This window comes from Malus sylvestris, chromosome 9 (genome assembly GCF_916048215.2).
Source record: "Malus sylvestris chromosome 9, drMalSylv7.2, whole genome shotgun sequence".
Classification (NCBI taxonomy): Eukaryota; Viridiplantae; Streptophyta; class Magnoliopsida; order Rosales; family Rosaceae; genus Malus; species Malus sylvestris.
This window is the reverse complement of record NC_062268.1, coordinates 2,150,021-2,272,475: the sequence shown is the minus strand read 5'-3', so window position 1 is coordinate 2,272,475 and position 122,455 is coordinate 2,150,021. Positions and strand designations below refer to the sequence as shown.

Genomic DNA, 122,455 nt, shown 5'->3' with positions numbered 1-122,455 from the left:
CCCGAAACCGAATTAGGTTTCACAGCAACGTGTATTGGAGGGCCCTCATATATATGTGCATGCTAAAAGAACCCTAATTATTATTAGGAAAATTAATGAAAAATGGTTGAAAATTTTGAGCTTTAAGGAACAAAATAAAAGGTAAAGTGAATAGTATCATAATTGATTTTTTAATGTAAAAATATGATTTTTCGTTAAAGTAAACAATACCAAGAGCTTTTCGTTAAAGTTCCATTATTATTTGATCTTTTTCGTAAGATCTCTGAAAATGTTAGCCAAGTTGCATATGTAAACAAAGACATGGTGTTTCCCAAAAAAAAAAACGTGGTAATCGATGTTATCTGCAAGGTAATGCATGCAGTCCACTTGGAGAAAGTTTTAATTGTGATATGAATACGGATGATATATCATGTGTTTTTATGTAAATGATAAAATATTTTATTTTTTAAGTTATTAATTTTTTAACACACATATTTTATCATTTGTATAATTACACGTGATATACTATGTCGTCTAACAATCACACTGAAAAATCTCTGAACTCCTCGAACGAAACGTTAATGGCTACACGCAACATAGAAGGTTAATGGACCAACTATTCACCTTCTGCAAACATCACACACGATTTAAAACCCTAGACAGTTAAACCCAGCTGTATACTGTAGGGACAATTACTTTTCTTTTTACATTTGGCAGAGAGGATAGCGTTATAAAATTATAATTATATCACACTTCCCAAAAACTTTGAATTCATATAGAATTGATGGTAATTCTCTGCCGATGGATTTTTCTTGTCAATAGGAACTTCACTCCGAAAAAGAAATGCCAAAAGACCCATCATCATCGTCAATCATGCATGCATGTTCATGCAGCACTTCAGGAAATGACATGACATCTCTCTATCAATCAAAATTGACATGATCTCTCTCTCTCTCTCTGTGTCGGCATTGCAGGTGCAGTAGTGCACAGTTCATAATCTAGGGCCAACCTGTAAAACGCAAACATACAAATATGTACGGATGAAATTATTATGTGAAAACGGCCTTGCCTGTACGTAAAGTAGGTAAAGTGGAAGACTCCAACTCAACGAGCGTGCGTGGTTTAAGTCCATATGTTTTTCCAGAAATTCTTAGTTGCTTCGGAATATGAAATAACTTGTGTCTTTAACCGTCAAGTTTTGATATTCCGTAAATGGGATACTCCGTAAAAAATCTCATGTTTTACATATGGAGAGCTCAGGGGTCAGAACTGAAAGTGCAAGTAATCCATGTCGTGCATAAGTTCATAACACGAAACAAGCTAAACGGGTTAATACAGACAACCAAAATGAATCATGTGTGCTTGCCTTGGAATATCTTGGTTATAACCGGGGTAAGCATTTCACGCTCATGTTGTATGCAGGGGCTACACGAATGCAATTCAGCAATTGTCTGTCCTACATCTGAATATATCACTTAGGGGTGGTTTGGGAGTGAGGTACTGAAAAAAAAAGCACTCATGAAAAAAAGCTGTGAGGGTTTTAGGTGTTTGGTAAACTGAAAAAAAAAAGGCTTATTTTGGAAGCTGCTGTGAGAATAAGCTGAAATCAAAGGAAAAAGCTGAAGCTACTATTTGCAGCTTTGGAAAACTGGCTTTTTTTCAAAGTACACAGAGCTACAGTACTCCTTTAATGAAAAGATCCACTATCAGATTGCTTTTTTTTTTTCCAAAAACACTTTTACAAAAAAGTTTACCAAACACTCTGCTGATTTATTTCACAGCCACTTATTCTCACAGCACATCCACTTATTCTCACAGCAGCTTTTTTTCAAAGCACAGCAATACCAAACCAGCCCTTAGTGTGTTGAGGGAAATGGTAGTCAGTTTTGGAAATTTTTTTTTTTTTTTTTTTAACATTTGGTTATTTAGTTTGGAAGAAGGGATAAGCTAGTAGCTTTGCTACAGTAACCTATATTTTTGAAGGTCGAAAAGACTTGTGGAAACATTTAATTGTTAAATAATCAAAATAAAACCGAAATCTGAATTATAAGCCGCATTTCACATTGCTCTCTAAGTTTTATTTGGATTATATGATCCTCTTGAACTTTCATTTCATGGTAGTGTCCCTTTAGTCCATTCAATTAGTTCGTCAAATTTATGGACCGTTTTTCGTCATTTTGGACAATTGTAAGTGTTTCAATTTCTTGAATTTGTTCGGGTACATTAGCACGAACTGAAAATTCAATGAAACCTGCAATCAAATAGAAATTTAGAAGGCAAAGTATAACAAAGTCTACAATTCAAGGGGCATTGCTTAGTTTTTTCCTAAGCTCTTAGGGTCAGTAGGGTATGTCCGGCCCTAAACGGACGGGTAACAAATCACCTTGCGTGATCAAAACAAGAACAATGATTTTTTTATTTTTTTTTTGGTTTTTTGGAGGTTCCAAAAAATGTTGTTTATCCAACCTTTCAAAAATACAATTTCCATCCTTCTTCACTAACTACAAAAGTACAAAATATGGATCCGAGTAAAGAGCTTCAACAATATATTTTTCTCGTTTTTTTTTCTTTTTACCTCAAATTTCTGAAATCCTAAATAAGCGGCGTTACAAGATTCAGACAGCTGCAGCAACTTCTTCTTCTTCATCAAAGCTCAAATTTAACGTTTGTAGCTTAAACCCCGAACTCTGTATGGTCTCCACCAAACTCGAAGCCACCCCGGTAGCTTGTACCGTCGTTTGTTTCGTCAACTGGAAACAAGAGAAAAAATTATTAACCTATAATCCGCATTACAACCCAATTGCATCTCACAGAAACTAAAACTCCCCGAAAACGGATACAAAGTGTTCAAAGTACATAGAAATTTGATGAAAATAAAGCACTGAGCCGATGGTAAACATTATCTTTGGCAAGTCGATGTATAATAATATACTAATCTAATCTATGGTCATGGGAAAGCAGATTTGAACTTGTTTGTTACAAGACCCAAGATGGGAATTTTCATACGCACCTCAACAGTTGCAATACCCTCAATGACTTCAACCTTTAAGTTGGTAATACCTTGAGTTTCCTGCGACAAAATCCATGACTTGTAAGAAATTACGAAGACGAATCCGGCATCTGATTCAGAATTTCGACATCTGCATTACAAAAAAAATGTAGCTACCTCAAAGGCTTTGCTTACTGATGGGATAGCTGCATCACTCAGTGTTACATCAACGTTTGAATCTTGCTCTCTTCCCATATTAGGGTTCGTTTGAAAGGGCTTTTAAAATGATTAAAAGTGTTTTTAGTGAAATTGATTTTGGATCCAAAAAACGCTTTCAGTCATTTTAAAAAACACTTCCAAAAGAGCCCTTAAATTATAAATACACATATAACAAAATCGCATATGAGCAAAAGTGCTTCCAACATCAGCACTCTCAAACGAGCCTTATATTAGCAATAAGTTTTGGGTTCCAAAATGAGCACTGAAAACTTTACATCAAGGAGTGCTTTGTTCCATGAGAAGTTCGAAACATCTTTTACCCAACAGAATCTGATTGCATATGTTTAAACAAGTTCGAATCTAATGGACTAATTCTTTCGGCTTACAAAACGACGCCTTCCCCTTCCCAGCATTTTGTTTGAGCTACTTCCCATTCCAATCCACTTCAACTTGTCCATCTGTTCAAGCATAAGATCCAAGCAGTTCGAATAAATGAAACCATAAACCATCAAAACCTGACGAATTTGGTACATTTGGAAGCCACTCACCTCGAAGATTTATTGCTCGGTTTGCTTGAACATCAGCCTCAGAATTGTATTCCTGCAACAAATAGCAGAACGCGTCACTTTCGAAAGAGCAATTTTTCATCCGTTCTCATGTTCTCCTCAAAAACGAGTTCTTCGACTAGTGAAGATTTATCACATAAGTATTACTTTACACAATTTTCTTCTACCATGACTGAACTTACCCTAAGAACATGATTGATCTCAAATGACATAAACTTGTCTTTGAGCTCCTTGGCCACTTCACACAGGTCAGCCATGTTCTGATTTTTCGTTTTCCAGAGACCTTGAACCTGTTTTATCAGAGACAGAAAGCATCGTAAAGCTTAAGGACACACAAATATGAAATAATTAAGGAAACAGGGTAAGGCGAAGAAAACGAAGAACTTTAAAAACTCATAGTGCTATAACATCCACCAAGCTACGAACCTGCATGCAGACAAGTTTAGAGTCTCCTTTAACACGAATGTGTTTATATCCTTTCTCAAGAGCATATTTCAATCCCAGAATTACAGCTCGATATTCTGCAACGTTATTTGTTGCAATTCCCACCCCTTCACGCAAACGGTACACCTATAAAACCCAACCATATAATTAAAGGGCTAGAATTTACAAAAAATATGCTGCAAAAGGAACTAAATTGTTTCAATGAAGTGCATACAGCGCTTCCGTCTTCAGCTCGTAGGACAGCCCCTGCACCAGCTAGTCCAGGATTTCCTTTTGAAGCACCATCAAACTCAAGTATACAGGTTTGCTGAAAAAAGACAGGTCACAAACATTTTTCAAATCTTCACTTATAATAACCCACAACAATGTGATACGACACATTTGAATTCACAAATAAAACTTACACAAAAAGAAGAAATTCCAAGATTTTCAATGTGGTTATCCGGTGTGAAATGCCTCCTCTGAGATATCGGGAATGGAGTAGATCCAATCATGTCCTGCAATCTCTTAGGTGGTGAGTCCTTGGCAGCTGATTTTACTATAGAAGAATCTGGCTGCTGAAAAATTATGAATATGCACAAGTAGAAACATAGGTAGATTAAGTTTACTATAAAGTATTACTGGATGCGATCGATGGAAACTTACACAACTAGATGAATTTGCAACAGCTTCAGTTTGAATATCAGATTTGAAATGCTTTCTCTGAGTCTGAGAGTTCGGGAATGCAGTAGCCCCAACCGCCTCATGTGATCTCTTTGGCGGTGAGTCATTGGCAGGCGAATCTGGCTGCTGAAATTTATGAACATGCCCAATTACACAATCAGTGACCAAATACAAGATTGTCTACGATAAGATACCCATATCCACGCCACCACATGCCATGGAAAAAAGAAGAGCAAATCATCAAACATTCAAACCTGGATAGGGCAAGCAACGAGTTTTCCGAAAAGAGCGTCATCTTTCACATCACTGGCACTGATAGTATAAGAAGCATTCTTAAGGCCGTGGGAGACAAGGTACTCCTCAGCCTCCTTCGGCAAACAGTGGCCTTCGAACACACTTACAGAAGGATTGCATACCTAAAAAGCAAAACAAAACCTCATATGCATAGTAACTTCTTACAAAAGCACTTTTTTATTAATCTCTAGAAGCATATTTACACCACAAACCGTAACTAGAAGCAGAAATCTCTCACTACCACCAGAAAGCACAAGACTTTTAACAAAAGATACACCATAACCAAACAATGCAGCAACAAATTACGGTTATTTTAACAAATTAAAGAAAACCCAATTGAAAAATCAACTAGGTTAGCCAAAATTGATCACAAATTGGGAAAAATCAAAGAAAAATCAGCACAAGCTTTCTATAACATTGATAAAAGGGTGGTAAAAATTTACCGAAGAACCGGCTTGGTTTTGGCAATCCGTGAAGTTTTTGTAAATGCCAATAACGTCGCCTTTCCGAACAACGTAAAAAGCATCACCTTCTTCCGCCATTGAAGCTCCAACTTCTAGCTTTCAAAACCCACCACCGCAATTTCCCCTCAAAAAGTTCAAGAATTTAGACAATGCAAACAACGACGATGAAAACCCTAAATATTAATAAGGGAAAATGCTGAGTTGCGGAGCATGAATTTGCTTTGAGGCGAAGGAAAGTTTGAATTTTGAAAAATCGAATGATGGAGACGCCTCCACACGTCGAGTCTGGTAGTGACTCTTTCGGTAAAGTTTACTTGAAAGTAGAAAGGAAGAAACGCCAATGGGCCTCATGGGTCGAGCTATGGCTGAGGACACGGGCTTAGGGCCCAACGTGATTTTTCCTCGGTACTGAGTTTTTTTTGTCAGACGATATATTTTGATAGATTAAATGTTAGGTTAGCCATTGGTATGGAGTTCAAACTAATGCCGTGGTGCAAAGGAAAATGAAGGGAATGTACGAAATAAAAACTTGAAAATGAAAAAAAAAAATCTTGATAATTTGATGATCAAGGTTTGTCAAACGAGCTCTAAAGACTAAAACAAAACAATATCAAACGACTCTAAATTGATTGAATATTGACCATTAGTTTGATTATTTGAAATGAAAAGTACTTACCACTTCTAGAGTGTAATTCTTCTACGTAAATAAATCAAAGATTTGAGTATATAGAAACTTACATGTGGTCCAATATCTAGTGAATAGGGGGTTGATTTATTTGATATATTTGGATGACTAAACGATAACTAATCCAAATGATTTTTGTAAAGATAGTCTTCAAATAAATATTAAGAGATTGAACAGTCCCGATTATGAAAAATCTACATTAAATATACGTTATTTGCAAGTGGGGGAATGAGCTTATCCCCCATGAAGGGAACGTAAGCATTATCCTTTTAGTTATTTACTTTTGTATATATGTCCGACTTCGATTAATAGAAATTTAGAAACTAATGAAACAAAAATTATTCACCAGCAGGTGAAATAACCTGACCTAATAAGAAAATCTCAACTCACTATGTCCTTTGATACAATCAAATAGATTGCTACAAGAACATTTAATTCGTATCGTAAGGAGTCGAGCAGTGTCAATTTGAAATAACTCCAAACTAGGTAGGACTGTTCACTGTAGGAGGATGACCGAGGTGTCTCAATTCTTAGCTGTGGGCACGTCAAGTGTTCTCACAGATTCATTTTAGTTGCCACCAGATGCAGACATGTTAACATGTCACATCTGCACATGTTCCCCTTGATTGCCTGCACCTCCTACATATCCGTCTACATCTAACAGCTAATACAGTGCTCAATCTGTGCACAGATGGCATATAAACGTTTCAGAAATGAACATCGTCTTGGTTTCGAATCTCCGTTATAATTTACGCAACATAAATCCGATTCTGGCTCGAATTTAGGTAACACAATATGTTTCTTTTATAAACTACTATGTTTGGTACATTTTGTTTCTCGGTTGTTTGTTGAGCTGGTTAAGTTTAGTGTGTGTTTTTAAAGTTTTAGTGATGATTTTCGCTCCCTTTCCTTTATGCTTTCGTAAATCAATAAATCAGAAAGCGGAACGTATATGAGCAAGAAGAGGAAGTGTAAACGGACGCAAAGAGAGTGTTAAAAGCGGAGATTCATAAAACAATAAAAAATAACTGAGTTGTTTATACTTGATTGTCAATACTTCATACACCGGTGACATATACCATTGTACAATTAACTCATTTCTTATACCTTCTAACAAAACGGAAAATATTTCTACATGTAAAAATGAATTCAACTTTTACACACCATCTAATGCAGCGATCCGTCCCACACAATAATTTCTCATTTGTAATTAGGGTTCATCATAGCTGTAAAAAAAAATAACTATGGGAAAAAAATATTGCACTTGTTTTAGGTTTTTTTAGCCCATCTGCTCACCTATTAAGTCCAACCCTACAGCAAGAAATGACAAGCCTTGGAAAAGCAAGAAGTAGAAGTGAACTCCATGAGCAGATAAGAAGCTTCTGGCTGCTGCAGTGAGCAGCAAGAAAGCAAGAGCAAGCTCTTTCCTGTATATCCCGTTCTTCTTCTTTTTCTTCGGAGCTACTACTTCTTGTTCCTTGAGTTTGCTTAACAATGCTAGACCCGACTCGGAGTTCCTCCTCAGGATCTTCTCTTCGCTCGCAGACATCGATTCCCTCTCAGCATAGGCTAGCAAATCCGACTCAGATGATCTTCCGGTCTTCTTTGTCACCACCCACTCGTAAGAACTTCCGAGCTGAAATAGCCCCGAGACCATGGCGTTGAATTTTGTGACGGACATTGTGTTCTCGAAGAGCAGGTAGGGGACCAAGAAAGGGAAGGATTTCGGGGACGGGAGGATGTTTAGAAAGGACATGAAAATCGGAATGTAGCAGATTACCCAAAGAGGAAGTTCAGCCTCGGGTAAGAACATGGTCAGTGGAAGTATGATACAAAACAATGTGAATGAGTAGAAGGGAAGAATTAGCTTCCTCAACAGAAAGAAAAGAAATATCAAGTTTGATTTCTTCCAAATCGATATCTGCACGAAATTCACATAATTTAGGAAGATTAGAACGCGATACATAAACATACAATTCAAGCGTTTCTTTGGAAGCAATCAATCGAACAAAGTTGAACGATGAAATCTGTACCTTGGAAGTCAAGATAGCAGGAAGACACAATCTGAAGAGCTGCATTGGCCCCGAATGCCAACGGTGCTGCTGCTTCTTATAAGTTTCATAAGACTCTGGCAATTCACAGAGGACTCTGACATCATTGAGGAAGATCATTTTCCATCCGTTCAAGTGTGCTCGAACGGCAATGTCCATGTCCTCAACGGTTGTTCTCTCCAGCCAGCCTCCTGATTCTTCCAAAGCCTTGATTCTCCAAACTCCCGCAGTCCCATTGAATCCAAAGAAATTGAGAAACACTCCATTCACTTGCTGTTCCACTTCAAAATGGAAGCACAAATTGATGTTTTGAAGCCTTGTGAGTAAGTTCTCGTCCTTGTTCACGAAAGACCATCGAGCCTGGACAAGTCCTAGTTCCGGATTTCCCTGTGACAAAGTCTCAGGATCGTTAGTCCAAAGTTCGACCCCCTTCAATGTAACAATAAAAACAAGATCAATAAGGAAGATGTCCTCACCTTGAAATGAGGAACTGTAAGCTTAAGGTAATCAGAATTCGGAGTGAAATCAGCATCGAAAATTGCCACAAACTCATAGTCTTTGACATAATCACAACCCATAGCGGACTTAAGGTTGCCGGCTTTGTAGCCTGTTCTGATCAACCGATGTCTGTAGATTATGTTTACACCTTTCTGATGCCACAACGAGACTTCGTCTTTGATCAAATTCTGCAAATTTATATCATCTGAGTCATCTAGAACCTGAATCAAAAGTCTGTCTCTTGGCCAATCCATCTGGCATGCAGATGCAATTGCTTGCTCATACACCTACAAGTTAGGAAAGATATAGATAAGCAATAGAAGAAGGCTTCAAATAATTGGAATTGAACGAAAGCAGAATACCAAAAGGTAATATAAAGTTGAGGCAGAACCAATGGCAGAATGGATCGAAGAACAGCTTGAAAGACGTTAGTCCATAAACATCAAAATCGAGGCTTTGCAAGTTCAACCCGCAAAGCCTAAATTTTGATATTCCTTAAGTTATGCCCATCAAATAGTTCTTCGATCCATTCCGTCATCTGTTCTAACAACAAATGTCAATTGACTTGGAAATACAACCCAAAAAAGGTATATTGAGTTTTTCGCAGAACAAGTGGCCGAATGAGTTGAGAGCAACTTGACATGCATAAGTTCATAACAAGCAAAACCCGGGCTTTGAAGGTTCGAGGTCCGAGCTTGGAATTGGGCCCCATAATCCACTATCAACCTGCAATGCCTAAATTTTGTTGTTTCTAAACTTACGCCTATCAAGTATCAAGTTGCTCTTCAATTCACTCCGTTATCTGATCTAAATCCGATAACAAATGCCAATTGCCAACAGACAGAAAAAGTAAGAAGTGAAAAGAAATTCAATGAGCTAGATTGCTCTGTTACCTCTCTCTCATTGCACATAGGGATCTGAATAAGCACCATTGGAAAACTAGAAGGATCTTCAATGTCAAAAGCATCTTCTGCAATTGTTGGCTTTATCTTCTTGTACTTGATCCAGAAGCATCCAACACACAAAACCAATCGATCAAAAGATTGAATCAGAAAAAGCACAACGCAGAAGTTGGACATCATGATAGCCGTAGGGGCAATATAGTCAACTCTGAAAGTCAACCAAACCATGTAGCACCACTGCACCAGACCCTGCACCTCCCATGGCTGATACAAATTCAAATTCCAGTTCTTGTAATGCGCAACTACTTCCATGACTAGAGCCAAAATCGACAACCCGAGGAAGACTTTGATGAATTTGTACAGCCTTCCTCGGGTTTTTGGCTCTTCGTCGGTCAAGTCAGACCGCGAAATGCGCTTTTTAAGCGAAAGGAACATTCCACTCAGCGCCATTGGCAGCCATGAGAGGCAGGCGAATACTCTGTTCACTTTAAGGAGAAGAACCCATGTGAATTGCTTGGTGCTCACGGCTTTCTGTTTCTCCAGAAAGGCTGAGGAATCCAAAAGATTGTGCTTCAATGACGGGTTTTCGGGCTTTTCGATTGTGACCACGACTGTGCTCGGAGCCATTGCTTGGGAATCCGATTCCCACAGAAAAAAAACAGAGGAACAGGAAACAAATACTCTGCCAATGAGTCAAAGATCAAATTTTTAAGCTGAAGATTTATTGGGTTTTCAGATATGGGAAGAACCCATGAAAGTTTTCAACTTTTTATGCAGTTTCCACTGAAATCTGGATCTTCGAAATATTGAATTCTAGAGAGAGGTGAGAGAGTATGAACTCTCCTGAGCTGCTGTGAATAACAAAGGAACCAGGAGAGAGAGATATAAATTCCTTTTGATCAATAAGAAATGGAACGTTCAGGCTAGTTTCTTAATTATATATTTATATCGCCAATGATAGTCAAGCACAGTAAATTAAGCTTAGTCAATGTAAATTGGCACCCAAACCTTTGAAATTTTTTTTTAAGATGTTTGAATCTCGTTTAATTTGGTTTTATGAGGAACAATAAGTCCTGACGCGCAAGAATCTTGGGTTGTCCGTTTATGATGACAGCCAGGTTACAACCAGATGGCAGATCACAACCCCCCGCCCCACATAGAAAGTGGTTCTTGTCTGCTTATTTTCGAGCGAAAGAGATCATCTCCTAATTTTTTCCACTAAGATTACCTAATCAAGTGATTTGAACTCTTGAATTTTGATCAAACAGCTAAAAACATAAATTTTAATAATTTTAACTGTTGGATCAAATTTCAAGGACCCGGATCACTTGATTTGATGGCATTAGAAGAGAATCTCTTTCCATTTTCGAGCGGAAAAGAATCATCGCTAGATCCTTTTTCTGAGGATTTGAGGGATCTCGTGATCGTAACCGTTCATCGTATGTCGTGTGATTAGTTTTCACACGATATACGATGAATTGTCACGATCACAGAATCTCTAGGATCTCTAAGAAAACGATCCGGCGAGAATCCTTTTCCTTTTCGAACACCACTTGCGCAGAAGTTTCGCTTCCTCTTTTCCGTTTTTAACATTAAATAAGAATTTTTCATGAAATTTAGACCTTGTTCTACATAGTCATCAGATTTTTTAATTTAGTTTTTAGCAACTCTAAAGTGTCGATTTATGTCTATCCTCATGAATCATGGTTGTCAATTTTGTCAACATTTCAATTAATTAACCTCTTAGATTTTCGTCCAATTTTTATTTCTTACAATGTCTTTTAATTTCTTTAATTCATACAACGGCTCATGATTTTGCACCAATGTCATACAACCGTAGTCAATCTGTCAAATTAGTTATTAAGTGATGAGGTGGCAAGCACGAAGCCTACATTTTACTGATTTGGAATCTAAACCATCGCATCCAGAGCCGAAGACTAAACTCACACCGCCACATCGTTGCTGACCTCTTATTCATGGGCAGTGACATATCCGCCTCATTGGTGAGTGCTAGAATATCTTGTACATTGTCTCTGAAGCATGAGAACCAACTTGTAGCATCTATATCGAGAATTCAAGTATTGTATACATCATTAGTCTGATCCTTTTAGGAACAACCCATAATAGCAAACTTGCTAGCGTTTCTTGCCTGGCGAACAAGTCCGCCTCCTTCTACCTCAAGACCGGCCTCGAGTGTAAGGAGACGATCACGTTATTTTGATTAATTACACTATTTTGATTAACTGAGCTTATTTGTTTTAAGTTTTAAGCTTTGATCTCCAAAATACCAAATGCTTTCATGTTTTAGAGACTTGATCATCAATAAGCAACAACTCTCAATTATAGGAAATTTAAACTTCAGGCATAAGGTCTTCATGACGATTCCGATGTGGATTCAACACCTGGCGTACAATACTCTAAAAAGAAAAGAAATGAAGATTGAACTCGAGTGTAAGGAGACGATCATGTTATTTTGATTAACTAAGCTTATTCATGTTAAGTTTTAAGCTTTGATCTCCAAAATACCAAATGCTTTCATGTTTTAGAGACTTGATCATCAGTAAGCAACAACTCTCAATTAAAGGAAATTTAAACTTTCAGGCATAAGGTCTTTATGACGTTTCCGATGTGGATTCAACACCCCGCCCATACTCGCCTAACACTATGTTAAAGTTTTGGAGATAGTTTTGTGATTCATTACTCACATCAATATTGTTCTTAACTTAATCACATGTACAATCTGATATGTGTGAGATTTATACAAAACGTATCAGTACAATTAGTAGTGGAACCATTCAATATAAGAGAGCCTTAATTTCATTAGAGGTTTATGATGTTGGAATATACTTGAAGAAAATGGCACTACTCTTAACAACATAACAATTTCTTATTAGACGGCTTTACAAATCTGATCACTTAACGCTCCTACTAAAGATTCACTCCTTTGACCAATTACTAATTTGCTACAAAGAAACTGAAACCAAAGGAAAAAAGGAATTTTACATATCAAAGCTTAGATGTGTCCAAATGAATCCTTCTAATCTTCACTTTTTATAAATAAATAAATAAATAAATTATACACACACAAAACGAGTATATTAGCTTTATTGAAGGAAGTCTCATTTTGTAAGGTTTCACTTTTTGGTGGAAAACTCGGAAGTTAGTGGGAACTTAGTGGGCATGTGAATGTGATCCAAAACGTCTACAGTCCCCTCTCCTCCTTCTGGTGGAAGTTTCTCATTTTTTCCTTTGTTCAACCTTTCCGGCTGCGGAAGTTGCTCAATAGAGTTCAAAACAACCCTAGTCTTCAAGTTAAAGCGTCAGTTAAAACGGTTATTTACCCACGTGTAGTAGACGCATAAATGCTTCAAAGTATTTAAATTGCAATAAAGCTTCAACACTATAAATGTGGCTGGGTCATGAGATACGTATGCTAGAAGAAATCCGACATATCACGTGATTAGAAATATATATAGCAGCTAAAAAATACAAACATTCAAGTTTTGTGGTTGTTTCAATACTAACTAGACGAGAGATATTGAAGGAACAAAATATATCAATAGTTTTTCAAACACTCGGGGGCCTATTGACATTTGATGAGGCAAGGTAGACATATGTCGAGTGATCCTCGCAACATCTCTCAATGGAAAAATAAAACAATCATTTATACAGACCTTTGTAAAGTCCCGTATAACCTTTCAGACCATTTTTTGAGGTCCCGAGACCAAAATATGTCGCCTAATTAATCCGCCATTAAAGGTGTGTGTACACACACAGAACAAATGAAGATACAAATAAAATTAGTGTCAATGTGGCATTGACTTAAGGAAAAAAAAACAAATGGGGATTGCAATTTATTGATGTGATTGGATATGAGATTGCATGCACAATTAATCTAGCAGCTAATTAAGCAATGTTACTTAAGCCTAAAATCTTGAGACATCGAGAGCCCACCGGCACTGTTGCAGCAGCAGCAGAGGATACGGCGGATAATATGAAATCTCAGACGATTTTGTCTTGGCCGTTTGGCTGATCAAGTCCCATGTGTGAGTGCTCCTCAGTCACCATGTGATCATCTACCCTGGACTTTGCTTTACACGTCAATATATATAGTAATCTATAATTCATATATATATATGTATATGTATATATGTAATTATATAATAACAATTTCATGACACTGCATTCAGTGGCGAAGCCAGGAATTGACAGGGGGAGGGGCGAAGTTAAAAGAGTGAAGGTTCAAAAGAATAGCAACAACCAAATCATTTTATATAGTAATGTCTTCCATAATTTATCAACATAAACAAATTACAATTGTTGCCGACGACGTTTCATACCATGAAAACGTCGCATAATAGGCTCATTATCAATAAAAGCAAATACATCTCTCTCTATGTAAACAAGCATGCTATCACTCAACCATTGATCTCCCATTTTGTTACGCAATGGTGTTTTCACAATCTTCATAGCAGAAAAAGCTCTCTCCACCGAAGCGGTTGCAACCGGTAACACCAAAGCCAATGTAAGAAGCTTATACACTAATATGTAGCTTGCACACCTCCCAGTCTTCACCAACTTCTTTGCAAGATCACCAATTCCTCTCAATGATGAAAACTCACTATGCATCTTCATATCGTGAATGTAATTGTCAAGTTGAATTGGAAGATTCATGAGGTACATACGATCAAAATCTTGAGGATAAAGTTGAGCTAGACGAACAATTTTTGCTTTGTCAAAAGATGCAAAATTATTCACCGGACTCAAACATGCCATACAAAGAAGCAACTCGGTGTTTACCTCATTGAAGCGATCATTCAATTCCTTTAATTGTGTATCAAGGACTTGAAAATAGAGGTCCACACGATAGTAATGGAAGTTTGTGAGTCTTGGAGCTTTACGCCTTGATTTTCCAGGTACAAAATGCAAATCCTCCATGTTAGGAACGACAATATCATGCTCTTGACAAAACTTTTGTACATCATCAAGCAAGTCCCCAAAGTCATCATCTCTCAAGGATTGTAGTCTTTGCTTGCATACTTCCACTAACGCCATTGCATTCACAATATCTTGATCTTTCTTTTGTAATGCTTGTGATAACTCATTTGTAACTCCCAATATGAGTCTCATCAAAAAAAGGTGAAACACAAAATCAAAAGTTTGTATGTTATGGAATAAATGACTTGTTTCACCAAAATTATCTTGGTTGGTATCATCTTTAATCCATTCAAGCACCTCCACCACGGCTTCAAACATGACAATAATACTAACTATAGTACCATAATGTGAGTTCCAACGTGTATCACAAGGACGCATGAGACTATTCTCTTGATTTAACCCTCTACCCGTTTCAAGATCACCAATATCAAGAGCTTTCTTAATTTGTTCTTGTTGTTTCTCTCTAAATGCATCACGACGCTTACACGATGATCCAATTGTATTGACCAAAATACTAGCATTGTTGAAGAAAATGGCGACAACGGCTACAAGAGCTAGTTGAAGTTGGTGTGCAAAACAATGAACATAAAATGCTTGAGGATATTTGTTCAAAATCTTTGTTTTAAGGCCATTTAGCTCACCTTTCATATTACTAGCTCCATCATAGCCCTGTCCTCGTAACTTGGACATACTCAAATTTGTTGTAGCAAAGAATCTCTCAATAGCCTCTTCAAGCGAGCTACTAGTTGTAGAGAAGACATGTTGCACACCCAAAAACTTTTCAATTGCTTCTCCTTTTTTGTTCACATAACGCAATACCACCGTCATTTGCTCTTTAGTTGAAGAGTCACGTGATCCATCAACCAAAAGAGAAAAAAATTCACCTTCCATATCTTTAGTGATTGCATTTATAGTTTCAATGGCACAAGCACAGACAAGATCTTTTTGAATATCAGAAGAAGTATACTTAAGATTCTTGGGAGCATTCTCAAACACAACCTTCCTAACTTGCTCATTATGCTTGGAAAGAAAGTGCATAAGCTCCAAATAATTACCTCTATTGCTTGATTTCAACGATTCATCGTGACCACGAAAAGGCAAACCTTGTCCCAACAACCATCTTGTGCACTCAAGTGAGGCTCTCAATAAAGTATGATAATTATTGCGAGCTTCATCGGTTTGCTTAATCACAAATGTTTCAATGTGTTGTTTTTGTGTCATCAAATCTCTAGCTTATTGTACAGCTTTATTATGAAGACTTCCAACACCTCCCTCATGGGCTCGAAGATTTTCGGGTCCTTTCCTCCAATTTGTAAACCCTTTCTCGGTGAAGACATCATTTCCAATGCTACCCATTTGATCGAAATCACATTTGAAAAGATAGCAATAACGACAAAATGCAGCATCCTTTGATATACTATACTCCAACCACTTAAACCTATCAAACCAACCGGTGATAAAACATCTTTTGTTGCTAACTTTTCTTGGCATAATGTGGTCTCTAGGTTGACAAGGATCATTTTGGAGATAGTGTCTACGAATTGCTTCACGATAATTAGGTGGATAATCAAGCATTCGACGTCTATATCCAGGGTCTGCATGAAGATTAGCCAATATCTCATCCAACTCAGTGGGCTCACTTTGTTGTGAACTACTCAGAATATTCAAAGGAGGATTTCTTATATTTGAAGGAGGAGGAGGATGACTACTTGGAATATTTGAAGGAGAAGGACTACCCGAAATGTTTGAAGGAGGATTTAAGCATTGTTTCTTATAGTACCGTTCCATTACGTAACTGTAAAATGGAAAGAAAAAAAAATCTTAGACTCTTAATCCTATAGTCTATACTAATATGCATAATAACCCAACCAACAATTCAATTAATCAATACCAATAAGCATATAAATTATTAAATAAATAAAATATTCATTCAACTAATCATATGAATACAACTAATCAAAAATTCAAATTTTAATTTTCACCCTAAAAATAATTTCATAATTTCATATCAATCAATAATCATAGAATCATATCAATAATCAATAATCAATAACCATATTAGTGCATTACCATATCATTCTATACTAATTAAACAAAATTCGTATTAAATAATTAATTAGGGTTAGGGATTATAAATTTAGGAATTAAAAAATTTACCTTTGAAATTGAAGGCTAGAAGTCGGCTTAGCGGCTGGAGTGGCTAGTGTTAGCAGCAAAAAGCCAACAGAAATCAGCCAATGGGGATTTATTTTCCGTTCCGTTAGGGTTGGGCGTTGGTTGCAGGCTCAGGTTGCTGAGATTTTGGGAGAAGCTTTGCACTCTCTCTCTTTGATTGGGAAGGCAGAAATTTGGAAGGGTAAAACAGCTTTAAAGCATGTGGGCTGCCTAAAGTGAAGGAATGAGGGACATGCGGTCCCCCCAATACATTATACATATATATTTTTTTGGTTTTTTTCTGAAAGTTCCACGTGGGCACTAATTTGAAAGACATGGAAAGCTAACTTTGGGACATGTGGGCCAGATTTTTAATTTTTTATTAATTTAAAAGAAAAAAAAAACCAGTTTTGCTGCTGCACGCCAGTTCACCGGTGCCAAAACAGAGATGGAGGGGCTGGGTTTTCCGGTGAGGGGAGGGGCGAAACCTCGGCTTCAGCTGTGTTTTCCGGCGAGGGGAGGGGCGGTCGCCACTCCTCGTCCTCACGTGGCTTCGCCACTGACTGCATTATGACATTGCAACAGTTTTTGATCTATACAACATAAGGTATGGAGCTTTCATGTGCGAGAAAATTTTCCGGATTCCCGGCACTCCACATCATACATGCACCGACCCAATAAAAACAGAACACGTAGCTGTTATGTTGGCTTGAATCCTCCTGCTTCTTTTCTTTATTGTTTGTAGGGTCCGAAGCACTGAACTCTTTCTCTTTTTTCCTTTTCTTTTCCCAGCACCTCCTCGAGCGTTGGTATTTACGTTGCATGGGGATTAATCATTGGCCTAAATGCACTAAAGTGTGAATTAATCTAGATTATGGTACACTTATACATGTTCAAACTTTAATTAGCCTCAACCTCTGTACCCAATTCTCCATGTAGTATTTCGAAGAGGGAAAAAATTTAAAAAACCATATATGATATATGAATACTGTTTGGAAAATACTAGAGAGACCATGTTTTTAAATCATATTTTTTAAATCGCATGATGTGTCAGTTGATGGTTGAATTATTTATTAAATTATTTTAAAAAGAAGTCCAACTATCAACCGACACATCATGTGATCTACAAAATATGGTTTAAGTAAATGATATCTCTAACATCACCCTTAACGTTTATTTTTGCATGTGTATAACTTTGAGAAGTACATTTTTACTCACCCCGGAAGTGAGAGTGATGCTTATTAGATTAGTTTAAATTTCGAAATTAATATCTTTAAATCTATTAAACGAAATTAAACATAAAGGGTGAGCATCACCTCCAGAGCAAAGATGCACTCAACTTTGAGCGATGTGTAAATATGCATGCAAAAGAAATATCATCGATAATATACCATATCCAAAAACATTAGCTATAACAGTAAAAGAAGACCACACTAATATTCTCCAACCGAAGTGCCAAATCCTATGTAGTGATGACATGGATTGGCAGTAAAAGAGGTTGGTGTCAAATTTGACAACAGCTTCAAATGTTTTTTTATATTAATTATTAAATGTATTTTATTAATTTTTAATTAGTTTAATCATTTATTATAATTAATGTTGAGCTGACTAATGCAATTATCTTACTTTTTTCTTATTTTCAATCAAGAAAGGTGAACAGATTACTGATTAAACTTTAAATGTCCTTTATTAAATTTTCATTAGTTTAATCATTTATTTTATAAAATAATAATTTAATTTGACATATCGGTTGGAGAATAAAACTTTAAAATATGTCAAAATACCACATAAGCTGTCAAAATTTAAATTTTATGTTCAAAATTTAACATATTCTTTGGAGATGGTCTTAGAAGGAAAACATAGACAAGGAATTGATGGGCAAAACCCTAGACCCGTATGCATTGACAATGACATCAATATGAAAGTTAAGCATGGGGCAGTCCTCTCTATTATTTTTTTTTTTTTGTTGGTTATACAAGCAATATTGGGGAAGCAGAACTTAATATAATATATCAAGCACGGTGCGGTACTTGTCTATATAAAGTACAAGTTACAATACAAGTAGATATATGGCTGTATATGTAAAACGTGAGTTTACTCCGAAGCATCCAATACATTCATGTTTTTGGTCGTTAGATCATTCGTCAAGGAGCCGTAGCAAAATTTTCCATATGATATATATCATGCATACATCAGCAGCAGCATTCCTTGTTGTCGCAGTAGATTAGTGCATATTTAACAAGCCAAACACATACAAAAGAGTATTAATGCGAGTGTGCCCTGACCAAATACAACCATGACCACACAAATTGATCAAGCAACTTCGCCAGCTTCAGCATATTACGAAAAGACAAACACTCACAAGTGCCACAAAAGGTTATCGGTGGACATGGAAATGGAAGTCCCCGTGATAAACCCTCGAAGAATGTGAGTGTGTCTAGCTGTTTGGTGAAATGTCCACATACATATTCACAAATCAATTTATGTAGGCGCGGATGCACATCGGGACCAAGGTGTTCCATGATCCTTCGGAATCTAAGAAATAGTCATGTGAAGGACTTTTGATGATTTTTTATTACGGGTTTGTTTTGTATCAACTAATTGTTTGATGTAATACCTGCTAGGCATATCTCGACAATTACGTCGACAACACTAAACAAATTATCTCGGTATCACTTATCATAATGTTTTGACATATGTCGATATCTGTTGATATGTGTGCAACATAGTTATCTGGTTGATGGCAATAAGTCCACCAAATGTTCCATGAAACGTCTCAGTGGATAAAATATTTTTTTTTGCACACTTTGCGCTCTGTTTCTATATAAAAAACTTAAACTTTTAACACCATGACTCCCGAATTTCAAATCCTTGATCCGCCACATATATATTAGATTTCCATATAATTAGCTTGCAGTGATTGATGAGCAGGAATCCTGGATAGTGATCATAGTCAGATTTCAAGTCGATCTTGTGTAATCTATCAGTAATCTCAGAAATTTTTTATTTATTTATTATTATTATTATTATTTTATAAAAAATAAATAGCAATGGAAGCATCTTTTTTACTTGGATTACTCAAGTTTACAAACTCTAAAATTGATCGGTTCAAGAAACAAATCCAGCAGTGAACAGATGAAAACCTAAAACAAAAATCCTTCCCAAATTAAACCCGACACCAAGGGCGCATCAAGCTCTATATTTCTTCTCTTCCTTCTCTGCCTCGGCTGCCTTCTTGAGCCGGGCACCAACATGGCGTGTGTTCATCCTCTCCACGCGAAGTTTGTCATATGCCTTGAATGATTTCAACTCATCGGTAGCCTTCACAAGCTCAACTGTAGGCTTCTCACGTACAATTGGAAGGTAGGGGCCTTGGAGCTGGGTGGCATTGGCAATTTCCTCTGCATGAGAATCACCAGCCTTGATATATGATTAGCGCGTCTTGGGAAGACCACTAATTTAGCTTGAAGACCCTCGAGATAACGATTCTTCCTACGATGATCAACAGAAATTCCAATGGTTAGTGCAAGTTTCTTTGGAATCCCGGCAGACTTCAATTCTTCAAGAGTAAAACCTCTACCAGCTCTCACTTCCATGTTATACTTCAGAGTCTGTCCATGAACAATGGGACGCAGGCGCCCAGTGGTTGGACGAGGGAAGATTTTCACAGCCTTCTTCTGGCGAGCAGTCCTCCTCCTGGTCTTCCTAGCAGGTTGGTTAAACCAGTTCTTGATCACATAGTTCTGCCAGTGCTTCCTGAAGTGAGAGCTCGGGATAACGTTGTTGTGCTTCACCATGGCTTACCTGAAATCGGCGTTCGCGATGAAATGCTCTCTTGCTTCCTCCGCTGGCTCAGATTCTCATCATGATCAATATGTTAGCTTTAGAGGAGCTAATTATAAGATGGACTACAATAATAGAACCCTACTGATCATCTTCCTAAGATCCTTCGCACATCTTCTGAGATTTTCAATTTTTAGGTTATGTTTGGTAACTTGATACTTCGACAGAAATTTTCAACCAAAATCTTTCTAAGTCTTCTTTTTGTACTATAATTCAATATTAACTAAAAGGATACAAATTCGAAGGTAACTAACCGAGCTACAAGTCATTTGGGAATCTTAAGTGCAAAGGCAAATGCACTTAACTAAAAGGATGCAAATCCAAACGTTTGGATAACTAGTTTTTTTAGTTGAAACTGGCAGTTGTACACATTTTCAAAGAAAGAGAGAGAGTTTAAAATGGTCGCTAAAGCTTTTTGGTGACAACCTTCAAAAGATTTTTTTGTCGCTAAAGATGTTGTTAATATCTTTAGTGATTGTTTTTGGATAATTATTTCATCACTAAAAGTTTATTTTATTAAGGAGAAAAACGTAGAAGAGAAAATAAGGCAACTAATATAGTTATCTAAATGTGAAGCTTTGAAAAAAAATATATTATTTTTGTTTTTAATTTACTATAATGTCCATAATTTTTATTTTCGTTTTTTTTCTTTAGTTTTGTTGACAAAGTTAATTTTATTTTATTTTATCCTTTAAAAAGGAAAAAATTAATTTTGTTAATAAATTCTCTTTTAAAATGAAGAAAAAAAATTAAATTCTCTAGACCATATTCAAATGTGCAAATAGCTTAACATTTTCTAATTTCCACCAACTTTTGTGGGCTTCATTATTAAGTGAACCAAAATAATGAAGACTAGGCCTTCCAACCGGCCCATGATTCCAATCCTTTATAGTTTCCAAATACGCAAAAGGACATAAGGCCCGCTTGCGATTTGCTTCTTCGGAACCACTTTTATGCTTTTTATCCAAAATCAGTTGGACGTTCGGCTTCTCAAAGCACTTTTAGTCATTCCGTAAGCATTTCTAATTAAATCTCTTACCATTCATTAACAAAGAAAAATACTAGACCCCTTATATATAAAAAGTTATTTTTGACACACCCCGATCCAGAATGTCCACTTGAACTCCAAATCAAGTTGTGTTGGCCGACACCTGGAAAGTGACGAAACCATAAAGTGTAGTGATGTGGAAAAAATGAATAAATTAAACCTAAAAGTGCCTAATCAAAAGAGTGCGCGGGTGAGCGGGATTGAACCATTTTCACACATAATGTTAGAGCATAAGACAGTATAGTAAATAGGATGAGGGTTATACCACTGAAGGTAACCATCTCTTGAGATTTGCCAGAATCCTCGTATACGCGTAAACACAGCTACTAAACCTAGAGGGGTGAAAAACAAAGTTGAGTGGGTCAACAAAATAATGCTTATACGAAAACCTTTATTTTTTAATATACTAACCCATCGCCGTAAAACAAGTATAGTTTCCTCAAAGAATACTACGTAAGTATGTAATCAAATATAACAACAATATAACCAGAAATATGCCAAGCCATGATATATCAAATGCCAAAGTAATATAATCATGTGATAATCAATTATAAATAGTTTGCTCATCATCTAAGCTAGTACACGAGTCGGAATTGCCTAAGGCAATTCTACCCGACAAGACTGGGTGTAATCAATGCGCTCTAGTACTACGATCACGCGAAGACTGTTGCAGAAGCACGGTCACATACAAGTCGAATTGCCTAATACAATCTGCCCAACAAGACTGGCACCTAACTTGGATCCAAGGTGAACGAATGGTGCGATGTGAACATACACGTGAAGGACTGGCCCTGGAGCGAGTATTAACACCGAGGTGCAGCAAGATGAGCATGCATACAAGTATTTATGAATGTCATGACAAGTATATCTCAACCATATAGCAGCATTTATCACAATTCATATCACAATAATGATACTAGGCAATATAAGCATAAAATGAAGTAAATACGCATTTATGGACTATAATATGTATTAAACTGCTCACTCACAGATATTTCACCGCTGACGAGCCACACAACCTAGCAAAGATGGAAACGCAACGCCACTAATAATTATCCCTAAGCACATAAAGGTACAATTAATAAAACTATATTATAACAATTGAACTTGGGAAAACGGACGTCAAAAACAAATTCAGGACGTCGAATTACCCTAAGAATGGTCCCGCTTAAATTTCTGAAAAGTCAACAAAAATCAACAGGATGAATATTCCGAAGGACGGAATATTCTTTGACGGATGGAATATTCCCTAACGGAATATTTCATCTGGGTTAAGGGTTATTAGGTTGGGTTAGTTTAATAGGTTGGACTTAAGGGTTCTAGGCCTAAAGGCCTTAACTAAAAGGGTTTAGGTCTTCACAATTAAGGCCCAAGACCCTTAATTTAACAAATAACATAAAACAAAAGAATTAAAAGGGTTATGGGTTTGGAGTCACGGGCCAAAGGCCTTTTTCTACTTAGCCCAAAGGGCCTGGGTTTGAAAGGGTAGGGCTTAAAAGCCTGGCCCGAGTCCAACATATGGGTCGCCGGACCCAAAGGAAGAGGAAGATCGGAATTCAGCCGGAAAACTACACCACCTTTAAATGTTCACAACTTCCTCGTTACTCAACGAAATCGAGTGAAACAAAAATGAAAGTTGTAGTTCTCGAAGAGACGAAGAGAATGGTACCTCGCACGACGTCAAACTCGCCATGGTTTGGCCGGAAAATGCCTTAAAAGCCATCAGACTAGCCGAAAACTTGCATGTTGGCCAACTCGCTGTGGTTTGGCTGGAAATTGGCTCGAAAGGCATGGATCAAACTTGAACTTCTCGAAACCGAGTTGTTTCATGTCAAAGCTTCCTCAAACCTTGACTAGGGACCATATGAAGTTGCGTAGAGGCTTTCCCGAGTCCTAAAATATCGTGACTCGGTTGAAAACACGTAAAACTCAACTCGTTCGAGTTCGAACCGTCTGAGTTGGCGAGTCAAAACTCATCCATTCTTAGTTTGGTTGGTATGTTTGTGTTCGTGGCGGTAAGGTGAACACAATGGTAAGGTTTTTAAGCTCGAACAGTGAAGATTTAGGGTTGGTCTTCCTTGTTGCAGAGAAAATGGTGAGAGAGAGACATTCTGGGAGAGAGAGAGAGTGTGACTTGCATTTTCTGATTGGGTGAAGGTTTGTGAAAGTGTGATCACTGATTGGGTGCCAGAATTGAGGAAAGGCACTTGATTGGCTATGAGGAAAAACATGAAAAATAAATGGAGGAGAAGGTTTTGGAAGAGATTTGATTCATGAATAATAAGGAAAAGGCACAGGTCGGCTTTAAAGAAAGCCATGGGTAAATTTTCAAATTTTCTATATTAAAAGGATATGAAACCTATCCGTAACAGTGTTTCTACACCGGTAGAAATTCTCGTACACTTGTAATAACGTGTACAATTTAATTGGAATAGTGAGAAATAAAATAAAAGCGATATAAATACGTCCACGTCACTTGCCAATAAGGGCATAATAGTCATTTCACATAGTCGGAAAGAAATTACATAAATAATATAGGGACGAGTCGTCACAATTTTAATTTCACAAATAAATATAGTTTAACAAATGCATATAAATTTTCTTTTTTGATCATTTTTTTATTTATTATGTTTATTTGCTGATAACAAAGAGCGACTTTTTACATGTAAGGAGTCGAACAATATTCTTTCTTAACCAAATAGATAAGAAAATAGGCAAGATATACGAAATCTCTTGAAATCTCAAGGGGAGATGTGAGATTTGTAAATACTTAAAATACACTACGAAATCTCTCTAATTGTCTCAAATTCCTCACTTTTAAAAGTTTTTTTTTTTAAACAAATTCCTATTGAATACTCTTGGAATATTATAATTTTTTTTAAAATCCTAATTGAATACACACGGATTTATAAAAAAAAAATTATTTTAAAATCATGATTGAATACACGTTGAATTTTATAACATCACTCAAAATCTTGATTAAATACTCTATAATTTATTAAGTTAATTAAAATACTCAACATCCTAATTGAATCGAATGCGTAAAAAGTTGAACAATATTTTTTCTTAAGCAAGTAGGCAAAAGAAAGAGGGAGTCATTGATCATGAAATTTGTATCACGATGCATGATCTGGAAAGGTATGTTTGCCATATTAGATGAAACCATCAAGCACAAATTTACAAAAGCAGTGCCGTGTCTACTATATTACAAGCCACCCAATCTGTCATTTTCAAACCCCATCTCTTCGAGAGATTTTTCAGTGTAATCGGTACACGGGATGATACATCACATGTCATTATACAAATGGTGGGATATGTGTGCTAAAAAATTAATAACTTAAAAAATAAAATTTCCCACCACTCTTTTTAAAACATATGGAACTAAATATTTCTCCATCTCTTCCCCCCATTTATCTAAGAGTTGAGATTCTCTTCAGATTTTTATGTCCGGAACTCAAGATCTTAGAGATCTGGACAGTTGAAGAGAAATAGATATTTGAATTCTTAGTTTGTGTGAAGTGAATTAATATAATGAACTAATAAGAACCGCGTTATTAAAATGAGAGGTACGAATCTTTGGATCTGTCAACTCGAACACGTAGATCAAGAGCAAAGTCCAATATACACGAAATTGTGCAAACATGAAACGTGTTGAGAAACTTGTGATGTAATTTGATCACGACTATGCGTGTATTAGTAGGCCCTCTGATTAACACTAACAATGACAACTATGTTAACATAATATGCGTCATGATTATGGCCATGGTATTTGTTTGGTTGCACGATCCTAAGATTTCAAATACTTTGACTCTTAGTTCTTAAGGAAAGTTATATTATTACCATATCATTATTCATGTCCCTCTCGATCAGTTGGTGAATAATTATGTATCGTTTTTTTTTTCTTCTATCGGAATGAGAGAAAGATGTGAAAAGAGAAATAGACTTAAAAGATAGAAAGAGACCAAAAAGTGTGAACAGAAAGATAGAGAGAGATATGTCCAGTGTAAGTAAGTTTTTCACCGCAATTTCGCATATTAGCATAGATAGATACTACCTCGTTACCTATTCACCACGTGACAAGTCTTTTTTATTGAACGTGTGATTCCCATTTTGATCACATGTCAAACATTTATTGGCGAATGACGTCACTGAAACATTAAGTAACCTAAAAGCAACTATTGGACCACATTCTAACACAAATTTTGTTTTTATTATGCCAATGGATGAATAATTCTCGAGTTGTAAAACGCATTTTACAATATTAGAAGGGTTCTCTTTGCCTTGGCCTAACTGTCACTCTGAGATCGCTAACCACCAATTTCTTGAGGCGACAAAGTGTTTGGATCATTGTGCAATGTCTTAGTCAATGCTAGTTGTATCTTGCATGATCATAACCGATAATCATAAGCTATATCTTTCATCACGATGTCGAATGAAACCATTCATAGGATCTTACGTTGTGTGAAACGTAGCGTTCTGCATGGATTATGATTGTTTACATTTGAATAGTTGAAAATTTACGATGCCTTTGCTGCCAACTGTGAATCAAATCTTATTGTACAGCAAATTTCTGAAAGAAACAAAAAAAACAAATATCGAAGCCGGCCTCCAAAAGTTAGAACATTCCAGCCTTCTATATTTATGGGTTAGGTGTATATAACATTAACTAACATCGTCTGATTAAGAAAATTTTAGTATAAATTAAGTAAATATGTTAAGAAGGTTTGTAGGCCAACGACATTGTCAAGCTGGAAACAGGATCCTACAATTACGTTCCTCCCACCATCATCTTCCTACTCATCAATCTATCATGCCCTAAACAAATAGTTGTATATAGTATTTAGAGTAGACGCCCTTAGGTCACTCTAAAAAACTGTTGAAACTTGCTGAAAGCGTCTTTGTGCGCGTTGTATGGCTTGGTATATGACTATGGCGCATTAATTGTTCAACGAAATTCCACACTAAAAAATTTACATGTTGTTTAAATGAAAATGTACATGTTACGTACTCTGTTTTTCTTATGGCCCCCAAAGATTTTTCATGAATTCGCCACTACTTGTGGCTGGTTAGATACTCTCACAAGAAGTTGGACCCTGTGCACTTGAGGTCGACCAATATTGTCCCAATACATGTAACATACTCCTATGTGAGAGTGACCTTAGTACTCACCTAATCAGACTATAAGATGGCTTAACCACATGGCTGGTCATTCACGTTCACGAAAAGTGAAACCCTATGCCTTGCTGATTATTTTTACACGAGTTTGGTCCACGAATGAAATCAAAATACATGAATACCTATTGTTTTGTGGGAGTAGCCTTATTAATCACGTAATTAATCTGCCGTACTGAAGTTTTTTCTTCTTTCTCAAACCATAACGAGGTGTGAACTTGACAAAAGTGTCAAACTGAAAAGACATGGATGTAATTAAATTTGCATGTGTAACTTGTACGATCAAATCACCAAATATTCCGTCATGAAATGTAGCTATATACGTCTACATTTTACACAGTTCATTGTTTCCTGAATTCAATTGATTTGGTGGGATTATGATTTAGGAATTGAGATCCACTCTGGATCTTTGAGAGTCAACGGATCTAGTAATTCGGACCACTCAATTAAAACTTTATTGTCACCATTTGTTCATATCATTGGCTACTTTATACAAATTAAGAGTCCAAATTTCTTTCCCTCCCCCTAAACGGCTCAGGTTTTTGGTCTACATTGCAAGCTCCGAACTTGGAGATTCAGAGAGAATCTCGATTCATGATTTAGATGGGTCGCATTCAAAAACGGAGAGGCAACATATGGCCTAATCAGTCCCCAAAACAAAATTCTTGTTGTCCATTTCCAAAAACTCTCGTTTTAACTTGAATCAATCAACTACCATTCCAAAAACGCATCTGTTATCTTTTTTTTCCCACTTCGCGAAAGTTTGTTGAGCTTTCAACAAATTAAAAACCAATTATTTTTCCCAGTCAAAATCAAATGTAATTGTTTTGTTTGTTTTCCGAAACGTTGCTTTCAAATATCCTTTATGAAAAAGATTTTTTGTTTTTGTTTTTAGAAATACCCAGAAGAGAAATACCAGAAAACAAACGGGTCGTTTTCGTCGGCCATCAGCGTCAGAAAACGACTCAAATATATGGGAGATTTTGGATTGTTCTGGTATTGGGGTTTTTGAAAACAGCTTTATACATGCAACAACCAAACTCTAATCCACATCACTGGATGGGGGAAAACGACAAGCCATGTGATGACCGAGGGGTGGACTCTGCTGTGGTGTTATTCTTTTAAAAGTTTGGTTGAGGGTGACCAATCAAGGATAAGAATTCCGAAAGTAGGAGAGGTATTGTTGGATCCACGGCTCAGATTGGATGATGATCGTGAACGTGATGTCAATCACCATCTGCTGGGCTGTACAGCAACAGGTTGCACGTTATGTCTTCCACTTAACTCATGGGTATTGCAAACGTCACGGCACTGGTGACTCAGTGGTTGAAAATCGATTTTAAGTTCGTCTTCAAACGACACGTCTTAAGTTTTTTATTCATGATGTTTGTAAATCGCACGATGATGGTTAGAAGAAAGTTGAAATATCTCAGCGATTCTTCATATAACTTCCGACAAAGCCATCAGCTGATTTTTTTTTTTTTTAAAAGAAAAAAAACTTATGGACATTGTTTACTCGATAGGAATGGAAAGTGAATCATACAGGGTTATGTAACAACTTAATGCAACCAGAACATTACGGTAGTATTTTAAGTCAACTGAACTACAAACTATTTTCTTCCCGTTGCATTGAAGTTGAATCTGATTATATATAATGAATGCAAGTAATCAACTGAATTACAAACTCTTTTTTTCCGGGTCCATTTATAAAGGACAACTTTACAACTATAGTTTCAAGTCCATTAAAAGCTCAGTTTTCCTTGGTAGCATTAGTTGGAATGCCTCCCGTTTGCTAACCAAACCGAGTACATGAAATCCACTTACCGTACATTCTAACATTTGCAAACTGATATGTATGAAAGCAGTTGGGAGTATGATTATTTCCGCTCCAAATCTCCTCATCTCTCTTAAACCGTAAGATATTAACGTGATTAAATTGTGAGCATTTAAATAAGAGAAAACTGGAAGGAAGAAAAAAAATAAGAGAGGAGAGAATCTGGATTCAAAGAGTTGAGAAAAGAAGACCTCTGAACTTCGTGATAGAAGCGTACAAATCTTTGATCTTGAGGAGGTAGTGATGCTGCTGGGAGGAGAGGTGAGTAGTGAGTGTGGGTAAGGTGACCACCAAAATCTACCAAAATTTACAATTTAGGAAATCCTATCAATTATATAAGCTCGTTTGGAAATGCTTTTAATATAACTGAAAGCGCTTTAGGTGAAAGTGTTTTTTGAGTTTCAAAAGCACTTAAAGTGAGTGCTTTTTGCAAAAAGCATTTCAAGTGTTTTTTCTAAGATTCACTTTATGACTTTACAACCTTAATTTTTGTTACATACATACTTAGCGTTACACGTGGTTTTGTAACAAAATCATAATTATTTATAGTAAAAAATAACTATTTTTGTTCCTCTCACTTTACAAAATAACGAGTGTTAGTCATAATCTTGTGGTAATTGTGAGATTATTAATTCAGTATTGAATTCTATGAAAATGCTAAAATTTACGTAGTCAAAGTCGTTCTAATAAAAATATGGTATGCCAACTGCTGCACCCCAACTCAAATATCATGGTGACACTCGAATCGAGATATGCTGGCCGATATTCAAAATTGATATTTGGGTCAGAGTGTTTCACCAACAAAGTACCATAATTAATAGTATGATAAATTTTTCTTCACTACTCCCACATGCTAAAAATAATCATCATGTTTGCTAATAGAATTGGGCATATTATAAAATTAACCCAGGGCACATGCTCAATAATTTTAAACACACTCATTTTGAGACACATTTTTTAGTATAAAATAAATAAAAACGATTTAATAACAACGTTTGTTACAACTTTCGACATCTTTGAGTGTGATTATGGACCGTCCAAAATCACTTACGTTGTACTTAATAAAAAAATTAAAATTGCTTTAAATGAGAAAATGAAAAACATGCGTTTACAAAAGTGATGTAGAACAAATAACATAATGGATTGGAAAGGAAATGGACTGTCAGAAGATAAAAGGAAGCAATGATTTGCATTCCCATGATGCATTTTTGAAAAGGAGTGACTCATTGAGTCAAACTCATCGCTTTGCCATGATATGCGATAGATTTTAGCCATCCAGGGTCGTTTTAGCCTCCAAAATAGTATTTAAAGTTTCGTGATAAAAATCAGACATTTTGATTTCCGTTCGATTAATGTTTTAATTAATGTTGCTTTAATTCCTAGAAGTTCTTTGAATTGTTCCAAGCGATTGTAATCTTTATTTAAGTCATCTGGATGTATCAATTGTGTTCATTCAATCATTAATGAATTACAACATTTTGAGATTTCTCTCTCATTTCTAGTGAATTCCACACTTTGTTCTTCAAGGATTATATTTAAGGGAGTTTTAACGAAACACTTATGGTACTGTTCATTTTAACGAAAAAAAATATTTTTACTCTAAAAATTAGTGTTCTAAAAAATGGCCTAGGCATTAGGCGGTGGTGACCCGAGTCGTTTTCTTGCAAATCAGTTGGAAAATCAGCTGGGCTCTAGGCGGTTTTTTTTTTTTTTTTTTGAAATTAAAAAAAAAAATCCTATCTACATAACTATATTTCCTTATTTTCCTCCTATTTTGCATTTTATGTGGTTTCAAATTGTGAACTTATTGTACATATGTCATCCTACAATACTCCTCACTATGGTTATATGGCATATATGCTTAATATGTTTTTAAATTTTGGACTTGTTGATTTTTTTTTTCATTTTTTCATTCTTTTATTCTCTTATCCATAGATTTCATACAAGTATAATTTTTTGTAAGTGTCAATATGCATTTATTTACCAGATATATAAGAAATTTAGCTAAATTTGCCTAGGTGCTAGGCACCAGCCCGCCGCCTGATTAGCGCCTAACGTTTTTTAGAACTTTGCTAAAAAATCACTTTTAATACCATTCACTTACAACAACTTTTTGTCATTTTGATTAAAACTCAAAATTTTTAGGGATTTTTTTCATTAGTTTTCTTATATTAAACCATTTGCTTGCTAGTCTTTCACCAAAATGCTAAAATTACTAGCAAGTAAATTTTTTATAGGTGAAAATTTAGAAATTTGTTAAAAGACTTCATATGCACTTTGTGGGTTTTTTCAACAGAAGGATATGAATATTAAATGTCATTAATTCATATATATATATATATATATATATATATAAATATAAGTACATAATTGGAAATATGGAATTTTGAGAACCTATTAAATAACACACCATATTGAAAATGGAAGCAGATTGTCTGCTTGGGAATCCTTTTCATTCATTTATATTTTGTGCGGTCACAATTAAGTCATGTCAATATTTTATATTAATTTTGTTATAGAAATAATAAGATAAAAAATAATAAGAATATAAAATATTGACTTAGCTTAACCGTGACCGTACAAATAGAATGAGAGGAGGAGATGAGAAGCACATCTTGAGCGCAGACAATCTGCCTCCTGTTGAAAATTAACTTGTGCAGGCCCGAAACGACGTCGTCCTTGTTGTCTCCATCAAGCATTAGCTTTGCAAAACTGGCGTTTTCTCGGCCCCAAAACCATTTTCCTTTCATTTCTTTTTCTTTTTCTTTATTTTTTCCTTCTCTCTCACCTGTTTCGTCGTGCGTACCAAATCTCTCCTTCTCTCTCTCTCCTCACTTTCTCGCTCATCCCGAGCTCCTCGCACGAAATCTCTCTGGATTCCGCCGATTGAAATTACCTTCCCTCGTTCTCGATCCGAAATCCTTAAATCTCTCTGACCCGACCCATGGTTAAATCCCCGCCACCTAAGCCCTAGGCTTCCCCGAATCGTTTCAACCCCCACCCAATCGAAGACCCGCGGCTTGATCTAGGGTTTTATCCCCTCCCCCCTCTCCCCTCTCCCCCTCCGAATTTCGAGAATCTAGGGTTCTTGCTGTTGAATTCGACTCCGGATTGATGTTTCATATCAAGGTGGACGATTGTGGGATCGATTGCTCGCGAATTGAAAACCGAGATGGAGGGCTATGCATGGTTCGCCAGCTGAGAAGTCGATACGCCGTCGGCACATGTGGCCTGTCCCTCATTCCAACGCCACGACTGTAGCTTCCGACCATTCTACCGCAACCGATTCCTTCTCCAAAGTATATAATTTCACCTTCTCCGAGCGATTTTATTTCTTTTTGTTGTTTTTTCGGTCAATTTATGCTGGTTTTCGATTAACTTGAGCCTTTGTTACGGCTATTATGTTATTAATTACTTTAATTTCGTTTGTCGTCGTTTTGGATTTTGTTACACCCTTCCTTTGGTAAAATTACTCTTCCGGTTTCTCGAATTTTCGTGGGTTTTGATTTCTCTTGGTTAATTTGTCCTCCAATTGGGTATTGGGTATTTATTTATTTTTAAATTTTCCATCTTGCGATTATCTGGCTCCCTTTTGATAGGAAGAAACAAACCTTTTTTATGTGGTTAATTAACCATTCATACGTATATGTGAATTTAATGTATTCCTCTTGTTACCTGGACTTCATATGTCTGTCCTGTTTATCTCATGGATGAATTTGTTGGGTTTGAATTTCGGTTACTACCTCACATCGGATTGCGTGTTTATAATTGTTCCTTTTTTGGTTGCTTAGATGGATTAGCTGAAGCCTGTGGATGTGCATGATAGAGTAACTGACAAAGAAAGCGGGATTTTTCTTTTTTGTACTTTGTTTTTCTCTCTCGTTGATTCTGATAGAACGTAATTGATTGAGTGCTTTGGAATTATATTTTGTCTTATAAGCTTCCTTAATTTCAGATTGTCTATTCTTTAGAATTAGCTTGGTTTCAGTTTCTTAAAAAAACTTTTTGGAAAAGGGTAGAGGAAAACCTAGGAAGACTTGGAAAGAGGCTCTCAGAAAAGACATGGACCTGGAGCTAATGGAAGACTTGGTGCAAAACCGAGTGTTCTAGGATCCTTACGGCCGACCCCACTTACTCACTTAGTGGGATACGATTGGGAGGAATGATTTAAGGAACTTCACTTTGTGTTAAATTTTATGGTTTGTCTGAGATGTATCTATGTTTTTTGTTTAAGAATTGACCTTCATTTGTATGAGTCCTGATGCTTCTATATTGCCTCAACTATAGCTTCATATCTGAAACTATTTTGCTGTGTTTTCTTGTTCTGTTTGCTGAATACATGTTAACGTTCTCTTGTCTATCCATTTTTCTGTATGATTTCTATTGTATCTAAATACAGTCAAACTTTACTTAGTATTTCTTAAGCTTGATGAGATCTTTCCCTTGTTGTATAGGATGGACGCAAAATTTGTGTTGGCGACTGTGCACTTTTCAAGCCACCCCAGGATTCCCCACCTTTTATTGGAATAATTCGTAGGCTAATATTAGACAAGGAGGAACGTCTATGTTTAGGTGTAAATTGGCTTTATCGACCTGCTGATGTAAAGCTTTCCAAAGGGGTCTCGCTAGAAGCTGCCCCAAACGAGGTCTTTTACTCCTTTCACAAGGATGAGATACCTGCTGCATCGTTACTCCATCCGTGTAAAGTCGCATTCCTTCGTAAAGGTGTTGAACTTCCTTCAGGGATATCCTCATTTGTGTGCAGACGAGTGTATGATACTGAGAACAATTGTTTATGGTGGTTAACTGACAAAGACTTTATTAATGTGAGTATTCACTACTTATTCATTGTCTATGCTCATGATTCAGATTTGTAGTGATTATTCTTTAAACTGCAGGAACGACAGGAAGAAGTAGATCAGCTATTAGACAAGACAAGACTAGAAATGCATGGGGCAGTGCAGTCGGGAGGTCGTTCTCCGAAACCCTTGAATACTCCGTCATCAACACCACAGATAAAATCTGGTTCAGATAGTTTACAGAATAGCACATCCCCCTTTTCTTCGCAGGTTAAAGGAAAAAAGAGGGAACGAGGAGATCAGGGCTCTGAACCTGCCAAACGAGAACGTTTAGTTAAAATAGAGGATGGAGAGTCTGGTCAGTCCAGACCTGAAAATATGCTAAAGTCTGAGCTTGGAAAAATAACAGACAAAGGAGGACTACTAGACACACAGGGGGTTGAGAAGTTTGTCCAACTTATGAAAGCTGAAAGTGCTGATAAGAAAATAGATTTGGCTGGCCGAAGAATGCTTGTTGATGTGATAGCAGTTACTGATAGGTTGGATTGCCTTGGGCAATTTGTACAACGCAAGGGTTTGTGTGTGTTGGATGAATGGCTCCAAGAAGTTCACAAGGGAAAACTTGGTGATGGTAGTAGCCCAAAAGAAAGTGATAAATCCGCTGAGGAATTTCTTTTTGCCTTACTTCGTGCACTGGAGAAGGTTCCTGTGAATCTTCATGCGCTGCAGACTTGTAATGTTGGCAAATCTGTGAATAATTTACGCACTTACAGAAACTCTGAAATCCAGAAGAAAGCTAGAAGTTTAGTTGATATGTGGAAGAAACGTGTTGAAGCTGAGATGAATTTGAATGAGACAAAGACTGGATCTAGTCGTGGTGGTGTTTCCTGGCCTACGAAGCATGCATCTTCAGAAGTTTCTCATGTAGGGAGCAGAAAAATTGGAAGTTCATCTGAGGTTGGCACAAAAAGTTCTACTATGCAACCTTCTGTGTCTAAAACTCCTCAGATTAAACTTGGCTGTGGAGAAACAGTTTCTAAATCTTCTGGTTCACCTGGATCAACGAAATTGTTGAGTATATCATCCGGCAATCTCTCAAGGGACCAGAATTTCAGAACGTTAGGTGCCGGAGCTTCAGATCTTCCATTGACACCAATTAAGGAGGAAAGAAGCAGCAGTTCTAGCCAGTCTCAGAACAACAGCCAGTCAAGTGATCATGCGAGGACAGTGGGTTCTTTATATAGGGAAGATGCAAGGAGCTCGTCTGCTGGTTCAGTTAGTGCGAGCAAAATTTCTGGCAGTTCTTCTCGCCATCGGAAATCAAGCAATGGCCTTAATGGGTCTACTGCCTCAGGAGTTAAGAAGGAATCAGGGCCAGGAAAAGCTTGTACCCTCAATAGAAATTTGACTTCTGAAAAGGCTTCAACAGTAGGAGTATCCTATGAGAAGCTTCCTGAAGTGCCCATGGTTGACCATGGAAACAACCGGCTGATTGTCAGATTGCCAAACACTGGTAGGAGTCCTGCTCGTGGTACCTCGGGAGGTTCTTTTGAAGATCCTGTTAACAGAGGGTCTCCTCCTGCTGAAAAGCATGACAACCATGACCAAAAATCTAAGCACAGAAGTGATGCCTTGCACGGTAATAGCACAGCAGATGTTAACTCAGATGCATTTCACAGCAAAGAGGGATCATCTGGTTCTGAAGATGGCAATGTGCCAACTATAGGCAGCGAACAAAATAGGGGTGGTGAAGATGGTGAAAAACAAACAGAAGCATCAAAGGCTACTGGTTCCTCGTCAAAAGTCACTTTAAGGACAGGAAAATCATATGAAGCATCGTTAAGCTCCATGAATGCGTTAGTTGAAAGCTGTGTGAAGTTTTCTGAAAGTAGTGGTGCTGCTTCACCTAGTGATGATGTTGGGATGAATTTGCTAGCTAGCGTGGCTGCTGGAGAAATGTCCAAATCTGAGAATGTGTCACCATCAGGTTCTCCTGGGAGGAATTCTCCTGTGCCTGAGAGATCATACTCAGAAGATGATGCCAAGTTGAAACAACTGGGCAAAGAAATTGCTGACATTCAATGTCAACCTAATGGAGCGGTCAATAGTGGTGCTACTGAGCTGGGCAGTGGACGTGACTCATTGCGAGGTAAGAATGAAACAAGACACTCTCTTACCCACCTGCCAACTAATGGTTTTGCTGATGTTAAAGTTGCTTCATCTGGGTGCGGGGATAGAACAGCTGAGTGTAATGCAAATTTGAATTGTTCTTCAAATAAGAAACAAAATACTGATGGTCAATCCTTGAGGGATGATGTGAAGCCTGGTGAGTCATGTGACGCTTCAGCATTAGAGCCACTTTCATGTGCTAGAAAAGAGGGTCATTTGGAGGCTGAAGGATCTAACCAGTCTCATGAGCAAGGAAAATTGGAGGCTTCTAATGGTAACAGTAGCAGCATTTCTGACTATAAGATAAAAGTGTTATCTTCCTTTTCTGATGACGATTTGGTTGTTCTTTGTGCAGATGAAAGAACTGTCAGGAGCAGTACACCAGTTGTGTCTGAAGCAGCCTCTGGGAGTGCAAAAGTTGAACAGGACATTGAAATATCTACTTGCTCATCCTCTCAATTGGCTGGCGAGAACCATGATTTAAAAAAGGATTCGAATAGTGCTATACTGACAGAGCAGAAATCATCTGTCGTCGAAGGAATCCACTCAGATTCCAGAGAGGGGAAGAGTGAGGATGCTGTTCTATGTTCTGGTTCTGGAAACACTTTACATGTGGAGTTTATGGATGAACAGACAGATGACATTAAGGCTTCCGGTCACACTGCACAGCCAGAGAAAGAGACACCGGATAGTTCTGTTCCATTTTCGCAGAACAGCAGAGATTTTGCTCAGGATACTACAGAAAGAAACGAGGCTTTTGTTCACTGTTCCGATCAACCGGTTTCGAAGGCAGAGTCACCATCAATATCTGTTAAAGAAAATGAGCAGCATGACAAGTCTAGTAAGTGTAAGTCAGAAGTTATTGAATCAGGGGAGACGGAGGAGCGGCAAGTTTCCTCGGCATCAGGTACTGCTGTAAAGCTGGACTTTGATTTGAATGAGGGCTTTCCTGTTGATGATGGGAGCCAACCAGAGTTTGTTAAAGCAGGAGATCCTGGAACTTCGTCCTCTGTTCATTTTCCTTGCCCTTTACCTTTTCAAATGTCTTCCATGTCAGGGAGCTTCCCTGCATCAATTACTGTAGTAGCACCGGCCAAAGGTTCATTTGTCCCTCCTGAAAACCTGATGCGGAGTACGGGTGAACTTGGATGGAAGGGATCTTCAACCACCAGTGCATTCCGACCTGCAGAACCCCGAAGGAATGTAGAAGCATCTCCCAATACAACGGATGCACCTATTGTTGATACTGCTTCCACCAAACAAGTCCGCCCTCCATTGGACTTTGACTTGAATGTGCCTGATCAGAGAGTTTATGAGGAAGTTGTTCAAAACTCGGATGTAAAGTCTGGATCTCGTGATCGGGGCTCTGGAGGGCTTGATCTTGATTTGAATAGAGTGGATGAGAGTCCTGATATTGGGCCGCTTGTAAGCAACAGTTATAGGTTGGATATTCCTCCTTTGCCCGGTAGGTCATCATTATCCGGTGGACTATCTAATGGTGCGGTCAACGACTCCAGAGACTTCGATTTAAACAATGGGCCAGGCCTTGATGAAGTTGGCACTGACACAGCTCCTTGCACCCAGCATTTAAAAACCAGTATGCCGCCTCGTACTCCTGTTCATGGTTTAAGAATAAACAACCCTGATTTTGGGAACTTTTCGGCATGGTTCCCTCCAGGAAACTCATATTCTGCCATCACAGTCCCGCCAATGTTCCCTGGCAGGTGTGAGCAGAGTTACGGTGCTGCTGCTGGGTCTCAGAGAGTTTTATGTCCTCCCACTGGTAATGCTGCATTTGGTCCTGAAATCTACAGGAGGCCAGTGCTTTCGTCCTCAACTGCTGTGCCATTTCCTCCTGCTACCACATTTCAATATCCAGGGTTTCCTTTTGAAACCAGTTTTCCTTTGTCATCGGGCCCCTTTTCTGGTTCTACTGCATATATGGATTCATCATCTGGTGGAGCACTTTGCTTTCCCCCCATGCCCTCGCAGATGGTGGGACCTGGTGGTGTAGTTTCATCCCCTTACCCGAGACCCTATATGATGAGCCTTCCCAGTGGTAGCAGTAATGTTGGCCTTGATGGTAGGAAATGGGGTAGTCAGGGTCTTGATCTTAATGCCGGGCCTGGAGCTACAGAAATAGAACGGAGAGATGATAGGTTACCTTTGGGAACGGGGCAGCTTTCTGTTCCCAGTTCACAAGGTCCGGTAGAGGAACAGTTAAAGTTGTTTCAGGTGGGAGGTGCATTGAAGAGAAAGGAACCTGATAGTGGATTGGATGCTGTTGATCGAGTTAGCTATAAGCAGCCTTCATGGCAGTAGAATTGTGGCACAATGCAGCAAACCTGTCATGGCTTGGTGAGCTTTTCTAGCCTTTCAGATCCTAGTTATCAATGTATTCAAGTTCTTTATTTCCTTAAACAAGCAAGGAAACCCTTGGATGGTGTCACTACAGTTACTACTGCAGTAATTAAATTGAATTGATGCCCTTCGTCCCTAGAGATATCTTTTTCCATTCCCTTATGATTACAATCAGTTAAATTATGATTTGTCCTCAATCGAAGCATTGGATTTGATCCTGCTAAAGTTTCTTTTAATTTTAAAATTGTTTTCAAATTTTCAGTTAAATTCTTATTCTGTTTATTTTTCATAAAATGGTCTTCTCCTCAAGGATTAGCGGAATATGACCTTGTCTTAACTGCAACTTGTAATCTGAAACCTGAGTTTCCCATCATAATAAGAGGAGAATTGAAATTGAGTTTCCATCCGTTCCAAATTTGGAAACTTTCATACATCTGCTTTTGTTGGTTGGGTTTTTGGTTTTTAATATGTTTTGATATAACTCTTCTTTGAACATTCTCTTCCTAATGGTGAGCCTTTCTCGTTTCTTTCTTGCAGCACTTCGGGGTTTCGCCTAGGAAACGTACAGGAGTTGACAAGTTGTTCACATGAACAGTAAAAAATGATAAAGGGCAGGTGCATGCGTTCATTGCACGGAACACCAGTCTGTACCACCTCTTAACTTTGGAAAGCCCCCTGGGGTCCTGGAAGCAGTTCTTTTAACTGAATCTGCTCTGATAGCCACTGCAGACAAGTTTTTCTGTGTAGATATCTAACTCTTGGAAAGCATCCTCGACGCACTGCCTAAAGCCGTGACATTGGTGCTCAATATTTGGACTTGTGCCAGTTCAGGTACACATTGCAATCCCGATCCTTACTCGATCATAATTTATTGGGGAGATTGGTTGTATGAACTCTCAGGCCAGGCCAAGGTCGTCATGTATTCTGTCATTAATTTTTTTTCTCTTCTCCAGTTGTTACATATATAGTTATTACTTAGTCAGGACTGCCGAATTTTGTTATCTTATCACATTCTGGTTATGGAAATTTGCACAGGCCGTCACCGTATTGGTTTTTTTTTTCCTTCCCCTTTGTATTATAAGTTATAACCAGAGTCTTGGGCAAACCTAGAGATTGTTGGACAGAAACTTCACCTTTGCCGCATTTGATTCATTTGTATTACGAAATGCCATTTGACTCGTTTGTGAAATTTCCATGGTGCTGCTGACAGGGTTTTATATAGTTTTTGCATTTTTGACGACGAATCGGTACTCCCTAAATTCTGTTGTGCATGGTGGGTATAATTTTGTGTTATCTTCTTGTACCTGTACTGCGAATTGTAATTCTGGTAACTCCGGTTGCAGCGTAATCGTAAAGATTATGGGTAGACGGTGAACGTGCAATTAGCTCATTTTTTTACCCTTCACTGCATCGTTGTGCATTCCAAAATCTTTGTAACAATGTTGTTCTGTTTCTCGCTTGAAGAATTCAGTTCCGTGATGTGAATGCAGATCATTTTTTTTTCTGTTCGCCGGAGAATCACTTGTTTTGGAACTGCCCCGATTTGCTAGTTGTTTGTACAAGCCTTTATGCGATCACGCCGTTTGCAGCCACGGAGCAGCGTTGCGTCGTGATGAAATGTATTGACTTGGATTCATCCCTCTTGTGGCGGAAAATGTCTTCAAAGTTATTGCGTCAACAATTTATTCATGCGGTGCATGCCATACACCGGAGGAGACCGTAAAAAAATTTATCTGAAAAAGTAAGCGAACTGTTAGTGCAGGACACGTTTATCAGATTTCAGTATCGAAGTAGCGTTAAGGACAAGTGAGGATTCTTGCCGGATTCTTTTTGTGCGATCCCGAAGATTTTCAAATTATATTTGTTCATCCTACATCGTCGAAGATTCTCAAATTATATTTGTTCATTCTATATCGTGTGTGGTCAGATATCATTGTAAAGTTTTTTTATTGAAAATTAAATATAAACAGTACCTGACGAAAACTGGTAGCACGATGAATGGATGTGGTTGAAGGATTTTCGGTATCCTCTCTCTTTAAGAACAACTCTCTTAAGAAGAAAGGGAAAGGGATCATCTCTGGATTCTTTTCATCAAGTCCTTCCCATCAAACAATCCGGATTTTTTAAATTTAATCGAACGGTTAAATTTATTTTAACTTTTATAATGAGTCTTTATTTGTAACCGTTTAATCAAATTTTAAGAACCCGAATGAGTTGCTGAGAATGACAAGATCCCTTTCCAGAAGAAAAGTTTCAAATGTCAGTGTCTGGGATTGGGGTTACAAATTTAACAAAACACATGTCGCTTTTATTTAATTGCATAAACTGGAGACACCTGTCGTGTCGTGTGAACGGTTAAGGTTTCGAATGGACCACTAGATGCGATCGAACCCAAGTGCCCAACAAAAAAAGATAAGCAAGGTGGGTCACACACCTCCCGACCAATTAGCTTGTCTTGACCGCTAATAAGAAAATTGACATAATATGTTTTTATACAATTGACCAAAACATATTGACGCGATATCGATAACACGATGATAGTTGTTAATGTGTTCATAATAAATGATTGGACCGACCGGCTAGTCATAAGTAGCATGAATGTGAGATCCTTCTCATTGCACCTAATGTTTACAATTGATTTTGTTTGTGTTTTGCATTAGTATAAAATTGTGGGGTATCCTTAATTATGTAATTATTTAATTTTATTTACCATAATATATTCCTTGCCATTAATACGAGGAACCAAAGTCATATGAAGTTTAAAATATGATTATTAAAAAGGAGAAAATTTTCAGTGTGACGGGAACATGGTCTGGTATACCCAGCGTCATATTACAGGTGGTTAGAATTTTTTTCAAGTATCCAGTCACTTATATTATGACACTTGGTGTATTGAGACGTGTTATCCGGACACTGAGAAATCTCTCATTAGCATGAATGATGACTTTGAATGCTTCCTTAATTTGAATTGGTGTTTTTAAAGAAGGGGAAAAAAAATCCCAACTCATGTAAGATAAAACCGGAGAAAATGTTAGTTGTATATCGCTCTGGACGATAAGGGTTTCTTTGACTTATTGCTCATTGGGTTTCAAATTTAAATCATTTTCATCCTCATAAGCTAACTTAAAGTAGTAATATCCTCTATAAATAAAAAATAAAGGTATATATAAATGATTAAGATCTCATCTCATCTCATGCAATGCAACAACATCGGATCGGATAGTCATAGACATAGTCTTGAACCACAAAAATTTTGAAATTTTCAAACCCCCTTAAGGAGGAGATATTTTTCAATGTGATGGGTACACGGGGTGGTACAACATGTATTACTATATAAATGATGAGATATATATGCTAAAAAGTTAATAACTTAAAAAATAAAATTTCTCATCACTTCTATTAAAACACGTGATGTACCATTTGTATTCCCGTCACAATTAAAAATTTCTTCTTAAGAAGGAGGGTCATATGGGAATGGGACTCACCCACTCACAAAACTCGATTGGGTTTTTGCCGCGTAGCGCACATGATCGGTCACTTTTGTCATCGATTTGTAAATTAGTGTCGACAGAAAGTGAAATTTGTGGGTGGAATTAGATTGCGCCGAGCATTAAGGGCACATGCATGCTCTTTCTCTCTCTCTCTCCATTTCAGTTACTCATTTGCATGGTTTGCCGCGTGATTTAATCTCACGGCGGACGTTACTTTCCACATAAAGCCATCTCTTCTTATCTCTTGATTTCCGAACTGCCATTCTTTTGTGGAAAACCCTAATTACAAAGCACAACCACACGTTAACAATTCAAGTTATTTTTCAAGGTATTTTTGTGTCTTACGGTCTAATAGTTCATATACTGTTTACGGAGTAGGCATGGAGTTTTTTTTCTACCTGAATTGTGAAACTTTTAATACTTTATGACGTAATGTGATAAAACCGAAACTACAAACATTTGAAACGTTGTGTGGTTTTTGACCTTGACCTAAAACTGGAGGTGTATTTTGTAATTAGCTCAATTCAAAGAGGAAAATAAAAGGAAAGTACAAGCTCATCATGAGCAAGCAGAAAACCTAAAGGGGAAGTAAGAAAAAAAGAGCCTCTTTGGCTCTCTCACAAGGCACGTTCCCTTTTCTCTAATGATGTGAATACAGTTTCTGCACTCTCTACCCCTTATAATTTCTTCTTCATAGGTTCTCCTCTCTCTCTCTCCCTCTCTCTCTCTCTCTCTCTCTCTCTCTCTCTCTTCTATATGTTTCCGACAGTCATGAGTTTTTGTACTTTTTTCCCAGAAAAATCCCACAACTACCCCAACAGGGAGAGAGGCCATAATAATAACATGAGCAGATTGGCACCTTTCTTGGTCACGTTTCTAGCCACTGCCACCATTTTTAGCTTGTTCCTACTCTATTCTCCGAACCCTTTTTTAATTTCTCCCAAACAGGGCCTTAACGATCTCAATTCTGTTCAAAACCAGACATCCATTCATGCAGCACAGAAAGAAAATCAAGCCCCTGATCGCACTAACATCAAGCTCCTACCCCCACCAAGTAACTTTTTCTTGTCACAAACAAAACCCAATTCTTTTTTTTTTTTTTTTTTTATTTTTAATTTGGATCATTTTCTGAAAAGTTTGAATTTTGTAGAGAAGGAGGAGGAGTGTGATTTGTTCAAGGGTCATTGGATTCCGGATTTGAGAGGAGCAATGTACACGAATTCGAGCTGCGCCACGATTCCGGAATCAAAAAATTGTTTCAGAAATGGAAGGAGAGACAGGGATTTTCTGAATTGGAGATGGAAACCGGACAAGTGCGAGCTTCCGCGGTTTGACCCGAAAACGTTTTTGGAAATTGTTCGGGGAAAGAAAATGGCGTTCATCGGCGACTCTGTCGCCAGGAACCATGTCGAGTCTCTTCTCTGCCTCTTGTCACAGGTCAGTTCATATTTTGATATTTGATTTGATATATGTTTATCTAATCTGATGTTCTAATTTACTCTAATTTATACCTACCGAAAAAATGGAGCAGCCTCTCCATAAAATGGAGGTAAGGCTAACCGACATTCACCTCTCCCAGACCTTGCGTAAAGCGGGAGCCTTGTGCACTGAGTACGACCTTTTTTATACCTACCGAAAAAAGGAATTTTACACGAAATTCTAACTTAGTGTAATGTCTTGACCGGCTGGCCTAATCCAGATCTTCGTTGCTTTATTAGAGTTTTATTTTTCAGTGTGACAGTTTTGCATGACCTGAAATCTGAAACTTAGGGAAGAATAATCCGAATACCAGTGGATAAACATTAAACAATATAATTTGCAACGATGTTATACACGTAAACCATTCATAACATAATAAATGACATCAATTGCAACACAAATGACAGCAACGTACCATGTGATTTCACTAACATAATAGCAATAATAGTTTTCAGATGCGGATTATGTCAATTGATTAGGATAGTGTGTCTGTTCACTTTGTACTCGAGTTTAGAAACATTGTGATAACTTTGCTTGGTGCTTTATGCTTTGAAGCAACGTCACAATGTCACAGTGCCACAAATGCCATGTATGCAGATCATTACCTTTCGTGCTCGTCTCATTTTTGGAGTGATGACAAGCAATCGTAGTGGTTCAGAGTTTAGAGGGGATACTATCTTTGCAACAATGTTCATTCATTCTATACGGTGGCGATTATAAGCTACTTAATTAGGTGTTCTTAACAGTACTAGGGATGGCAATGGAGCGGGACAAAGCCATGTAACAAATTAACATTTTTGTCTCGCCATGTGAATGGGACCCGTGAAGCATTCAGGCTCCAAGGGTGTCATCATAGTCAAGACCACTCCTTTTACAGTAGAGTAGTGCCTTGCTATATTGACATGCCACATTTGCAATAGTTCTTTATTCAAATAAGTTGAAATGACATAGATTACGCTTCAGGAGCATGTACAAAGATTTTCTAAACCCTAATATTATTCCTATTAATCTTGCAGGAGGAAAACCCTAAAGACATTTACAAGTATTCCGATGACCGGTTCAGGATATGGTACTTTCCTCAGTACGACTTCACCCTCATGAAATTATGGTCCAAATATCTCATAGCTGCAGAGGAGAGGATGGTTAACGGTTCAGGATCTGGCGTTTTTGATTTGCTACTAGACAAGGTCGACGATAAATGGGCAGAACAGCTCCCGGAATTAGACTACGCTATATTCTCAGCCGGGCATTGGTTTTTTCGTCTAATGTACCTACACGAAGGTGACAAACTTACCGGATGTGTTTACTGTAACGAACCTAATGTCACCGAATACAACAACAGCCAAGCCTTGCGCATGGCTTTTCGAGCTATATTCAAGTACATAAATGATTGCAAAAACTGCAAGGGAGGCCTCTTGACCTTGTTGAGGACATTTGCGCCGGCACATTTTGAAGGCGGGGCTTGGAACACCGGGGGATACTGCAACCGAACAAGTCCTTTGAGCGAGGGGGAAATCGATTTGGGACGTTTTGATTGGGAACTGAGGAGCATTCAGGTTGAGGAGTTTGAAAGAGCAAAAAAAGAAGGGGAGATGGAGGGGAGGAGGTTTAGGGTTTTGGATATAACGAGGGCAATGCTTATGAGACCGGATGGGCACCCGGGAGTTCACTGGGGAAACAAGTGGATGAAGGGTTACAACGACTGTGTGCATTGGTGCATGCCAGGCCCTGTTGATTACTGGAACCATTTTTTGATGGAGATTATCCGAAACGAGGGAGGATTAGTTTCTTAGTTGAGGGTTTAGGGTTTACTTAGAACTTAGTACAAACATTCATACAAATCCATACTTAATAGTTTATTATACCTATTTTTTAATTTTGGTTTTCTTACATGGGCGTATAATAATTTTAGCTCAGAGATATAGTATGTCAAGTGAGTTGCATAATATTCCGAATGTGAGATTTTTACTACCAATTTGCCAATGTACAACAGATGAAAAGGAAAAAAAATTGAATACCATTGATCTTTTATCAATTTGAGCACAAAGTGTTTGTCATATATAGAGGTTGTTTGGCAACGTTAAGATTGTGTCAGATATTCTTCAGACCTTGATAAATTCTCTCCATATTTCAGATTATTTTAGAATATCGCTTAAATAAAAATAAAAATTCTAGATGCTCTAGTTCAAGGTATTTTAAGAGCATTTCCAACTGATAGGTCAAATTTTTATATATAATATGTGCTTGGAATTTAAAAACGTGTCATGTTCCTGGTAGTTGTAAGTAGGTTGTCGGATGATAATGTCCAAAATTCGGGTCTTGTGCTCTGTGCTACCTATCTGCATTAACGGTGGCTTAGATTTTGATTTCTTAGAACCAAGTAGCTTTATTGTTATATTTTTCCTGGGTAAATACCAACATTTTTTTTTTACGAACGATATTATCTATACTAAGGGAGAATGTGAGGGTTTAGCTTCACAATAAACTAACAATAATGTGGTTCAAATTTATCTTTTACTAATACTTCTTTGGCGGATGTTAGGGTATGAAGAGCAGACAAGGCATCCAAATCTCCCACAATCCATGCAATCAAAATTTAATTAATACAGAATCTGCATTGCCTGCCCCTTAATTATAATCAAGACTCTCTCTCTCTCTCTCTCTCTCTTCTCCCTACCTCCCTCCCTCCCTCACACACACACACACACACTCTCTCTCTCTCTGAGACAGACAGACAGAAAGTCATGAGCAGATCGGCTCCTTTCTTCGCATCTCTAGCCATAGCCACCATTTTCATCTTCTTCTTACTTTATTCTCCAAATCCAATTGTTCTTTTCTCTTTTAAAATTTGATTTATTTTAGAGTCCGTTTGATTACCATTTTGTTTTTAGTTTTCGTTTCTTGTGCTAGAGATGGAGCGAAAATATATGGGAGGAATGATGAAGGGAGAAGGGTGTAGGGACATGGTGGGAGAAAGGGAGGCGGGAGAGAAGTGCAGGAGTTTATATTAACACAAAAACTTGAAAGTCCAATTTTTTGGTTTTTATTTTTCATCATGTGTTATTCCTTTTGCATTTCTTCCACCTTTCTTCTACTTCATCGTTCCTTCTTCTTCTATACACATTTTCTTTAGCGTAAAAACTAAAAACGAATTGGTTATCAAACGACTTGTGATTTTCTTTCGGTGGGGTTCTAAAAGATATTGCAATTTTTGGTTTCTGTAGAAGAGAGGTGTGACCTATTTAAGGTCACTGGGTTCCAGAACTGAGAGGGCCAATCTACACCAATACAAGCTGTGCCACTATTCCTGAATCAAGGAATTGTTTCAAATATGGTAGAATAGACAAGGATTTTCTTAACTGGAGATGGAAGCCGGACAACAGCGAGGTTCCGTGGTTCGATCCAAAGACATTTTTGGAAATCGTTCGTGGAAAGAAAATGGCTGTTATCGGCGACTCTGTTGCGCAGAACCATTTTGAGTTTCTGCTCTGCCTCTTGTCACAGGTCAGTTCAAACTCGGATGCTTGTGTTTTATGTGTGGTTTCTTCGATGATTTACGACATTAACTTGCAGGAGGAATCCCCTAAAGACATTTACAAGGATTTCGAAGATCACTTCACGACATGGTACTTTCCACAACATGACTTCACCCTTATGAAATTATGGTCCAAATTTCTCATTGCTGCAGAAGAGAGGATGGTTAATGGTAAAGGATCCAGCATTTTCGATTTGCAACTAGACAAAGTCGACGAGAAATGGGCAGAACACCTCCCGGATTTAGACTACGCTATATTCTCAGCAGGGCATTGGTTTAACCGGATTATGTACCTGCACCAAGGTGGCAACCTCATTGGATGCTTCTACTGCGGTGAACCTAATGTCACCAATTACAACGGTAGCCACATCGTTCACTTGGCGTTTCGAACTGCATTCAAGTATATCATGGATTGCAAGTACTGCAAGGGAGGCCTCCTGACCTTGTTGAGGACATTTACACCGGCACATTTTGAGGGTGGCGTTTGGAACACCAGTGGGTACTGCAATCAAATGAGTCCTTTGAGCGAGGCAGACATTGATTTGGGACGTTCGGATTGGGAACTGAGGAGCATTCAGGTTGAGGAAATTGAAAGAGCAAGAAAAGAAGGGGAAGTGCAGGGAAAGACGTTTAGGGTTTTGGATGTAACCAGGGCCATGTTTATGAGCCGGACGGGCACCTCGGAGCTCACTGGAACAAGTGGATGGACGGTTACAACGATTGCGTGCATTGGTGCATGCCAGGCCCTATTGATTACTGGAACCATTTTCTGATGGAAATTATCAAAATCAAGGGAGGCGTAGTATCTTAGGCCCAATTTGGCATCGTTGTAGCTTTTTAAAGTAATACTTATGACGTGCTTTAAGAATAATCAGTTGTAAAGTAAATGTTAATCGAATACAATCTATGCCCCGATGCTCTATCCTATATACCATACTTACGTATTATGACAACCTAGAGCTATCCCTCATAGTACTATCACTGTAACTTCCCAGCTCCAATCAACAAGTAAGCTGGAGTCTTAGTGTTTTTCGACGACTAACAAGTGACATGGACAGAAACTCTGTGAATGTTAGTCGTCAACAACAAACATACATAACCCAGGACATAAATTTCAAATCCTTACTCGTGCACACAGAAGGAAAGGCCAACTTCAGTCAACAGTACAGCAAAGCCCTAGAAGAACTCTTGGCTCAATCACAGAGAGAAGAGTCTGATAAGGATGATTACCACAAACCACAGCTAGATTGTTGAAGCTGATAGGTTTCAGATTTCTCTGGAACAAAAAATTGCAAACCGACACTAAGGTTCTACAGTTAATTGATACAGGACCAGCCTTGTTTCAATACAGAGTGCACAATCGGAAAGCGGAATTTTAAAACTATGCAGTGAGTTTCAAATTACTAGAGTAGAAGCATTACAAAAGTGAGAGTAGTCTAACAGATATCTGCAGTGCACACACAGCATACACACGCCTTCAGCAGATGAAGGTGATATTTTAACGAGCTAAAAAAACCATAACTAGCAAAGCAAGGTCGATAAACTAACCGGCTGGGGCATAGGGTCCAAGTTATTCAAGGACACATGATCTAATCAGTCTATAGAAGACATCCTTCATAAGCCTACATCACAAAAAAAACATATAACACAGCTGAAACGTACGCCAGTAGAAGTTTGTAACCTATGCCCCGGTGCTCACACACAGCGTATGCATGCCTTCAGCAGATGAAGGTGATATTTTATGAGCTAAAAAAACCAAGGCTCTAGATAACTAGTAAAGCAAGGTAGATGACTAACCAGCGTGGGGCATAGGATCCAAGTTATTCAAAGATACATGACCTAATCAGTCTATGGAAGATATTCTTCATAAGTCTACATCAGGAAAAAACATATAACAGCTGAAACGTACGCCATATAACAGCTGAAACGTACGCCAGTAGAAGTTTATAACCTAAACCAATGGGGACCGGCACACTCTTGATCAAATTTACCATCTTTGATATGGTAGAAACATTAGAGCCAACATAATAAGATGTTCACTCTTCGAATCAATACTCCAAAACCACGCAAGCTCGGATATTTTTGGAACAGTTTTATGTATTTTGAAACATAATCAACATGAACAAAACACAGTATCAATCCAAGAGGAAGATAAAATGAAACTATCCAATTCGAAAAACATCAAATTCAAAATCTGTAACTACACTAAGTGGTACCATAGACAGTAATCTACACTAACATCAAAAGGTAACACATATGCATTAAACAACAACTAAAACTGTAGATTAACACGTAAGCATTGCTCTGAAATCTCATGCTTCCACTGTGTTACCTAGCACAAACGAGAACAGCTCGCGAACCGGCGAAAACTCCACCAATCCAATATCCATGGCATACCCTGCAACCGGCAACTTCAAGTCCCTCAACACGCAAAAGGCTTCCGCCATTCGAGTCTTGGGCACTTCCTGAGCAACAGCACAGTAAGGAAGCCAACAGTCAGTGCGATACTCCTCCCCAATTTCAACACCTTCCTTCTTCATTATCTCGCACAATTGAGACTGAAACTGCAGCAACGAAACCGACGGAGTTGGCGACAGAAACAGGACGTTGTTGTCATTTGGGAGGCTCCCAATCGAAGAAAAGGACAAGGCCAGAGGCTCTTGCTTGGAGGCGAAGGCTCTGATCACGTTTTCGAGCTTCGCGGGTTCGACGAAGGGGCTTGAGAAGAGCGTGATGTGCGGTCGTGATTCGATTTCGATGAGCTGGGTACTAATCTGACGGCGGGCGAGCACGTTCCAAGCCTTCAAGACCTGGTTTTCGAGGGCTGGATCGAAATAAAGCTCGATTGCATAGCCCTGTGACATTGCCTTGGGATTGAAATTCGACGGAAAGCAATCGAATTGGACCGAAATCAGCACAACCCAGTTTCAGAAACTGAGATCTCAGATTGCCCAGATATCAAAAGTGAAAGTTAAACTGAAATCGAAGTGACCCAGAATTGCAAGAACCAAAATTTCAAAGAAAAAAACTACAGATTCAAGAAAATATCACAAAACAAGAACTACCCAAGAGAGATTGGGGTCGAAAAAAGCCTGAGAATTGAAATCAGAAATGGGGAACAAAAAGTGAAAGAGATGAGATTTTAAAATATGTGAAATGGTGGTTTAAAGTTTCAATCAGAGAGAGACAGAGGGAATAAAGGGGCAATAAAAAATCAAAGGGAAAGCTCGAAAAAGGTTTCCGAAGAGGCTCTGTAGCAGCTAAGCTACGATTTTTGTTTGTTCGGAAATTACAGTGATGAATAAGATAAAGTGGGAGATAGAAGGGAAGAGGAGCCTTGCACCGACGGTTGAGGAGGAGGAGGGTGCAAGGTCACCTGTTTTTTGGTGGTTGGCTTCTTCAAGTTTATCAAGACTTCAACTTTTTCAACTCCTTCAACTCTTTCAAAATTGAAGTCTAAAAGTAGAGAGATACGTTGGGAAAATTGCTTTATTAATACAAGGAAAAAGATTGATTGATTGCACACAATGAAGGAGATAAAGTAGTTAAAATAAGAAAATGCATGAGTGGTGGTAAAAAGAGTGCAAAAGGTGTATTCTTTAGTTTTGACTTGTATGTTCAATACTGATGTACGATATTAAATTGTTAAAGTAATAACATAAATTTTAAGTGAGAGATGACTGGAATTTACGATAAGATCGAATATAATAAGTACTGAGAACGTCAATGTGATACTAATCGAAAGCCTTCAATGCTTGAGTTAGCAAATTCGCAAAGTTTTGGCTAAGTATGTTGTGATCATGAGAATAGGAATCCATTTCTATAAAGGTGGAAATAGCGGAGCTTCCTTCCTCTTCGACATGAGGTGTTCTGGCTCTGAGTATGGTAGTGACACGTGTCCGTGAATGCTTGGGCCAAAGGTGGGATAACCAAAGCTTTGTATTAGCTAAGTGACAAGTCAATCACTTGCTGCCATGTGTGGAGATTCCTTAAAAAAAAATTATGAAATGATTAGTATTGGTCAGTTAGTTATCTAATGACCAATATTTAACCAGTATATTGTCACATAATATCGACTTGATCAGCGGTTGACGGTCATCCTACCACTTGGTGTAGCGAGACAACCTTATTTGTATGAAGTGTTCTTGCCGATCGACAGATTGATGGGCTTCTCTGTTGATCATCCTCTCGTTTACCGACTCCTAACGAGTGAATTTCAAAAGGATTAGCCCAAAGAAGGGTAAAACTTACATCTTAATTAATTGAAAATGATTAAGTAATGACACTTTTCTTCTCAATTTTCATGCAAAAAGGAGGAAGCCCATCTTAATTCAACCCACGTATGAAGCCCACTTGAGCTCTAATTTTAGTTGTGGGCTGAAAATAAGTTCGGGCCCAATTCTCACGTCTCCTTCCCCCTCCGTCATCTGCTACAGTATCTGATTCAAACAAATGGAAGTCGTCGATTCTGGAACCCCAGAAGCTGACGACACCGATATCGCCACAATGGACATCCAAGATACCAACTCCACCGCCATAAACGACACCGTCTCAGTCCCGACGAGCGACACCACCTCCGATCGTTATGAGTTTATTTTCTTAAGATGTTAATTATGTAGCCAATTAGGATTTAGCTGAGAAGTAGCTTGACATTGCAGATTACTTAGTTAGTTTGAAGGCGGAAGTTTATTAGGATCCAAATTACCGCTTTAAATTAATTGCCGCAACCTTGCTGTATCCATGTTTTAGTTTTTGAAATCTTTTACGTGTCTTCGTGTCTCTGTCTGGGCAACATAGCAATTACGTATCATGTTTTGCATTTCGTTTTCCAAACATCTGATGAATGTGATATAATTTTTTTTTCCTTTTTATAGTTCGGTTCATTTGATATGGTTTGAAAAAGTTGATGCTTTGTTTTCGTGAGTTATTATGTTGAATAGTTCTTTTCCGTTTTTTTCTTTTGCATGATGCTTTTAGCAATGCTTACGGTGAGCGATGATGAGTTCTGGGAAGGAACTTCACCTCTGGAGTTTGGAGAGTTACCCGCACTACAAGATGCTGTGACGGTTGCGGGCTACCCTATTGGGGGTGACACAATCTCTGTGACAAGTAGTGTTGTGTCACGTACGGAGATACTGTCTTATGTTCATGGATCGACTGAGCTTCTAGCTAGGACTGCAGGTTATTTCTGTTGGGCATTGTCTTCTACGACCATATCTAGCTACCTACTTACGTACAAATACATGATTATTTACCTGTTGTGGCTTCCTCGTTTCCTTTCTTTTGTAATCCTTTTGCAGATAGGTGCTTTAATAAACTCTGGAAGCTCCAGTGGCCCTGCCTTCGACGATAAGGGAAAATGTGTGGTATCGCATTTCAGTCTCTTAAACATGAAGATGCTGAGAATATAGGCTATGTCATACCGACACCAGTTATTAAGCACTTCATTCAAGATTATGAGACGAACGGGGCATATACTGTATACTGGTTTGTTATAATTTGTAGCTCTCACACTACCTTCCAGCACATTCCTGGCAGTCCACTAGGGACACATTGAACCTTGGATTACCATTTGTTTTGGGTCACTGAAATTCTTTCCGTTTTAGGGCTAAGTTGTTTTTACTCTGCTTTCATGGCTACTTAGTGGGAAAAGGCTTTGTTGTTGTTGTTTCATGGCTATGGTGGCTTACATTTTTTCAAAATTGTTGTAGGTACTTGTTGTTGACATTAATATTGAATACAATCAATCTAATCAGATTAATCTCCCTCTGTCCACCCGTGTATGCAGGCTTTGTGCTTTTCTTTTGGGGACAAGGATTGTCTGCCCTCCTTGTTCCTGTGCCCTCCGGTGCTCTCCTGTTTTGTGTGGTCACGGTTAAGCCATGTCAACATTTTATATTGTTTTTTTATAGAGATAATAAGATAAAAATGAATAGTAATATAAAATGTTGACGTGACTTAACCGTGACAACACAAACAGGAGGGCATGAGAGGGCACGGGAACAAGAAGGACAGACAATCCTCGTCCGCGGCTGAGTCGCTTTGTTCTCGGTGCAGATGGTTGTCCTACAGACGAAAACTACCAAGGCAGCAACGCTTGATATCCTCCTTACACATTGCATGCCTTCAGCTATGTCTGATGACCTCAGGTCTTAAAGTCTTAGACTTAAGAGAGGGGCTATGTATTCCCGTAGATGAAGACCAAGTCTTCAAGACTTAAGAGAGGAGCTATCCCCATAGATTAAGTTTAGAATACTCGTAAAAGGAAGGGAGATATTTCATTTCATCGTGGAAAGTAAAAGCTCGGAGCAATTCATTGGTCGTTTCGTGTCATGAATCATGACCGGCTTTCCAAGTATTTGCAGATGACTTCCCTCCCTTTGTTTTTGTTTTCATATGGGACGGGTTTTCACTTTTCAAAATTTTAGGGGCTCATGCGTTTAAAATAATTGAAAGCTTTTGTTGAAAATATTTTTAGAATCAAATCTTAATTAAATTGCAAGTAAATATTTGGAAAGTACTTGAAGTTATTTTAAAATACAAACTTTTTTTCTAAAATTGCTTTTAATCATTTTTTTTTCAAACGAACCCTAGAATTGGGTAAGTTAATCGCTTGAACTATTTGAATTAACCAATTAACTCCTCACTGTCAAATTCAATGAAATTTTATCCACTTTTTCGTCAAATAATGACACTTGACCAACACGTAATTCACTTTTAAGGGTAAAGTCGTTCCAGTATTTGACGAAAAAATAGATGAAATTTTATCAAATCTGACAGTGATTGAGTACTTGGCTTATATCAATATTTCAAAGTCTAAATTGTCAAAAAATAGTTTAGTGAGTCAATTTTAATTATTTAACGGGTCAATGGCAGTTTACAAATAATTTTTTATCAACACATCTACCTTTAAGAAAGATACTCTAATTTACTTTAATCTAAACTACGACATTTGAGAAATTATTCAAATTTATCGGTGTACCAGATCCCAATAGGATCTTCTTCTGATAAGAATCATGTAGATTTGTACATAATATCAGTTTTTATCAGATACTATTTGTATTTAATTTTTAATAAAAATATTTAAAATAATTTCTAATCAAGCATGATGTACGATAAACAAATATAATTTACGAATCTCGGTGAGGATATGGATTCAGTCAACTCTCGTAGACTAGAATATTAACAGCGGAAGCGTGTCGTAAGGTTTAGGCCCTGTTGGCCAACGAACTCATGAGTCTGAAGACTCTTGAAGGACAAGGATTGTATGTTCTTCCATGTTCTTTTGTTTTGTATGATTACGGTTAAATCACGTTAATATTTTATATTATTTTTTATAAAAATAATAAGATAAAAATAAATAGTAATATAAATGTGATTTAATCGTGACCATGAGAGAGGCAGACAATCCTTGTTCACTCTTGAACACTTTCCGCTATGTGAACCCAGTAATGTAATTCCCGCGACGCGTAAGCTTTTCCGTCCGCCTTCATTTTCTTGTCCTCTACTCCTCCCTCTGTTTTTCTTACGGCGCAGCTTCGACGAAGGCCGCCGTTGACTCCAGCGAGTCTCCGTCGGCCAAAAGAACAAAACCCATTTTCTATGACGACCCACCGCCACCCAACCACCCAAACCACCCCTTTTCCAGCCTTTTCATTATATAATCAAGACTAAAATCCCAAAACACATAACCCACCATTTGTTCCAACACTATGCATATCCAACACATCAGTCCCGCGAGCGCCGCCACCGTGAGCGACGCCGTTTCCCTCCCTCCCGCAACCGGGCTCCTCAGCTCCGAGCCCATCAAGATATCGGCTTTCGGACTCCCCGACCAAAACGGCACTTGTGGGAGCGATTTGTCGGTCGTTTCGGAGCCGCTGATGACGGTGCCGAGGTGGGAGAGGGTGGGGAGAGTTGTCCCGTCCATGGACGCGGTGGTGAAGGTGTTCTGCGTCCACACGGAGCCGAATTTCTCGCTTCCGTGGCAGAGGAAGAAGCAGTACAGCTCCAGCAGTAGTGGGTTTGTGATTCGGGGCAGGAGGGTTTTGACCAACGCGCATTCGGTGGATCACCATACCCAGGTCAAGCTCAAGAAACGGGGCTCCGATACCAAGTACTTGGCCACCGTGTTGGCCATTGGAACCGAATGCGATATCGGTATGCAGACAATTTTACATTTGCCTTTTGTAATTGCAATGTAATTCTTGAGGTGAATGCAGTTTAAAGTTTGCATTTTTTGTCGATTTTAGTTTCGGGTTTTCGTTAATTGGTGATGCTTCTTTGTATGCAACGATTTTACATTTGCATTTGTAATTGCGTAGTTGTTCTTTGAGTTTGCTGCAATTTAAAGTTTGATGCTTTACTTTCAGCGATGCTTACGGTGAGTGATGATGAGTTCTGGGAAGGGATTTCACCTGTGGAGTTTGGAGATTTACCAGCACTCCAAGATTCCGTGACTGTTGTTGGGTACCCGATTGGGGGCGACACAATCTCCGTGACAAGCGGAGTTGTGTCGCGAATGGAGATACTGCCTTATGTCCATGGCTCTACTGAGCTTCTGGGAATGCAGGTGGTTATCTTATATAGTCTCTTACATGAAAATGAAATTTTGTATGTCTGATTTCGAGTCTTGACTTGTGTTTTGCGGTCAATTGGGATGCTTTTTTGCAGATAGATGCTGCAATCAACTCTGGAAACTCTGGTGGGCCTGCCTTTAATGATAAGGGAGAATGTGTGGGAATTGCATTCCAGTCCCTCAAACACGAAGATGCGGAAAATATAGGCTACGTTATACCAGTACCAGTTATTATGCACTTTATTCAAGATTATGAGAAGAATGGCGTATATACAGGGTTTCCAATTCTCGGGATTAAGTGGCAAAAGATGGAGAATCCTGATCTTCGTATGTCAATGGGAATGAGACCTGATCAAAAGGGTATCCGAATTAGAAGGCTAGAACCTACAGCTCTAGAATCTCAACTGCTAAAGCCATCTGATATTATTCTTAGTTTTGATGGGGTTAACATTGCTAGTGATGGCACAGGTAAAATTTCTCTTTGTGTGTTTGCTTAGTTTTCAAGTCACTTTTGCGCTCATGCACCCGTTGGTTACTCTGTATAGAAGAGTGGCAGATGAAATGATTCAGAAGTAATACCAGTTTGTATCAATTTTATAGTTCCATTCAGGCATGGAGAGCGCATAGGTTTCAGTTACCTTGTCTCTGAAAAATACATAGGTGACAATGCCCTAGTAAAAGTTCTTCGTAACTCAGAGACACTTGAGTTTAGCATTAAACTAGCAAAACACAAGGAGCTCATCCCTTCACACATTGAGGGAAAACCTCCCTCCTATTATATCGTTGCTGGATTTGTTTTGACAGCTGTATCCCTTCCATATCTGCGTTCTGAGGTGTGCCCTTACTTCCAATTCTCTCTCTCTTCTGTGCTCATTCTCTCTAAGACTGTAATATCTATTTGTTTATTAGTTTCTGCCTAATGCATCCAGGTTAAATTGTAAAGTGAACATATTAGATTTGTTTACCATGCTAAATCTTAACCTCGGTGTCTACTTATTTGCAGTTTGGAAATATATTTGATGTTCCAATTAAACTGTTGGACAAGCATTTACATGCAATGGCGCAGTCTATTGATGAACAGCTCGTTGTTGTTTCTCAGGTTTCTCTCTCGCATTCTATTTTTTTCATGCTTTTCCATATTAGCATAAGTTCTTGTTGCCCTGATTTTATATTTTTATGGCTAACATTGTGCAAAATTGTGCTAGGTACTTGTTGCTGACATTAATATTGGATATGAGGACATCGTTAACAATCAGGTCAGAGACTAAGCTTTTCCGTTTTTCCTTTCTTTATCTGATGCAGCAAATGACAGTGAAAAGAATCGGTGATATAACATCTGATACACTTGTGTAAATTATTCTGCGAAATGTGCAGGTTCTTAGTTTCAATGATATGCCTGTGAAGAATCTGAAGAGCTTGGCTATCATGGTTGAGAATTGTGATGATGAGTACCTAAAGTTTGGCCTTGAATACAATCAGGTCTTTTTCTGTTTCTTTATCTCACGCACACACAAATACATGAATATATGCATGCATCCTATGCATTTTTCTTTTGTTGGCTGAATTGTGAATTGCATACTTCCCTCACAGATGGTTGTTCTACAAACAAAAGCTGCCAAGGCAGCGATGCTGGATATCCTCACAACACATTGCATATCATCATCCATGTCTGATGATCTTAAGACTAAAGAGAATGCTTTAGAGGAAGTAAACTCTATGGCCGATGACCTTAGAGATACGATCTTAGAGAAAAGTTAAGAGCGAATGCAGAAGATCACTTCACCTCTAGCTTTTTACACAAATGATTTTGAGGATGCTCTTATAGGAACCGTGTATAAAACTTATCCCGACCAAATCTCGGAGTAGTGAGATTACGGGATGAGTTCTTTACTTTTACTTTTAGTCGGAGAATATGCAATATTAAGGGTAAAAGGAAACAATGTCACTTGTACAATAGCATATTTCGGATTGTAAAATTATTTTTATGAAATAAAGATTACATCAGAAAGTTTCATACAACTTCAAAGTATCCTCTCTCAAATCATGTCCAGATCCCTCCCAAGCTCTTCTCCAAGTCTCTAAGTCTAGGATGACCTTGTAAAGCTTGATTTCGAGCTAGTTGTTACATCGAGTCCATCGAGATGAGGCGACTTCCAAGAATGAAAATCGCCGTTGAGTTCCATCCATAAACAATTGTCGTCGATTATTTAACTTAAGGGTCTCATTCCTCATCACTACTGTCATGCATCATGCATCACACATATACGGTCAAGAACAAACATCGATTTACATGCAGGAAACAATCCGTAGAACAGAGCAATACTACAGTTAATTACATATGTTAAAGATTAAAAGACGATCACAGATTGAAGCGTGTACGACATTTTGCTATCCGCGCTTTGGTGAAGTGATTCTGTATGTGTCAAATTGTGACTGATAGTTAATGGTGGAATGCTTCTTACTTTTAAGGAGATAAGCAGTGTTCGAGAAGGTGGGCATTCCCTCATTTGCATCTACAACTTCTGCAATGTCTGCTAATTCTCCAGACACAAACAATCATATGGAAGATTTCTAGTAAGCAAATAGACGTCGATGGTCAATCGAACGTCTTGTTTTTCACTCTTTCATACATATATATATATATACACACATTTGCAAATCTTTGATTTACTTCTCGTTTTTGTAGTTTTGCAACAAAGGGGCCTTGTGGGTGGTTGATGGGGATTCCAGGCTAGCAGGCACAGATTCTTCACCGGCCTCTTCCTTTGTTTTTCCCCACAGTACAGTATAAAACCCAATAGATATTATTGTTGCTCCAACTAGGCTGAAAAAATGCAAAAAATCAAGACTTATTAAGTTGCACTTTCGTTAGCGGAAAAAGATAAAGAAGAGAGGAATGCACGATGACTATATTAGAGTGTCAACAACCCCTCTGAAAGAAAAAAAAGAGGTTAGTTATGCTTTCTAACCTTCCGAGATGAAGAGTGTCACGGAGGAAAGCAACGCCCATGGCAACGGCAATGGCCATGGACAAAGGCTTGAACATTGTCACAAAGACAGGTCCCTTCAAGCGCAACACCCATGTGTGAACAGCATTGTTCAAAAATGACCCAAATAGCCCCTAGACACAGAAAAATCGATACGATTAAGGTGTACTAGTCACATTAGATAGGCACTGTTTTTTTTACCATACAATTAGTGTCTTACTGAGCAGAGTACGGAGAGCAATGCAATATCAGGTCGCAACTTCCAAGCGCTGGAATTCGGTTCTGTTATCAAAGCAACCGCTGCAGATACGGCAACCACACATACATTGTAGAAGAAGATCACGGTTAACTCATTCGGGTACTCTTTCATGATTTGTGCCTGTGAAAGTATTACTACTTTATAATTAAAGATCACGATAAGCCGGAAGCTGAAGGATTTAGTAAGATTAGGGTTTAGGGTTTAAGGTGGGAAACTGAACGATTGTATATTTACCTGAACAATGTACCAAAGTGGTACCAATATGTACTCAGCCGTTAGCAGAAGGCCACCAACTATCCAATTTGGGTTTGTTGGTGTAGAGTTTAGAAGAGGCTGGTGGAGTGAAAGGGATTGTGACTGATTAGCAAACACAATTGGAGGGCCCTTGTAGAGAGTCACCACAAATGCACCTGCAAGTGAAACTACTGTACCCAAGATTTTTGCTTGACTGCTTCTCTTTCTTAGAGCTGCACTTTCCAACCTTTGGTTGGTAAAAGGAGAGAGAAAAACAAAAGTTAGTTGTTAATCATTGTCATGGTAAAAGACATCAATGACTGAATTCAACTATTAAATGTGAGCTGAAGAAGTTTAGGGAATTTAACAAATGAATCACTTAAATGGTAATGTATATACATTGATGTATGGTAGGACTCTGAAAGTTAGAGTCCAACAATAGGCCTATTTCGCATGTTTTTCACACAAAAAAAAAATGTAAATTGACCGTCATACCGTCATGTGTTGTCACATATCCATTCATATTGTCACTTGTATATTTTATTAATACCATACTCTAGGTCTGTGAAATATTAACCTTGTCATTCATTTATATTAACACTTGGATTAATAAAATGAGGAGAAACTAACATGCAATGTGCAGTCTGTCATCATAATATATTTATAATTGCATAATATTATTAGTCCAAAATGTCATTGTAATGTCCTGAAAAGTATAAGTAAGTAAGTCGTTTACTAATAATATCAGGTACCAATGTAATGCCGCCCAAAATTTCCATTTACCATATAAGAAAACTAGAAGCCCAAGTCACAACCAACAATCCAACAGGATCCTCTCTTAATCATCTTTATGAGAATCCTGTAAATCTATGAATCGTATTCGTTTATCGTACAACGTGCGGTCAGTTTTTATCAGGTACTGTTTGTGTTTAATTTTAAATAAAAAATTTAAAATAATTTCTGACCGCACAATATTCGATGAATGATCATAATTCACAAATTCTCAAAATCGCCGCTGTAAGTATGCGGCGAGGATCCGGATCTCATGGTGTGTCTGCCCACTTGAGAGAGAGAAAATAAAAGTAGGAAAAAGTTCAAACAGGGGTAGTGTGGTGGGCACACGTCCTCCCTTATCATAATTCCAAAAGTAACGTATGTCTCTGGTCACTTCAACTTTTTATACAGAAAGCAACATCAAAAATTAGGTCACTCGATTTTTATCAGTGGAGGGTAAAATAGTAAATGACTGGGAGGGGGGCGGTGGTGGAGGGACCTGAAAATGATGGCGAGGATGAAAGTGAAAGCTGGCACAAGATTGCTGATGGCTGAAGCAAGCGTTGGAGAGCTGTAGTTGATTCCTGTGTACCCCATGATCTGTGATGAACTCCTGCTCAACCCAAGATCACCAAATTATTTAGCACTAAATAGTTAAACAATTAGTTAGTCCTAAAAACTTTAACGAAGTGATTTATGTACGCTCATTTTTCTCTTTCTGCACACCTTTGTATACATCCATTCGTTTGATTTATTTAATCCAAACAGCGGTAATAAACAAAGGTGTGCATAGGCGAAAAATGGTGTGCTGAAATCGCTTTGCGGAACATATGGGTTGGTATGATTGTACCCTATGAGTCCAAGAAGAAGAACTTTAGACATTATGGAGAAGTTGAGAGGAGGAAGCACCCTTGATCTGCAAATTAAGAAAAATTAGAGATGCAAGTTAGAAAAAATGATGAAGAATTTGTTAATTTTGACCAATTATATTGTTCACTGTAAGACGGTATTCTAAACTACTCTAATTTATGGGAAGAGGATGGAGATTCGAACCTGTGGGAGATGAAAGGAGCTGGAATGAGAACAAAGGCAGCAATAGAGTAAGAGTAGACAACAAAGACATGGTAGCTCATTCCATTTAAAGTGGCAGCTTTGAAGAGAGTGTTTAGGCCGACGTTCACGCACTCCATCGTCACCATCGCCGTGAATGGCAGCACATCACTGTAAAAAGACCTCCCTACTGCTGCCATGGATGCTCCTCTCTCTCTCTCTCTCTCTCTCTCAGTGTTTCTCTCTATAAAACTCAGAAGGAAACAGAGAGGATGAGATGGTAAAGTTCAATAAATAATGGGTGTTATCTGAGATCACAAAGCTACATCCTTGTTAGACGAAATAAAGACATGAGGCAAGTGTAGGTTGACAGCGATATGAAATGTGGACCGTTGATTGGCCCATTAAAGGTCCTTTCATTCGGAAAGACATCATTTCCGGATCTTTCCTTTCAAAGTTCAAGGATTTAATCATTTAGCCTTTTGAAATTTGATTCAACGATAAAAAAATTATTTTAATTTTTAATTTTTTTACTAATTTCTCATTTTTAACCGTTAGATCAAATTTCAAAGATCCAGATTATTTGATCTCTGAACTTTGAAAAAAAAGATCCGGAGAGGATCTTTTTCCCTCTCTTTCTAACAAAAATACAAAACGATAGGAAAAGGAAATGATACGACTCTTTGGTTACATGACTAGGTGGTGCAATAATGGATGTATAAATATTATTGGATTCCACACAATCAAAAGAAAGGTAAAACAAGTTAAAGAACCCGATTTAATGCTGTGTTAATGGTTTTAGATATACGGATTAGCGGCTCCCTATTAGTCAACATTGATAATGTTCTCTAATCAATATTGATATATAGCAATCTGCTCTATACATCGTTAAGTTTCAAAGAAGCAGGTCATTGATCCATCACTAATTAAGATTAATATTGTCTACAACTTAACCACATGTGCATGTAATTATGTGTGAGATTTTATAAAAACTGTCTCTCAATCCAATTTGTAAAAAAATCATTCAAAATAAGGCTTTTTTTTTTTTATGTGGAGTTTTACATTTTTCAACAGTCTAAACTATGAAGAACATATTCGAACTTGAATGCACATTGCTCTAACTATCTTAGTTACGCCTAAATCTGCACCTAATGTAAGAAAGCTATGATGACTAGTATGAAAGGCATCTATATGATTATGGTATAGGATGTCATTTCTGAAAAAAAAAAACTATATAATATATGATATGGTCCAATAATGTATGTTGTATGATCATTTTTCAATTGCGTGCGATAATCGAAGGGGGACAATTGGGCTAGTTTCGTGCTGTTTTGAACTTTTAAGATAACTTTATTTATTCGGGGTTTTAGTGTTTTCTATGATGCAAAATTTTTATTTCATTTTAGAGGACAAAAAATGGTGTGCAATCAGGGGACCCCTTCGATTTATTGGCTTGTTGTTAAGCGCTTCTGAGTCATCATTTATTGGCAGCTTGTGACGGGGGCCAATCTTAATTCACAGTTGTTTATGTGGTGGCTCAGGAGAAATTTAATCAAATTATTATATGACATTATGCTAGCTTGGTTGAATTGATGATTGAGAAATAGTAAGGGACTTTTTAAAAGTGAGAGTCTTTATATTTTCTGTCATTTCATGTTTTTGCACAATGTTTTGTAATTGGTACGAAACTTAACGTTAAACTATGAAGTAACGTTGATTTTATGAAGAATCATACTTTTTGAAAGATTCTCTTAGCATTTATCTTGACGTTTAGGCCTAATTGAGATTTGTCCTCACAAAGATTAATTTTAGTTCGAACCAACAATAATCATGTTTAGATGGAACTAACAAAACCGTTTAAAAGCGATTTTATCAATTATTGAGTCCTAAGGTTATTCAAGGTCAAAATAGATTTTATGATGGTTTTTGGTAGATATTCATAAAACTGATTAAGAAATGTGATTTATAACTCACAAATTTTGTGATAAATATAATTGTTTGACTTTTGGAAAGATCTGTTGTGCCGATTTAAAGAAATTGAATAAGCTTGAAAGTTGTTTTACCATTTATTGATTCTTAATACATAGTTTTATTATGTTAGGGGTGGCAATTTGGGTAAAGCTATATAAGTCATAGTTATATTTAAACTCGCAATTTATGAGAGTCAAACTGACTCAAACTCCGAACCTTCCACTTACTAAGTAGAAAAAAAATATCAATAGACCGTAGTGCTAGTGGTGATAACAATTTTTAATCAGCTAAATGTTCATTGTACACATGATTTTACATATTTTCAACTTTGTAGCTTTCCAACAGGGGGGCCTTTCCCATACCAATAGGCAATGGTTTCATTTGTTCTTCCTTCGATTTACCCCATATTACAGCATAAAACCCCACGGACAGAATAATAGCTCCAACAACACTGCAAAATTAGGAAGATCATAGGGCAATAGTTGTTATTGTAACTCCGAAAAAAGTCATCTTGCACTCCTTCCGAGAGAGAGAGAGAGAGAGAGAGAGAGTACCTGCCGAGAGAGAGAGCATCACCAAGGAAAATGACACTCAAAGCAGCAGCAATGGCTATAGACAACGGCTTGAAGATAGATATATAGACAGGCCCCTTCAAGTGCAGGGCCCAAGTGTGAACAAGCGAACCGAAGGAAGAACCAAGGCATCCCTATAGAAAAGGAGAAAAAGTTCTGAGAGTTATACATTTCCTGAAGTAGCACAGTAGCTCTATGAATCTGACAGTCCTCACTCACGTACCGAGTAAATAATGGCGACCAATGCAATATCAGGCCTTAGCCTCCAGGCACTCAAGTTTGTTTCTGCTATAAAACATACTGGTGCTGATATAATTGTCCCACACAAGTTGTATAAGAAGACTAAAACTATCTCAGCTGGATATGCCTTCATGACATGGGTCTGTAACATGCAGCAGAATGATCAAGGCTAAATTTTCTATTCACCTTTGTTTCTAAACAACGATAGTGAGGCATTAAAAGATTAGGCGAGCATAACTAAACATTAAAGCATTAAGTGAGTAAATTAATGGAGCAGGATGAGATATTGCCATCGGCATTGACCGTTTTGTAACGAGGCGTCGACCATATATATATAGTGACTGTTTAGAGTTTAGTGTTGTTTTCCTTTTTTTTGGCTCCACAATATAAGTGTGCTACATGGTCCATACATGGTCACGAAACAGTCAATACGAGGCCACATAGTAGGCCTCCAATTGTACATATATATGTATATACCTGAAGTATATACCAAGTTGAGTTGAGAAGGAACTGAAGAGCACATAGAAGGCCTCCAATTACCCAATTTGTTGGTGGTGTGCCGAACATTGGAGATGGATTAGGATCTGATGGAGTGGATAAAATCGTAGGGCCCTTGTAAAGAACCACTACCAATGCCCCTGATATTGATACTAAAGTGCCCATGATTTTAGCTTGGGTGCTGTAACTTCTCAGAGCTAAACTTTCCATCCTAAAATTAAAGAAGAAGTTGACATACACAAAAGTACAATAAATCCATCCAATCATATCATATTAGACAGCACCATCATATCACATAGCTTTATACCTCACAAGCAATTTCAAGGAGCATAATATTTTTTTTTTGTGTTTTAATCATTCAAATAGGAGGTATATTGTCCATTGTACAACCACTGGTGAAGATATTTGTAAGCCGCTTCAACTTGCAGAAAAATCACAATTTGATACGTACATTTCTTGTTTTCTTCTATAATCTTAATAAATTACTCTGCATGCATGTCAAACTATGATTTGCATGTATGGAGAAGTAACATCTTACGAGTAAAGAGTCAAGCAAAGATCGTAATGTATGTTCAACTTGTACATAGAACAGGGGGAAGAGATAAAATGGAACCTGAAGAAGACGGCGAGTATGAAGGTAAACGCCGGTGTGAGGTTGCTCATAGCTGAATCAAGAGTTGGTGAACTGTAATTTATGCCTATATATCCACATAAGTCAGCCAAAAACCTGCTTAATTGATCAAAGTCAAACATAATAACCAGCTTAAATTTCTTAATTAAACACAAAATTAATAAAAAACCACCATAGCTTTTCATGTGCAGAATTACATATTAATACCCGATCAGTCCGAGGAGGAAAACTTTGAGGAGGAGAGAGAGGTTGAAAGAAGGAATGCCTGTTCTGCATCGAATTCGAAACGAAGACTCGAATTATCGGAGCCTGGTAAATCTGGTATGCAGTGAAGAGATGGATGCTGTTATTACCTGGGATTTGGAAACAGGAAAAGCAGGGGGAGGAGGACAAGAGTGGCAACTAGGTTGGAGTAGACGATGAAAACATAGTAGCTTAGACCTTTTAAGGTTGCTGCTTTGAATAGGACGTTTAATCCCACGTTTGTGCACTCCACCGTAACCATGGCCGTGAACGGCAGAACATCCTTCTGAAACCACCTCCTCCATCCCATCTCTCTCTTAGAATGATTTTGTTTTGCTCCACTAGAACTTCCTTATAAGTAGACCTTCTTGATGATCGGTTGGAAACAACCCAACATTTCCTATCCCTTAGAGCAACTCCACCGGAGGGTATAACCCGGGGGACAGGCAACCCAAAAAACCCAATAGCCTCTCTCTTTGCTCCAGCCCATGCGGGTGATTGGGCTCGGAGGAGGCTCGGTGGACAGACCAGGCGAAAATCCACAGCCCGAAAGCCTGAGGGCTAGCCATGATATCAGCCATGTTATAAAATTAATAAAAAAATGCAAAAAATTAATAAAAAAGAATAAAATAAAAAAAATTAGTTTTTCTATATGTATGTTATCATTATCTTCCAACTTACACCACAATTTTATATTTTCTCAAATATTTTGGGTTGTAATTTCTTATTTAATAACACGTGGTACAACAAGACAGATTAAAAATCATATCCGAAATTACAAATAAAATTATTTTTTTATTATTTTATAAAATAAAAAATACTAATATTTTATTACCTATTTCCATGGCTATTCAATTTAGGGGTAGAAATGCTTCACTAGGGGGATTCAATAATAAGTTGCCCTAGGGGGCCTTTGATACGCTGGAGTTGCTCTTATGTGTTAGGTGCTGTTGTGCCAATTTCCAAAAAAAAAAACGTGAACTCAAGATTTTGAGTAATGGTACACTTACTACATATTTGTACTATCATTTGTATTAGAGAGATAATACAAATATATGGTAAAGGTAACATTTTGACAAAAGATTTTAAACAAGCGAAAAGATGTAAACAAAAAAAAAACAAAAAAAAAAAAACGGTACCATACCTCTTCCAGATCTTCGATACGATTTTTTTTATCCAAAACGGTCATGCAATTTGAAACGATAGACAATCTTAGAGACCAAAATGAGGACTTATGACAATATCAGAAACCATTTTGACTAAGAAGTCTTTTTATTATTAAGGGGAGGAAAAAAGTTTGAAACTATTTCAATAATATAAGAAGGGAGGGGGGGGGGGAGTTTCGATTTGGATATGCATGAGTAGAAATTCAACATTTTATCTACTAAGATATTGGACCAAATGCATCTCTCAAACGAAGATTGGTCGTCCATTCTTTTAAAATTTCTATCAATGTGAAAGAGGATGGAGTTTGTTTACGAAGGTTTGAAGGGAGTGAGTGAGTCGTGACTGTTGTCGTTGTGTGGAAAGAACGAAAGGTTGGCAGGAGTTATGGGTGGGAGAGTTTTTTGTTTACAAAATTTAAACGAAATTTCGAATAAATGTTACAATACAAATCCGAATTTGGCATGCCTCACATTTTATGCCAATAAAATCTTGGCATTACCTATTACACATTCTTCTAACTTTCTCTTCTGAAACTCCAATTTCCGGGTATTAGCCTTTCATACATCATTACTGATACTGCTTCGCAACAGCGGAGTCGTTTGGGTTGACGGTTCTGATCGTTGAACTGAATTATCAACGTCTATCACTTTCTCCTTTAGTTGTGCATATGTCACGGTATAAAATCCCAGCGAGATCACAATAGATCCAATCAAACTGCACAAGAAATAAATCCACTTATATAAACATGATGAAGAGCATTTAAATGCAAAAGTTTGTTTGTGTGCCTGAGCATACCTGCCAAGATAAAAGGTGTTGCCAAGGAAAACAACCACCACGACCGCCGCAATGGCGATTCCTAAGGGCTTAAACATGGCAACATAAACAGGCCCCTTCTTGTGCAAGCACCAGACATGAACACTGATGCGAAACACACTCACACAGATTGCCTATAAACGATGAGATCATATTAAAATTCCTTAATAAACACTATGCTTAACAGAGAACAAGTTTTTTTGTTCTTCTCACCGCGTACAAAATGGCGATTATCTCAATGGGAAGCTCCATTTTCCATGCACTCAGATTATTCCTTTCCACAATTAGAGAGATAACTGTGCATTGAATTGTCAGAAACATGGTGTAGAAGAAGACTATGGTCATTTCTTCCGGGTAATCCTTCACAGTGGCTGCCTGAAAGTACAAGTTCATTTAACCAAAAACAAGTACAAGTTCATGCCACGTTCGATACCAAAAGTGACTTTTTATAGCGTGAGAATGTATCTGTTGCGTGCTGTAAATAAGTATTAAGGCGTGCATCAAACGAGGGATGATCGAGGTAAAAGAGGGATCATCAATCGATTTCAAAACAACTTTACCAATTTGAAATTTCCTCTTAAGAAATAAGTGCTAAAGAAAACCTCCAAACTACATCACAAAAACCATTTACACGTCACTAGAAAATCCCATCTCGAGCGAAGTTTTGCTTGAGCAACACATAAGACAGGGTAAACCAAAATATTCCCAATTTCTAGTGCACCAAAGTAGAAGGTGAGTTGTGGGATTATATTTTACCTGAGCGATGTTCCATGTCGAAGCTACGAGGCATTGGATTGCAAGTAGCATACCTCCAAAGATCCAGGTTGATGACTGTGAGACGACAGATCTATGAGTCGAGTGATTCAAGCGGGAAGACCAGGAAGAATTCAAAAGAGCAGGGCCGTCGTAGAGGGTCACTATCAATGCTCCTCCCACTGCTATAATGGCGCCCAAGGATTTGGCATAACCGGTTGCTTTTCTCAAGTCTAACTTTTCCATCCTAAAGTCGAAGTCCTTATTAGCCAAATACACAAACCGTCATAGAAGCACACACAATTTATGAACTTAAAAGATATTCCCACCTGAAAATTATGGCAAGAAGGAAAGTGAAAATTGGGGTAAGATTCGCCATTGCTGCCGCAAGAATAGCCGAACTGTTTTTGACACCGGCGAAAAACAGAATTTTCCCTGAGCTCCTGCAGTACAGTTTTCTTCATCATTTTTATGTCTATATCAATTATTTCAATACAAATTTGATCAAGTGAAAGCAGCTAGAATTACCCTATTAGGCCGAGGAGAAAGAATTGGCAAAGGAGCCTGAAAGTCAAGGGTGCTCGCCTGTTTCTGCAGGAAAAATGAAATTATATGTACTTTTAAATAGTAGCGGGCATCGTTACATTGAAGTCAATACTCCCCCAACAACAAAATACAAATAAAATTATTAAGAAAAAGATAATCACACCTTCGGAAGATGAAGAAGGGGAGAAGCAAGAGGGTACCAAGAGCATTGTAGTAGACAATGAAGACAAAGTGGCTCATCCCTTCCGCCATGGCAACCTTGCTTATTGTTGATACGCCAACTTCTGCACACTCAACGATTACCATGGCAGTGAAGGGCACGGCCCCCCATATGCGCTGTTGCCACACCATCTCTTACTCTCTTTTCGCGGTTGCAGAAATAAGAATGCTCCTTGTTCTTCTTCTTGTGAAGAAAAAGTGGCAAGGAGAGCAGAATTTGCAGTGCCTCTTTCCTCTGTCACCTTAAGAGCAATATATATATTATACCAACCAGTCAGCATCTGTATAATGAAGTTATTAAATACAGTACAAGTTCATTGTTTTACATACAACAAAAGTCATTACAAGTATCAAATGCAAGCATATGCGGCATGAAGAATCCAAGAATAAGAGGTTCAGACAGAAAAATATTTAATAAAAAAATGTCTTTTTTTTATTTTATATTTTTTTTATACAAGCGATAGTCAATCTATACTAAATTGATCTAAATTAAGAAAAAATGACTCATACTTGAGTGCATTGAGAAAACACATTGTTCTAACCAATTTTGGAGATCTAACAGAACAAGTTAATTTTGAAAAGTACTGCTAATGACGTGCATTAACATGGACATTTCATACCTCAACTTGCCCTCATTGACCGTGAAGTTGCTGCCTCTACTCAAAACGGCATGCTTCAAGCCTTAATTTTTTAACTTACAACTGGGAAAATGACCAAGGATTTTTAATTTTCTAAAAATAAAATAATGTTGACTACTTATCCATCGGTATTGTAAAATCAACGGTGTGTGCAATCGAATAAATAAAACAAGACACAATATTTACGATGTTCCTTTACAGTCAGTGTAGCTAGAGTACATCATCGGGATAGTAGTAGTGCTTTCATTATAATTTGAAATAATAGAAGTACAAATATAACTCTTATTATTCTCTCCTCTCCTCTTCCTCTCTTTTGTCTCTCTCTCTTTCTTTCACAATCTCTTCCGTGAACTTATCACTTTGATGTTGTGTGGGGTTTGTATTTATATATAAAATAGGAGTAGTGTGCAGCAAGTTTCAGTAGACAATGGAAGGGCAACTTGCCCATGATTTAATTCTTTGAGTGGACATCCACTGTTTAACAACAGGTCGGCTTATTAATATGCTGCAAGGCTGCGAGAGATTTTTCAGTGTGATCGGTATACGGGGTGGTACATCACGTGTCATTATACAAATGGTAGGATATGTGTGCTAAAAAATTAATAACTTAAAAAATAAAATTTCCTATCACTTTTATTAAAACATGTGATGTACTATTTGTATTCTTGTCATAATTAAAAATTTCTCCAACACTACATAATTATCCACAGTGGCACAGAAACCAACTAGCAAGAAGCCAAACTATTAAAGTTGACCTGCTGATGCAGCCTTTGCATTATTTGTCAATGGCCGGCATCACCCACCTGCTCAGGACCTTGAGGTAGCAGGACAACATGTGTATCCTTCCCTCGCCATTAATACGAGAGAAATTTTACTAAGGTTGTCCGACCAGTTGATTGATCATGCATTTCTCATAAAAGAACAAGTTCCCTTGTATTTGGAGAGAATTTTTAGTAGAATGACTTCTCTACCATTTTGGCATCTTGAGTGTAAGACTTGCTTCAAATGGCCGTGTATTAGTGATCTGGAACGGCACAACAACAATGAACCTATTCCACCTAGTCCTTGTATATCATCCGACCTCTCATAAGTACAACTCTCAATGCACATGATCTTACTCTTTGAATCAAGTTATCATACCCAAATTTCTCTCATTTAATAGAGCTCGTTTATAAAAATTCATCATACATTCTTGTTTCCCAAAATACACCAAGTGAAGAAAAAACAAAATTAAATACAAGTGAATGAGAAAAATGTTCCTTTGAAACTTTTGGTTCCTCAGTGAACGAAATGTTGTTTAAGCAATGCAAAAGAGGGGTTTTTGGGTGGATTGTGCCAAGCTGTGGACTTCCTTCTCCACAAGAATGCTCTTTTCTTTGCTCTTCCCCCAAATTATAGCATAAAATGCAATTGCAGTGATCATAGATCCAATCACACTGCCACAAACATAAATTTCAACAAAGTTTCCAATGTACTTGACTAATACATTTCTTTTCATCAACAATGCAAATGGATAGTGCATCTATCAGAAAGTTTCGGATTGAATCTAATGATGTAGATATTAAGAGAAACTGTTGCGTACCTGCCAAAGTAAAGCGCGTTGCCTAGGAAGATGACCACCATGAATGCTGCAATGGCAACTCCCGAGGGCTTGAACATGGATTGGAGAAAAGATATTGCCAGATTGAATTGGAGAAGAGCAGTAATCCCATTGTCCCGAAAATTAAAGTAAGCACGGTCTAAACTAGCCTTTCTTGCACCAAATTGCTCCAGGAGAATATTGTGCTTGCTTTTTTGTGACTGGTCAAGGTAATTGATAGCAAATGAATGCACAACTGTTGACTTCGTACTCAGGAACTGAGGCAAAGTTAGAGAAAACTGTAATATCATAGTTTCTAGTGTAGCATTCCAGATTGCTATTAAAATTTTCAATGCATTATCGATGAGCGTAGGATGCTCAGTCGCATACGGAGACCGCAACTTTGGAAGAATGATCATCCAATAGAAGTTCTCAATCTCAACAAGATTAGGAGAAAAAGAAGAGCAACCAATCTGCTCAGTAGCCACTGCTAGAGAAAAAAACCATAGAAATCAACTTCTGAAAATTAAGAGAAAGTGACTCTGCCATGATTTGGAGAGGATTGGGTATGTGTCCACGGATAAGAACTGCAAACACTTCCTCTTCTTGTCTAAAATGTCCATCTGTAGGCCATTTCAAGTTGGCAGATTTTTCCAAAAGTTTGGTAATGGTTCTAGTAACACATGTGTTGCAATGGGAGACAATGAGACAAACTGATGTCATAGTAACAATCATATGTCCAGATAAAGTACAAGTGAAAATTACTTTAGTCAAACCACTCATGAAAGGGGAGAAAACACCATTGGCCATCAGAGTTAGATTATTGTGCCAAATTGTAGAACAACAACTCATGGAACCTCTACCAGTAAACTCCCACTTCGGTGCTGTCGCAAGCATCCTTAAAAAAATATCCACATACAAGTACAACCTATCTCCATCTGCATCTCTCTCTCTCTCTCTCTCTCTCTCTCTCTCCCCCCTAACTAATCACAAAGTAAAACAAGATACATAGAAAGGGAAAAGGATCCTCACAAGATCATTTTCTTAAAGATTCTAAGGATCTCGTGATTGTGATCGTTTATCGTATATCGTGCGATTAATTTTCGTTAAATACTATTTATATTTAATTTTAAACTTTAAATTTTGAGATGATTTCTGACCACATAATATATGATGAACGGTCACGATAACAGGATCTTAAGATCCCTAGGAAAAGGATCCGGCAAGGATTCCTTCCCCCATAAAAAGCAGGCATATTTTCCAGGATGACACTTTTATATGATATATGGATGACCAGAGAGGAAAGGGAAAGGCTAACTTATTGGTAACAAATATTAAAAAAAATTGTCTCCTTTTGTGGCATGATAATAATTAATCAAATTGGTGTCTCTTTCCTACAAAACCAATTGTGATGATTCCCCAAGACAAAATGAAGCAAGTGGAGGACTGATTCAACATACAAATTAAAGTCCGCACTAATTCTTAAAGAGTGTTACCACATCCACCTCAATTATCTTCCCACTCCACTTTTTATTAAAGTTTTAATGACTAATTTATCCTCTCATAAAATTACACATAAGAACAATAAAAAAGAAAGTGTTGTTCCCTTGTCCCTAGCGATTTAGCACACCCCTCACATCACCGTTTTATTGTCTCCTCCGAGCCCTCTCAATCTTTTCTGAAACTTCAACCTCCAGAATGGACAACTTAAGCATGCTATTTTGATCAAGGTTATGAGACTGATTGGATCTCGTGGACAGGCGATACAAGTGAGGGTCATGTTTCTGTTACTTTGTGTCAGTGAATGGCTAGGAGAGATAGGAAGGGGATGAGGCATTTGGAGGGAAGGTGATTATTGCAGATTGAGATGTCACTGCCAAACCCACTAGCCAGGCGCAGGCAGAGCGTGCAAATTGCAATGGAAGTGCAGCGTATGTGTATGATTGTATCAAGTGACTGACGAGCTCCGCATTTTTCTTTCTATTTTGTTTCAAAATTGTTAAACAAGAGTCCCATGTTGATTAGAAGTATATTGTAATCTGTCAAAGGATGTGATAATTGTAATCTTGTGTATTCGGTATAGATGGGATTATGGGAACTCAATATCCCAGTAGGACTCTTGTAACTCAAACTAATTATTTATATCGATGAATGCAGCAATGAAAGCCAACATCCATCATATTTGGTAATATTATTCAAAGAATTGAAAATAGAATGAAGAACATGTTACAGGAGAAGGAAATCAAGCATATGATAGGATATGGGCTTTAAGCGGCCAAAAATGATCGGAATAAGAGGCCAATGAGCAGGGTGTTGGGGTAAGGGTGCTTTAGGAATAACGGTGGGTGAGAAAATAGTATGGTTTTTTTTTTTTTTAACTTTTTATGGTGGGTCGAAATATAGGATAGATGGAAAGATAAAACATTGGGATCGATATATCAGCACTCTTCTTGTATCCACCTAACACCTTTTACAAGTTTAAATCCCATTTTACCTCTAAATAAATTTGACTCATTTCTTTCTCATCATATCCTCTGTATCGTTCTAATTTTATTGGATATCCCCGAAGGGACCTCTATCTCATCCTATTCATGAACAAATTTTTGCAAGTTTCCTTGTCATTGATCTTCCGCCACTCTGCACGGCAAAAGTGGAGCCTGTTGGGTGGCTGATGCCGAGCTGTGGACTTCATTCTCCATGGCGATTTTATGCTCTTTGATTTGTCCCCATATCATAGCATAAAATCCAATAGCAATAATGATTGATCCAATTACACTGCCATAGACATAGATATTAACATGTATAGGTCATTCGATTAATCATGCAAATGCTTAGTCTGGGAATGTTGAGTTGAATTTAATGAATGAGATATAAATAAAACCTGCCAAGGTGAAGTGACTCGCCGAGGAAGATGACCACCATGGCAGCTGCAATGGCAACTCCCAACGGCCTGAACATGGTTACAAAGATTGGCCCGTTTTGCTGCAAGCACCAAACATGAACAGCGGTACGAAAGACACTCCCAAACATAGCCTAAAATAATGTAAATCAGAACATATCAATTCATAATCACCGTGAAACAAGTTCCATCACAATCAAATTAAGATTTATAGTTGTTCTTACGGAGCAGACAATGGCGATCATCTCGATGTCGGGCCTTAATACCCAAGAATTTGGATTCCTTTCCACAATTAGGGAATATATTGTAGTTTGGATTGTGACGAAAAAGATGTAGAAGAATACTATGGTCTCCTTTGATGGAAAGTTGTTTACAATGGGTGCCTGAGAGATGGGGAAAACTGAAAACTCAGTTTCTAAGTGAACTTTCCATGATAATGTAATGAATATATTAATTGGATTGCAGAAGAAAAAATTGGATGTAATCGGGGAAATATGCCATGTGAGTGTCTTGCTCATCATTTGACCTGAGGATATATCCCCCGATTACAAGGTAGAATCTCTCGGATTGCAGGGTACCTGCACAATGTTCCATATTGCAGCCAAAAGACAAGACAGAGCAAGGAGAAAACCCCCAAAGACCCAATTTGTCCGCTGCGACACGAAGTGCTGGTAAGAAAAGTTTGGTGGTGATAAACCCTGGAACTTTAAGATTGCCGAGCCCTTATAAAGGATCACTATGAAAGCACCAGATACCGATACAATAGTGCCCAACAATTTGGCTCGAGTGCTTGATTTCCTTAAATTCGGCTTTTCAATCCTATATAGTTTTGAAAGAAGTTATAAGAAAATGCAAACACGCGATGTGTGCATAAGAAAGTAAAGAAAGGGTTCCTACCTAAAAATGACTGCCAGTGCGAAGGTAAAAATTGGTATGAGGTTTCCCATTGCTGATGAAACTGTTGGTGAGCTGTAGTTGATGCCATTATATGCTAATATCAAGCTCGAACTCCTGCAACAATCTACGTTGTCACTTGTCACATAAGATTTTGATAGCAGTACGGAATTGATCTAGCGATGAGAACATTCATTACACAGATTATAATTAAGCAAACAAAACAAAATGACACAATATTCTTACCCAATTAGGCCAAGGAGGAAGAGTCCGCAAAGGAGCGAAAGAGGAAGAGAAGTGGCCGGCTTCTTTCTGCAGAGACAGAGAGAGTAAACGGAAGAAATGTCATTGTTTTACCTTAAGGTAAAAGTAATCACTGATGAGCTGCAGAGAAGATATGAAATGAATGGCTGTGAGAACTGAGAAGAGAATTATTACTGTAAAATGAAGCAAGGAAGGAGAAAGATGGCAGCGAGGGCGTTAGAGTAAACAACAAAAACATAACTGCTCATTCCTCTTGACATCGCTGCTTTGCTTACAGTCGTTACGCCGACGTCTGTGAACTCCACCGTCACCATAGCTACAACAGGTAACAAAACACCCCACCTGCAACCTACCTGCATATCCATGCTCTCTTCTGCTCTCTCTATCTCTCTCTATCTCTCTCTCTCTCTCTCTCTCTCTCTCTCTCTCTCTCTCTCTCTCTCTACAAAACTCTTAAGTACTGACAGAGAAGCGTACAAAACAGGCATATTAAAAATCAATCTTGTCATTGTTTGTGGATAATGATTATTATACTAAAAGAAGGAACGATGAGGATTTCCGCCTGACAAATGAACCAAATTCTGGATTAATTTAAGATTTGTGCCTACTGCCGAGGACAAGAATAAACTCACAAAACCCGCCCACAAATTGAATGAATTTGCTCTTTAGCGTTTCACAGTAGACTAATATGAGAATCAACTCCTTCAATTAAGTGTTCTAAGAGTGATTCTTATTTTTTTGTCCAATCATAAAATAGAGAAAAACAAAAAGTAAATGGGTCTCTCCTTAAAATTTATATATAAACCTCGTTCGTACTAAACTTACACTACTATAACAATAAATTCATGGTGGCTTATTTCTATATAAATATCACACTCACCTTAACTAACGTGGAAGGTATTAGTTAATTAATTGTCAATGATTTTGATTTGAAAATTCTTCCACTAAAATGATTGCAACTCCGATAGATTCATACATTATTTTTTACTTCTCATACATTTTTGTTAATTTTTGTCCATTAATTTTTCCAATTCATTTTAGTTAAAAATTAAAAATAACGTGAGAAGTAAAAAAGTATATGCTGAGAGCATTACCCTGAAGATATTATCCTTCCACATCTATATTAAAACAAGGCATGGACACTTCATCACATGATGTGTGACCCATGTTGTCTGCCATGTGGGTTAACATCTCTTGACACCCGTTCCTTAGTGCCAATGACTACATTCTTCTTAAATTAGAATTGTTAGAGCAACCCACAACTTTATTTTGTCACCGAGGTTATATTCTCAACTCAAAAGTTAAAATATTAAAAAATAAAAAAAATAAAAAAACCTGTTTTCCCACCGATCAATATTCTTTAAAAGTCCTTGAATCGATTTCAACTATTTTTTTTTATAAATTAGAATAAATAAAAACTGAAAATAAATTAAAAGTTGATTTATTTTTTGTTGGAGAAGCCATCCAACGCCACAACCCACAACACCCCCCTCCCCAAAATAGGTTAACCCCAGGACCACCTTCTAAAAGCCCAACCACTCCAACTTACAGGACCCACCCAAAAACCCCAGTCGCAGAACCACATCCCCAAACCACCGGATTCGGATCTAGACGGCAAATGTCCACTAAGAAGATAGAGACTGGGAAGGAGAAAAATAGAAATGAGACGAGATTAGGGCTAGTTTGGAGATACTAATTTTTTTTTAAAAGCAACTTCTAAAAAAAAGTTGGGATCTTAATTTTTTTTTTTTTTTTTTTAAATTGAGGGTCAAAAGCAGCTAAAAGCAAAAGCAGCTTTACACATGTTTCTTAAAAAAAATATGTTTTTTTATTGAAGACAGTTGAACAATATAATAAAAAGCACCTGGTACTATTCACTTTAACAAAAAACCACATTTTTACGCTAAAAAGTCAATCCTGGTACTATTCACTTTACCCTTTATTTTGTCCTTATCATTAAAACTCAAAGTTTTCAAGCCATTTTCATTAGTTTTCCTTATAATGAAACCTGTCAATGTACAACTTACCTTCCAACAGTATGCACGTTTGCAAATAGACAAAGAAAAGAGTAGGTTCCTGACCCTTTCCTTCTTCTTGCTGATATTTGTAGGCGAATGTTCAAAGAGTAGGTTCCTGACCTTTTCCTTTTATCTTGCTGATATTTCTAGGCGAATGTTCGAATTCTTGTGTTGTCTGTTACGAAATCTGTCAGTGTACTGCACCTAGGTCAGTTGTTTTAAGTCGATCGGGATCGCGTTTTTAATTTGAAAATTTTGGTTCTGTATGCCTGGATGTCATCAATCAATCAATCTTGGAGAGTACAATATTTGGTAACTATATAAACTTTCACGTACAAAATGTTTTATTGTGTATTTGAATTTGATACAAAAACTTCTGCAGATATTGCCTTGTCCTAGAAACATGCTGGCAAACTTTCACGGGGCTCTTGAAGCTTAGTGATGTGGTTATGAATTTGTGTGTCTAAGTTACTCGATGATGTGCAAGCAACTTGGATCATATCTAGCTGCTGCAACTATTCCCGGAGGATCAACCATTAGGATTTCGATCCCGAATAGAGGAAAGCCGTTCTAAGGCCTTATTCAACGCTTGAATGTGCAAACCAAAAACTGAGGCTAAAAACGGGTGTATGGATAGATGAAAGCTCTTAAGTTACTGAAATCAGTAACAGGAACTCGAAGGTTAGGTTTGCTTCTTCTTCTTATTGCAGCCTAGACTATTAATTTTCACTCTTTCAAATCAAATTATCTCGATTTGGTGTTGTAGTTCTTGAGAGGTATTGGCTTGAGGAAACTTTTCTGGTCCCATGCATTTTTCTGTTACGGAATGATATCCTAATCTAAATTATATGGAGATTCGAACTTGAGTGCAAAAAAAAGGTATACTGCCTTAGCAACTTGGTCCATGTACTATTACAATCAATTGTAGCTGAAATTTGTTTCATATAAAACTAAACGTATGGGATGAATTAGTGATCTCTTAATTAACTTTATGCGATGCAGGATTTGATGATGTAGAGATCAGTGATGAGGATATCAAAGTCGAACAGGCTGCTTCGTGGTGATGATAACTTGCATCTCCCCATATGCTATTTACATATGCTGGTAAATTGGATCTTGAAAACAAACAGTACGATATATTAAGTTAGTATAAAATGATTCGGATATACAGTTTCGGCTTTGTTATTAAGTAAAGAATTTGTAAAAATTCGACCACTTGGAGTTACCAAGAAAATTTTGTGCGGCCCTGGGTATAAATACATGTCACATCACACATATTTATTATCTCTCGTCATGTCATGGGATAAAAGACATAGACACACGATCGAGTAAAACACTCGATGATAGGTGCGCAATGAGATAGGAAGTGTCAAAGTTTGGCATCATCAGATTGTCTATTTTATATTTGAGCCGAATGAAATGCTGTAAACATAATTATTCGAATCTGTTTCAGAAATATCGACTTCAAGCCTGAGCTCATCTAAATTAATTTGTCTTATGGATTGAGTTTTGTGAACTTTAATACTCCCTCAGGCCAAAGTTGCAGTAGATACGATGAGCCCCCTAGATAGGCAAGAGCTAGTAATTAATTAAGAGACAAGCATGAAAGCCACGGAAGAATATAAAATAGACAATCATTGTTAGTTAAACAAGTCAGCACTATAGGATAGTGACCTAATTATTTTGCATTGTTTTTGTACAGTTGTACTGCATGGCAGTCCCTGTTGGATAGATCAACGCTTGATGAATACGTCTCAGCCATTGAATTATAAAATCTTCAAGCATTGTAAGGTGACTTTTTGACAAGATCAACTTCACCAATGGCTTTAGACGGGAAAATAACTTACCTCAGTGCGACTATAGGTCAAATTAGTCAAGCATCGACTTATATTTTTAAAGTCTTATATGATAATGCTAGATTGCCTTGAAATATTGTCACAACTGCATTCTTGTTATAAGTAATTTTTTCTCTTTCTAAGAACAACTAATATTATACCAATGTTAACATGGTTGATAAAGAATTCTTTTTAAAAGTATTTTCGAACTTGCTTTTTGTCTTCATGTGTTGCTATTAGCCTTTAGATTGAATAAACCAAAGGAGATTAAGTGACCAACAAAGAGAAAGAGTGCAGAAGGAGTAAACGGGAGTGTGAAAATTACTAAACTTTTCTTGTAAAGTTTAATTCTTTTGAGTATTTCTCATTCACATTAACAATTGTCCGAAAATTACACTAATTAAGCATTAATAAGTAATTCCAAATTAAAATAAGACTTTGTCACACCCAAAATCATTATTCCAAAGGAGCTGGCAACACATTTCCACCCGTCATTAGGCTGCCGGCGCCATATATTTTTCAAATAACTACTTAACCCTAGCTAGCCAATGGCTTTATCTCCTAAGTCTCTAACATCAAGGTAAACAATAAGACGCCAAGCTCTCATTGTATAGAGTCGGCAAACCACATCACCCTTGAGAGTTTGTTCTCCCTCAATCCCACTTATTGCAAGCCCTTTTACACGTACGAACGCTAGATCGATATTTGTAAAAAAATGAATAGAATCCTTGTCTTGGTAATCTTCTTTTCGTTCTACCTCGTCGTCCATAGAACGCATTCTGTGGAAGTTGAAGTCAAGAACTCACTCATCATCTTCCTTGCGAAGATTTCTAATGGTGTTGAACCCGGCCTCTCGTGGGGTTGGAATCCTTCCTCTGATCCCTGCAAGGACCATTGGCAGAATGTGGACTGTGATTCTCTCAACACTACTGTCACAAAACTCTTTCTCAATGGCCAAAATCTCGCCGGCGCGTTTGATGCTGCTTTGCTTTGCAACACGAAACCTCTCGCTGCTTCTCTTACCACCCTTGCCCTTGATGACAACAACATTGCTGGACAAATTTCAGGTGAGATTGGACACTGCAATCAGCTCACTCAATTCAGTGTCAGCAATAACCGTCTTTCAGGTACCCTCCCTGAGTCCCTTACTGCACTGAACAACCTCAAAACGCTCGATTTTTCCAACAATCAGCTTACCGGGCTGATTCCGAATTTTGACTTCTCCCATTTCGACAAGTTCAATGTCTCTAACAACAAGTTCCAAGGACCAATCCCTAACACGAAAGGCTTTGTCCAAGTAAACAGCTTCGTGGGAAACTCTGAGTTGTGTGGAGATCCATTGGCAAACAAGTGTCCGTCGTTATCAGTGACAACGGATGAGAACTCGAAAAATTCCAAGGGTGTCTCAAAAAATCAAGTGATATTATACATAGGATATGCTATATTGGCATTGGTTTTTATCGTGCTCGTAATTTTCAAAATATGTACAAAGAACAAAAAAGAAGATAAAAAGGTTGATGCCGCGAACAAAGTTGCGGCAGTCGATGAAAGCGTGAGCAAAGCTAGTGCAGCATCAAGTGAGTTCAAAGGAGGGTTGAGCAAGTCCAATTATTCTGTCACAATGTCAGATGATGAAAGCCAGAGCACTAATATGGTTTTGTCTTCATTTATTGTCCTCACGAGCCCTGCGGTGGATGGACTGAAGTTCGAGGACTTGCTCAGGGCCCCTGCCGAGTTGCTTGGGAGAGGCAAGTATGGCAGTCTCTACAAGGTCATCTTCGAGGAGGGGATGGTACTGGTGGTTAAAAGGATAAAAGATTGGGCGATTTCAGGTAGCGACTTTAAGCAGAGAATGGAGAGCTTGTACCAGGCCAAGCACCACAATGTGCTGCCGGCTCTTGCCTTTTACTCTTCGAAACAAGAGAAGCTTCTGGTGTATGAGTATCAAGAGAATGGAAGCCTCTTCAGACTCATCCATGGTAAATACTTTTTGCATATTTTCATAAAACATATAGATAGTTTGTTATTTGTGAAATGATTTCTATAGGCCTCTTTTCTCCAAGTCCACATTAGTATTTTTATTTTATATCAAAAGAAAATTAAGGAACAAAATTAAAATGGATTTCCACGGAAATCATTTCCTCATTGTTTCGTTTTACACTAACTTTACAGTTAGTTACGAAATGATGTAACATGTGATATGACAATATATTACTTGCTAGAGAAAAAAAAAACGAGATTCGAAGCCGGGTTTTCTGTTTTCCTTATGTAGAATGATTCTACCATATAGTAACAACTGTATGATTCAGGAAGCCATAGGGGCCAAGCATTTGACTGGAGCAGCAGGCTCTCCGTTGCTGCCCGCATAGCAGAAGCATTAGCTTTCATGCATGAGGAGCTTCGCGCAGAGGGGATTGCGCACGGCAACTTAAAATCTTCCAACATCTTGCTCAACAATAAAATGGAGCCCTGCATAAGCGAATACGGCCTCATGGTAATCAACGATTTAGACAACCAAACACCGCGCAAGGCTTCTAGGACCGGCAGTTCCTCAAGTGCCTTCAACGGGGACATTTACGGGTTTGGTGTGATCCTTCTTCAGCTACTCACGGGCAAACTTGTGCAGCATAACGGCGTGGATCTGACGGTTTGGGTTCACTCAGTGGTTCGAGAGGAATGGACTGCAGAAGTGTTTGACAAAACCCTAATGTCGGAATATGCGAGTGAGGAGAGGATGGTGAACCTGCTGCAGGTGGCTATAAAGTGTGTGAACCGTTCTGCGGAGGCTAGGCCGAGCATGGACCAAGTTGCCATAATGATCAACACCATTATAGAGGAAGAAGAGAGGTCTAGAGTCTTTGATCCACAATCATCTATGAGCCTAATTTGATTATGACATAGTTTTTCCAATTTAAGCCCATATTTATCTATATTTCCATGCAGTAATTAAGTCTCAATTAAGATCTGAGTTTTGTTGTGATATTTTACTCTTTTAACCGTGCAGCAAAATTGCTAGCTAGAACTAATCCTTAGGCTATATCTTAAATATCTTTGGGAAAATAAAAAATAAAAAAACACACATGGATCAAATTGATTTAGATTTAAAGAAAGAAATTGAGAATTTTTTTTCGATGCTTAAGCAAGATCAAGTAATATTCATGCAATATAAAAGACCGAGATTGCATATAGCTTGACAAAGTTGACTAGAGGAGTGTGCTTTTTTATCTGTACTCAAGTTTGAATTTTCAATCCCGTAGTTTAGATTATATTGGAAAGGCTAATCTCTTTTAGGCACAAGAGCAGCAGTGTGCTTTAGCTTTTGCTTGTTAGGGAAGCAAACCTTTGTTCAACTGCTAGAAACTGCTTTAGAAACTGGATTTGTTTGAGAGGCATCTATAGGTCATCAAAATGCACAATATGAAACAATGAAATTCTAAGAACCACCAATTGCCATTTGAAGTAGTGTTGTGTTAGTAATCATGAATTGCAAAACAAAATTGGCAATCCTGTACGAACCACTGATTGTCTATGTATTCTGAAAGGACCCAACAACCACTGATTGCCCACTCAACATCGGAAGTCCAGGGCTAAAGGTGGTGATTTTCAGGTTCTTGTCGTTTCAGTACTTTTTCTATTGTTTTTCTTCATTAATTTTCTTTTGATTTATTTAATTTTAAGGTAAAAAAAAATGCAAGAAGAAAGAAGAGAGTGCAAAAATCATTCCCCATGTGTTATAAGTTGAACAATCTAAGCTTAATGCCTATGATTAATTTGTAGAAATTCTTCTTGAAGACTATGAAACTAGTTACTTGCATTAATACCATATTGGTGCATTTTATTATTGACATATTATAAACATCTTATCAATATTATATTGGATCCCCTATTATTATTATTTTTTTTACAAATAATATATCTCTATTAATTAATGAAATTCTTTTTATCAACCAAAAGATCGTGAAAAGACAACTTAATTTTCTATCACACACAAAAAATGATGGGCAATAATTTAATTTCACATGTCCAAATTTTACTATTTTTTATTGAAGCCTCACCTATATAGATGTTAAAATATCTCTAATATTTAAAATTAAAAAACAAAACCAAAAACAAAATCCTCTCACTTCCCTTACGTTCTCTCTCTCTCTCCCCCGCCCCTCCCTCTCTCCTTCTCATTTTCTAAAAAAAATGTGTTCATACACATAAAGGCCTCGTTTGGCAGCTCGTATAACACACCGGATAGGATAAATAGTATGAATGCAGGTGTTTGATGCAAATTTGTACTAAATAGTACCCTGATTAATTAAACTGGCCCCACACGTTTTATACGGTGTACGTCTGCTAAATTATCCTCCCAAAATCCTCTGTATTATTAGTCGGGTAGTTTTGTTTCCTCCGCTCTCTCCTTCCCGTCTCGCATCGCGCCCTGTGTCTTCTTCTCCTCCTCCTCATCCCCTCCCTGCTCCGGCCAAAACCAACCCCTCTTCGCTTTCCGCAATTTCTCTATCCAACCCCACCTGCAAATTTCTTCTTCTTCTCTATCTGTTCTGCCTAAACCTAACCCCTTTTCATTTTCCCCAATTTTGTTACTACAAATTTCTTCTTCTTCTCCATCTGTTCCGCCCAAACCCAACCCTTTTCATTTTCCCCAATTTTGCCATCCAACCCCACCTGCAAATTTCTTCTTCTTCTCTACCTGCTTCACCCAAACCCAGCCCTTTTTCATTTTCCCCAATTTTGCCATCCAACCCCACCTGCAAATTTCTTCTTCTTCTCTACCTTCTCCACCCAAACCTAGCCCCTTTTCGCTTTCCCCAAATTTGATTTTGGCTGGATGACGAAAATTATGAACAATTTCGTTGAATGATATTAAAATTTTACTTCTTTATTCCTATCTATTTGTCCAATCCAATTTCCGCTGCAACATTTGGAGAACTGTAATCGAGTGCGGGACCTGGGGGACCTAGGGGTGGAGCTGAACTTCTGGAATTGTGCTCCATATATGTGTGAATAATTTTGGACTAGGGTTGTTGAATTGTTGATTGGGTGTTGAAGTATTGCTCTGTTGTGGTTTACTGAATAGAATTGTTGATTTTTTTTCTCTTGTAGTACCAAACACAGTATAAATAATACAGTCATTAATCCAATACTGCATCAAACGTTCGACTAATTTAGTCAGTACTATCCGATGACTATTTATCTTATCCGAACGAAATAGTCAGTACAGTCCGAGCTGTCAAACGAGACCAAAGTGTGTAAGCAAATGCTAGTATATAAATAGAGAAAGATTTGAACTTGGACACATAAAGGGAAGCATATCCTCTTTAACCAATGTGATTATACACCCGCCTAAATTGATCTTATGCACACGCCATTGTTATTATTCTCTCTACAGTGTACCCGATAGTTTGCGTGGCAAATTAAACATCATCAAATGGCAATTATACTTGTTCAACTAACAGATGAAGAGATTGACTAGGGAGAGAGAGACATCTGGCCAGACTAGCCTTGGGATTATGTACCTAACTGCAGGCAAAAGACTCCCTAAATTATTTTGTCATCTTTCTTATCATTTTCCAACTAAATTATGATTGCAATCCAAAACCCTCACCTAATTACCTAATTGCCTTTAAACTTAAGATAACGTATGCATTCACAACTTTATGCTTTAAAGGCACACCCAATTAACCATCATGCACGTAATATCATTAACCTAAAATGTTGAAAAATTGTAACAGATTAGCTGAATGTAAAGTTGCACTCATAACTTACACTTCACGTTTTCTTTATCAACATGGAGAAAAGAATCGCACTTCTAAACTCTTTTAACATTGAAATGACAATAGCACTAGACTGAGATTGGTTTAAAATAGAATAGGGAGATTATATTCACACACCCCAAATTACTTCTCTCACGTCCTTTTAATTTTAATCCTAGTTATACTCGAGTTCAAATTTCTCTCTCTTTAATTTAGATTAGTTTAAAACAAAATATCATTTGTATAACAAAGAAAAAAAATGACGGGACCATCATACAATAGCGATCACGTGTCAATAACATATTAATAACAAAACATCTATTAAAAAAATACAAAATTATCTTCACCAACTGACCTACTTACTTCTAAATCCATCACCAGAAATGGCGCACATAATTAGGTTCAAAATGGAGTAGGGTGTCACTGTCACATCTCTAATGCTACCAAAATATTTTGATTTTTTACAAAACTCAGCCACTTGGATGTGCCCTAGAACCTGGTTGGCTGGTTCGTTATCCTACACCCTAATCCACCGGAATACAGACAAGCCATTTTGAGTTCAAGCCCAGGCCCACCTCGAAGCCCATGGTTGCGGGGTTAAGCACTTTGTCGCTTACGGTTGACCCTACAATCCCCACGCGCTCCCTTAAGCACGTGGGAGCTAAACGTTAGTTTTCCTTTTTGGCACTTTTGGAACTCTCGCCACTGTCACCCTTCTGGCGCTCTCTGCTTCCATCAATCAAGAACTCTAGAGAGAGAAAGTGACACTTTTGGAGAGAGAAAGAGAAACCCAACTTCACTTTCCTCTTCTTTCCGCTGTACACTTACCACCGGAATCAAAAGGCCGGAGTCTTTAGGGTTTCTTCTTCTCTGCTGCAACTTGGAAGGGCAGCAAAGAGCGTCGTTTTGCTGCAGAGCTTTTGAAAATTACATGAAAATGGTGGATTCCTCAGAAGAATCAAGTTAGGTATGCTCCATTTTTTTATTCCGCATTATTTTTGTCAGATTCTGTTGCGTTATCAGTCGATTTGTTATGAAAATTGAAAGCATACATACCGACAATACAAGTTAGATAAAAATATTGGTATTTATCTGCAGAAAAACAAAAAAAAAGTTGGGGATGGAAATCTGGTGGTGATGGAAGAAGAACTGCAAAAAGTGATTGAATTTGGCGTTAATCCCATGAAAAATGATTGGGTTTGTGTTTGATTGATCTCTGAGTAGAGAGAAGAGCATGGTCATTGGTTGTAATGATATGTATGAACATGGAAGGAGCTCGTAGCGTAGTTGGTTAATAGCATTCGCCCTTGCACCCGAGCTCCGGTGTTTGATTTCACCCTCCCCAATATCACTTGTATCAGAAAGCGATATGATACCTCGAATGGCAGAGGGGAAAGATCTTAGATGGTTTTCTGGGCACACTCATTTGAAGATGTCTTGGGTTCAGCATCAAATCCAGGTTAAAGATGGTTATTTGAGCTACCCTCCTCCTTTTTCTCTTCAATCTTCACCCCCGTATGCTGGAACTTTTCGTAGTGAATCGAACTCGAATCCATCACCACCGTCATCATCCGGTTCAAGAATTAGTCCTGCTTTGCTTTTTATAATAGTGATTCTGGCTGTGCTGTTTTTCATCTCCGGTTTGCTCCACCTGCTCGTTCGATTCCTTACTAAGCACCCGTCTTCCTCAGCTTCTTCTCAGTCTAATCGGTACCCAGAAATGTCTACTGCTGATGTTCTTCAGAGACAGCTGCAGCAGCTCTTCCACCTTCATGATTCTGGTCTAGATCAAGCATTTATCGACGCTCTTCCTGTTTTCCAGTATCGTGATATTGTGGGTGCGAAAGAGCCGTTCGATTGTTCTGTTTGCCTTTGTGAGTTTACCGAGAAGGACAAGCTCAGATTGCTCCCTACGTGTAACCATGCTTTCCATATCAACTGTATAGATACTTGGCTACTGTCAAATTCAACATGTCCTCTTTGTAGGAGTACCCTTTTTAATCCCGAGTACTCGGTTGAAAACCCAATTTTTGATTTTGATGACTATAGAGAAGAAGAAGGGTATCCTGGTAATGGAGAAAACAGGTTCGCTTCAAGGCAAAAAACCATGGACATTGAGGAAATTGTTGTCGATAAGGGGATCTTGCCTGTGAGACTCGGCAAATTTAGAAAGGTAGATGCTGAGGTAGGGGAGACGGGAGGAGGAGAGGGTAGTAGCAGTAGATTGGATGCAAGAAGATGTTTTTCAATGGGTTCGTATCAGTATGTGCTTAATGATTCAGAACTTCGGGTTCCCTTATCAAATGATCAACAAGGCCGCAATGTAAAGCCAACAAGAGGGATAGAAAACAATGGTAATCTTTCAATTGATAGTGACATGGAGGGAAAGAAGATCAGCAGTGTGACTAAGGGTGAAAGCTATTCTGTTTCCAAGATCTGGCTCTGGTCGAAGAAGGGCAAGTTTTCAAGCTCGACAGATACACAGATGGGCATGCCTTCGTCTCTTAACACAGACTTGCCATGGATGAATAGAACGCAACCAGAATGAGAGGTATATTCTTTATAGTTTCCATGGTTGCTTATTAATCCAATGATCAAAGTGTGTTACGCCTTAAGTCTAGTTTCGCCTTTCCAAAATTTTTGTAATGCTAATTCTGTACTTGTGATGATTGATCGCGTACCATATCGCGTACTTTTTTTAAAACCAGATATAATGTCTTGTGAAGAAGGGGTTTTCTAATGTTAGGGAATGAAAATGCTGGCAGCTGAGATATGTTCTATGCCAAGGTTGTGGGAGATTTGCGTTAATCTTGTCACATGGATTGCGCTTTCGCGCATTTGTTTAAGTGTTTAACGCAATTTCAAAGTTGCGGAGGTTATGTAGGTTGGAAAACCAAATGTTGTTGTAGTTCATTCGTAATGGTATCCATGGATTTAGCTCTAAATTGTTTGCAGTTAGAACTTCATGTTTTCTGTCTTCTGTATATGTTTTTCTCCAAGATCCTTATTTGGCAAAAGATAATTTGAGATAAAGAACAATCCAATCAATGCTGGTTTTAACTTTTAAGCAACGATTCTCCTATTGAAGGTTTTGACCTTTGCCCTTAAAGGTCTCAATTGACAATTTTCATGAGCCAATCTATGGCAACGAGAAATTAGTCGTTGTGCCGGGTAGGGCTGGGCAAACGGGTACAGGACCCGCGGGTAGGGGCGGGTATTGTTGATTCGGGGCGGGTTCGGGGCGGGGCCAAATTTGGTAGAGACAAAACGGGGCGGGGCGGGGCGGGGAAAGGGTATCTTCAGGGGCGGGGCAGTTCCAGAATTTGAGAATGTCGGGGCCCCGAACCGACCCGTTCTACCATAACAAAGCAATTGCTTTACCTTTTCAGTCATCTTCCCCCACTCCCAGATTTCCCCCACTTTTTTCTCTGTTCTTGTTCTCTTCTCCCTCCCACCCCTCGACTGCGTCAACATCACAGAAGCTCCAGATCGGAGAAGACGATAGGCTTAACTCGGCTGTTGACCACCCAATCTGGTCCGACTCGCCCAGTTACACATGACTCTTGACTCAGTCGACGACCTCATCGCCACGATCCAAGACTGGACTGCCATGGCTGACGATAAGTCCATCGGCATCGAGAATTATGAACCATCAACACGAGAAGACAGCATCAGGAGTTCAAGTTGGTCAACATGTCTCTGTTTATTGTGAATCTTCTTCGTGTGCACTGGTGAGCAAATAATATGACGACCTGAACTTTTCTTTTTCCTATTCTTACTCATCTGCTAATCAATTTTGATGAGTAATTGACAATTGGGTAACAGTGGCCTGCCTAGGTTTATTAAACCACCGACATCACCGAAGCAGCAGCTGTAGAAAATTGCGTTTGGGGAAAGGCAATGGAATTAAGGCGTTTTTCTTCAATCCTAACAAAGAACCTATCCTCAAAGAAGCGCTCAAGGTTCTTGTTTCACCTACTACTACTATCTCTGTCCACACCCATTTCTTCAATCCCAACGAAGAACCTATCCTCAGAGAAGATCTTAAGCCCATTTTTTCAATAATTCATAGATTACCCATGCTTAATTTGGTTGAATGATGTGTTTGGAATCTATGTGTTGTTGTTTTATCTGATACTTTGGATCTTGATCTACGCGTTGGTATGGTTTTCTTTTATTTGCTGAGGAACACAAGCTTTAGGCTTCAGTTCGTTCCTTTCTGTGCTAGGACCCGTGGACCCGGCCCAAATCGACCCGTTTCAAACGGGTCAAGTTAGGTCTGGTTCCAAAATTTGAAATCCCATTACTCGCCCCGACCCTCCCCATTGTGTTTTCATATGGGTCCGGTCCGGTCCCTCCAAATTTGGGCCCGGCCCGTCCCGTGCCCAGCCCTAGTGCCAGGCACAACTTGATATACCAAGTGTACTAGTACAAGTAGTTAGAATTTGAAAAATATCTCTATTGCTAGGGGTCAAATCAAATGCATTTTCCTTTTCTTGCTTTTTGATTGGTCGGGTAGTGATTTTTGGAAATGATTCTCTTCGGATCCCTTCCTCCTAATTCACCAAATCAGGGAATCCGTACCATTGAAATTTGATCAAACGGTTACATACAGAGATGCATTTTAAAATTTATAATAACTTCATTCGTTGAATCAATTTTCAATAGTACAAATTTCTTAATTTAATGAATTAGAAAGAAGAAATCCGGAGATGATCATTTCCCGGATTTTCACTCCCGCATTTTTTTTCTCATGCATTTCTTCATGTTTTTCCTAATCTCCGGATTGAATGATAGTAAGGGGCAGGGAAGCTGAAGAGTGCAGAAAGTGGGGATCCATGAAAGCTGTGTGACAGACTGACAGAATCTTTTGCTTCTTGGGAAATGATACCCTTTTATTCAAAAATTGGGTGTAGTAGGGTCTCACTTTTTTGCCATTCCCATGATTGTTTGCCCTCCACTTTGGTGTCTTTCTCGTGTCATTTTGTTTGTGTGATCACAGTTAAGTTATGTTAATATTTTATATTATTATTTATTTTTTACTTATTATATCTATAAAAAAAATAATATAAAATATTAACATGACTTAACCATGATCACACAAAACAAGAGGGCACGAAGAGGACACCGGAAGTGGAGGGAAGACAATCCTTGTCCATTCCCATGTGGCCATGTTGAAATCAAAATTCCCCTCATAATTTTCAAAAATTTGTGCTAAAATAACAAGCAAAAAAGTTGAGGTTTCCACATTGTATTTTGTACTAACTCAAACAAGATATAAAAAAATAATAATAATAATTAACTATAAACGGTGATTTTGTTTTGGGAGAAGAGTTGTCAACTGAACTGACTCCTAACTACTAAGAATATTGTTACAAAAAAAAAAAAAAATTAAAGAGGCTGTACCAAAAAATAGATTTTGTGTTTTTTTAAAGATCAGTAGTTTACTTTTTCAGAAGTCGAAAAGGTACCTAGAAGCATTTTGTCCTTCTCTGATGATTATCGTGTAATTCACACACGTCAATAATTGAATTCAAAATGCATTCTGTAAAATTCAAACATAAAGTTCATCACCAACCACTGGTTGGTTATTTGGTAGTTTCAAGAAACAAATTTGAATGGTACTACTTTATGTGTTTACTTTGGGATTAAATTGGAATATGCAGATTTTTTTTGTGGGTCAAAAGGATCACACTGTCACCAATGCACCAACGAATAAATAAAAGTGTGAAGACGCCTCTTTTATGTATTTTTGGGTCCACATATTCCCCTTGATAAGTACAATAGAGATGTCCGCGCAACGAAGATCGCAAGATAAGATAGATTAGGGATTTGTCCCTTGTACATACGCTATAGCTAAGTTCGTGCGTTGAAAATCGATATACATTTGTGACTTGCCCCTTGTACAATTGTATGGTACAAGTTAATTAGTGCTCGTTTGACGGTGTTTTTAGGAGAGCTGAAAGCGTTTTGTGGAAAACTAAGGTAGTCAAATTCTAAATGATCAATTGAGCAATCTTGATAACCAATAGCGTTTCGGTGCCCAATTGAGTAAGGGTCGATGTTTGTAAAAATGTCGAGCTAAGTTGATTTGCCGGTATCTCAGTCATCTGATCAAGGACCATCACATGAGATAATCAGAAGTTTGTCTTCACCAACCGGAAGTATATCTTCATCTCACTATACTACTCATCACTCGACTCTGAATGAATGTTGACAAAGGGTAAATTGTAGCAATGATCCCTTAACTTTAATCAAATTGGAGCAATGGCCTCTCAACTAAAAATCTATTACCATTGGTCCCTCAACTTATCAAAATGTGTAGCTATAGTCATTTTCATCAATTTCGTCAAAATTTTGTCAAAATAAGTTATGTTGGAATAACCATTGATATAATTAGGGTCCCTTAACTCATCAAAGTGTGTAATTATGGTCATTTTCGTCAACTACATCAAAAAATTTGTCAAAACGAGTTATGTTGAAAAGAACATTGCTACAATTGGGTTAAAGTTAAGGGACAATTTCTCCAGTTTAATTAAAGTTGAGGGACCAATGGTAATGGATTTTTAGTTAAGGGACAATAGCTGCACGTTTTGATGAGTTGAGAGACCAATGGTAATGGATTTTTAGTTGAGAGACAATTGCTCAAATTGAGTTAAAGTTAAGGGACCATAGTTACAATTTACTCGTTGACAAAAGATAATAATACTGGTTTGGTGCTTGGAGAAAGAGAGAAAATATAATGATGGAAAGGAAGATAAGAAAAGTGGTGATGATGGAGATAGGGATGACACGCGGAAAGAAGAGATAAGCAACTTGCCCGTGCTCGTGGCTTTGTGGATGCCTTCCTTGTCAAAACACCACACACAAGCACGCAAAGCAAATCCCTAGTAAAAGTCTAAACTCTCGTTTCCCCATTAGGATTAGATAAGGTGGATAACCCGACATATTTAAGGTACATCGAAGGTAGAAATAAAGTAATTGTGGTCAATTTAAAGGTAGAAGAGGTCTAGTGGTATTCTTCTTTATTTGTAAATAAGAAGTTTTAAGTTCAATTTTCGTCAAAGATGACTTCGAACCAAATTATTATAGCTAGCCTATTATGAAACTTAGCCAACTTGGCCACCCTTAGTGTAGATAATATCGAAAGTATTCAAAACTTAAAGGTAGAAGATGTACTTATTAAAGAAAGTTAGAGCTATTATTCCAAATCCCCTTCAAAATACGATGATTATATGAATAATTGTTTGCATGTCTAATCCTCTCAAGATCTAGTTGGGAACAAATTCTAGGTCTGTATTCTATACGGCACGTTTTGAGTTCGATTTATGGCGCTAATGAATCATACGATGGTAGTCAGAGGATGTTGAAATGCCTCTATGAGTCTTCCTAGCACCTGGAAGAGTGGACTGGCGTGGCAAAGCCACCATGTGGTCCCCTTTTTTTTTTTAATAAACGATATTATCTACACTAAAGTGGTGGGTGAATGAGTTAAGCTTCACAATAGGCTAGTAATAATGTGGTTCGAATTCGCCTTTGGCGACAAGTGAAGAAAAATACGACTAAACCTTAGTACTAAGTGACCATTTACCTTTACTTTTATTATCCTTGAATCTTATGAGTTATCTGTTCTACTTCAATCTTAGAAACCAAATGAGGCATAAAAGACAACAATCAAGTCAGTACCACAAAAACAACTTACATACAACAGAAATGTCAAGTTAATGCCCATGATGTCGGTAAGCTTGGAGACCGACATCACGACGTCTCAGTTGCATGCAAGTTTTTGTGTAGTAGCACAAGCATTGAAGAACTTTCCGAACCAACATACACACTTCCAACCAGAGACTCTAATATATAAATTTTAGTCGGGAATCAATATTTCATGAAGGACCTGCCATTTATTAATTAAATGAACAAATGAAACAATGAAAAAAATCTGATCGTACATTTTCCAATTTAACCAACAGTCACGGCTTCCTAAATAGCAAAATAATCAAACGCCGCCGCGCTCCTCTATTCTCCTCCGCCGTCAACTCTCCCGCACAACCCAGCGCGCAGCGCACCGAACACCCACCATCAATTTCCTCTGCTTTCTTTCACACCCTCTCTACATCCGCTCATCACGTGACTCTCACGTCAAGGAGGGTGAGTCGTTACTCAAATCCATCGACGACTTGGCCGACGCCGGAATTGACGCGTACCGGCACGAGAAATCCTTGTACAAATAATCATCACTCAAATTACCGTTCTGCCCCGGTCCTTCGTCGAAGTTGAGGGCGTAACTCATGGGGTCGTATTGGAATTTCACGGACCGCCTGGGGTTGTTTTTGTTGAACCGCCGGATGAAGGTCTTCCACTTGGGACCCGCGAGGAGCTCCGACCACTCCCGGATCTTCTTCCAGCCGCGGTTCCACCACAGACCCTCGTAGTCGCCGGTGGAACGGATCCGCTCCCACGACCCGTCGGGAGAGGAGGGTTCGGATCCAAAGCAAGGGATCCAGAAACAGCACCCGCTTCTCCTCGCGAGCATCAATTCCTCACCGTCATCGGATTCCGCGGCGGAGTCCGTTTTCGGATTCGGAACGGCATCGTACGCTATTTTTGATGCCATTCAAAACCGAAAATTGGGAAAATTAGGTGAAAATTAGGGCTCGGAAATCAGAGGGAAAATTGGGCGGAGAAGGAGAAAGATTTAAGGATTTTCGATTTGGGTAAAATCCCTAAATCTCTCTCTTTCTGCAAACCCTAACGCCCTCTCTCGATCGATTGCTCTCTGGATTTTCTGATCCGGGAGCGAGGAGTTTGAGGGAGACAAATATAGGTCGATTTGTAACGGAATTCTCGCTGGAGGTGAAATGTATTTCACCGGGAACCGGCTGCCAGGTGTTAATCGGAGAACCAGCGAAGTTTTAACGGTCGAATTTGGTGAGTTTACCAAAGAGGGTCCGCTGTGGCGCGGGAGCCAGGTCAATGATAACTGGATGCGATGAGGGTAATATTGGAAATGTTGTAGTTTACGTAATTCTATCTGTCACTGGCGGGAATTGACTGTTTCTGATTAATCATATGTTTAATTTATATTATCAATTCCGGGTTAATTATGGGGGAATTTTTTTATTATCATTTGTTTAATTAAACAGATTGGCTTGTCCAAACCTATAAAATGAATCGCATATGACGCTTTATTAGAGTGCTAGAAAACAATTATGTTTATGAACTTTGGTTCGGGTTTGATCCCCATAGATCCTCCTACCCCCTAACAATTAATAATTTAACTCACTAACGTTATTGTTTATAAAAAAAAGAAATTGAGGACTCATTTAGAAGTGCTTTTAAAATGATTAAAAGCACTTTTGATGAAAATGTTTTTGAAACCAATCATTCGTAAAAATGCAAGTGAATCCTGAAAAAACACTTAATGAAACATTTCAAGTACTTTTAGAACTCAAAAATATTTTCTCTAAAAGCATTTTTAATTATTTTAAAATAACTTTCAAACAAGCATGAATGAACTAACGTTGTAAGACACAGTCAATAGTTATTAGTGATTCTAACATGGTCTTCTTTCTTTTCAGATTTTTGGGTACTATCTTGAAAAATGAAATATGCGTGTACATTTAGGTCCTTATTTATTTATTTATTTTTTATATATAAATTTTTTGTCAAAAGAAGTAGGCTAGCTAGCTGGGTTTGACTGAGCATAATGCACATTTAGTCGTTTTTTTTTCCTTGAACAACAAGTAAGCACCTATTTTTTCCTGCCTTGAAGATGAAGCAAGTTGTTGACTTGTAGGATCAACGTCGTTTACTTAGAAAAATATAATGCGGTTTTTGTCCCTATATATTAATCTTCTTTACCAATAACACCTTATTTCAGGCAGAATAAAAACACATTTTTTTGAAATTCATCAATTAAAAGATATAGATGAAAAAATTCAACTGTTGAAACTTTAGTCGTGCATGATTTCATATGGTTTGGCCAAAGTAAATTGATGGATATATTGATATAAGTCGAATCAAACGCAAAATTATAAACACTCAAAGCAAAATATTCAAAGCTTGTTTGGCAGCATAGAATTTAAAAGTCCAATTTTATCCTTTTGAGTTGTTTACGTAACGGAAATGCTAAATACACACGTCTTTTTTTAACAGACACACTCATGTTTAATCATATTAGTTGTTTTCGTTTTATTTAATTACTCTAATGGTCAAAAATAAAGAACGGTGCATAAAAATCTAAAAAATGTGTGTGGAAATCAGCTCTTTTTAAAAAAGTTGTACCTCGCTATGTATGCATTTTCCTGCTGAATAGATCAACTGCTATATATAAGATCATAAACATGTTTTAATTTTTTTTTAGATTTTTACTTGTATATGTAATGATTATATAGAACATGTTTGAATGAACATGAAGTCGCATATATACAGCATGAACCCTAATATTAATCAACGACGTATTGGAGCGTTTAACTAAGTCCCTTGTTTGCTACCCCGCTAGTAAGGATGGCCTACTAATGCGAGAGGCTTAGAGCGTGCTTAAAGTGACTTTACAAGATTAGTGAATAAATTTCAAACACCATGATCTCGCTTGACCAAGGCTTCATCACCCATCAATCGTTTTAATACTCTACGTAGTTACAAGTCTACGCTACCAGGTTCGGTGCTTAACTAGTCCTTAACTAAAACTAATTAATTATCTACTCGAAATTAATTAACTAGTGAGAGTTGTATCTGTAACAAGTCAAATATTTAACGCATGCATGCATGACTAGCACTAAATCAAATACTCTTCTGTGTGCATACATATTTCAAACAAATTTAGGCCATGATGCTTAAGAGAAAATATTGGTCAAACCTAGATAAACTTGAACGACTGAATGACTGGGTACAAGTATTCAAATTATACTACATCCAGCTAGTTATTCAGTCCTATTTTTCAATTTAATTTCCTCTTCAAACTTTGAATCTTTCTCCATTAGGGTTTCAATTTTGTTCATGCTTCCTCTCATGAAACCAGTTCTCAGACGCGTTTGAACGGGCACTAAAATTCAAACTATATTACATTCCTCCGTTTTTTAGTCAAACAAAACAAGCTTACCGTATTTCTCTCTCTATAAATACCAAACCCTACTTTACACAATTTTATAACTCCAAGCAAAATCATTCGACTCATTAGAACCCAGTGACTCCAATATTCTCCAGTAATCATGGCCAGAGAAATCATCACACGCCAACGTTTCGTTGTTGCCCTACTTGTGGTGAGCTTTGTTTTGCTCTTTGCCGCCGTGGAAGCCCGTCCTCTTCACGAGCATGGTTCTCATGTTCATCACCAGGTTCATCGTCACCCCCACAGCCACCGGGAGCACCACAATCCAAGGAAGGCCGCCAGTCCGAGCGGAGGCGGCGTTGTTAACTATTTTTCTGATGTTCTTTCCCTCTGGGGAGTCAAGAGTTCTGGTCCAAGCCCCGGCGTCGGCCATTAATATTCCATGCACACAAATGAAGTGGTGCTAGCTCCAAGCTCCATATGTCAGTGTTTAGGGTTCAAAGAAACAGCTCGTGTTATTACGATATTGCACGTGGTAGTCAGAAAATAAGAAATTACACTGTTTGAATTTCCTAGTTTAGGTAGTCAAATTTATACAATTGTGTATAAAAGTATCATTTTTTAATTTGCTCAATATTCTAATACTAAAGCTATATATTTCGAATTTACATGTTTGGATTGTATTTTGGTTTTAATAAGTTGAAACTATTAATCTAAACCATTGGAACTTAATACATGATAAGCCATATGGTAGCTGAGAATTATATTTCATGGGCCTGCTTGTTAGCTATAGTTCAAGATCCGTTACTGAAAAGCACATCCGATCTAGCCAATATGACTAAGGCCCCGTTTGGGATTAAGGTGATTTTAAAAAAAGCCACTGTGAAAAAAAGCTGAGGCTCATTTTTGTGTTTGGTAAACTGAAAAAAAAGGGCTTATTTTGGAAGCTGCTGTGAGAATAAGCTGAAAATCAAAGGAAAAGCTGAAGCTGCTATTTGCTGCTTTGAAAAAAAGCCAGTTTTTTCAAAGCACACGGAGCTACAGTGCTCCTTTAATGAAAAGACACACTATCATCTTGCTTTTTTTTCCAAAAGCACTTTCACAAAAAAGTTTACCAAACACTCTACTGGCTTTATTTCACAGCCGCTTATTCTCACAGCACAGCCGCTTATTCTCACAGCAGCTTTTTTTCAAAGCACAGCAATATCAAACCAGCCCTAAGTCTACATCTGCAAACCGGCACTGGCTTTGATTCTTTGGATCTCTAGACAAAGGAAAATGCAGACCTAAGCTGAGGTATAAAACTTTCACATTTCCTTGAGAAACAACTCTCGGAAAGCTAACATTTCCACGAGAAAATAAGAAATATAACATAAAGGATGAAATTCTTGTGTTCTTTTGATGGGAATCAGTAACCAGAGGAATTATAATCCATATAATTGAAACGCTGTCGAATGTTGTGGTGGTTATATCTAGAATCTCCATAGTCTACTGCCTTTATCACCACAGCTTCACGCCGTCCATCCTGTTCTTGGACTGCCCCAAACACAATCTCGTTTGTCTCGCTGCTCTCCTCGTAGTATGTAGTCGGGTTTGTTGAGTAATGCCTGTGATGATGCTGCTGCTGCAGCTGCATCTGAAGTTGTTGTTGCTGCTGCAGCTGCGTCTGAAGTTGTTGCTGCTGCTGCAGCTGTGTCAGAAGTTGTTGCTGTTGCTGATATTCGCCCTCCCATGAATTATAGTAAGCTTGACTTTGCTTCGAATGGCGAGGCTTCTCCAGGTCTTTGGTCATGTATGGGTAGGTTTTATTTGGGGTTGAGGATCTCGTTTCTAATGATGGAGGCTCGTCTTCGTCTGGAACCACATAGCTGTCTTGCGTGGGCCAAGCATTTGAATGCTTATTAGCTTGGTGATACTGCTGCTGAATGTGATATTGTCGGGGCTTACTTCTAAAGCCCGTAAATATTCCCCCAAAGATTTCAGACACAGACAAGCCAGTGTTGAGGACGATCTTCCCTAGTGAACCAAAGAAGCCGTCATCTAGTTTCTCAGGTTCATCTTCATTTGGAATTAAAGGGGGCCTGACGGATTTAGGAGGCCTCTGATATGGTGCCACTGTTGCAGCCCTATGTATAGTTCTTTGATCCTGTAAGTAACTTGTATCATTTGACGAAAACATTGCTTGCACCCTACGCTGCAGCAGTGCCAGCATGTAGCCAAAGAATGCAGCTGCAATCAGCATTGCTATTCCTGCAACGATCGAGAACAGATTTTAAAGAGCTGCATCACCTAAAGCAAATTACACTGTTGAAAGTCCATACTTTTCTAGTTATACCTAAACCGAAAGTTCCATCATAGTGGTCGTTACAGTCATCATAGTGGAGTTGGATCTCCCGAATTGCCTGGTTTCCTCTGTCAATAACCAAAAGAGAGCAGCTGCTACCGACGTATATCACATCAAAATCACTAGAAAACTTTGCATCTTCACTTGGACCATCAACATGACCACCTCCTCTGCCCCATTTTCCACCAGCAATAGTCGTAACCCCTATACAGAGGTGAAATAAGTTTTTCGTGCCATTACGTTTAACACAAGAATTACAGAAGAAAAGGGTGATTCCTTAACCACTATGATGCCTTAAACATCCAGAGACTTACCGGCATCAGTTATCTTCCTGATAGCCATATTCATTGTGTCTGCGATATAAATATTTCCTCTATCATCCACAGTCAGCCCTTTTGGGTGGTTCATTCTTGCATCTCTTGGCCTCCCGTCCACATGCCCTGAGTATCCCTCAGGTGATCCAGAAATCAACTTGGGTCGGCTATCTGCATATCGTTCATTCGGCATGTAAAAGAATACGATAGGTTCTACCAAAATACAAACAGATAGCAAACAAGCATTAAACTAGGAACTGAACTGAAATTACTTCTACAACGAAAGTGATAATTTGAAGACTGTAGATTGCATATTTCATTGATATTATTTTTTATAGTTTTAATGACTGATTATACTAACAAATGCAAATAAAGATGAAATTACAAAAGAAAAAGTGGCATGACGAATCATTAACCGATAAATGATAAAGATTTTATCTTGAACAAGCTTAAAGGTATTAATCAAGATGAAATTCAACGAACCCAAGTTTCCTGTGTTAAAGTACACAAATCTAGCTTAGGTTAAAAAAAAAATTAACATGAGTAAACAAGAAGGTTAACTGGTCATTAGAGAATCGTGGTCGCAAACCAAAAGAAAAGTAAAGTAAGTCTCCAAAAAGATAGCAATTGATTAACCAGAAAGTACAGGCTTCCACTAAACAAAAGCATATAAAAGCAGTAACAGTACTTTTCATAAATAATGAAATTTGGCAAGAGTTGAAGTAAGGAATCAGAAAAACAATGCTTTAAGTACAATTATAATGTCTTGCACATCAACCCGAATAGAAAATTAACTATTCGGGTTAAACTGACGTGGGTGTAGCCTTACTAGCCACATTGCCTATGCACAAGAGTTCGAATCTCCCTAACTGGGTCCTTGGATATACATTAGTAAAACAAGCAACTAGAGCAGTGATATAATGGTACAATTCAAGAGTTAAGGCAGCGAAAGCGGCTTACAACGAGACAATGGCATTGAGATCTTGTAGATGTTACTATTTTCGGAATCCAAAACCAGAAGCTCTCCATTTGGGGATAATTCAACTGAATGTGGTTCAATTCCAAGCTTACTTCCATCGAACACCGTATCCACGGTATATCCACCTTCAAATTTGATCATCGAACGGCTAGAAACAGCTGAAAAATTGAACCCCATTAACCTCATAAACCTCACCATTGCAAAGAACATTCTCTAATTACCACATTAACAACAAAAATAACACTCTAATTGCAAACATGCTTAAAAATTGGTAAATGTGAGTTCGCAGAAATACCTGAACTGGTTTTTGTGGTGGATTTCAGCGACCAGAGCCATTTGACAAGAGCAGAAACCACATTGGAGACAACCCCAGTTACAATTTCTGTATATACATACGCATATACATATATGTGAAATCACAAGATTACCAACTGAAGCAAATGAGGAATTTGAAGCAGAGTGGGGGTATAAAGACGGAAACTTTACTCACTTGCAGGAGGTGTGGCAGATGCTCCTGAAGAGAAATCCCCAGAGAGAAGCAGAAAAACCAGAAGCAATGCAACCCAATTCCTCACCATTGATGCTATTTTGGATGATCAGAGCTGAGCATCTAAGAGCAGAAGAATGCTCACTCACTCACACCTGAAGATTTGAAAGGTCTGAGCTTGTAGGAAATCCACTTAAGTAGGAGACTCCACAGACAGTGTTCCGTCACTTTTTCTACAAATTAATCAGTGAGAGTGAATCTTTCTAGAGAGATAAAAAGAGGGGAGAGAGAGAGACGGTGAAAGAGACAAACAGGGTATAGAGAATTTGGAAGGTTTGGTAGTACTGAACAGTGAACTCAATAAAGCTCTTTGCTACCGTTTGGTACGCAGACGGGACAGAACGGGACAGGACGGGATGAAACAGGACGGGACGGGACGGAACAGGATGGAACGGATGATGTAAATATTGAAAAAGATAAGGAGAAATTTTGTAATAAAATGTTATAAATTTTTGTTCCACAGATGTGGAACGGGTCGTTCCAGGGAAAAGAGGTGGAACGAAAAATCAGCTAAATTTCATCCCATAGGACAACCCGTTCCACAGTTTTTAGGGGCACCAAATATGGGACGGAACGGCTCGTCCCGTTCCATCCCGTCCCATCCCACGTACCAAACGGTACCACAATGTTAAGGAAAAGAAAAGGTTAAGGGGAGAGAGATCTCACTGCTGTGAAATAAAACCAAGAGGAGGGAATCATATCCTCTGTTTTTACATTTTTTGGGTTTTAAATTTGTGTTTACCAAACCATCGTTAATTAATTACAGTGGGTGCTAATTACTTCGTTCAGACAGCCTTACAACAAAAAAGTTTATACGATAGTATCTCAAGTCAATTCAGTATTATTATGTGTTTGAACTTTTTCACGTGACATTATATCGTGCTCTGACATCCAGGGGCAATGGCATCATTTCGTTATAAGGGTGTGGTTGTTCATACTCCTTTCTAAATCTGGCAAAGCACAGCATCGTCAGATGATGTTGTGCAGTTTTGGAGCATTCACAGAAATTGTCCATAAAAACTGTGACGTCAGTCTTCAGACTTGTAGGCTGTAGGCCTGTAAATTACAAACAAAGAGTGACGACACTTGTACAATAAAATCAATTTACAACTCTCCAAGTTACTTCAATTATTTGTTCTATATTTGTTGTTTTTGTTTAGAATAGTGCTATTTACATACTTATTTTTTCGTTCCACGCATCACCTCTCATCACGTTTGTTTATTTTTGTCGATGTCTAATCGAATGAATTGAAAGAGCACCACCTTTGTTTATTGTTGTCTTTTTTGTTTCTTAAACCCTCATCACCTCTCATCACGTGCTTATTAGATCTCATTGGTAATATGCTAACAAACAAAAGGGGTCTCTCGTGGCCTTAGGAATGTTTTTAATCCTCTTTGAATCTTTGTTTTTCTTTCAATGGTCAACAAAAGCATCCCTGCAAGAGAAACGGAATGTCACTATAACGGTAACCTAAATTCAATCGCATATTATTATGTGAATAAATTAAAACACGATGACAATATAAATTGACCTTAAATATCACCTATGGCATATCGGTATAGATAAGTCTCTCTCGTGTCCTCCCGAGGTTTCTTTTGGAGTAGGGCTTTCAACAATCATGACTCGTCCTCCTTACCAGTTTAAATTATATCAGAATATCACCCGAATAAAAAAAAATGATGATTTGATCAAGAATAATGTGCTAAAAGCTTTACAAACTGAACCCAAATAACAAGCTCAAAACTTGGCCCAACTCTCTTATTGACGTTGGCATATATTTACCGAGGAAGCATGCTCAGCACCATCAGAAGCACTCTGCATTGCCCAACGGCTCTACAAGTTTTTACAGTGTAAGGGGCAGCATAAAATGCCATGATGTAGAGTACATTTGAGTACAAGTTGTACCGTATACGCAGAATTATACGTGGTAGACCATCCCAACCTCTAGAGTAGAAGCATGAGGAATGCTCAAAGCATAACTCGGCCCTCGAAAATTCCTCCTCAAGAAATCGTACCCGAAATTGATCACTATTTTCTTCATAAAACTTGAACCTCTCTTCGCCTTCACGTACGAGTGGCCTAATATAAATGCCATTCCTGCCTCCCTTGCTTCCATCAGTTCCTGCAGCTCCTCTACTGCTTCCCTATCGATTCGTGGGGTTTCTGGAACGACAAACCTCACTCTCTTCTTTGCCCTTTCTGTAGGTCTTATCTCCTGCAACTCCGAGGTGCTTGCTATTTCGGAAAAATCTGCCTCGTCTACAGACATTCTTATGCCATCTAAGTTTGATGATGAAGTTCCAACAACTGTCATTTTCTCATCGTCTTCCAGTTGTTCTGGACTGAGATTGCATTCTGGTCTCTCTGACCGAATGAACTCTGCAATACTGCAAACTAGATCTCTTTCGAATTCCATGTCATCCTTGTGAACATCACGGTAACCATAGCGTGCTATGCATCTATATAGCCGGTATTCCTTTGGACCAACTCTTCCCACTAAGAATCTTTCCTCGGGTCTGACATGTGGGACTGGGACGGATTTGATGCAGAGGAAAACTACAACCTGGTGGAAAGCAGGGAGGTTGGTAACAAAGTGAGAGAAAATAGCCGGGATCCCAGAGACAAGCTCAGTGTGTATAAGGCCAATTCCCCGGACTCGAACAATCCCTAGAGTAGGACCTAAACTGAGGAGCCAGTTGATGGAGACTTTATTTTGGACATCAAACTCGTACTTCTTGATGGTGCCGTATTGCCAAACATACATAACCATTAAGAAGATGAATGAAAGAGCAACCGGGACCCAAGCCCCTTCACGAAACTTTATGAGCGATGCTGAGAAGTAGAGTGCCTCAAGGGAGCCGAAGAATAATATAAAGCAAACTGCCCAGAAGAGGCTTTTGTGCCAGCACAAGACTATGACTAGAGACATAAGGCAGGTAGTTACCAGCATGACAGTTATGACGGCCAAACCTATATGAAGGTAAGACAGAAATACATTATACAAAAGCTAACACGCACACGCACACGCACGCACCAAAAAGTTAAGGTTGATGTGGATGGTACCTGATGCATTTCCCATGGATTTTGTGTCTCTAAAACCAATGGTAACAGCCAAGCATAGCAACATCAAAGTCCAGTTAATCTCGGGGATGTAAATTTGACCATGTATTTTCGAAGACGTGTGGATAATTTTGACCCTTGGAAAGCAACCCAAAGCAGAACATTGTTTGATTATCGAGAAAGTTCCAGTTATAATGGCTTGACTTCCCACCACCGCAGCAAGTATGGCTATTGCCAAAACCGGCCATCTTATTTTCTCTGAGAAAAGGAGAGAATTCTAATTAGCTCAGTCGTACAGTTTACAAGTTATAACTGCTGCAAGTTTGGTAGACACATACCAGGAACTGATTCATAGAAGCCAATCCGATAATCACTTGCTACGATATGATGCCTAGAAAGGTATGCAGCTTGTCCCATATATGCTAGAATCAGTGACGGGTAAACCACAAAGGTGAAAGCAATCTGCAACATAAAATGCAACGGGCTACTTAATACAATGGAAAATCTCTAATTAACCAAATATAGTCCATTCAGTCTGGAAACCTTGATTGACGTCTGTGAAAAGTGTCCGAGATCAGCAAACATAGCTTCCGAGCCTTCAAAAGATAAACAAGATAATGTCAGAGAAGGTAAACTAAGCATCCATGAAAAGAAAGTTCACTATACAGACTCTCGTACCTGTCATACACAATAGTATACCGCCCAAGGACATCCAACCTCCCTTTCGGGTCTTCTTCAAAAATTTGTACATGTAGTATGGAGAGAGTGCTTGATAAACATGGGGATTCCAATGGAAGATGTTGTATACACCAATGGAACTGATGCACAAAAGCCATGTGATCACAATTGGTGCAAACAAGAACCCTACTCTGTGGGTCCCGTAATGTTGAAGGGCAAACAGAAATATGAGTATGACACAAGCAACCGGGACTTCAACATCTGCAGAAACCACACACTATGAGGAATTACAATAAGTTCATAACCAATATATTGAGTTCAGGTAAGAAACCATGGCATAACTTGCACGTAATTTATCAAAGATATAGGCAAACTATCTGGATTGCCAACCGTCATAGTAGGAACTTGTATAAGGCAGCATATTAAGCAGGAAAAACAACGAGAATAGTAAATTCTAATTGTATTATATCTTAACATGCATATGCTTAAAAGGAGATGCAACTGAAAATTTTCTGTTAGCAAGTACAAGAAAATTAAAGTTGGCAGGATCATCGACAAAAGAGGTTAAACGATACTAATTGTGAAAAAAACACACACACACACACACAAATATACAGTGTGACCGATATAAGGCGAAGATCTAACTAGAAGAGTATAGGCACTTTGAAAATAGACTGTTAAGATGGTGACTTCATTCAGGTTGATAAAATGTTTTAATCAGCAGCAAGCGGATCAAGGATCGATACCAAAGTCATAATTATGTACGTCTGATCAGAGGCTGATAGTGATTAGGACACAGGTCATAATTCATAATCTAATCGACAAGTTTAAAAGTGGCCATATTGCCAATCAGATTCAAAGCAATGAAAGCGATACAATGTCTGCTCTAGGTCACTCTTTTAGCTTTATCTATACTAATCAGTCTTATCCTAAATTAATCACCTTTCTTCTTCATCTTGTAGCTAAATGTTACTTTATCAAAGACAAGACTTTTCACTCTCATGAAAATTAAACTTCGTTTTTTCAGCCACTTGTTTCACCTTTAGTTTTCTACAAACAAGTTTAATCAAATGTTGACGGAAAAAAGAACAGAGAAAAACTAACCGGGTGTTCCACTAATCATTTTTTACTAGCTTGATGGTGATTTAACTTTACTTAAAGCAGGCTAATTTGTCTTAATTTTTTGTAGGGTCACCGCCATAATGTTTTCATTCATCCCAAATTTTGGTATTGCCTGCTCGTCACTTACTCCGCGTCTGCGCAAATAGAAACCAAGAGAAAGCTTCTGAAATTTAGAACATCCATGATATTGGATTAGCATGTGCAAAAAAACTAAGATTTTGATGCCAAACCATGATATGCATCTGCTAAAAGTCTCTAGGCAGATATATTCGGAATAGATGCAAAGATATCACTAAGCAGCTTCAATTTTTAGAATTCTCTTTGCCGTGTTAGCGGTCTTAATCGTGATTAACTACTCAAAAATATCAATTTCTAAATAATTCTGTATTGATCATGAAGTCATGTTTCCGCTGTGCGTATTTCAGTATCCAACATTTCTATTAGCTCCTAAGTTAGAATTGGAAAGTTATATTCTATCTAGATAATGAAGAATGCAGAGAACATCAACCACATAACCAAAATCCTTAACTCAGTATTCGCCTAAAACAATGTAATTGATTTGCAGGATCGGATCAAAAGCTCCAGCAGCGAAGAACTTACATCGATGCTGCTGTTTCGACATGGAGAGCTCCAGCCCCGAAACAGCGGAAAAAACTGCATCCACAAATAAGCAAATTCTAATCACTCAAAATCCCAATTTCCACAACTTTCAAACCAAAAAAACCAATAGCATGATATTGATAATGATATATATAACCTCAAAAGTACCAGAAATTGCTGGTGTGAGCACCCCATCACCAATAACCATACAAGTTCCAATCAAAGCCAGAACAAGCAGCACCTTTTTCAGCACCTTATGCTTCTCCAATGTCGATTTCAAACTCGACCCGAAAGCACTGTTGGCCGTCGGAACAACCCCATCTTTGGTGTACTCCGATAGCTCCTCATCTGCCAGCTGGCAATTGGGCAAGGAGCTCACCCTGGCGTGCCGGGAAAGCAGAGAATACAGAGCAAAAGTCCCACCTTCGCCATTGTCGTCGGCTCTAAGCACAATAAACACATATTTCACTAATGGAATCAGCGTCAATGTCCAGAAAACAAACGAGAGAACCCCAAAAATCTCCTCATTGGTTTCTGAGTGGTGAATATCTTCTGCAAAAGTGCTTTTGTAAACATAGAGAGGAGAAGTGCTTAAATCTCCATATACTACTCCCAGGCTCTGGTAAGCCAGAGTTAACAGCGTCTTCCATGAATCCTTCTGCAGCAATTAAGCAGAAGCACAAGAAGCACTTATCAGAAAAGCTGAGAATTTGAATTGGGGTAGTGAAACACTCACACTGACAACACTCGGCCACATGTATTACCTTGATTGGATGGCTGCGGCTCACCCCCTCCAGATCCATGACCGGCAGTCTAGAAACTATATACAATCCATTTTTTCAAGGAAAATTAAGAAAACCCAGTTCAACCAAGTCGAGAAAAACAAGAAATTTGACAGAAAAAATAGCAAAGATTGGATTTTTATTTATTTTTCTTGTGGTACTAGTACTAGTTTAAGACCAACCAATGCAAACAAATAAGGATAAAAACAAACCAAAATACCAGAAAAAAGAATATAGAGAATGGTAGGGTGGTTGGGAACTAGGAATTGGAGCTGCAGTATAGAATATGAAGAGAGAGAGAGAGAGAGAGAGAGAGAGAGGAGAGAGAATGGGTCTTAACTTCTTTATTTTTTGTGAAAACAAATGGTAGGTTTGAGTTTGGTTCTCTCTTTCAGCTAAAAAGTTGTTTGTTCCATAGAGATGGAGATGTGGATTCTTTCTGAGTAGGTTATCCTCTCCACTTGGCTGTGTCTGAGAGAGAAGAGAACTCTGGGAGTGGGGGAAAGTAGTGCTCTGTAAACAAGCATGCACTCACTGCAATTTTCTTAACAATTCACACTCATCTCCGAACCCATTTATAATATATGTGTGTGTACACGTATACATACATACATACATACATATATATATATATATATATATGTATGTAGTTATAGTCTGACACAGCAATGAAACTGCCACCCATCAACTGTGAGACTGCAAGCTCGTCACTTGTCAATGAATCATTGGTCTTTATCTGGAACTCAGGGCAACTCTCCAGAGTGGCATTTTTGCAGTTTCATGGTGTTTGATGGGGAAAAGTGTAATTTAAAGAATTTAATAAGTTAAGGACTAAAAGGGCAAAATCTTTTTGTTTTGTTGTTCACTAGTGTCCACGGGATTTTACAAAGATATAATATAGTGAAATGGGTGTGTTCTGCGTGTTCTAGTGTGTTTTGGTGTTATTAGAGGAAAATGATGGTCATTTATTTTGTAAATTGACAAACTAATTAGACAATAAGGAAAATACTAGGACGATGGGGACGTTCTATCAAAGATTTAGTCATTTCTAATCGATATGATCATAAAGGAAGTAGCCTACGTGTGGTTGATAACTAATGATGGTCATTTATTGTGGTCCAAAGTTTTATGTGTTATGCATAGCGTAGCTCTACTTGTCTAATTCATTATCATCTTTTCAACAACAATAAAAATGATAGGATGACCAATATTTTAGACCATATTTTGTAAATCACATGATATGATGGTTAATAGTTGAATTATATTTTTACAATCGTCACATCATGTAGTTTACAAAATATAATTTGAAATAATTGTCTTTCTAGCATCACACAAACAATAAATTGTTTTGTTTTGGAAACTCATGATTGCTCTCTAATTAGACTAGTAGCCTACCACCACCTACACTCTGGCACATGAACATCAAACATTTCTCTTTTATATTTCTTATTACGATAAAAATATACTTTATACAAATACATATTCACGTAATGAGCGACACACAAATAAAAATAAAAATACATGATTAACGATATAAGTAGAAGAAGAAATATTCTTGGGTTAGCCAAGAATCTCTTACCTACTCTTAATATATAAGTTGACAAGTATGTTTTATTTGATCAAAAAAAAGATTTAAGTATGTTTTAAGCCAGCTAGCCTTTTCTTTGTCTCAATCCATAATATTTGAAAGAATAAGTTCAAATGGTGTGCTGTTGAAAGACAATGAAGTTTGACTGACCATTTGCAGGGAGAAACTCTGAATGCAACCGGATTATTTCGGGCTAAGAGTGATGGAGAGATCTGCCTAATCATCGAGCGTACACAACCGGGCGATTGCATAGGTCTTAGTTTTCCTATCCAAAGTTCTTATATCTTTCACTATCTAAAGTGAAGTCGCTTTAAGATACTAGAGACTAGAGAGGTTAGACGAGAGAAAAATATGTTAAGCAGCCCTAATAGTTTAGTTGCTTCTAGAACCTAAATAAGCAACCACAACAACAGAAGCAAAGCTTTATCTCACTATATAGAGTCAGTTGTATGAATCCTAAAACGTCGTTGTGCTCGGTTTTGCGAAGTTAGCTTTAAGTTCTCCATATCTTTTCTTAAAGTCTCTTTCCAAATTTTCCTCTACCCCTTAACCACCTTAATCGATTTTCTCTAATTTTATAGTCAATTACGGTTACTCTTGCTTTACCTCAAATATCATCCTTCTATCTATAACCTAAATATAAGCATTTATTACCATAAAGCAAATTTTCCGTTTTTGTCTAAGCAATCCTGCAAGAACGTGATACATCCTCTACTGATATTCTAAAAGAATTTTCAACTTCTTGTGATGCAAGGAACAGACAGAGAGAAGATGAGAGAAAAAAAAACGACTTGGAATTTGAGTTCTCTAAGTAAATTTAACTCCAACCAATCAAATCATATTTGAGTGAACTACTCTCTCACACAAAAATTGTGACAAAGAAAAAGGTCCCCAAAACAGGTCCAAATCCGACCAGAAAATTTGGTGAAAATGGAGCACTTACATGCTTGATGCATGGATGGACCCCATCATCACCAATGCCCTAAATGCTTTGTTCTTCTTGCTTACATGAAACTGAAAGTGCTCAAATTAGGTCGGAGAGCCCATGGAATCCTTTTTAGTGCTTTTACACATATACATGCAGAAAAACCTTTACTCACTCATAATTTTAAGCAAGTGGACGTTCATCATCGACATCATATAGACAACTAAAAAAACCTAGCTCCCGACGTGCATATAGGGATGTAATCAAGTTGGTTAAGACAATGTAGTTTCTACTTCAACTTAAGTTCGAATCCCTTTTATCATAGTTTAGGTTAAATTAAATTATCATTGGAATTAAAAAAAAAACAAAAGGGAACTTGGCAAATTATCGAAAATCAAGTCTCAGTTGTTGAAAAAATCATAATTAAATCGATTACATACTAAAAAAAATTGATCATTAGAGGCCTGTATCTCAAAAAAAAAAAAAAAAAAAAACATAAACTTATTGTTCCATTAATATTCTGAATAGGAACAAGATAAGATTCATAAGAAGATGATCTGCTTACGACAAATGATTCCCATATATAATAATTATGTATTAAAAAATGAAACAGAGGTGCATGATTGTGAAGGAAGGCAGGCATTCACATCATGCTAGCTGAATGTGGAGGAGGAGTGAAGAGAATTGTGCACGTATTAAGATTGAAGCAGTAGACGCCAAGAAGGAAAGAGAGAGTAGGGCTAGCTAAAAGCTAAGTGCAAATCCAACTTGAGAAATGCTAAAGTACTCTCTTAAACTCGTCATTTTATGTTTTTTACATAATATTTTATAATGTTGACATAATAATTAACGTTAAATTATAAAGTGTCATCGGAAAGTTCATGAATAATTCCACTTTTAAAAGAATCCCCCTAACATTTCTCATCCAACTTTGTGTCACTTTAATATTAACTTTCTTTTTCGCGTGGTCACAACTTTTTGTTTCTTGTTGCATCAACTTTGGGATTTTTCGCATCCAAGTAGAGATATTTGACATCAAATAGTTGAATCCCATTACCTTGAGTGATCGATCAACTCTTTCACTTATCACTTCAGTTGCCCCAAAATAATATCCAACTGTTGTTCTTACTATTTTTATCAAATTCCCCATGGTATTCAATTGCACACAGTAGATACGTGCTTGTGAAAATAGTATTTTCTTTATAAAGAACAACCAACGGACCAGATTATAGATGACATATGCATGAGTGAAAAAAAAAAATTAGGTTTTCAGGATTATGAAGTTAATGAGGGCCAAGTGTTCGATTTGAATTCATAATATGTATTTTAAGAGAACGGCGAGACTGCCAAGAATTTGCACTACTTTATATATGGGCCTTTTGGCCGACTCGTTACATTTAATTTAGGGTAAATTACTCAATATCCCCTCAGATTTGAAGTTTATTACAATTTCGTACATCTTTAAAACATTTCACTTGCATACATCATCTACTATTTTATTTCAATATAATACATCTGTTACATTTTTCATCCATTAATTTGTTAAGAGCTGACATGATTGCCACATTTGTACCACGTGGCTGCCATCTATGTGTCACATGTTTTTTATTTTTAAAAACTTGAATCTTCTGAAGGAAACAAAAAAACAAAAACAAAAAAAAAAAAAACCCAAAAATCCCCCGACCCAATTTTCTCCATCTCCTCCCACTTCACCTCCCATTCTTTCTCCCTCCTCTTCTCCCTCCAAACCCCCATAAATTTCAACACTTCTTCCAGAACCCACAAATCAAAATGAGCTCTCAATCCAAAAAAAAAAAAACCCCAAAATTTCATGTATTTCGAAATTTTATTTCCCAAAATTCAAAACCATCATTTTTTTCCGTGTCAACCTACCTGAGGACAAGGAGGGCGGTGAAGAGAGTGGGCAGCTCCAACTCCAAGATCCGGATTTTGACCATAGCCAACAATCTTTGAGCAACTACTTCCACCCGATCCTAGCCAACAATCTCATCTTCCCATTGCAACCACCTTCATCCCCCACATCCCACAAATGACGAACCAGTAGTGGTGTTGATGAAATTTGAGGCTACAGCACCCAACCCACTTCCTGCAAATTGGTTTCCAACCACCACCAAAACCCCAAATCCCTATAATCCCCAAATTAGCCAGGGGTCATTTTCTAATTTGTTTGAAGTTTGAGTGGGTGGTTGTGATGGAAAAAGAATGAGGAGATTGAGGCGGTTGCCCCCAAACCCCAACCACCACCAACACCGGCTACGGCAGCCAACAACTAAGATTTGTGGTCCTCGTGCTCGGCGGGTTCCTGCGGCTTCACACTCACTACATCTAGCGTCTCAGCAAGGTGAAGGGGTGGGTGATGGGTGATGGGTGATGGGGGATGGGAGATGGGAGATGGGGACGGGCTCAGGTAGGGGTGGGTGATGGGGATGGGAGAAGGGGATGGGCTCGGGTGGGGAAGAAGAAGGGGATTTTTGGTTTTTTTTTTTTTTTCAAAAGATTCAAGTTTTAAAAAAAAATATTTTTTTGCCACATGGCCCACAGGTGGCAGCCACGTGATACAAATGTGGCAGCCACATCAGCTCTTAACGGATCAATAGATGGAAAATGTAATGGATGTACTATATTGAAATAAAATAATAGGTGAGGTATGGAAGTGAAATGTTTTAAAGATGTTGTATGTGGTTGTAATAGACCTTAAACCTGATGGGGGTATTATGTAATTTACCCTTTAATTTATTTTCATTTCAAAATTAATATTTTGTAGGAGTATTATAAGGTTGTACTCATACGAAGATCTTATATTATTTTTATTGTTTTCACCGCGTTATTTCTACATAAATTCTTACGCACAATGGATTATTTTGTTCTTTTTTAACCGTATGCTCTTAAAATTAAATATTTTAATTTTTTATGCACTCAGATGTATAAACACATTACTCGCTGAAGCATATATCACTTTTAATAACTTAAACCAAGATCATCTCTCTCTCTTCTCATGGTAAGAGGTAGATCATTTAGATCTATTACTTTAAAGCTGATAGAGGAAGCGTTGAATTAGCAATGTCAAAATAAAGTGACGCTTAAATACGCTGGAGAATCTCCACAAAAGGATCTGCAGATCGATGGTGCAACAGTGGAGAACTTGCGGGCCAATGTTATAGATAGTAAAATAATGTTATATATATAATCGGTGGAGATTCATGCAAATATATATACAATATAATTAAGTACAAACCATCACCCGAGGCCAGAAAATCCGGGTTTTATGCAGCTTCTTACACCTTCTACAGGTCAGCTCTCAGCTCAGCAGCTCAAGATTGCATCACCAAATTCAAATTATTACTTGTTTGATCAAAATAAAAAAATCGAGAGTATTACTTTGACCAAAAACAAATCCAAATTATACATGATTTTTTCTTTCTTTAATTTCCAACATGGAGTAGAGGATTTATAATTTTTCGTGGGGTTACTGCATAATCAAGATTGTAATAGGACAAGAACTTATCAATGTGATTAGTGCGTACGCACCTCAAGTAGGGTTGGATACGAGTTCGAAGGAGAAATTTTGGGAAGATCTTGGAGACTTGGTGCAAGGAATTGCTCAGACGGAGAAGTTATTTATAGGAGGAGATTTAAATGGACACGTGGGCAGGGAGACAGGCAACTATGGAGGTTTTCATGGTGGTCATGGTTTTGGGGAGAGAAACGAGGATGGGGAAGCTATCTTGGATTTTGCAATGGCATATGATCTCTTCTTAGCCAACACCTTCTTTAAGAAGAGAGAAGAACATGTGATCACCTACAAGAGTGGGTCGTCAAAAACACAAATAGATTTTCTTCTAATGAGGAAAGGGGATCGTATAACTTGTAAGGATTGCAAAGTTATACCAGGAGAGAGCGTGGCTAATCAACATCGCTTGTTGGTGATGGATGTACATATCAAAAGAGTAAGACAAAAGAACAAGACTTGGAAGTGCCCAAGGACTAGATGGTGGAATCTAAAAGAAGAAAAACAAGCCATTTTCAAAGAGAAGGTAATCACCCAATGTGTGTGGGATAGAGAGGGGGAAGCTAGCCAAATGTGGGATTCCATGGCTAGTTGTATCCGAAAAGTAGCAAAAGAGGTATTAGGAGAGTCCAAGGGCTTTGCCCCACACCAAAAGGAATCTTGGTGGTGGAATGAGGAGGTACAAACAAAGGTGAAGGCTAAGAAGGAATGTTGTAAAGCCTTATACAAGGAGAGGACCGATGAAAATGGTGAAAGGTATAGAAAAGCGAAGCAAGAGGCGAAGAAAGCTGTCAGAGAAGCTAAGTTAGCGGCTTACGACGATATGTATAAACGACTAGATACCAAAGAAGGAGAGTTGGATATCTATAAACTATCTAGAGCAAGGGAAAAGAAGACAAGGGACCTAAACCAAGTGAGGTGCATCAAGGATGAGGATGGAAAGGTTCTTGCTACAGAGAACGCGGTTAAAGACAGATGGAGAGGTTATTTTCATAATCTTTTCAATGAAGGACATGAAATGAGGGCTTCTTTAGGGGAGTTGAGTAACTCAGAAGAGTGTAGAAACTACTCTTTTTATCGTCGAATCCGGAAGGAAGAAGTGGTTGTAGCTTTGAAGAAGATGAAGCATAAAAAAGCAATAGGCCCAGACGATATACCAATCGAAGTGTGGAAACTTTTGGGAGAGACAGGTATAACATGGCTCACTGACCTTTTCAATAGGATTTTGAAAACGAAGAAGATGCCAAATGAGTGGCGAACGAGCACTTTGGTGCCTATCTACAAGAATAAGGGCGACGTACAAAATTGCATGAACTATAGGGGTATTAAGCTAATGAGTCATACAATGAAGCTCTGGGAGAGAGTCATTGAGCATAGATTGAGGCAAGAGACACGGGTTTCGGACAACCAATTCGGGTTCATGCCAGGGCGCTCAACCATGGAGGCAATCTATCTCTTACGAAGATTGATGGAAAGATATAGAGATGGGAAAAAGGATTTACACATGGTCTTTATAGATTTGGAAAAAGCGTATGATAGGGTCCCAAGAGACATTCTTTGGAGGATTTTAGAGAAGAAAGGAGTACGAGTAGCATATATCCAAGCTATAAAGGATATGTATGAAGAAGCAAAGACTGCCGTAAGAACTCATGAAGGACAAACCGAAAGCTTTCCCATAACTGTAGGATTACATCAAGGCTCATCCTTAAGTCCTTACCTTTTTGCGTTGGTAATGGATGAGTTAACAGGACATATTCAAGATGATATTCCTTGGTGTATGCTTTTCGCAGACGATATAGTGTTGATAGATGAAACTCAGGAAGGGGTAAATGCAAAGCTTAACCTTTGGAGAGAAGTGTTGGAATCTAAAGGTCTTCGCCTAAGCCGATCAAAGACAGAATATATGGAGTGCAAGTTCAGTGCAAATAGAGGCCAAAACGAGTTAGGGGTGAGGATCGGAGATCAAGAAATACCAAAGAGCGACCGTTTTCGTTACCTAGGATCTATCTTGCAAAAGAACGGAGAATTAGATGGAGATCTCAACCATAGAATACAAGCTGGATGGATGAAGTGGAAGAGTGCATCCGGCGTGTTGTGGGACCGCCGTATGCCACTGAAGCTCAAGGGAAAATTTTATAGGACGGCAATAAGGCCGGCGATGCTGTATGGCACAGAATGTTGGGCGGTGAAACATCAACACGTACACAAAATGGGTGTAGCGGAGATGAGGATGCTTCGTTGGATGTGTGGGCACACGAGAAAGGATAAGATTAGGAATGAGGATATCCGGGGTAAAGTAGGAGTAGCCGAAATTGAAGGAAAGATGAGAGAAAATCGGTTACGGTGGTTTGGACATGTGCAAAGAAGGCCTACTGACGCTCCGATTAGAAGATGCGACTATGGGACAGAGGTTCAGGGCCAAAGGGGTAGAGGAAGACCTAGGAAAACTTTGGAAGAGACTCTAAGAAAAGACTTAGAGTACTTGGATCTAACGAAGGACATGACACAGGATCGAGCACAATGGCGTTCTAAGATTCATATAGCCGATCCCACTCAGTGACTTGGATTTTCCAAGTCTCCAACCGAGAAGTTTTCCTCACTCGGGAAATTAAGGGAACACTACCCCAACCTACATGCTCCACTCAGAAAGCTTCAACTTACAAGCTTCAACAAAAGAAAATTCAAAGAACTTAGCGAAGAAGGCTTTGGTGTATTTAACACAATACGTTGAAATGAAGGAAAGCTTATTTATTGATATCCCCGATAAGCTACAAATATGTACATATACATGAGTCAAAATAAACACACAAGAGGGAGCCTTCACAAAGGTTGCTTAGGAGAAGTCTCAGCAGTCGGTAGAGCCCCAGAAAGAGAAGGCACCGGAGGGGGATCATTTGGAGCCTCAGTACTGGACAGAACCCTAGAAGGAGGAGGCATCAGAGGTTGATCATTTGGAGCTTCATTACGCGGTACAGCCCCAGAAGACGAAGGCAATAAATGCCTTTGGAACAAACCCACAAATCTCTGATGATCAAGTAAAACCTGACCATCAGTTTCCTTCATCTGGTCAAGCTTCTTCTTCATGTTTGTAGCATAGTCATGTGCGAGCCGGTGCAACTGTTTATTCTCATGCTTGAGCCCCCTAATCTCCTGTTTGAGACTCATCACTTCAGCCGCCAATGATTCAACTTGGCGGGTTCGAGCAAATAGGCGTTGGGCCATATTAGACACAGAACCTGCACACTGAACACTGAGAGCCAGCGAATCCTTAACAGCTAACTCATCAGACCGTTTGGAAAGTAGTCTGTTATCTTTGGGAGTGAGAAGGTTCCTGGCCACCACCGCAGCGGTCATATCATTCTTCATCACGGAATCCCCAACGGTAAGAGGACCAGTAGGGGAGATGAAGGATGGGCGCCATATGTTGTCTGGAGAAGGCGGGGCTGCCTCTTCAACAAGGTTCAAGTCAAAACGACGGTCGGAGGGGCCAGACATTTTCAAAGGTGTTGAAGAGAGAAGAGGTCGGACAAATCAAGATCTTAGAAGTGCAAGAATGAAGCTTCTACTGGTGGAGATTCAAGTGTGCTTTGGAACTTAATGCCAGCCCCTATAAAAATCTGCACTCGACGGAGCTTCAGAAATCGAAGAGGCGCCTGCTCAGAAATCGAAGAGGCGTTTGCTTTCTCAAAAGCTGGGCTGCTTAGAGATCACGAGGGTTGATCTCAGAAATCGAAGAGGCGTTTGCTTTCTCAAAAGTTGGGCTGCTCAAAGACCACGAAGGCCGATCTCAGAAATCGAAGAGGCGCTCGCTTTCTCAAAAGCTGGGCTACCCAGAGACCACGAGGGCCGATCTCAGAAATCGAAGAAGCACCTACTTTTTCAGCCTTGTCAGCACCTGTCACACGCACACTCAGCTTTGCGGAAATTATAGGCATTCTGTCAAAGACTTCTGGGGAAGTAGAAAACACATGAATCTTACTGTTCAATCACCCACTTCCCACACGCAACAATAGCTCATGGGTACCACAGATAACTTTGCCAAAGTTCTCTGCCAAAGTTGAGCACGTGAAGCTTGCAGCTCCCACTACATCGCTCTGACCAAGAAGGGTAAAAGAATAGCAATTTTAACACTCCCAACAAGATTGCTTGCTCCAAAATCGAAGAGGCACCGCCCTCCGAATCTCGAGAGCCAGACTCCCAACATGATTACTTTCTCAAAAATCGAAGAGACACTTGTTTATACCATATTTAGGGCCTCGTATTTAGATCTCGTACAAATACTCAGGGGACTTAAATGTAATTATGGGATAAAGGAAGGGGCAAATATGTAATAAGTGAGGAGTCCTTATTCTATAAAAGGACCCCTCACCCTCACAATTGAAGAGGCCTCACTCTCACCCTCAGAGGCCATTTCTGAAGCCTCTCACCCCCTCTCAAAGCTTCCTCACACCCCCTAAGCTCTAAGCTCTCTCTCCCTCTTCAACAGAGAAACATAATACAATCAGTGTGGACGTAGCCCAAACCTTGGGGTGAACCACGATAACTCTTGTGTCATTTACATTTCTTGCAGATTCACGGTCGGATTTACGTTGTTCCAAGACATCCAGTTTTGTGCATCAACATTTGGCGCCGTCTGTGGGAAACGACACAAAAAACTATGTCGGTTTTCTTTCATTTTTTCACTTCCATCGTGAATCTGCAGAATATGCAAATCTGCAAAATCCGTTTCAAATCTCCAAACACCAATCAACTCAGCTCAAGAAAACCTCAACTCATCATTGTTTATTTCACAATGAGCTTCTCTGCTACTTCAATCTATGCCGTCCATCACAACATCATTACGGTAATAAACACAAACCCAACAACCTCCTCAATTAGGCATCGACTTCTTCTTCCCCAGAAAGAGACCAAAAATGGCTGTGCTCATTATTCTGTCTGTCGCCGGAGCTAGTATTGGATACCGGCTCTCCGACGACCTCCAAAAGCTGGGTTGTCTCCAACCTAGCCTCTGATTCTCCATAATTTCATGGATCTCGGGATCCGAAACCTGTAATCCCCCATCGAAATTACCCACGCCAGAAAAAGTCCAATTATTTACAGATAAGGAAACGCAACTTCGTCTTCCAAAAACCTTCTTTTCAGCCGCGAGCTCCGAGCTTCCATTTTTCAAATGGCCGTTGGGGTCGGCAACTGCTGCTTCTCTGCGCTCACCTCACCTCCACTGTTAAAATTTGCTCTTCCGTCTCTGTCCAACCCTTCTTCGACACGTGGCTCTGTTCCGGTAGCTACCAGTACCAAGCTCTTAAGCCCGTCAGCCAGGGCATGAGAGAACGAGCTTCCAGTTCGTGAAAGGGCTCACCGTCGTCGCATCTGTCGTCCGCTGATAAATATCAACCGGAGGGAGAAAGCGTTCCTAATAAGTTTAGCAGAAATGGTAGAGGGAAGAAGGAGCAATCCCAATCGGTGGCGTACAGAGGTTCGGAGTGCAACGAAAAGAGCAGAAGAAGTCTGTACTTAATCAGAAAGAGCAGCAGGTTGAATCGAAAAGTCTCCAGGATGCCGATTTTCTCAATGCCGTTGTTAAGGTTTACTGCACCCATACCGCGCCCAACTACTCCCTTCCTTGGCAAAAACGAAGACAATATACAAGTACAGGCAGTGCTTTTATGATTGGTGATGGGTGTTGATGCAGTGTTTTCTCGAACCTGACAGAGGAGACGCGTCATTTGATTACAGGCTCCGAATGCGAAGAGGCGAGAAACCATTGTGATTCCGAGTTTCTAATGCCGCAATCGAAACGTGGAGGAACCGTGGACGACAGTGAGACGGTGAAGGGACCTGTTCTCGATAAGAATGCGAGCCACGCTGCTGGTGGGCCGACAAAGATGGAGAAGATGATGAAGTTACTGTGATGGTGGAGTCTCGTTTGTGTTATTCTCTTTTGTTCTCCTTTGTGTTGTCTGCCACATGCCTAAAGGAATAAGATAAAAAGAAACAGAAACAAAAGCAAAAGTGAAAAGAAAAAAAAAAAGAGAAAAGGGAAAGTAAAAGCAAAAGCAAGTGAGTGTGTCTGGAAGTGGAGAGATCAAAGAGGGAACAGAAAAGAAAAAGGGAGAATCATGGGGAACACATGGTGGGCAACACAAAAAGAGAAAAGAAAAAGGAAGGCTCCCTCGGGAGCACATAGCAAAGCAAAAAAAGAGAAGAAAAGCAGAAAAGCAATGGGGAACAAAGCAGAAAAGAGAAAGCAAAAAGAAAGTAAAAGTGAGGAATAAACATCCCATCAAAATAATGTGATTTACTTTTGTTATTTCTGAATGATGTAATTTATCTTTCGGAGACATATGTATAAACCCCATCAGAGGGTAATATGTATAAACCCCATCAGAGGGTCAAAAAAAAAAAAAAAAAGAAAAAGAAAGTGGAAAGCAAAAGCAAAGCAAAGTAAAAGAGCAAAGCAGAAAGCATGGCTACCCTTTCAACATAAGATTTGCGGTGGAAAAGAGCAAAGCAAAAAATATGGCTACCCTGTCACAGCCCGTCCCGGAGGTACTTTTGACGGGAATGTGAAATGACAGAATTGCCCTTATTGGACATTAAGGTACGTAGGTACATAGCGTTATTTTGAAAATAGCATTGGTTGGATGGGATTTTATTGGAAATTGATTTTTGGTATGTTTGGTTAGGATGAAATGGAGGGTGTGGATTAATTTGGACCACACATGACCTTCCTCTCTCCCTCTCCTTTCCCTGTGCTTTCCCTGTCTCTGTCTCTCTCTCTCGACTTCACACACACACACCCATATCGTACGGACCTTCACCCAAAACCCTTCGAAACTCAACGGATCGGGGCAAATAAGGTATGTATCTTCATCGTTTTGACGTCCTGAGTTCATTGGTGCTAGTTTTAGGAAGTGAAACCTTTGATTTCATGTAGATCCCGAACCTCCATTTTCGAGGTACTGTTCATGCGAACGTAAAATGTTGTGTTTCAGGAGGTTTCAAGCTTGTGGTGAGCTTTAGGAGGTCCTAAGGAAGCTCGGGGACATTCGTTGGAGAGTTTTGGACGTCGGGATCGTAGGTTTCAAGTTTGGCCGAAATCTTTGGTTTTTGCAAGGTGAGATTTCGTAGTTTTTAGGCCCTAAAACTAGTCCAACGTGATAGTACACTCTTAGGGCTTCAATTTGGTATAAAATACGAAGAAAATGGGTGAAAAACGAAGGAGAACAGTGAGTTTGAAAATCGGCCGGAGTTCGGCCGGAGTCCGGCCACCGGAGAACCAGTCCGGCGAGGCCCTGCGAAGAAGACGACACGTGCGCTGCACGTGCTGCGCGTGGCCAGCGCGTGGACCCGTGCCACGTGTGGCGCGTGGGGGCGCGTGGGGCTTCCAAAATTTTTTCTGAAAATTTCTCGACGCTCGTGACGTCGAGTAGGTCGATGTGGTATATTCATATACCAAAATTGAGCATCGTATGAGAAGTTATTTCGAATTATTGGTGATATGCTTAAAATTAATGATTTTATAGTTGTTTCGCATATAGGTGAGACGTATCCCGAGGACGACCGCATCCAGGGACGCCACGGGGGTTACGACCCGTCGACTTATCAGTGAGTGGGCAGTTTTGTTTTCGTATTACCTATATACTACTGTTTTTCCCAGAAAATGTTTTATATGAAAATATGTTTTGAACATGCCATGCATAGAATTATTTGAAAATCATGGATTGGTTTATGAATTATATGATTGATATATGATGCATACATATTGCATGGTGCTGTGGAGGCAAAGGTAAGTCAGGTGAGTTCATTTATGCATTGAATTGGTTGATGTTGATATAATTTGAGCTCATAATCTGCACCCTAGGTGTTAGTGCTTATTTTATTCACCACACCGCACGCTCGCCTTGGATCCAAGTAGGTGGATGTCGTACAGACCATGTGAGGGTTCCGACATGCTAGTCGTACAGATCACTAGGCGTGATTCCGACTAGTGGGTGACCTTAGTTATGCGCGCTGATGATATGATGAGAGAAGCACTAGAGCGTATTTTTACACCTTTCATCGTATAGACTACCTTACGTAGTTCCGAGTGATGTGCAGAGTAGGGCCGTATAGGTCACTGTGGTGACTCCGGCTTAGTGGGATTTGAGCTATTGAATTAATCGTATAGGACCAACTGCAGGGTCTCCGATTGATTCCTTATTTCACCTGATTTATATTTTGATTTATGGCATGGCATGTTTCTTGAAAATGTTAAAGATTTGAGATTTTAAATGTTGAGATTTTATATGGTTATATATTTCTGGGAAAGTATACAGGTTTTTACGGCGAGGGGATATAATTGTTTTAATGAAATGTTTTGGAAAACTAATTTGTTTTACTGACCCACTCATTTTGTTTTGCGCCCCTCCAGGTTCTAGTTTAGCGGTGGTTGGCTCACGAGGTCCTTTCCGGCTTTCTGACAGATTTGGGACATGTAGGACTCACCTGAGGGTGATGTATTCTTATTTTAGTCCTACTTGACTGCAGATAACCTATGCTCTGAACTTATGTGGTTACTTGTAAACTCGTCCGGTTATGTCCGTATGTGGTTATGTTAAGTTTGGTTTGAATTTCTGTTGTTATATGTTGTTATTACGCTTCCGTGTCGTGCTTATGGTTACGTCACGCCCACGTGACGGCCAGCACACCTGGATCCTCCGGATCAGGGTGTGTCAGTTTGGTATCAGAGCCTAGGTTGCAGTCCTGTAAATTTGTTAATGTCTTAACGATCTTTTGATGTTTTCTGTCAGAATCATGCCGCCTCGTAGAGAGCGTAGAGAGTCCCGCCGTACTTCTGAACCTAATTTCCCGGATATTACTCAGTTAGGGGAAGCGATGGCCCAGGCTTTACAGAATGTGATTCGTCCTCCCCCTCCTCCGAGGACACCTCTGGAGACCATGTACAACTTGAAGTTAGATCGGTTTATGGGTAATGAAAGTCATGAGGGGGCAGAGAAATGGCTTGATCATATTGAGAAAACCTTCCAGGTGATGCAGAGTCAGGGGAATCTCCCTGCTAATAGGTGGGTGGAGACCACCACTTGGTTTCTGGGTCGTGAACCAGCAGCATGGTGGATGAATCAGGCTAGGTACATGTCACCTGAGACGGCAGCCGACTGGAAAGTATTCAAGGAGCATTTTATGAAGAGATTCGTTCCTCCTGAGTATATTGACCGTAAGAAGCAGGAATTCACCAGGTTGAAATAGAGAAATATGTCGGCACATGAGTATTATAGAAAGTTTACTGATTTGTCTCGTTATGACACTGATACAGCTGGTAATCAGGGAGAGATGCTTCGACGTTTCAAGTTGGGATCTAAGAAGAAGTGGCGTACCTTTGCCAATGCACTCCCCTGCGCTGATTATCATGAGTATTTCGAGATTCTGGTTAGGATGGAGGACTCTGATAATCTTCCTGACAGTGAGGATGACGAGGACAAGAATGAGGGTCAGAAGAAGAATGACAAAGGTAAGGGTATTTCTATTCCTGGACCTCGACAGACTCAGAATTTTAAGAAGAGTGGAGTGAGTTCGAGCTCTTCTAGTGGGGGATATAGTTTTACTAGCCCGAGGAGAGGTGGTGGAAGATTTTCTGGTGGACCCAGATTTCAGGGTCAGAGGGATGCTGGTGGATCTGGCGCTCCATGGTGCCGCCGTTGTAACTTCCGTCACCATGGTGAGTGTAGGAGAGGTACTGGTGCCTGCTTTACGTGTGGGCAGATGGGACATCGGGTTTCTCAGTGCCCCCAGGGTCAACAGAGACCACAGCAGACCACTATACCACCTCCAGCACCAGTTCAGCAGAATTTGGGACCGGGTGGTTATGGCCAGCCGAGTCGTGGTGGTGCTTACCACTATCAGGGGGATGCTGCTCCGTATGCTCCCGGACCTTATCAGTATTCCCAGGAGCCTTACTCTCAGGCTGGATATTCTCAGGATTTTGGAGGTTATTCATCTTATTCCTCTATGCCAGCTGGTGGATCGCAGTGGCATCAGGGAGGCCAGCCCCGTCAGGGGGAAGTTGCTACTGGTGGTGCAGGATCATCCAGGCAGCCTAGTCAGCCAGGCCAGGGACGTAATCCTCGGGGACGAGGTAATCAGGGCAATAGAGGCCGAGGTGGACGACAGCAGGCTCAGGGGCGAATTAATCATATTTCCTTGCAGGAGGCTCAGAACCATCCAGACTTGATTATGGGTACGTTAAATGTTCTTGGTCATTTTGCTAAGGTTTTGATTGATTGTGGTGCTACGCACTCTGTGATTTCTCATACGTTTGCTCAAATAACCCAACCTCACCCTTCACCTCTAGGATTTGATTTAGAGTTTGCCATGCCTAGAGGAGATAAATGTTATGTGGATAGTGTGTATCTGGGGTGTCCAGTGATGGTTGAGGGCGTGATTATGTCCGCTGATCTTATTCCGTTAGATATTGTGGATTTTGATGTGATTTTAGGGGCCGATTGGTTACACCATAATCGTGCCCATATTGATTGTTATGGTAAATCAGTTACTTTTTATCGTCCTGGATTACCCGAGGTTACTTTTGTGGGCGAGAGAAGTGGGGTGAGACATGGAGTTATTTCTGCCATAAGGGCGAGGAAATTATTATCGAATGGTTGTCAGGGATATTTGGCACATGTGGTATTAAATGATGTTGCTCCTACTAGTATGGAAGAAGTTGGTGTGGTCAGACATTATCCGGATGTATTCCCTGATGATTTGCCGGGATTACCACCAGACAGGGAGGTGGAATTCTCTATTGATTTGCTTCCAGGTACGGACCCTATATCTCTGACTCCTTATAGAATGGCTCCTGCTGAGTTGAGGGAATTAAAAATCCAGTTGCAAGAATTACTTGATAAAGGTTTTATTCAACCTAGTTCTTCACCTTGGGGT

At 38.6% G+C, this 122,455-nt stretch overlaps 18 protein-coding genes, 1 long non-coding RNA gene and 1 pseudogene across 30 annotated transcripts; 7 read left to right on the top strand and 13 right to left on the bottom strand.

The window, feature by feature from the left end:
• Window positions 1-3,369: 3,369 nt before the first annotated feature.
• LOC126583590 (uncharacterized) lies at window positions 3,370-5,904 on the bottom strand. Of its 5 annotated transcripts, none has more exons than XM_050248033.1 (9): window positions 5,598-5,904; window positions 5,115-5,276; window positions 4,843-4,983; window positions 4,602-4,754; window positions 4,412-4,504; window positions 4,180-4,323; window positions 3,936-4,043; window positions 3,736-3,787; window positions 3,370-3,645 (listed from the first exon to the last, which is right to left on the bottom strand). In XM_050248033.1, the coding sequence occupies exons 1-9, from the start codon at window positions 5,694-5,696 to the stop codon at window positions 3,611-3,613; spliced, it is 987 nt and encodes a 328-aa protein (XP_050103990.1). In that variant the 5' UTR covers window positions 5,697-5,904; the 3' UTR covers window positions 3,370-3,610. The 5 variants fall into 5 exon arrangements, with proteins under 5 accessions (XP_050103990.1, XP_050103988.1, XP_050103989.1 ...); XM_050248031.1 differs by having other exon boundaries at window positions 4,843-4,986; window positions 5,598-5,903; XM_050248032.1 differs by having other exon boundaries at window positions 4,602-4,751; window positions 4,843-4,986; window positions 5,598-5,903.
• Window positions 5,905-7,321: 1,417 nt separating this feature from the next.
• On the bottom strand, window positions 7,322-10,733 carry LOC126583582 (xyloglucan glycosyltransferase 4-like). Its single transcript, XM_050248013.1, has 4 exons — window positions 9,746-10,733; window positions 8,831-9,139; window positions 8,337-8,741; window positions 7,322-8,224 (listed from the first exon to the last, which is right to left on the bottom strand). The coding sequence occupies exons 1-4, from the start codon at window positions 10,379-10,381 to the stop codon at window positions 7,583-7,585; spliced, it is 1,992 nt and encodes a 663-aa protein (XP_050103970.1). The 5' UTR covers window positions 10,382-10,733; the 3' UTR covers window positions 7,322-7,582.
• A 3,272-nt stretch (window positions 10,734-14,005) lies between these two features.
• LOC126583581 (uncharacterized) lies at window positions 14,006-17,094 on the bottom strand. Of its 2 annotated transcripts, XM_050248012.1 has the most exons (3): window positions 16,850-17,094; window positions 14,555-16,487; window positions 14,319-14,466 (listed from the first exon to the last, which is right to left on the bottom strand). In XM_050248012.1, the coding sequence occupies exons 2-3, from the start codon at window positions 15,911-15,913 to the stop codon at window positions 14,425-14,427; spliced, it is 1,401 nt and encodes a 466-aa protein (XP_050103969.1). In that variant the 5' UTR covers window positions 15,914-16,487; window positions 16,850-17,094; the 3' UTR covers window positions 14,319-14,424. The 2 variants fall into 2 exon arrangements, with proteins under 2 accessions (XP_050103968.1, XP_050103969.1); XM_050248011.1 differs by having other exon boundaries at window positions 14,006-16,487; window positions 16,850-17,091.
• Window positions 17,095-19,887: 2,793 nt separating this feature from the next.
• LOC126583580 (60S ribosomal protein L13-1-like) lies at window positions 19,888-23,997 on the bottom strand (annotated as a pseudogene).
• Window positions 23,998-31,495: 7,498 nt separating this feature from the next.
• On the top strand, window positions 31,496-40,133 carry LOC126583579 (uncharacterized). Of its 3 annotated transcripts, none has more exons than XR_007609767.1 (6): window positions 31,496-32,042; window positions 33,198-33,569; window positions 33,642-35,985; window positions 36,067-38,069; window positions 38,610-38,903; window positions 39,563-40,133. XR_007609767.1 is itself a non-coding variant. In XM_050248009.1 (5 exons), the coding sequence occupies exons 1-4, from the start codon at window positions 31,926-31,928 to the stop codon at window positions 38,031-38,033; spliced, it is 4,800 nt and encodes a 1,599-aa protein (XP_050103966.1). In that variant the 5' UTR covers window positions 31,496-31,925; the 3' UTR covers window positions 38,034-38,069; window positions 38,610-39,261. The 3 variants fall into 3 exon arrangements, 1 of the variants encoding a protein (XP_050103966.1); XR_007609768.1 differs by lacking the exon at window positions 39,563-40,133 and adding an exon at window positions 39,283-39,470; XM_050248009.1 differs by lacking the exon at window positions 39,563-40,133 and having other exon boundaries at window positions 38,610-39,261.
• Window positions 40,134-42,111: 1,978 nt separating this feature from the next.
• On the top strand, window positions 42,112-45,077 carry LOC126583576 (xyloglucan O-acetyltransferase 4-like). Its single transcript, XM_050248006.1, has 3 exons — window positions 42,112-42,617; window positions 42,714-43,000; window positions 44,059-45,077. Exons 1-3 carry the CDS (start codon window positions 42,320-42,322, stop codon window positions 44,833-44,835), a joined length of 1,362 nt encoding a protein of 453 aa, XP_050103963.1. The 5' UTR covers window positions 42,112-42,319; the 3' UTR covers window positions 44,836-45,077.
• Window positions 45,078-45,620: 543 nt separating this feature from the next.
• On the top strand, window positions 45,621-47,534 carry LOC126583577 (xyloglucan O-acetyltransferase 4-like). Its single transcript, XM_050248007.1, has 2 exons — window positions 45,621-46,546; window positions 46,616-47,534. The coding sequence occupies exons 1-2, from the start codon at window positions 46,481-46,483 to the stop codon at window positions 47,348-47,350; spliced, it is 801 nt and encodes a 266-aa protein (XP_050103964.1). The 5' UTR covers window positions 45,621-46,480; the 3' UTR covers window positions 47,351-47,534.
• Window positions 47,535-48,712: 1,178 nt separating this feature from the next.
• LOC126583578 (uncharacterized) lies at window positions 48,713-50,069 on the bottom strand. Its single transcript, XM_050248008.1, has one exon. The coding sequence runs from the start codon at window positions 49,439-49,441 to the stop codon at window positions 48,890-48,892; it is 552 nt and encodes a 183-aa protein (XP_050103965.1). The 5' UTR covers window positions 49,442-50,069; the 3' UTR covers window positions 48,713-48,889.
• Window positions 50,070-53,987: 3,918 nt separating this feature from the next.
• LOC126583574 (protease Do-like 9) lies at window positions 53,988-57,174 on the top strand. Its single transcript, XM_050248003.1, has 8 exons — window positions 53,988-54,737; window positions 54,950-55,149; window positions 55,251-55,623; window positions 55,756-55,988; window positions 56,159-56,254; window positions 56,361-56,411; window positions 56,530-56,634; window positions 56,746-57,174. Exons 1-8 carry the CDS (start codon window positions 54,290-54,292, stop codon window positions 56,911-56,913), a joined length of 1,674 nt encoding a protein of 557 aa, XP_050103960.1. The 5' UTR covers window positions 53,988-54,289; the 3' UTR covers window positions 56,914-57,174.
• Window positions 57,175-57,589: 415 nt separating this feature from the next.
• On the bottom strand, window positions 57,590-60,772 carry LOC126583575 (WAT1-related protein At3g28050-like). Its single transcript, XM_050248005.1, has 7 exons — window positions 60,463-60,772; window positions 60,260-60,325; window positions 59,909-60,022; window positions 58,636-58,882; window positions 58,363-58,521; window positions 58,125-58,276; window positions 57,590-57,979 (listed from the first exon to the last, which is right to left on the bottom strand). Exons 1-7 carry the CDS (start codon window positions 60,657-60,659, stop codon window positions 57,823-57,825), a joined length of 1,092 nt encoding a protein of 363 aa, XP_050103962.1. The 5' UTR covers window positions 60,660-60,772; the 3' UTR covers window positions 57,590-57,822.
• Window positions 60,773-62,691: 1,919 nt separating this feature from the next.
• Window positions 62,692-65,145, bottom strand: LOC126583573 (WAT1-related protein At5g40230-like). The gene is made up of 7 exons (XM_050248002.1): window positions 64,725-65,145; window positions 64,579-64,641; window positions 64,354-64,467; window positions 63,720-63,951; window positions 63,226-63,384; window positions 62,985-63,136; window positions 62,692-62,881 (listed from the first exon to the last, which is right to left on the bottom strand). The coding sequence occupies exons 1-7, from the start codon at window positions 64,922-64,924 to the stop codon at window positions 62,743-62,745; spliced, it is 1,059 nt and encodes a 352-aa protein (XP_050103959.1). The 5' UTR covers window positions 64,925-65,145; the 3' UTR covers window positions 62,692-62,742.
• A 1,026-nt stretch (window positions 65,146-66,171) lies between these two features.
• LOC126583572 (WAT1-related protein At5g40240-like) lies at window positions 66,172-68,366 on the bottom strand. 2 transcript variants are annotated; one of them, XM_050248001.1, is made up of 7 exons: window positions 68,057-68,366; window positions 67,876-67,932; window positions 67,677-67,790; window positions 67,351-67,594; window positions 66,808-66,969; window positions 66,577-66,728; window positions 66,172-66,495 (listed from the first exon to the last, which is right to left on the bottom strand). In XM_050248001.1, the coding sequence occupies exons 1-7, from the start codon at window positions 68,242-68,244 to the stop codon at window positions 66,339-66,341; spliced, it is 1,074 nt and encodes a 357-aa protein (XP_050103958.1). In that variant the 5' UTR covers window positions 68,245-68,366; the 3' UTR covers window positions 66,172-66,338. The 2 variants fall into 2 exon arrangements, with proteins under 2 accessions (XP_050103958.1, XP_050103957.1); XM_050248000.1 differs by having other exon boundaries at window positions 67,876-67,938; window positions 68,057-68,365.
• A 1,504-nt stretch (window positions 68,367-69,870) lies between these two features.
• Window positions 69,871-71,218, bottom strand: LOC126583571 (uncharacterized). The gene is made up of 3 exons (XM_050247999.1): window positions 71,130-71,218; window positions 70,333-71,042; window positions 69,871-70,186 (listed from the first exon to the last, which is right to left on the bottom strand). The coding sequence occupies exons 2-3, from the start codon at window positions 70,746-70,748 to the stop codon at window positions 70,048-70,050; spliced, it is 555 nt and encodes a 184-aa protein (XP_050103956.1). The 5' UTR covers window positions 70,749-71,042; window positions 71,130-71,218; the 3' UTR covers window positions 69,871-70,047.
• A 1,520-nt stretch (window positions 71,219-72,738) lies between these two features.
• On the bottom strand, window positions 72,739-75,024 carry LOC126583570 (WAT1-related protein At5g40240-like). 2 transcript variants are annotated; one of them, XM_050247998.1, is made up of 8 exons: window positions 74,833-75,024; window positions 74,561-74,798; window positions 74,369-74,434; window positions 74,126-74,239; window positions 73,807-74,047; window positions 73,453-73,611; window positions 73,211-73,362; window positions 72,739-73,104 (listed from the first exon to the last, which is right to left on the bottom strand). In XM_050247998.1, exons 2-8 carry the CDS (start codon window positions 74,749-74,751, stop codon window positions 72,948-72,950), a joined length of 1,080 nt encoding a protein of 359 aa, XP_050103955.1. In that variant the 5' UTR covers window positions 74,752-74,798; window positions 74,833-75,024; the 3' UTR covers window positions 72,739-72,947. The 2 variants fall into 2 exon arrangements, with proteins under 2 accessions (XP_050103955.1, XP_050103954.1); XM_050247997.1 differs by having other exon boundaries at window positions 74,561-75,024.
• A 3,851-nt stretch (window positions 75,025-78,875) lies between these two features.
• Window positions 78,876-81,215, top strand: LOC126583569 (probable inactive receptor kinase At2g26730). Its single transcript, XM_050247995.1, has 2 exons — window positions 78,876-80,218; window positions 80,549-81,215. Exons 1-2 carry the CDS (start codon window positions 78,955-78,957, stop codon window positions 81,127-81,129), a joined length of 1,845 nt encoding a protein of 614 aa, XP_050103952.1. The 5' UTR covers window positions 78,876-78,954; the 3' UTR covers window positions 81,130-81,215.
• Window positions 81,216-84,672: 3,457 nt separating this feature from the next.
• LOC126583551 (RING-H2 finger protein ATL46-like) lies at window positions 84,673-88,152 on the top strand. The gene is made up of 3 exons (XM_050247971.1): window positions 84,673-84,965; window positions 85,097-87,729; window positions 87,824-88,152. The coding sequence occupies exon 2, from the start codon at window positions 85,368-85,370 to the stop codon at window positions 86,544-86,546; it is 1,179 nt and encodes a 392-aa protein (XP_050103928.1). The 5' UTR covers window positions 84,673-84,965; window positions 85,097-85,367; the 3' UTR covers window positions 86,547-87,729; window positions 87,824-88,152.
• Window positions 88,153-91,879: 3,727 nt separating this feature from the next.
• LOC126583562 (uncharacterized) lies at window positions 91,880-92,960 on the bottom strand. The gene has a single exon (XM_050247987.1). It carries the CDS (start codon window positions 92,610-92,612, stop codon window positions 92,133-92,135), a length of 480 nt encoding a protein of 159 aa, XP_050103944.1. The 5' UTR covers window positions 92,613-92,960; the 3' UTR covers window positions 91,880-92,132.
• A 3,380-nt stretch (window positions 92,961-96,340) lies between these two features.
• On the bottom strand, window positions 96,341-99,506 carry LOC126583546 (uncharacterized). The gene is made up of 6 exons (XM_050247960.1): window positions 99,176-99,506; window positions 98,981-99,067; window positions 98,667-98,843; window positions 97,707-97,877; window positions 97,384-97,596; window positions 96,341-97,298 (listed from the first exon to the last, which is right to left on the bottom strand). Exons 1-6 carry the CDS (start codon window positions 99,261-99,263, stop codon window positions 96,457-96,459), a joined length of 1,578 nt encoding a protein of 525 aa, XP_050103917.1. The 5' UTR covers window positions 99,264-99,506; the 3' UTR covers window positions 96,341-96,456.
• A 1,394-nt stretch (window positions 99,507-100,900) lies between these two features.
• LOC126583544 (potassium transporter 8-like) lies at window positions 100,901-106,150 on the bottom strand. Of its 2 annotated transcripts, XM_050247956.1 has the most exons (9): window positions 105,816-106,150; window positions 105,458-105,513; window positions 104,851-105,351; window positions 104,694-104,747; window positions 102,972-103,248; window positions 102,837-102,889; window positions 102,632-102,755; window positions 102,297-102,551; window positions 100,901-102,203 (listed from the first exon to the last, which is right to left on the bottom strand). In XM_050247956.1, the coding sequence occupies exons 2-9, from the start codon at window positions 105,494-105,496 to the stop codon at window positions 101,152-101,154; spliced, it is 2,355 nt and encodes a 784-aa protein (XP_050103913.1). In that variant the 5' UTR covers window positions 105,497-105,513; window positions 105,816-106,150; the 3' UTR covers window positions 100,901-101,151. The 2 variants fall into 2 exon arrangements, with proteins under 2 accessions (XP_050103913.1, XP_050103914.1); XM_050247957.1 differs by having other exon boundaries at window positions 102,972-103,232; window positions 104,862-105,351; window positions 105,458-106,148.
• A 12,371-nt stretch (window positions 106,151-118,521) lies between these two features.
• On the top strand, window positions 118,522-120,231 carry LOC126583567 (uncharacterized). 2 transcript variants are annotated; one of them, XR_007609764.1, is made up of 3 exons: window positions 118,522-118,634; window positions 119,059-119,125; window positions 119,931-120,231. It is a non-coding gene; the product is annotated as an uncharacterized LOC126583567 (long non-coding RNA). The 2 variants fall into 2 exon arrangements; XR_007609765.1 differs by lacking the exon at window positions 118,522-118,634 and adding an exon at window positions 118,643-118,959.
• Window positions 120,232-122,455: the final 2,224 nt, after the last annotated feature.

Excerpts from the sequence above, each read along its gene's own strand:
- LOC126583546 (XM_050247960.1), bottom strand. The coding sequence starts at position 99,263 with ATGGTGAGGAATTGGGTTGCATTGCTTCTGGTTTTTCTGCTTCTCTCT. Across the intron at positions 99,068-99,175 it reads ATCTGCCACACCTCCTGCAA|AAATTGTAACTGGGGTTGTC; the intron begins GTGAGTAAAGTT and ends ATGTATATACAG. Across the intron at positions 98,844-98,980 it reads CACCACAAAAACCAGTTCAG|CTGTTTCTAGCCGTTCGATG; the intron begins GTATTTCTGCGA and ends TCAATTTTTCAG.
- LOC126583582 (XM_050248013.1), bottom strand. The coding sequence starts at position 10,381 with ATGGCTCCGAGCACAGTCGTGGTCACAATCGAAAAGCCCGAAAACCCG. Across the intron at positions 9,140-9,745 it reads CTATGTGCAATGAGAGAGAG|GTGTATGAGCAAGCAATTGC; the intron begins GTAACAGAGCAA and ends CCTAACTTGTAG. Across the intron at positions 8,225-8,336 it reads CTGCTATCTTGACTTCCAAG|ATATCGATTTGGAAGAAATC; the intron begins GTACAGATTTCA and ends AATTTCGTGCAG.
- LOC126583578 (XM_050248008.1), bottom strand. The coding sequence starts at position 49,441 with ATGTCACAGGGCTATGCAATCGAGCTTTATTTCGATCCAGCCCTCGAA.
- LOC126583573 (XM_050248002.1), bottom strand. The coding sequence starts at position 64,924 with ATGGGATGGAGGAGGTGGTTTCAGAAGGATGTTCTGCCGTTCACGGCC. Across the intron at positions 63,385-63,719 it reads CAACTTGGTATATACTTCAG|ACCCATGTCATGAAGGCATA; the intron begins GTATATACATAT and ends TGCATGTTACAG. Across the intron at positions 62,882-62,984 it reads GATGCTCTCTCTCTCGGCAG|TGTTGTTGGAGCTATTATTC; the intron begins GTACTCTCTCTC and ends CTAATTTTGCAG.
- LOC126583590 (XM_050248031.1), bottom strand. The coding sequence starts at position 5,696 with ATGGCGGAAGAAGGTGATGCTTTTTACGTTGTTCGGAAAGGCGACGTT. Across the intron at positions 4,505-4,601 it reads TTGGAATTTCTTCTTTTTGT|CAAACCTGTATACTTGAGTT; the intron begins GTAAGTTTTATT and ends GTCTTTTTTCAG. Across the intron at positions 4,044-4,179 it reads CTAAACTTGTCTGCATGCAG|GTTCAAGGTCTCTGGAAAAC; the intron begins GTTCGTAGCTTG and ends CTGATAAAACAG.
- LOC126583572 (XM_050248000.1), bottom strand. The coding sequence starts at position 68,244 with ATGGTGTGGCAACAGCGCATATGGGGGGCCGTGCCCTTCACTGCCATG. Across the intron at positions 67,939-68,056 it reads CCCTTCTTCATCTTCCGAAG|AAACAGGCGAGCACCCTTGA; the intron begins GTGTGATTATCT and ends TTTTTCCTGCAG. Across the intron at positions 67,791-67,875 it reads TTTCTCCTCGGCCTAATAGG|GAGCTCAGGGAAAATTCTGT; the intron begins GTAATTCTAGCT and ends ACTGTACTGCAG.
- LOC126583579 (XM_050248009.1), top strand. The coding sequence starts at position 31,926 with ATGCATGGTTCGCCAGCTGAGAAGTCGATACGCCGTCGGCACATGTGG. Across the intron at positions 33,570-33,641 it reads CTGACAAAGACTTTATTAAT|GAACGACAGGAAGAAGTAGA; the intron begins GTGAGTATTCAC and ends TTTAAACTGCAG. Across the intron at positions 35,986-36,066 it reads AAAATTGGAGGCTTCTAATG|ATGAAAGAACTGTCAGGAGC; the intron begins GTAACAGTAGCA and ends TTCTTTGTGCAG.
- LOC126583570 (XM_050247997.1), bottom strand. The coding sequence starts at position 74,751 with ATGGATATGCAGGTAGGTTGCAGGTGGGGTGTTTTGTTACCTGTTGTA. Across the intron at positions 74,240-74,368 it reads TTCCTCCTTGGCCTAATTGG|GAGTTCGAGCTTGATATTAG; the intron begins GTAAGAATATTG and ends AGATTGTTGCAG. Across the intron at positions 73,105-73,210 it reads GAGTCACTTCACCTTGGCAG|TGTAATTGGATCAATCATTA; the intron begins GTTTTATTTATA and ends TGTCTATGGCAG.
- LOC126583574 (XM_050248003.1), top strand. The coding sequence starts at position 54,290 with ATGCATATCCAACACATCAGTCCCGCGAGCGCCGCCACCGTGAGCGAC. Across the intron at positions 54,738-54,949 it reads TGGAACCGAATGCGATATCG|CGATGCTTACGGTGAGTGAT; the intron begins GTATGCAGACAA and ends CTTTACTTTCAG. Across the intron at positions 56,412-56,529 it reads AGGACATCGTTAACAATCAG|GTTCTTAGTTTCAATGATAT; the intron begins GTCAGAGACTAA and ends CGAAATGTGCAG.
- LOC126583551 (XM_050247971.1), top strand. The coding sequence starts at position 85,368 with ATGATACCTCGAATGGCAGAGGGGAAAGATCTTAGATGGTTTTCTGGG.
- LOC126583562 (XM_050247987.1), bottom strand. The coding sequence starts at position 92,612 with ATGGCATCAAAAATAGCGTACGATGCCGTTCCGAATCCGAAAACGGAC.
- LOC126583544 (XM_050247956.1), bottom strand. The coding sequence starts at position 105,496 with ATGGATCTGGAGGGGGTGAGCCGCAGCCATCCAATCAAG. Across the intron at positions 102,756-102,836 it reads TTTCACAGACGTCAATCAAG|ATTGCTTTCACCTTTGTGGT; the intron begins GTTTCCAGACTG and ends TTTATGTTGCAG. Across the intron at positions 102,552-102,631 it reads CTTCTATGAATCAGTTCCTG|AGAAAATAAGATGGCCGGTT; the intron begins GTATGTGTCTAC and ends TCCTTTTCTCAG.
- LOC126583569 (XM_050247995.1), top strand. The coding sequence starts at position 78,955 with ATGAATAGAATCCTTGTCTTGGTAATCTTCTTTTCGTTCTACCTCGTC. Across the intron at positions 80,219-80,548 it reads CCTCTTCAGACTCATCCATG|GAAGCCATAGGGGCCAAGCA; the intron begins GTAAATACTTTT and ends TGTATGATTCAG.
- LOC126583577 (XM_050248007.1), top strand. The coding sequence starts at position 46,481 with ATGGCTGTTATCGGCGACTCTGTTGCGCAGAACCATTTTGAGTTTCTG. Across the intron at positions 46,547-46,615 it reads TGCTCTGCCTCTTGTCACAG|GAGGAATCCCCTAAAGACAT; the intron begins GTCAGTTCAAAC and ends ATTAACTTGCAG.
- LOC126583571 (XM_050247999.1), bottom strand. The coding sequence starts at position 70,748 with ATGATCATTCTTCCAAAGTTGCGGTCTCCGTATGCGACTGAGCATCCT. Across the intron at positions 70,187-70,332 it reads AACGCGCTTTACTTTGGCAG|TGTGATTGGATCTATGATCA; the intron begins GTACGCAACAGT and ends TGTTTGTGGCAG.
- LOC126583581 (XM_050248011.1), bottom strand. The coding sequence starts at position 15,913 with ATGACACAAAAACAACACATTGAAACATTTGTGATTAAGCAAACCGAT.
- LOC126583575 (XM_050248005.1), bottom strand. The coding sequence starts at position 60,659 with ATGGCAGCAGTAGGGAGGTCTTTTTACAGTGATGTGCTGCCATTCACG. Across the intron at positions 60,023-60,259 it reads CTTCTTCTTGGACTCATAGG|GAGTTCATCACAGATCATGG; the intron begins GTACAATCATAC and ends TGGGTTGAGCAG. Across the intron at positions 57,980-58,124 it reads GACACTCTTCATCTCGGAAG|CCTAGTTGGAGCAACAATAA; the intron begins GTTAGAAAGCAT and ends GCATTTTTTCAG.
- LOC126583576 (XM_050248006.1), top strand. The coding sequence starts at position 42,320 with ATGTTTCCGACAGTCATGAGTTTTTGTACTTTTTTCCCAGAAAAATCC. Across the intron at positions 42,618-42,713 it reads CAAGCTCCTACCCCCACCAA|AGAAGGAGGAGGAGTGTGAT; the intron begins GTAACTTTTTCT and ends TGAATTTTGTAG. Across the intron at positions 43,001-44,058 it reads TTCTCTGCCTCTTGTCACAG|GAGGAAAACCCTAAAGACAT; the intron begins GTCAGTTCATAT and ends TTAATCTTGCAG.